The sequence below is a fragment of the Triticum urartu genome, chromosome 1A (assembly GCF_056163025.1).
Source record: "Triticum urartu cultivar PI428250 chromosome 1A, HENAU_Tu73, whole genome shotgun sequence".
Taxonomy (NCBI): domain Eukaryota; kingdom Viridiplantae; phylum Streptophyta; class Magnoliopsida; order Poales; family Poaceae; genus Triticum; species Triticum urartu.
The window spans coordinates 333584482-333728660 of NC_141873.1; the positions used below are offsets into that span (position 1 = coordinate 333584482).

Sequence of the window (144179 nt, forward strand, 5' to 3'; positions counted from 1 at the left end):
GCCTTCTCTTGCCAAAAGTCGCAGTTCAAAGAAACCGGCTGTCCGGCTGGCAAGAGTTAAAGGCAGGAAAGGACGCCCACACGAAAAACGGCTAGGGACTAACGGGCTAATATAACAAAAGCCGGTTTTTCTCCCACCGCCGACAGACTATCAGAGTAGCCGGCCGACCGGCTTCCATTCACCTCGCTTCAATCTAAGAAAGCTCGAGTACTTGCCTTCCCAAAAGGGGAAGGCGGCAAAGGAAGCAGCCTAAGGATAAAAAGCACACGCGAATGGAAGCCAAACACACACACGATCATATTTACATAAAAGACCTTCGAAAGGCCAGCATTCAACATAGTTTGAATACACCCCCAATGGGTGGAACTGCGCAAGTTTAATAAAAAATGTTCAAAAAGTAACAAGCAGGAAAAGCAAGGACGACAGATTAAGCCAAGGGAGCGACTGGCGAGTCGGGCAGGTCGGTGGAGACGGCAGTGCTGGCTGGAGGAGTGGCCGGCTGGCGAACCTCGGCATGATCACCACCTCCCGCAGAGGGCACGCTAGCACGCGCCTCGTTGCTGGAGGCACAGTCAGGCTGAGGCTGGCTGGCCGCTTTGCCGGCCGGCTCGACGTCTTCGCCTTCCTCTCCTTCGTCATCTTCGCCTTCATTGCTGGAGGCGATCTCCTCCGCCGAGTCCTCGCCCTCTGCCGGGTTCAGCCCGAACCATTCCTCCGGCTGGGCAACGCCGTCGTCATTTATCTCAGGAGCAAAGGTGCTGATGTCAGTGCACTCGGCAATCGTTGAGGCACGTTGAGCGATAGCCGGCCGCACCTCCTCCATCTCCTCGTCGGCTTCCAGCCGCCAGGTGCGCAGCTAGTCCAGGTTCAGCCCGGGATACCAGGCTCAGACGAACTCCAGCGCCCGCCCAGCTCCAAGCCGGGCTGCCGATGCCTTCCAGGCCTCAAAGTGGCCAACCGCAACCTCCAGCCAGTCGGCAATCCGACTCGGGGTGCGGGGAATCGTCTCGCCTGGCCAGAGGGCGGCCAACACCTGAGCCCCGGCGCGCTGGAGGCGGCGGAGCATGCGGTGAGCCGGCTGTAGCCGGGATTGGACCGCCAAGAGTTGCTCCTCAAGAGTCCGGCTCGCGTCCGGCGCGATTTCAGCCCCCGCCTGTCGGCGCACCTCGCGGTGGGCCTCGATGGTCTGGGTGGCAAGGACGGAGTAGCCGGCGAAGTAGTCTGCACAAAGAACAAAAAGCAGCACAAGTCAGAACACAAATCAGGGGGCAAGGGGCAAGAAAGGAGTGAGGAAGGCGGCTTACCATCGATCAGATCCTCAATCCGGCCGTAGCCCTCGCTCAGCGCTTGTTTTGCCTCAGCCCAGCCCGCCGCTTCGGTCTCGAACTCAGCTTTGAGGGCGTCCTCGCTGTCCTGCACCTTCTTCAGGGCCGCCTTGTGGTTCTCCTCCTGGTCAGCCAACTTCTTAGCCAAGTGGTCACGCTCCAGGACTAAGGCGTTGCACTCGGCTTCCTTAGCGCGAAGGGCGTCCTGGGCCCCGCTGAGCTGCTCCCTCAAGTCAGCATTGGCTCCTGCAAGCACGAAGACAAAGGAAAAATCAATAAGGAAGAAGTCGTCGGGGAAGATCCGACCCGACTGCTCAGCAGTCGGCCCAAATCTCGGGGACTACACCCAGTGGGTGCGCTGACGCGCCCCCACAGGAGATGAACGAGACTAAGCACACACTCCGGCTGTTGATCAGGTCCTTGGTCTTCTGGCCCAGCTCCTGAGCCTGGGAGTTGAAGGCAGTAGCGCGGAGGATATGGTATTCCTAAAAGATCAGACAGGATGCAAGAATAAGATAGCTGTCAGGACCTAGTAAATTCCAAGCCGCCTGCTCAGCAGCCAACTCGGAACTCGGGGACTACACCCAGTGGGTGCGCTGACGCGCCCCCACGGAAGAAATCAAAAAAGCAAAACAACCAAGGCCAGAAGGCTCACCCGGATGACGGCCCGCGTCATGAGGAACTCTTGGGTATATCGCTGCAGCGAAGCGGCTTGGGCTTGAAGCCGGTTCCAGACCTCCTGGGTCGCCGTGTTCAGCTCGGCCGTCCCCTCGCTGGGCGTCCACTCGGACGTGCTGGCGCTGGCCGCCTCCAGGGCCTCCGCCGTCTGGTAGGCGCCCGCAGCTCTGTGCGGCTCCGACGCGGAGATAGCTCCCTCTACGCGCCAGCGAAATGCCGGCTGCACCTCGAGGCCGGCTCCTGCCTCTGGCTCGCCCCCGGCCGGCTGCTCTGGCGCCGCGGCTGGTCGGCCGCCTTGGCCCGCTCCAGTCGACACCTTCTACGGCGCCTCCTCCACGAAGACCACGTGGTCCTCCCTCCACTCCATCAATGGTGGATCTCGGTCGACCTCCTCCGACGGGGGCACGGGAATGTCAGGGCCATGGCGCAGAGGGGAACGACGAGCTGCGGAGGCTGGTTGCGCGAAGCCTCCGTCTCCCTCTCCACGGCCGCTGCCTCCGCCCGGGCCTTGGCCACCACGTTGGCCTGCTCCTTCGCCACCTGGGCGGTCCTTCGCCCCGCCGCCTCCCGCTCCTCCCGTGCCTCCCGTGCATTCCGCTCTGTGGCCTCCATGAGGTCGGCGCGCGGATCCACGCGGTGGGAGCCTGAGGACCCTCCAGTCGGCCCGACTACGGAGCCGCCAGGACCTCGCTCGAGGGAAAGCGGTGCCCTGTCCGGCGAGCGAAGAAAAGTTTAGAAGAGCCTGAATCGAAGAAGACAACAAAAAAATACAAGACGCTTCACACTTACGCCGAGATCGCCTGCGGCTGTTTCACCGCCTTGCGGAAGCGGGCCGCCTTCACGGCCGCCTCCTCCTGCTTGGTCGCCGCCGTGGAACCCTTGGGCTTCTTCGGCCGGCTACCGAAGTAGGTCGACACGGCCCGGCGTTTCTGTGCGCCGCCACGGGTAGTCGGCGCGGCAGACAGGCCCGCGCCTTGATGATCAGGCGCCGGCTGGCGGTGCGGAACGGCTTCGACCTCGTCATCGTCCGCCCAGTCCTCAAGGCCGGCCCCGAGCCTCGCGCCGCCTACCTCGTCGCCTTCGGCATCTTCCATGGCGGCTGCTCCCAGGTCCGGATCATCGACGTCGTCCACCGTGCGGTCGGGGAGGAGCTGGCGCTCTACCCCAACGGCCGCGGCCGTCGGCGGAAGAAGAGGGTTCTGCCGGGGGCAAACCAATCAATTAGAAGTCGGCCATCATGAGGCCGGCTACCAAAGGAAGAAAAGAAGAAAAACTTACAAAAGGCGGGGGGTTGGCGCGAGAATACGGCCCCTTGCCATATCGCCAATCTTCGGCGAGCTTGCAGTTGGAGATGTAGTTCACCATGTAAGACACCTCGACATGAGGCATCTCCCTGGTGCTCAGCCGGCACGGGTCGAAGTGGCCGCTCATCTGACAAATCATGTGAGGCCGGCCTTGGAGCGGAAGTATTCGGCGCTCCACGAAGGCGGCCATCAGGTCGTCTTCGGTCAGGCCCTCCGACTGGATCATCACCCGGAGTCGGGCGACGGCTGCGTTCCTGGCCTGAGACAACGACCTGGCCCAGTAGCTCCATAAGGGTTGCCTCCCAGCCGGCAGGCCGGCTACGTAAGCCGGCAGGTTGACGAAGTCGCCTTGCTGGGCGACGTTCTTCACGTAAAAGTAAGACTTCTGCCAGAGCTTCACTGACTGGATCAGCGGGATGGACGGGAATGGATTGTTCTCGCCCGTCCGCCTCATGGCGATGAAGGCTCCGCAGGGGGCGGGCACGCCCGCGACAACGGTGCCGAGCTTGCACTGGAAGAATTATCCCCAGAGCTCGAGAGTGGGGAGAACCCGAAGAAAGCCCTCGCACAGGGTGACGAAAGCCGATAGCAGCATCACCGTGTTGGGGGTGAGGTGATGCGGCTGGAGGTGGTAAAACTCAAGAAAGGCGCGAAGGAATCCGCTCGCCGGGAGGCTAAAGCCGCGCAAGCAGTGCGAGCGGAAGATTACCCGCTCGCCCTCCTCCGATGCCGGCGAAATCTCCCTCGCCGGCGCACGACGAACCTGCACGTAGTTCGCGTCCGGCGGAGGAACTCAATGTGGTCCTCCTGGATGTTGGAGCCATCCCACGAGCTCGACAACGCCATGGGAGCGACGCAGCGTGGAACAAGGCGATGCGATGGCGGAGACGCGCACGACGCCGCTACGGCGGGACCGAAGGAACCGAGAGGTCCGACGGCGGAGCGGCGCGGCGATGGGTCGCTGCAGCGGCGGAAGGAAGGAGAAGGAAGGCGAGAAAGGGTGGAGCGAGGGAGAGCGTGCGAGCCTCTGCCGCTCCCTCTCCTCCCACTACTTATAGACCCGCGCGGCGGAACCGAGGAGGCGTGGAGTGGGGGAGCGTGGGATCAACTGCACCCATTCCCCCACGTCCCGCAATTATTGCGCCTTGATGACATAATGAAACCGCCGCGGGAAGGCGAGCGGTCCGTTGCGGGCCGCAGAAGATCCGCGCTTGGGCCGAGGCCTATAAGTGGCGGGCCCGGGCCTGCGGCGGCGTCCCATCGCGCGCGTGCGCTGGCAGGTTTTTCTTGCCACGTGGCCCGCGGGGTGGTGCGCGGTCAGCTCGCAGGCCGACCCTCGCTCCCGCCTACAAGATACGGAGCTTTTCGAAGATGGCACGCACAAGCAAAGCCGGCTCCTCAGGATAGGAAGCTGACCTAGCTTCTCGTCCCTTTGTCAGCCTCGAAGCTCGATCAGCTTCGGGGACTACTGTCGTAGTAAATGACCACGGGTAGCCTAGCCGGCTCCCCCTAGCCCTTCTGAAAAAATTATGAGCCGATCCGGCCCTCAAGAGTCCAAGACGTGGGGCCACCTTCCCCTTGCCGGCTGACTCCCAGGCCGACTATCGGAAGGCGGCCCGGCTTTAGCCCTCATGAAGAAAGCCGTGGGAGGGCCGACTCCAAGAGGCCGGCACCCACAAAGCGGTCATGACCGTACCCTCGAAGTCTGCATCCACATAACGGCGATGTGACGGGGCGTGGCTACAGTAAAGCCTGCCACCCCCGAATCCCAGAGCACGCCTGGCACAGTGCGGCGTACGGGGTGGCCATGACCCGTCCGGCGCGACACTGTTGCCATGTTGACCCTGATGTCACCCACGACGGGCCGTCAGCACGGCCCACAGGCGGTGGGCCCCTTCGGGCAGAGAGACACCCGAAGGCGGCCAGGCCTCCCCAGTCGGCCCAAGACAGAGCCGGCTCCCCACAGCCGGCTTGCCACCTCCCTCGAAGGAGACGCCCCATTAAGGAGACAAGTCGCGGTGAGGCTACAGCGATCACCCGCCGGACGGCGGCACTGTAGCCACGCCCACCTCGGCGAAGCCCTCGTCACCAGGATTGAGCAACAGTAACCAGCCACCGATAAGGCCCATGACAGTGGGGCCTGCTTGTCGACCAAGGAGCCGGCAGCCGGCGGGACCCCCAGCCGGCGCAGATGCCGGCGAGCGTAGACACAGACGGCTGGGGCCCACACCCAGCCGGATTACCATTGTATCCCCGGGGGGTAGGCCTATATAAACCCCCCGGGGCGCCCATGCAAGGGGTTGATCTAAGCTAGTTCTAGACACCACATAGAAAGGAGAGGAGAGCTAGCCATGCCCTTCTTCTTCCTCTCGCCAAACAGCTCAAGGAGCATCTTGTAGCCACACGTTCATCTAGTGATCATGCGGAGACCCCGCAGAGCAGCAGTAGGGGTGTTATCTCCACGGAGAGCCACGAAGCTGGGTAAGTTTTGTCGGCGTGCATGTCTTCGCCTCATCCCGCTTCCAGGCACCGGCGACGTCTTACTAGCTCCCACAATGATAAGCTACCCGTTGGCATATGTCGCACCTACCACCCGACATGCTTGCAGCAGCCTGTGACTTATAATTGCCTGTTTCCCATAAAAACTTCAACTAGTGTAGCTCCCAAGGGTCGGGTCATTATGCAATAATGAGCAGGGACTTCATAAATATGATCATGTAGACTTGAACAACAACGTGTAGCCCCATGTGCCGGCTCAGTAAGATAATATTGAGCTAGGACTTTATATATACTTCTTTGAAAAGAACAACATATGATGTAACCCCCATCATGGGGCTTGAACCCACGTCCACAAGGTTAACAACTTTGTGCTTTACCAACTGAGCAGTGGACCCTTCAATATAATGGAATAAGACTTGTGTACCTTGAATTGTTGACAGGAGCAATTGGTAGCCCCCAAGGGCCGGCTCATTATGATGTGATGAGTCGGGTCTTCAATAAGGCCAGTAAGAATGATTTTGCATTAGCACCCAAGTGTCGTGGTGCATGCTTGCAGCGACATGAGACTTGCTTTTTTGATGTAATCTCAACTTGAATAATGTAGCCCCCAAGTGCCGGGTCGTAAGCCTGCAGCGACTCGGGACTATTCCTTCCATTGTAGAGTAAATCATATCCATTGCGGTGAAGCGACTTTGAAAACCTCAACCATAATATTGGTTATTGATAACCATAATAAAAATATAGCCATGTTGGATATTTAAAGATTTGAATAATATAACCTGGTTTGAAAACCGATTCCTGCCATATAATCTGGTATATCCGTGCACATATGATACATGCTATGGTGATGTAATAATGATGCAATGTATGATGCAATATATGATGATGTATGTGTATGATCAAGATGATTTAAGCTATGGTTCAGATACGACCAGAGCCCCCAAGTAGTCATAATTGTGGCGTTGCGCTGATCAAGAGGGTTTACGCTATGATTCGAATACGACCAAGCCCCCAAGGGATTTCCCTAGTGGCCTTATGCCAATCAAGAGGTGTAGCTATGGTTCGAATACGACCAAGCCCCCAAGTGATTTCCCTAGTGGCCTTATGCCAATCAACAGGTGTAGATATGGTTCGAATACGACCAAGCCCCCAAGTGATTTCCCCAGTGGCCTTACGCCAATCAAGAGGTGTAGCTATAGTTCGAATATGACCAAGCCCCCAAGTGATTTCCCTGGTGGCCTTACGCCAATCAAGAGGTGTAGCTATGGTTCGAATATGACCAAGCCCCCAAGTGATGTCCCTGGTGGCCTTACGCCAATCAAGAGGTGTAGCTATGGTTCGAATACGACCAAGCCCCCAAGTGATTATGTGGGCTGTGCCCAAGGGGTACCTATGTTGGAGCTGTGCTGTGCAACAGACTCTCTTTGGTCCCTTTAATCCAGGCATTAAGCCTCCAAGTAGAGCAGAGCTATGCTCATATTAAGTTATAATATTGGCTTGATAGCCGGATTACCAAGGTAACCAGAGCTGTGCTCTTGTAATATGGGCTTGATAGCCGGATTACCAAAGTAACCAGAGCTGCGCTCTTATAATATGGGCTTGATAGCCAGATTACCAAAGTAGCCAGAGCTGTGCTCTTATAATATGACAATATTGGCTTGACAACCGGATCAAGGGGAAATCATAACTTCATGCCTGAAGCGGAAATTCTTAAACCGGATATTGAGAGCTTCAAAGCTTTGTGGGAGATAGCTTCCCCTTGAGCCGGATTTTAAACCGTAATCCTTCTTTTTAAGCCGGAAATTCTTCATTGAGCCGAGATTTTGTGATTGCCATATACTTTTTAAACCGGAATTTTCCTGACGGCCTTTAAATTTTCACCAATATAACAGTAGCCTCCGGGACCGGGTTATCTTTCCCTTCAACGTCCCGGGGCACTTCAATTTGCTGAAACTGGCAAGACTTGCTGAGTCATATCATTGTAGCCCCCGAGTCTTAAGATGACTCAAGGAGTTGGCTTGAGATTCTCCATATTTGACCTTGATGTACACCGGCATATAGTTGAGCAGCGAAACACCATAATATGTTAAAACTGGAGGCAAGGGTAGTGAGTTGATGATTTTTGCAACACTCATTGTATATCTTTAGCGTTAATAACGTGATATGAATCCATGGAAACTTGAGGTCGACTGTGGCGGTTTGTAAATGACCCCGTATGATTTGCGTCAATAATTCAGCCAGTGGTTCATCCCAGCTGGTTGTTGAAGATAAACCGCAGTGGCGGCGATTTGTGTGCCATGTCCATTAAATCATCCGGGGCAGACAGATGCTAAATTTTCATGCCTTGCATCAGAGTTGTTGGAATAATCTGGACCACGGTGCGGCGGTTTGTACATATCCATTTGGCAACGACATAGGCGATGTCCGGATGAATTGATGTAGACTGGACCACTGCATGACTAGTGGCGTGTTGCCTGTGATATAGGTCAGCCCCTGGCATGTGCTACGTCTTGAGCTTGCATTGGTTTTCCCCGAAGAGGAAGGGATGATGCAGCAGAGTAGCATAAGTATTTCCCTCAGTTTTTGAGAACCAAGGTATCAATCCAATAGGAGCCCACACTGAAGTCCCTCGTACCTGCACAAAGCGATATCTACTCGCAACCAACGCGATTAGGGGTTGTCAATCCCTTCACGATCACTTACGAGAGTGAGATCTGATAGATATAATATTTTTGGTATTTTTGGTATAAAGATGCAAAGTAAAAAAGTAAAGGCGAAGTAAAAAAGCAAAGCAATATTAAAGTGATAGAGATTGATATGATGAGAATAGACCCAGGGGCCATAGGTTTCACTAGTGGCTTCTCTCAAGAGCATAAGTATTCTATAGTGGGTGAACAAATTACTATTGAGCAATTCACAGAATTGAGCATAGTTATGAGAATATCTAGGCATGATCATGTATATAGGCATCACGTCCGTGACAAGTAGATCGAAACGATGTCTACTACTATTACTCCACTCATCGACCGCTATCCAGCATGCATCTAGAGTATTAAGTTAAAAATAGAGTAACGCCTTAAGCAAGATGACATGATGTAGAGAGATAAATTCATGCAATATGAAATAAACCACATCTTGTTATCCTCGATGGCAACGATACAATACGTGCCTTGCTGCCCCTTCTATCACTGGGTAAGGACACCGCAAGATCGAACCCAAAGCTAAGCACTTCTCCCATGGCAAGAACTACCAACCTAGTTGGCCAAACCAAATGGATAATTCGAAGAGACTTGCAAAGATAACCAATCATACATAAAAGAATTCAGAGAAGATTCAAATATTATTCATAGATAGACTTGATCATAAACCCACAATTCATCGGTCTCAACAAACACACCGCAAAAAGAAGATTACATCGAATAGATCTCCACGAGAGAGGAGGAGAACTTTGTATTGAGATTCAAAGAGAGAGAAGAAGCCATCTAGCTACTAACTATGGACCCGAAGGTCTGAGGTAAACTACTCACACTTCATCGGAGGGGCTAGGATAATGTAGAAGCCCTCCGTGATGACGGCCTTCTTCCGACGGAGCTCCAAAACAGGCCCCAAGATGGGATCTTGTGGATACAGAAAGTTGCGGCGGTGGAATTAGGTTTTTGGCTCCTGTTCTAATCGTTTGGGGGTACGTGTGTATATATAGGAGGAAGAAGTACGCCGGAGGAGCAACGAGGGGCCCACGAGGCACGGGGCGCGCCCTAGGGGGGGCGCCCCCCACCCTCGTGACCGCCTCTTTTGTTCCTTGGAGCAGGGTCCAAGTCTCCTGGATCACGTTCGGTGAGAAAGTCACATTCCCGAAGATTTTATTCCGTTTGGACTCCGTTTGATATTCCGTTTATTCGAAACACTGAAATACGCAAAAAATAGCAATTCTGGGCTGGGCCTCCGGTTAATAGGTTAGTGCCAAAAATAATATAAAAGTGGAAAATAAAGCCCAATATAGTCCAAAACAGTAGATAATATAGCATGGAGCAATCAAAAATTATAGATACGTTGGAGACGTATCAGGCATCCCCAAGCTTAATTCCTGCTCGTCCTCGAGTAGGTAAATGATAAAAAAAGAATTTTTGATGCGGAGTGCTACTTGGCATAATTTCAATGCAAATATTCTTAACTGTGGTATGAATATTCAGATTAGAAAGATTCAAGACAAAAGTTTATATTAGCATAAAAATAATAATACTTCAAGCATACTAATAAAGCAATTATGTTTTCTCAAAATAACATGGCCAAAGAAAGTTATCGCTACAAAATCATATAGTCTGGCTATGCTCCATCTTCACCACACAAAGTATTTAAATCATGCACAACCCTGATGACAAGCCAAGCAATTGTTTCATACTCTAACTTTTTCAAAACTTTTTCAATCTTCATGCAATACATGAGCGTGAGCCATGGATATAGCACTATAGGTGGAATAGAATGGTGGTTGTGGAGAAGACAAAAAGGAGAAGATAGTCTCACATCAACTAGGCGTATCAACGGGCTATGGAGATGCCCATCAATAGATATCAATGTGAGTGAGTAGGGATTGCCATGCAACGGATGCACTAGAGCTATAAGTATATGAAAGCTCAAAAAGAAACTAAGTGGGTGTGCATCCAACTTGCTTGCTCACAAAGACCTAGGGCAATTTTGAGGAAGCCCATCATTGGAATATACAAGGCAAGTTCTATAATGTAAAATTCCCACTAGTATATGAAAGTGATAACATGAGAGACTCTCTACTATGAAGATCATGGTGCTACTTTGAAGCACAAGTGTGGTAAAAGGATAGTAACATTGTCCCTTCTCTCTCTTTCTCTCATCATTTCTTTATTTTGGCCTTTTCTCTTTTTTTATGGCCTCTTTTTATTTGGGCTTCTTTGGCCTCTTTTTTTTATATTATTTTTCGGCCGGAGTCTCATCCCGACTTATGGGGGAATCATAGTCTCCATCATTCTTTCCTCACTGGGACAATGCTCTAATAATGATGATCATCACACTTTTATTTTTCTTATAACTCAACAATTACAACTCGATACTTAGAACAAAATATGACTCTATGTGAATGCATCCGGCGGTGTACCGGGATATGCAATATGACAATGATGGAGTGTGTCATGATAAACGGAACGGTGGAAAGTTGCATGGCAATATATATCGGAATGGCTATGGAAATGCCATAATAGGTAGGTATGGTGGCTTTTTTGAGGAAGGTATATGGTAGGTGTATGATACCGGCAAAAGGTGCGCGGTATTAGAGAGGCTAGCAAAGGTGGAAGGGTGAGAGTGCGTATAATCCATGGAGTCAACATTAGTCATAAAGAATTCATATACTTATTGCAAAAATCTAGAAGTTATCAAAGCAAAGTATTATGCGCATGCTCCTAGGGGGATAGATTGGTAGGAAAAGACCATCGCTCGTCCCCGACCGCCACTCATAAGGAAGAAAAACAATAAATAAATCATGCTCCGACTTCATCACATAACGGTTCACCATACGTGCATGCTACGGGAGTCACAAACCTTAACACAAGTATTCTTTAAATTCACAACTACTCAACTGGCATGACTTTAATATTATCACCTCCATATCTCAAAACAATTATCATGCTTCAATCTTTTCTTAGTATTCAACACACTCAAAAGAAAGTTTCACAAATCTTGAATACCAAGCATATTATTATTAAGAAAATTACCATGCTATTAAGAGACTCTCAAAATAATTTAAGTGAAGCATGAGAGATCAATAGTTTCTTTAAAACGAATCCACCACCGTGCTCTAAAAGACCTAAGTGAAGCACATAGAGCAAAATTATCTAGCTCAAAAGATATAAGTGAAGCACATAGAGCAAAACTATCTAGCTCAAAAGATATAAGTGAAGCACATAGAGCAAAACTACTTAGCTCAAAAGATATAAGTGAAGCACATAGAGTATTCTATCAAATTTTAATTCATGTATGGCTCTCTCAAAAGGTGTGTACAGGAAGGATGATTGTGGCATACTAAGACACAAAGACACAAATAATACAAGACTCTCCAAGCAAAACACATATCATGTTGGTGAATAAAAATATAGCTCCAAGTAAATTACCGATGGAAGTGGACGAAAGAGGGGATGCCTTCCGGTGCCACTCCTTGTTCCATGATCCATCAAAAGAATTCACCCAAAACTTGAAAACTTCACAACACAAAACTCAAAATAGAAAACTCGTGAGCTCCGTTAGCGAAAGAAAACAAAAGACCACTTCAAGGTACTGTAATGAACTCATTCTTAATTTATATTGGTGTTAAACCTACTGTATTCCAACTTCTCTATGGATTATAAACTATTTTACTTGCCATAGATTCATCAAAATTAGCAAACAACACACGAAAAACAGAATCTGTCAAAAACAGAACGGTCTGTAGTAATCTGTAGCTAGCGCAAGATCTGGAACCCCAAAAATTCTAAAATAAATTGATGGACGTGAGGAATTTATCTATTAATCATCTGCAAAAAGAATTAACTAAATAGCACTCTTCAAATAAAATGACGGCAGTTCTCGTGAGCGCTAAAGTTTCTGTTTTTTACAGCAAGTTCAACAAGACTTTCCCCAATTCTTCCCAACGGTTCTACTTGGCACAAACACTAATCCTATATACTTAAGAAGTTCACCCCCACTACTTGATTTATCTCAACATTCAGCATAGACACATCAGCATCCAATCACATCGAGCCACGTCACCTCATGCAGTTCCCCTCAAGCCCACCTCTGATCTGACCTTTAAACTCCTATAATAATATCTTCAAATTATTTCATTAGAAAAACATGACACTATAAGCTTCCCCCCCCCCCACGCTTGGTCTCCTCCGGAGTTATTTCCTCCACAACATCGTTCATCTCCTCCGTTACCATCCCATCTCTTCGTATCCTCGATTCCACTCGCGCAAATAAATCTGAATGCTTCGTGATCGTGTCACATCCTACAAAAAAGAAAAGCCCAACCGGTCTTTCCCCACGTCATTTTTCCGTTTCCATCTCTTCCCAAAATAAAGGACCAACCTTTTCCCTTGGCAACAGTACAACACAGCGGCTAGAAAAGAAAGGAAGCGATCTCCGCATGTGGGTCTGGTCCTCTGGTACGCCCACCGGACTTTAGCGCATCTGTCGGCTCTCTCCGACTACGGTTCGGTATGAATTGGTCTGGTGCCCGGCAGCGCTGTCGAGAAGGCGGTGGTCTTCCTCTCTCTCTCTCTCTCTCTCTCTCTCTCTCTCTCTTCTGGCGAAGTTAACTTCAATTTCGTTAGGGAATTGGTGGAGATTGGTATCGGTTGTATCCAGTGGGATCTAATCAGGTTTACAAGAGTCTTGTGTTGGCTTCCTTTTGGACAGGCAGGTGGAGATGTCGGCCAGGTATTGCAACCAACGATGGCCACGCCCCTGCTACTCTATCCTTCTAACTTTGGATTTTTTCATTTTTTTTTCTTAACCCATCCCCTAAACTGATTTGAGTCATTTTTTTAGAGTCATATTCATGTAGTTCAACTGGATAGTCGGTACTTTACTAGGTATGCGTGTTCTTGCCCCACATTTATTCTTTTGCATTACTGCTTTCCCTTCATTTATTTCTTTTGTCTTGCTCGGTCATATCCTTCAAGTCATTTTAGCTTTTTACTAATCTTCAATGTTGATGACCGAAATGTATTTCTGGCAATGCTTAGAGATACCCATGAAGAAATATGACACGATGATGAGTACTAAATTCCACGAGCTTGCATATTGCAGTCTTTTCATAATTATTGCTCGTCAAGGTCAGTCAAATTCTCAAATATAACACATTAGTATCTCAAGTAACCTGTTTGAGCACATCACACATATTTAATTCAATTTCCCAGTGCTACAATTTTCAGAAAGGCCAGCAAGTAGGTGTTCATCGTGTGGTGTTCAAACTTTTAGATATTTATTGGGACAATATTACCATTAATTAGTGCAAATTCCAGACATCTTTCAATTGGAGGGTACTATGGTATGTGGGTGCCAAAAATAAATATGGTGAATGGGCCAAAAAATTGTTTTAGTATTTTTCATTTTTTTACATTTATTTTATGCATACCTCTGTGATAGGTATTTTAGACCAAATGTTCCGCAGCAACGCGCGGGGCATTATCTAGTTAAACACAAAAACACAACCAAAACAGAGGCTAAATAATTTATTTATTACTAAACAGGAGAAAAAGGCAAGGAATAAAAATAAAATTGGGTTGCCTCCCAACAAGCGCTATCGTTTAACGCCCCTAGCTAGGCATAAAAGCGAGGATAGATCTAGGTATTGCCATCTTTGGTAGGCAATCCATAAGTGGCTCTCATGATAGTTTCATATGGTAATTTTATTTTCTTTCTTGGAAAGTGTTCCATGCCCTTTTTTAATGGAAATTGAAATCTAATATTCCCTTTCTTCATATCAATAATCGCACCAACCGTTCTAAGGAAAGGTCTACCAAGAATAATAGGGCAAGAAGGATTGCAATCTATATCAAGAACAATGAAATCTAAGGGCACATAATTCCTATTTGCAACAATAAGAACATCATTAATCCTTCCCATAGGTTTCTTAATAGTGGAATCCACAAGATGCAAGTTTAGAGAGCAATCATCAAAATTACGGAAATCTAGTAAATCACACAAAGTCTTGGGAATAGTAGAGACACTAGCACCCAAATCACACAAAGCATAAAACTCACGATCTTTAATTTTAATTTTAATATTTGGTTCCCACTCATCATAGAGTTTTCTAGGGATAGAAACTTTCAACTCAAGTTTTTCTTCATAAGATTGCATCAAGGCATCAACAATATGTTCGGTGAAGGCTTTATTTTGACTATAAGCATGTGGAGAATTTAGCATGGATTTCAGCAAGGAAATACAATCAATTAAAGAGCAACTTTCATAATTAAATTCCTTGAAATCCAATATAGTGGGTTTATCAACATCTAAATTTTTATTTCTTTCAATCCCACTTTCGTCAATTTCATCATTAAGATCTAAATACTCCAAATTTTTAGAACGCCTTCTAGGTAAAGGAAGATCATATTCAGTTTCATCAAGATTAATATTGCAAAACAAAGATTTAATAGGGGACACATCAATAACTTTTAGATCTTCATCTTGATTTTCATAGGTATTGGAAGAACACGCTTTAATAAAGGCATCTTTGGAAGCACGCATCATAGCGGTTCTTTCCTTGCACTCATCAATGGAAATTCTCATGGCTTTGAGAGACTCATTAGTATCATGCTTAGGAGGAATAGATCTAAGCTTTAAAGAATCAACCTCAAGAGAAATTCTATCACCATTTCTAGCCAAATCATCAACTTTAAGCAATTTCTCCTCAAGCAAAGCATTAAAATTCGTTTGTGAATTCATAAACTCTTTAACACTATTCTCAAATTCAGAGGGCATCTTATTATAATTACCATAAGGGTTGTTGTAGGAATTCCCATAATTATTAGAAGGATTACTAGGATATGGCCTAGGATTAAAATTCCCTCTATAAGCGTTGTTACCAAAATTATTCCTACCAACAAAATTCACATCCATAGATTCATTGTTATTCTCAATCAAAGTAGACAAAGGCATATCATTAGGATCAGAAGAAACACTCTTAGTAGCAAATAATTTCATAAGTTCATCCATCTTTCCACTCAACACATTAATTTCTTCTATCGCATGCACTTTTTTATTAGAAGATCTTTCAGTATGCCATTGAGAATAATTAACCATAATATTATCTAGGAGTTTAGTAGCATCTTCTAAAGTGATTTCCATAAAAGTGCCTCCCGCGGCCGAATCTAAAAGATTTCTAGAAGCAAAATTCAATCCGGCATAAAAAAATTGTATGATCATCCACAAATTTAAACCATGAGTAGGGCAATTACGTATCATTAATTTCATTCTCTCCCAAGCTTGTGCAACATGTTCATGATCAAGTTGTTTAAAGTTCATAATATCGTTTCTAAGAGAGATGATCTTAGCGGGAGGAAAATACTTAGAGATAAAAGCATCTTTGCACTTGTTCCATGAATCAATACTATTCTTAGGCAAAGATGAAAACCAAGCTTTAGCACGATGTCTAAGCGAAAAAGGAAATAGCTTCAATTTAACAACATCATTATTGACATCTTTTTTCTTTGGCATATCACATAAATCAATGAAGCTATTCAGATGAGTAGCGGCATCTTCACTAGGAAGGCCGGCGAATTGATCTTTCATAACAAGATTCAACAAAGCAGTATTAATTTCACAAGATTCAGCATCGGTAAGAGGAGCAATCGGAGTGCTAAGGAAATCATTATTGTTGGTATTGGTGAAGTCACACAATTTAGTAGTATCTTGAGCCATCGCGACAAGCAAGCAATCTAACACACGAGCAAACAAAAGCAAACAGGCAAAAAGAGGCAAATAGAGAGGGAGGATAGAGAGAGTGTAAGTGCATCTAGTGCCACCCCTAGTTGGTTTTGGAGTATTGACGACAAACCTAGTTGAGGGACTAATGTGTTTGTGAGAATTGCAGGATAACACAGGTAGAAGTCCCTCATTGATTCGGTTTTACTACCAGAGATGACCCCTAAAAATGTATGAAGACATTGAAGTCAAAGGTGGTATATGAAGATATTCACATTGAAGACTATGACAAGAGAAGACACGATATGAAGCCTATGGAGCTCGAAGACTTAGATCTTTCGAAGTTCTTTTTCTTTTGTGTTGAGTCATAGGAACCACCATACTGTTAAGTGGGGTCCAGGAGAACCAGTCAGAATGACTGAAGTGATGCCTAAACCAAAAACCTATGTCTTCGAGTGAAGACAATGAGAGCGAATCTTGTATAGAGCCGGACAAGTCAGCTTTGCTTGTAGCCCAAGTAAAGTTGCCATGTGAGTTTGAAATCTGACTGTTGGGACACGTGTCAGTTCCTTAGTGACCCAGGGTCATTTCGGACAAATCAGGTCGGGTTGCCCAGTGGCTATAAATAGTCCACCCCCTACAACCATAAACGGTTGGCTGCTCAGATTTTAGTGCACGGCTTTTGTCATTTGAGAGAAACCCACATCGAAGCCTTTGAGAGAAAATTCCTAGCGAGGAGAAAGCCCTAACCACCCAGAGCCAGAGTAAATTGGGCATCACTTAAGTCTTCTTGTCTGAGTGATCTGAAGACTTATTACACTTGAGGACTGTGCATCCTCCAGACGGTTAGGCGTCGCGTTCTGAGCATCCAAGAGACATTGTGGATTGCCAGTGAACGAAGTCTGTGAAGGTTTGGGAGTCTACCTTGAAGACTTACCAGAGTGATTGGGCGAGGTCTGTGTGACCTTAGCTCAAGGGGAATACGGTGAGGACTGGGTTTCCTGAGCTGCGTGTTCAGGACTGGGTGTCCGGGATTGTGTGTCCTTTGGTTTAAATACCTAGCCGCCCTAACCAGACATACAGTTGTCACAACAACTGGAACTAGTCCAACAAATCATTGTCTTCAACGAGTCACTGGTTTCATCTTCACTTCCTTTTACTTACTGTTACTCATTGTGAAGCCATTGCATGCTTGCTATATCTTTTGTCTTCACAACATAACTGTATGATTTGTTTGGCTTCATAACTTCTTCCTACCTGATCCTTATTACACTGCAGCTACTTGTCATTGTGCTTTCACTCTATTGAATACTTGACCATGGCTGCATAGTGACAGGCATATCTCTGCTATTTGTCTTCATAACTTCCACGTTTTGAAGACTTTCATAAAAATCGCCTATTCACCCCCCTCTAGTCGATATAACGCACTTTCAATTGGTATCAGAGCAAGGTGCTCCCTTGTTTTGTGTGATTCGGTTTAACCACCTGGAGTTTTAGCTATGTCGACTGCAGGGATAATCAAAGTCTCCGCTGCGTGCCCCGTCTTCGATGGAACTGAATATCCCTACTGGAAGAATAAGATGCGCATGCATCTTGAAGCTATTGACGTCGACCTATGGTATGTCGCCGAGAACGGCGTTCCCAAGGCTGGAGAAGGTGTCACTGCTGCTGATGTCAAGAAGTTCACTCAACTGGACTCTACTGCCAAGAATATCATCTGTGGTCATCTCACCAAAGGACAGTATGGCCGTGTGAGTGCCTTGAAGACATCCAAGCTGGTCTGAGACTGGCTCTCCAAGGTCAATGAAGGCATCTCAACCCAGAGAGATCAGAGAATCAGCGTTCTTCGCAACCTCTTCAACCGCTTCAAGCGAAATTAAAATGAGAATGTCCAGCACACATTTGATCAGCTCACTGACATCACAAATGAGCTTCAAGCCCTCGGCGCTACTGAGATCACCAAACATGAAATCGTCAAGACGCTGCTGAGATCACTTGATAGTTCGTTTGACATCCTAGCCCTGATGATTCAAGGACGTCCTGATTTCAAGACACTCGATCCGTCTGACATACTTGAGAGGCTCAACACACATGAGTTTTAGCTTTCGGAGAAAAGAGATATCTACGGTCCAAACTATGGGCGAACTCGTGCCTTGAAGGCAAAAGCTGTCTCCTCATCTGAAGAAGAATTTGATAGCAGTTCTGATGATCCTGAAGACATTGGAAGGGAACTTGCTATGCTTGTCAAGAAGTTCCAAAAATTCACGAAGAAGAAAGGTTTCAGAAAGTCTTCCCGATCAAGTTCAAGGAATGATGAAGCTCCTGCTCATGACTACAAGAAGAAAACATGTCACAAGTGCAAGAAACTTGGCCACTTCATCTCTGAGTGTCCACAGTGGGACAATGAGAAAAAAAGAAGAAGAAGAGCAAGGAATATGACTCTGACAAGAAGAAGAAGAAGAAGAAGAAGAAGAAATACTCAAAGTCTTCTTCCAAGTCTTCCTCAAAGTCTTCATCACACAAGAAGAGCTCATCTGGCAAGGCACGTGCGTTTGTTGGCAAGGAAATGGATTCAGAGGAGGAGTCTGCTTCTGAGGAGGCGGAGGTGGAATCTGAAGAGGAATCCGACTCAGGCGTCGCAAGTCTGGCTATAGCATACGTTGCCAAGTCCATCTTCGACACTGAAGACAATGACTTCATCACCGACACCGATGCAAATGACAAGGACTACTCCGCTTCTACCTACTACTTCATGGCACGCGGTGCCAAGGTAAACACACGCACTACTCATTATCAAACATCTAGTGACGATGAGTCTAATTGTGTTTCAAAACCTAGCTAAAAAACACTTGCTAAAATTGCAACTGAACAACAGAAAGCTATGGAACATATTCAAAAACTGTTAGACAGAAGCGATGATCTGTTGGGTGCTGAAATGACTCGATCTGAATCCTTAATTGAAGACATAAAAAATCTTCACGTTAAGTATCAGGAACTTGAAAATCGTCATGAAACTCTCTCAACAACTCATGAAAAGCTTTCCTATGATTATCTTCAAAGGAAGCAAGATCTTGAGAAATTGAGAGCGGTTCATGAAGATCTTCAAACGGAAAACGAGTCACTTCGCGCCAAACAGATCAGTCCCGCTCAGGAAGGATTTGAACCACCATGTCTTAAATGCATTGAGCGTGATAATGCTACTTCTGTTGCTGAATGTTCTACTGCTACTGCTGTTGCAATATCTTAAACTGTTGATGTGGTAACTAACCCCTCTGTTGAGGATACCACCGCTATTGCTGATGAGAATACTAGGTTGAAGACGTTGCTTGAAACAGGGATGTACAAAAGTCTTCAAGGGCATCAGACACTATGTGATGTCCTCAAAAAGCAGATTCTGAACCGGAACCCTAGGAAAGAGGGTGTTGGGTTCGTAAGGAAAATGAATGCAGATGGCTCTTACTGGAAACCTGAGCAGTACCCCAAAACCACATGGGTTGCTACAAAGGAACCTTCAGCAGATCCATCCAATTTATCTGGCTTCACTTGTGCTAACCCCATTATCATTGATGAATCCTTTGATGCAAACTATAAACTGTTTAAGAATCAGAATGGTGAAGTGTTTGCCAGGTACATTGGTACTAACTGCAGGAATGGACCGCCTATGAAGAAGATCTGGGTTCCAAAAACGTGTCTGGAAAATCTTCCTGTGAATGTCTTCATGACACCTCACATGAATAAGACAAACCTCAGACCAAAGGCATCATACGGTCCAAAGGCTTCATACAAACAGAGGACTCACCTGAGTCGCACTAACGCAAATGTTTTGCAGGGAAACCATACTCAGGCATATGAATATGAGAGCGGTTCATCAAACCGCTATGTTCATAAGACCAAGAACTATTCTGCTTATTCTTATGAGTACTATTGTCCACCTGCAAGACTGTTTGCTAAGGCTTCAAAGCCAAAATTCTCAGATGCTGCACTTAGACTTATTGCTTCTAAGCCACCCTTGAAGATGTGGGTGGTTAAGAAGGCTTAACTCTCTTTTGCAGGGAAAGGTCTCCAGCAGAAAACCAAAATCGTCTGATGCTAGTGCCGGGGACCAAAATCGTCTTACTATGTACTTCGTACCTGAATCGCTTGCTACACTCCCTATTAGTCCTAACCTGGATCTAAGCTTTCATAACCCACTGGTTCGTCAAATGTTTTTTGCTTCACAATGCTCTTGGTGAAGCCTATCCCCCTAACTGCACTGTAGGGTACGACACCAGTGTCTTCAGAATGGATTATTGACAGTGGGTGTACAAATCACATGACTGGCAAAAGAAGTCTTCTCATGGACTCAACTTTACGTCCATCCGACAAGAGCCACATCACATTTGCTGACACTGGTAAAAGTAAGGTATTGGGTCTAGGTAGAGTTGCAATCTCAAGGGATCAACACATGGATAAAGTCATGCTTGTTGAATCCCTTGGCTTCAACTTAATGTCTGTCTCAATGCTTTGCGATTTGAACATGATCGTAATGTTTGGAAAATATCGTTGCCTTGTACTAATGGAATCTGACAAGTCTTTAGTGTTTGAAGGGTATCGAAAAGATGATTTGTACGTGGTAGATTTCTCAGCAGGGCCACAGCTTGCAGTATGTCTTCTAGCAAAGGCTTCAGAATGCTGGCTCTGGCATCGAAGGCTTGGACATGCTGGCATGAGGAACCTCCACACCCTTGCGAAGAAGAAGCATGTCATAGGCATCGAGGGCGTCAAGTTCAAGAAAGACCATTTATGCGGTGCCTGTGAAGCAGGGAAGATGACGAGGGCCAAACATACCTCGAAGACAATCATGACTACTACTCAACCCTTCAAACTGCTTCACATGGATCTTTTCGGTCCCACTCATTACTCAACTCTGACTACTACTGCTTGCCTCTATGGCTTCGTTATTGTTGATGATTATTCTAGATATACTTGGGTGCACATAATCCTTTACAAGACTGAAGTGCAGGATGTCTTCAGACGCTTCGCCAATCGTGCTATGAACAACTTTGGCACCAAGATAAAGCACATCAGAAGTGACAATGGCACTTAATTCAAGAACACTGGCCTTGATACATATCTTGATACCTTGGGCATCACACATGAATTCTCAGCCCCGTACACGCCACAGCAGAATGGCGTCGTCGAACGCAAGAACAGAACACTAATTGAGATGGCCAGAACGATGCTAGATGAATACAAGACCCCAAGAAAATTCTGGCCCGAAGCTATTGATACTGCATGCCATACAATCAATCGTGTTTATCTTCACAAGCTACTGAACAAGACATCTTATGAGCTCCTTACTGGCAAAAAGCCAAATGTCAGTTACTTCAGAGTATTTGGCGCAAGGTGCTGGATCAAGGACCCACATCACACCTCAAAATTTGCACCAAAAGCACATGAGGGTTTTATGCTTGGATATGGAAAGGATTCGCACTCCTACAGAGTCTTCAATATCTTTCATTATAAAGTGGTTGAAACAGTGGATGTGCGGTTCGATGAGACCAACGGTTCACAAAGAGAGCAGCTGCCAAGTGTGCTAGATGAAGTTCCATCCAGTGAATCAATCAAGCTAATGGGAACTGGAGAAATTATACCTTCTGAAGCTCATCCTGAAGAAGAATTTATCATTTCAGCACCTGATCAACATAAAGACAATGCTCAGCCTGAAGACATTCCTTCCAACAACAACAATGAACAGCAAGAGCAAAGTCTTCGCCCTGTACATCCTCGCGTTGCCAATGAAGTGCAGATTGAAAGAATAATTGATAGCATCAATGCACCTGGTCCACTCAATTGTTCAAGGGCAACTCAGCTAGCAAATTTCTGTGGGCACTTCGCATTCATCTCAATATCAGAACCCAAGAAAGTTGAAGAAGCCTTCATGGAACCTGAATGGATTCAAGCTATGCAAGAAGAGCTTCAACAGTTTGAGCTGAATAATGTATGGGAACTGGTTAAGCGTCCTGATCCACGGAAGCACAATATAATAGGCACCAAATGGATATACCGCAACAAGCAAGATGAGCATGGTCAAGTTGTCAGAAACAAAGCTCGTCTCGTTGCTCAAGGATATACTCAAGTGGAAGGCATTGACTTCGATGAAACATTTGCTCCTGTGGCTAGACTTGAAGCCATACGCATACTGCTGGCCTATGCAAATCATCATAACATACTTCTAAATCAAATGGATGTGAAGAGTGCCTTTCTCAATGGCAAGATTGAAGAAGAAGTGTATATTGCACAACCGCCTGGCTTTGAAAATCCAAAACATCCTGACATGGTATACAAGCTCAACAAGGCACTGTATGGCCTCAAACAAGCCCCTAGGGCCTGGTATGACACACTCAAATACTTCCTGAAGAGCAAAGGCTTCATACCTGGTTCCCTAGATCCCACTCTTTTCACGAAGACATATGATGATGAACTGTTTGTGTGCCAAATATATGTGGATGACATTATCTTCGGCTGCACCAATCAGAAGTATAGTGAAGAGTTTGGATATATGATGCAAGAGCAATATCAGATGTCCATGATGGGGGAGCTGAAGTTCTTCCTTGGTCTTCGAATATGACAACAACGCAATGGCATCTTCATATCTCAAGAGAAGTATCTCAAAGATTGCCTGAAGAAGTTTGGTATGCAAGACTGCAAAGGCTTCACAACACCAATGCCAGCCAAACATCATCTGGGTCCTGGCGACAATGGTAAAGAGTTCGATCAAAAGGTATACCGCTCCATGATTGGTTCTTTACTTTATCTATGTGCATCTAGGCCAAATATTATTCTTAGTGTTTGCATGTGTGCTCGATTTCAAGCGGCACCAAAGGAGTCGCATCACTTAGCTGTGAAGCGAATTCTTCGATATTTGGCTCACACCCCAACTCTAGGATTATGGTATCCAAAGGGCTCAGAGTTTGATTTGGTTGGATTCTCGGATGCTGATTATGTTGGTGACAAAGTTGATCGCAAGTCTACATCAGGCACTTGTCACTTTCTGGGACGATCACTTGTATGTTGGTCTTCAAAGAAGCAGAACTGTGTATCTCTCTCCACTGCTGAATCTGAATACATTGTTGCTGGATCTTGCTTCGCTCAGTTTCTGTGGATGAAGCAAACACTCAAGGACTATGGCATTCATCTGAAGCAAGTGCCACTTTACTGCGACAACGAAAGCGCCATCAAGATTGCCAAAAACCCAGTTCAGCACTCGAAGACAAAGCACATTGAAATTCGTCATCACTTTCTCAGAGATCATGTTGTGAAGGAAGACATTGATATCATACATGTCAACACTGAAGAGCAATTGGCAGATATCTTCACCAAGCCCTTGGATGAGAAGAGGTTTTGCAAGTTACGGTGTGAGCTAAATATCCTGGAATCCTCAAATGTCCTGTGATCAGGCACACATCCTAACCCTTATGCATATTGATGACTTAGATGTGCAACACACGAAGTGAAGTATATCTTCAATCATTCAAGACATACATTCTAAGTGTGAATACATTAATGTGGAATTTGACTTCGGAGCGCCACGATAATTGTGCGCCGTGTCTGGGTCTAATACTTCCTATACGGTGGGTAACGCCACCACCAAACGTTCTATTTTGAAGTGTTTCTCTCATGGCGTTACCTTGCAATGTCTTCACATTTGGTTTGGCTTCGAACTCAACATATTTTCATGATTATCTTCACTACGTTGATTATATAGATATATATATATATATACTAGTGTTCTGTCCTCTACAGCATTCACTTATAGCTATGTCTTCTTGTTTGAATCTTTTGAACAAAGTGAATGTGATCGGACCCTAACCTCTCTATGCTCTCTATCTCAAAATTCTATCTCTCCAAGTCATATGCATTCTATTGAAACTGTCGAATGTCTTCTCTGCGTCCTTGTCAGCGGAAGACACAGAGACAACATTTAAGTGCATTTTCAATACTCATTTATCCACATGAAATCCGGAGAAGTAGGAACGACCACCCGACAATCCAGGCGTGCGTGGGACGTGGAACTGCCCCCAAAATACCGCATGATGGCCACGTATTACTCAAATACGAATCGCCAGGGGCACCTGTGTAATAGCGCAGTGCCGCCCCTGTGCCTATAAATACACACTTACCGCGGTCATTATCTCTTCTTCCACCCTCACACAAACCCTAGCTCCACCGCTAGCCCTCGACGACGCCGGCGACGAAGCGCTTCGCTGTCGCAACCTCTCCGACGCCGTCTTCATGCCGACCGCGGACATCGCCCTCTCCGCCGTTGCCGTAGATCTCCTCCGTCGCCAAGTTAGGGCACGGAAGAGTGAACTGCTCGGCCTCATCTCCCACTCCGTCTAGCAGTTCCCAGTGTGGTAAATAAAACTTCTTTTTACAGCCCCTTTTGATCCTATGGTTCTGTCACTTTCTACCATAAGAAGTTTCTATTCACACAAGTTAGATCTCTCTCAATCTGCATCTCATAACATGCCTAGTATATTCACTTGTGCTTCATGAAGTAGTTAGATTCCTCACTTGTACTGATCTGTGGCTTCGTACAAATCTGGAACCAACTTCTTTTCTATGAGTGAATGTCTTCGCACGATGAGGTCAATGTCTTCTAAACTGATTTATCTTCAAAATCTTCTGAGAATGCATATGACCTCTTCCCCTTCCCTCGCACCTTAATGCTGTCACAGGTACATGTCCGTGGGAGAATCCTTTGGTTCTCATAGTCTGCATTCATTTGCAGAATTCTTACAGCATCACATAAACTCTCCTGAAGCCAGTTCCTGTTGGTCCAGCAAAAGAAAGCCTTTGAACGTCTTGAAGCCTTCCAAGTTAAGGTTTATGGCTTCAGAAACAGCAGCAAGGAAGGGGGGCAGACAGCGACGTGGAGGAACATCCAAAGATCTGCCTGATGAACTGGCAGAAATGTATAAAACAGATCCTGAAGAGAATTATGGTCAGGGCAAGACCCGAATCCAATGGATTCGACGCTATTGGGCAGAACAATGGTTCAAATACCGCTTCACAACCCAAGAGTATGCTGAGAAAAGTGCAATCAAAAGACCGTGGGGAGACATCTTATACAAGAATCTTGTACCCAGGTCCAGAGATGAAGCTATTGCCCAAAGCTTCTATCCACGCATGGTTCGTGGGCCACAGCCTGATGATGCACATCCGTCGTCACTACTCTGGTGTCGTGACGACAATATGTTCAAGCGCAACTTCCAGTTTGCCCAAAACTCAGCGAAGCAGAACAAGAAGAAATTTGGGTTAGACTTCAACCCTGGTCCTTCAGCACCAAGGGCAGATGGCACACGAGAAGCAGAGCCCAATGTCATCAGTCCGTATGCCAACCTTGAAGGCCTCATCACCTACATCTTGGTTCAAGGGACTGCAGTGAATGAGCCTGCAGCTGACACTGAGTCTGATGAAGCGCCTGCAGTGCCTGCAGTGCCGAAGCCAAAACAGTTGAAGAAGCCAAGAAGAAGATTACATCGAATAGATCTCCACGAGAGAGGGGGAGAACTTTGTATTGAGATTCAAAGAGAGAGAAGAAGCCATCTAGCTACTAACTATGGATCCGAAGGTCTGAGGTAAACTACTCACACTTCATCGGAGGGGCTAGGATGATGTAGAAGCCCTCCGTGATGACGCCCTCTTCCAGCGGAGCTTCGGAACAGGCCCCAAGATGGGATCTCGTGGATACAGAAAGTTGCGGCGGTGGAATTAGGTTTTTGGCTCCTATTCTGATCGTTTGGGGGTACGTGTGTATATATAGGAGGAAGAAGTACGCCGGAGGACCAATCAGGGGCCCACGAGGCAGGGGGGCGCCCTAGGGGGGGCGCCCCCCACCCTCGTGACCGCATCTTTTGTTCCTTGGAGCAGGGTCCAAGTCTCCTGGATCACGTTCGGTGAGAAAATCACGTTCCCGAAGATTTTATTCTGTTTGGACTCCGTTTGATATTCCGTTTATCCGAAACACTGAAATAGGCAAAAAAACATCAATTCTGGCCTGGGCCTCCGGTTAATAGGTTAGTCCCAAAAATAATATAAAAGTGGAAAATAAAGCCCAATTTAGTCCAAAATAGTACATAATATAGCATGGAGCAATCAAAAATTATAGATAAGTTGGAAACGTATCAGCATGTTGATAGTTGAATGCCCATCTGTTAAGAACTGTGGTGCAGACATATACCAGTACGGCCTCCGTATATCATTGTAGACTGAACCACTGGATGATGCACACGGGTCTTTATACCCGTAGCTTAATGGTCTCTTCTATATTTGAAGAATTTTTCTACAAAAAAGATATGGCAATGCGAGAGTAATTGTTTTCAAAGAATAAAAAATATATACTGGAAAGTAGATAAGGCAGATAACACCTGATATTTTCATCATATGAATAGAAACATCGGTGCTGGATATTGCACCGTAGTGCTTTTGGCACCCAACATGATTGAGGTCTTCACGTGGGGAGACAATCCCTTCCCCTTTTTTCTGGCAGCTTCTTTATCTGTTCCAACACTCCCCACTTCCCATTTTTCTTCAGGAAGCGCCAGGCGCACGAGATCAAAAGCAGGACGGCTCAGCGACCAAGGCAGAGGGAAACGGCAGAGCACGACGGTTTGAAGATAGCCGGAGGCGGGTCTCGGATTAGCAGGGCGGTTCGAAGCAGAGGCCGACAAGGCCTCTGGCGACTTGCAGCAATGGAGTAAAGCGGAGGGGTAGCTCAACAACTGCTCGCGGGCGGCGGCTCACTGGCCGCACCGCAACAGCTCGAGGATGGCACGAGATAGAAGATAGGCGGCTGCGGCGACTCACAGCAGAAGCAAGGAGACCCGGCAGCTGTCAATGTTTGAATCAGTCCTGACGGCGGGAACGTCGACTCGCCGGTGAGGTGGAGCCCTTGGCGACTCACGACAGTAGTTGGGCAGGCCGGGTCATGGTGTGGAAGATGGCGATGCAGCGGGCGGTTTAACGGCGGCCACGGGGCGGCTCTCTGACGGTTCGCCGATAGCAGCTCAAGGCCGGGGTGCGTCGCTGGTGGAAACCGGGGTGGAAGAACAACATCTGGCAGAGTCGGCCCGGGGCGCCTCAGCAGCGGGTTGGAGGAGCCAAAGCGGCTCAGCAGACCACAGCCGGGACAGAGGCGACCGGCAGAGGCGGCTCGTCCGCGGAGGCGCGCCGGTGAGGTGCGGTCGCGACAGCGGGGACGGGACGATGGTTTGTGAAGGTGGCAATGCGACTGGTCGACCCGGCATGGACAGACGACGTAACGCCGCAGAGACGTATGGCGGCGTGACACAGCGCGACACGCGGTTCGGACTACTGGACCACGCATCGATGGCGGTTCAAGGTAGGCCCAAAGCGGCGGTTTTGACGGCAGTGACTCGGCGCGGAGACGGCTTGGCCGCCGACCAAGGCAGAGGCGGCAGTGGTTACATACCAGCAGGCATGATCCGGCAGGGCAGCTTACAGCGAGAGGTCACAATGATGGCGAGGCCGCACGGCGGTTCGAAGCAGAGGCAGTAGCCGGTGGCGGGTCACGTCTGCGACGACCCGGGCGCAGCTGCAGCTTGGGAACCGGCGAGGACGAGCAAGGGCACTGAGCGACTGCGGAGACACGGCCGGCCTAAGGTAGCGGACCTGCAGTGACTTGGAGAAGAGGTGGCTCAGACGCGTGTCCCGCCAGAGGTATAGTCCGGTTTGAAGACGATCGCTTCGATGTCAACTCATCACTCGTTGTCCCGGACACAGATTAACTTGACGTGGTTTCTCATCTCGGCGGATTGCAACAATTAACATTAAACTCCACCTATTGTAGCGGTGAACCGGCGCCAACCGGAGCAAGCCAGATCATGGCTGTCAAAGGCACAGCTGCAGCTAAAGACCTGCAGCACCGCAGGGCGAAGAACAACAACCCACGGTGACGCCGGCGAGTCGGAAGGAGGAGCACGAAAGCCGGGGTGGCCCGGACATGTGTGAGGCGACTTGCAAACGGACGGCGGCTCGAGGCGTGGTGACCAGTGGAACTCAGCGTTGAAAACGGGGCGACCCAGCGCGACGGGTTGGTGAGTCGCGTCCGGGTTAACAGCTTGAGGATTCACGACCCGCTCGAAGAAACAGAGGGATCCGCGGGTGATATGAAGGGCGTGTGACCCGGCGAGTTCGAGGCGGAGAAGGTACAGGGAGGCCAAAGCACCGGGGTCACCACGGGCGGAAGACTGCTCAAGCGAGCTGAAGCGACCGGGGACCGACGAGGGCAGCTCAGCCGCGGGCAATGTCGTTAGTCGATGGCTGGTTTTGGAGTTGGCGATTCGGAAGAGGTCGGCGGTTTTTCCATCCTGGTCCATGTATGTTGATGTATGACACCTCGTACTATTTATTGGTTTGATGGATGTAGGAGCAGCATGATCCTGACGTGGCTTCGGGACTTGATCCATCGTAATAAACAACTAATGTTTTGGCTTGCAGTGACAATACTCTGTTGATCTCGGTGATTCGTGCCTCGTATCGACTGATTTTGGCAAGACTCCGACCTGCAGCGACAATGCAAATTAACCCGGCCTCGACGGATCATCTGATGGTATGCGCTGGCGCATAAACGCAACCCTAATTTTTCCTTGATCTCAAATCTTGTACATGTCACTTTGATTGCTCGTCAATGACATTATCTTTTGTGCCGACTCTTTTCCATCTGGCACCTCGCGAACTTCTTGATCCCTAAAGAAATCCCTTCAAAAACTCAACACCACCTTGCGCAAGCCCCACGGTGGGCGCCAACTATCATGGAATTGTCACGGCAAGATCGAACCCAAAGCTAAGCACTTCTCCCATGGCAAGAACTACCAATCTAGTTGGCCAAACCAAACGGATAATTCGAAGAGACTTGCAAAGATAACCAATCATACATAAAAAAATTCAGAGAAGATTCAAATATTATTCATAGATAGACTTGATCATAAACCCACAATTCATCAGTCTCAACAAACACACCGCAAAAAGAAGATTACATCGAATAGATCTCCACAAGAGAGGGGGATAACTTTTTATTGAGATTCAAAGAGAGAGAAGAAGCCATCTAGGTACTAACTATGGACCCGAAGGTCTGAGGTAAACTACTCACACTTCATCGGAGAGGCTATGATGATGTAGAAGCCCTCCGTGATGACGACCCTCTTCCGGCGGAGCTTCGGAGCAGGCCCCAAGATGGGATCTCGTAGATACAGAAAGTTGCGGCGGTGCAATTAGGTTTTTGGCTCCTGTCCTGATCGTTTGGGGGTACGTGTGTATATATAGGAGGAAGAAGTATGCCGGAGGAGCAACGAGGGGCCCATGAGGCAGGGGGGCGTGCCCCCCACCCCCGTGACCGCCTCTTTTGTTCCTTGGAGAAGGGTCCAAGTCTCCTGGATCACGTTTGGTGAGAGAATCACGTTCCCGAAGATTTTATTCCGTTTGGACTCCGTTTGATATTCCATTTATCCGAAACACTGAAATAGGCAAAAAAAAAACAGCAATTCTGGGTTGGGCCTCCGGTTAATAGGTTAGTCCCAAAAATAATATAAAAGTGGAAAATAAAGTCCAATATAGTCCAAAACAGTAGATAATATAGCATGGAGCAATCAAAAATTATAGATACATTGGAGACGTATCAGGCATCCCCAAGCTTAATTCCTGCTCGTCCTCGAGTAGGTAAATGATAAAAAGAGAATTTTTGATATGGAGTGCTACTTGGCATAATTTCAATGTAAATCTTCTTAATTGTGGTATGAATATTCAGATTAGAAAGATTCAAGACAAAAGTTTATATTGACAAAAAAAATAATAATACTTCAAGCATACTAATAAAACAATTTGTCTTCTCAAAATAACATGGCCAAAGAAAGTTATCCCTACAAAATCATATAGTCTGGCTATGCTCCATCTTCACCACACAAAGTATTTAAATCATGCACAGCCCCGATGACAAGCCAAGCAATTGTTTCATACTCTAACTTTTTCAAAACTTTTTCAATCTTCACATAATACATGAGCGTGAGCCATGGATATAGCACTATAGGTGGAATAGAATGGTGGTTGTGGATAAGACAAAAAGGGAGAAGACGGTCTCACATCAACTAGGATATCGACGGGCTATGGAGATTCCCGTCAATAGATATCAATGTGAGTGAGTAGGGATTGCCATGCAACAGATGCACTAGAGCTATAAGTATATGAAAGCTCAAAAAGAAACTAAGTGGGTGTGCATCCAACTTGCTTGCTCATGAAGACCTAGGGCAATTTTTGAGGAAGACCATCATTGGAATATACAAGCCAAGTTCTATAATGAAAAATTTCCACTAGTATATGAAAGTGATAACATGAGAGACTCTCTACTATGAAGATCATGGTGCTACTTTGAAGCACAAGTGTGGTAAAAGGATAGTAACATTGTCCCTTCTCTCTTTTTCTCTCGTCATTCATTTTTTTATATTTTTTGTTTGTTTGGGCCTTTTCTCTTTTTATGGCCTCTTTTTATTTGGGCTTCTTTGGCCTCTTTTTTTATTTATTTTTCGTCCGGAGTCTCATTCCAACTTATGGGGGAATCATAGTCTCCACCATTCTTTCCTCACTGGGACAATGCTCTAATAATGATGATCATCACACTTTTATTTTTCTCATAACTCAACAATTACAACTCGATACTTAGAACAAAATATGACTCTATGTGAATGTATCCGGCGGTGTACCGGGATATGCAATATGACAATGATAAATGTGTCATGAACGGAACGGTGGAAAGTTGCATGGCAATATATCTCGGAATGGCTATGGAAATGCCATAATATGTAGGTATGGTGACTGTTTTGAGGAAGGTATATGGTAGGTGTATGATACCGGCGAAAGGTGCGCGGTATTAGAGAGGCTAGCAAAGGTGGAAGGGTGAGAGTGCGTATAATCCATGGACTCAACATTAGTCATAAAGAACTCATATACTTATTGCAAAAATCTAGAAGTCATCAAAGAAAAGTATTACGCGCATGCTCCTAGGGGGATAGATTGGTAGGAAAAGACCATCGCTCGTCCCTGACCGCCACTCATAAGGAAGACAATCAATAAATAAATCATGCTCCGACTTCATCACATAACGTTTCACCATACGTGCATGCTACGAGAATCACAAACATTAACACAAGTATTCTTTAAATTCACAATTACTCAACTAGCATGACTTTAATATTATCACCTCCATATCTCAAAACAATTATCATGTTTCAATCTTTTCTTAGTATTCAACACACTCAAAAGAAAGTTTCACAAATCTTGAATACCAAGCATATTATTATTAAGCAAATTACCATGCTATTAAGAGACTCTCAAAATAATTTAAGTGAAGCATGAGAGATCAATAGTTTCTTTAAAACAAATCCACCACCTTGCTCTAAAAGATCTATGTGAAGCACATAGAGCAAAACTATCTAGCTCAAAAGATATAAGTGAAGCACATAGAGCAAAACTACTTAGCTCAAAAGATATTAGTGAAGCACATAGAGTATTCTATCAAATTTTAATTCATGTATGGCTCTCTCAAAAGGTGTCTATAGAAAGGATGATTGCGGCATACTAAGATACAAAGACACAAATAATACAAGACGCTCCAAGCAAAACACATATCATGTTGGTGAATAAAAATATAGTTCCAAGTAAATTACCGATGGAAGTGGACGAAAGAGGGGATGCCTTCTGGGGCATCCCCAAGCTTTGAATTCTTGGTGGCATTGGATTATCTTGGGGGTGCCATGGGAATCCCCAAGCTTAGGCTCTTGCCACTCCTTGTTCCATGATCCATCAAAAGAATTCACCCAAAACTTGAAAACTTCACAACACAAAACTCAAAATAGAAAACTCGTGAGCTCCGTTAGCGAAAGAAAACAAAAGACCACTTCAAGGTACTGTAATGAACTCATTATTTATTTATATTGGTGTTAAAACTACTGCATTCCAACTCATTATTTATTTATATTGGTGTTAAAACTACTGTATTCCAACTTCTCTATGGTTTATAAACTATTTTACTAGCCATAGATTCATCAAAATAAGCAAACAACACACGAAAAACAGAATCTGTCAAAAACAGAACAGTCAGTAGTAATCTGTAGCTAGCGCAAGATCTGGAACCCCAAAGATTCTAAAATAAATTTCTGGACGTGAGTAATTTATCTATTAATCATCTTAAAAAATAATTAACTAAATATCACTCTTCAAATAAAAATGAAAGCAGTTCTCGTGAGCGCTAAAGTTTCTGTTTTTTACAGCAAGTTCAACAAGACTTTCCCCAAGTCTTCCCAACGGTTCTACTTGGCACAAACACTAATTAAACACAAAAAACACAACCAAAACAGAGGCTAAATAATTTATTTATTTCTGAAAAGGATCAAAAAGCAAGGAATAAAAATAAAATTGGGTTGCCTCCCAACAAGCGCTATCGTTTAACGCCCCTAGCTAGGCATAAAAGCGAGGATAGATCTAGGTATTGCCATCTTTGGTAGGCAATCCATAAGTGGCTCTCATGATAGTTTCATATGGTAATTTTATTTTCTTTCTTGGAAAGTGTTCCATGCCCTTTTTTAATGGAAATTGAAATCTAATATTCCCTTTCTTCATATCAATAATCGCACCAACCGTTCTAAGGAAAGGTCTACCAAGAATAATAGGGCAAGAAGGATTGCAATCTATATCAAGAACAATGAAATCTAAGGGCACATAATTCCTATTTGCAACAATAAGCACATTATTAATCCTTCCCATAGGTTTCTTAATAGTGGAATCCGTAAGACGCAAGTTTAGAGAGCAATCATCAAAATTACGGAAATCTAGTAAATCACACAAAGTCTTGGGAATAGTAGAGACACTAGCACCCAAATCACACAAAGCATAAAACTCACGATCTTTAATTTTAATTTTAATATTTGGTTCCCACTCATCATAGAGTTTTCTAGGGATAGAAACTTTCAACTCAAGTTTTTCTTCATAAGATTGCATCAAGGCATCAACAATATGTTCGGTGAAGGCTTTATTTTGACTATAAGCATGTGGAGAATTTAGCATGGATTTCAACAAGGAAATACAATCAATTAAAGAGCAACTTTCATAATTAAATTCCTTGAAATCCAATATAGTGGGTTTAGCAACATCTAAATTTTTATTTCTTTCAATCCCACTTTCGTCAATTTCATCATTAAGATCTAAATACTCCAAATTTTTAGAACGCCTTCTAGGTAAAGGAAGATCATATTCAGTTTCATCAAGATTAATATTGCAAAACAAAGATTTAATAGGGGACACATCAATAACTTTTAGATCTTCATCTTGATTTTCATAGGTATTGGAAGAACACACTTTAATAAAGGCATCTTTGGAAGCACGCATCATAGCGGTTCTTTCCTTGCACTCATCAATGGAAATTCTCATGGCTTTGAGAGACTCATTAGTATCATGCTTAGGAGGAATAGATCTAAGCTTTAAAGAATCAACCTCAAGAGAAATTATATCACCATTTCTAGCCAAATCATCAACTTTAAGCAATTTCTCCTCAAGCAAAGCATTAAAATTCTTTTGTGAATTCATAAACTCTTTAACACTATTCTCAAATTCAGAGGGCATCTTATTATAATTTCCATAAGAGTTGTTGTAGGAATTCCCATAATTATTAGAAGGATTACTAGGATATGGCCTAGGATTAAAATTCCCTCTATAAGCGTTGTTACCAAAATTATTCCTACCAAAAAAATTCACATCCATAGATTCATTGTTATTCTCAATCAAAGTAGACAAAGGCATATCATTAGGATCAGAAGAAACACTCTTAGTAGAAAATAATTTCATAAGTTCATCCATCTTTCCACTCAACACATTAATTTCTTCTATCGCATGCACTTTTTTATTAGAAGATCTTTCAGTATGCCATTGAGAATAATTAAACATAATATTATCTAGGATTTTAGTAGCATCTTCTAAAGTGATTTCCATAAAAGAGCCTCCCGCGGCCGAATCTAAAAGATTTCTAGAAGCAAAATTCAATCCGGCATAAAAAATTTGTATGATCATCCACAAATTCAAACCATGAGTAGGGCAATTACGTATCATTAATTTCATTCTCTCCCAAGCTTGTGCAACATGTTCATGATCAAGTTGTTTAAAGTTCATAATATCGTTTCTAAGAGAGATGATCTTAGCGGGAGGAAAATACTTAGAGATAAAAGCATCTTTGCACTTGTTCCATGAATCAATACTATTCTTAGGCAAAGACGAAAACCAAGCTTTAGCACGATCTCTAAGAGAAAAAGGAAATAGCTTCAATTTAACAACATCATTATTGACATCTTTTTTCCTTGGCATATCACATAAATCAACGAAGCTATTCAGATGAGTAGCGGCATCTTCACTAGGAAGGCCGGCGAATTGATCTTTCATAACAAGATTCAACAAAGCAGTATTAATTTCACAAGATTCAGCATTGGTAAGAGGAGGAATCGGAGTGATAAGGAAATCATTATTGTTGGTATTGGTGAAGTCACACAATTTAGTAGTATCTTGAGCCATCGCGACAAGCAAGCAATCTAACACACGAGCAAACAAAAGCAAACAGGCAAAAGGAGGCAAATAGAGAGGGAGGATAGAGAGAGAGGGCGAATAAAATGGCAAGGGTGAATTGGGGGGGAGAGGAAAACGAGAGGCAAATGGCAAATAATGTAATGCGAGAGATAGGGATTGTGATGGGTACTTGGTATGTTGACTTTTTGCGTAGACTCCCCGGCAATGGCGCCAGAAATCCTTCTTGCTACGTCTTGAGCTTGCGTTGGTTTTCCCCGAAGAGGAAGGTATGATGCAGCAGAGTAGCGTAAGTATTTCCCTCAGTTTTTGAGAACCAAGGTATCAATCCAGTAGGAGCCCATGCTCAAGTCCCTCGTACCTGCACAAAGCGATAGCTACTCGCAACCAACGCGATTAGGGGTTGTTAATCCCTTCACGATCACTTACGAGAGTGAGATCTGATAGATATAATATTTTTGGTATTTTTGGTATAAAGATGCAAAGTAAAAAGTAAAGGCAAAGTAAAAAAGCAAAGCAATATTAAAGTGATAGAGATTGATATGATGAGAATAGACCCAGGGGCCATAGGTTTCACTAGTGGCTTCTCTCACGAGCATAAGTATTCTACGGTGGGTGAACAAATTACTGTTGTGCAATTGACAGAATTGAGCATTGTTATGAGAATATCTAGGCATGATCATGTATATAGGCATCACGTCTGTGAAAAGTAGATCGAAACGATTCTGCATCTACTACTATTACTCCACTCATCGACCGCTATCCAGCATGCATCTAGAGTATTAAGTTAAAAACAGAGTAACGCCTTAAGCAAGATGACATGATGTAGAGAGATAAATTCATGCAATATGAAATAAACCCCTTCTTGTTATCCTCGATGGCAATGATACAATACGTGCCTTGCTGCTCCTTCTGTCACTGGGTAAGGACACCGCAAGATCGAACCCAAAGCAAAGCACTTCTCCCATGGCAAGAACTACCAATCTAGTTGGCCAAACCAAACGGATAATTCGAAGAGACTTGCAAAGATAACCAATCATACATAAAAAATTTCAGAGAAGATTCAAATATTATTCATAGATAGACTTGATCATAAACCCACAATTCATCAGTCTCAACAAACACACCGCAAAAAGAAGATTACATCGAATAGATCTCCACAAGAGAGGGGGAGAACTTTGTATTGAGATTCAAAGAGAGAGAAGAAGCCATCTAGCTACTAACTATTGACCCGAAGGTCTGAGGTAAACTACTCACACTTCATCGGAGAGGCTATGATAATGTAGAAGCCCTCCGTGATGACGGCCCTCTTCTGGTGGAGCTCCGGAACAGGCCCCAAGATGGGATCTTGTGGATACAGAAAGTTGTGGAGGTGGCATTAGGTTTTTGGCTCCTGTCCTGATCGTTTGGGGGTACATGTGTATATATAGGAGGAAGAAGTACGCCAGAGGAGCAATGAGGGGCCCACGAGGCAGGGGGCGCGCCCTAGGGGGGGCGCGCCCCCAACCCTCGTGACCGCCTGTAGGATCGAAAGTATGTCTAGAGGGGGGGTGATTAGACTTCTTGACCAAATAAAAACTTAACCTTTTCCCAATTTTAGTTCTTGGCAGATTTTAGCTATTTTAGGACAAATCAAGCAATCATCACACAATTCAAGCAAGCATGCAAAGAGTATATTGGCAGCGGAAAGTAAAGCATGCAACTTGCAAGAATGTAAAGGGAAGGGTTTGGAGAATTCAAACGCAATTGGAGACACGGATGTTTTTCCCGTGGTTCGGATAGGTGGTGCTATCCTACATCCACGTTGATGGAGACTTCAACCCACGAAGGGTAACGGTTGCGTGAGTCCACGGAGGGCTCCAACCACGAAGGGTCCACGAAGAAGCAACCTTGTCTATCCCACCATGGCCATCGCCCACGAAGGACTTGCCTCACTAGCGGTAGATCTTCACGAAGTAGGCGATCTCCTTGCCCTTACAAACTCCTTGGTTCAACTCCACAATCTTGTCGGAGGCTCCCAAGTGACACCTAGCCAATCTAGGAGACACCACTCTCCAAGAAGTAACAAATGGTGTGTTGATGATGAACTCCTTGCTCTTGTACTTCAAATGATAGTCTCCCCAACACTCAACTCTCTCTCACAGGATTTGGATTTGGTGGAAAGAAGATTTGAGTGGAAAGCAACTTGGGGAAGGCCAGAGATCAAGATTCATATGGTAGGAATGGAATATCTTGGCCTCAACACATGAGTAGGTGGTTCTCTCTCAGAACATATGAGTTGGAAGTGTAGATGTGTTCTGATGGCTCTCTCCACGAGTGAAGAGGAGGTGGAGGGGTATTTATAGCCTCCACACAAAATCCAACCATTACACACAATTTACCAATCTCGGTGGGACCGAATCAACAAACTCGGTCGGACCAAAATAGTAAACCTAGTGACCGTTAGAGATTTTCGGTGGGACTGACATGCAACTCGGTAGGACCGATATGGTTAGGGTTAGGGCATAACGTAATCTCGGTGAGACCGATTACACAAACTCGGTGAGACCGATTTGGTAATAAGCTAACCAGAGGGTTGGTCAGGCACACTCGGTGGGACCGATTCGCTCTTCTCGGTGAGACCGAAAAGTTACGAAAAGGAAACAGAGAGTTTACATTGCAATCTCGGTGGGACCGATCCGCTCTTTCAGTGAGACTGAAAAGTTACGAAAAGGAAACAGAGAGTTTGCAATCCCATCTCGGTGAGACCGAGATCCCTATCGGTAGAACCGATTTGCTTAGGGTTTGGCAATGGCTATGACAAGTGAAACTCGGTGGCGCCGAGTTGAAAGAATCGGTAAGGCCGAGTTTGTCTTTGGGTTTAGGTCAAATGTGGATATGGGAAAGTAGCTGAGGATTTTGGAGCATATCATTAAGCACATGAAGCAAGAGGCTCATTAAGCAACACCTCATCCCCCCTTGATAGTATTGGCTTTTCCTATGGACTCAATGTGATCTTGGACCACTAAAATATAAAATGAGGAGTCTTGAGCATATGAGCTAGAGCCAATCCTGTGTCCTTAGCATTTTGAGGGTTCCACTTTCACCATCCATGCCATGCCAATCATTGAGCTTTCCTGAAATGATCATCTTGGAATAGCATTAGCTCAATGAGCTATATGTTGTTATGAATTACCAAAACCACCTAGGGATAGTTGCACTTTCAATCTTCCCCTTTTTGTTAATTGATGACAACATATAGATCAAAGCTTCGACAAATAATAATAAGAATGAAATATATCGTTGCTTTGAGAAGTATGTGATAAGTAAGAGCTCCCCCTAAATTTGTGCATATTTAAAATTTGCTTTGGACTGCAAATGCACAAAGAGTTAGAGTCATGGGTTACTCTTCCATGTCACATACATCTTGGTGGAGCGCTCAAGAAGATAAGAATGAAATACATGCACTCATCACCAAAGAAAGTGAATGATCACATAAGATAGATAAGATATATCAAGCATTCATAAGTGTAGCTTATGATCAAACACATGATCATCAATGTCTCACAAGCATATCAAAGTATCTCAACCAAAAGAAAACAAAGTTGAAAAACGCCAAATAAAGCAAGAGAGAATAAAAGCAACACTCTCTCTCTTGAAGCCTATGATCTATACATTTTTCTCCCCCTTTGGCAACAAGTTACCAAAAAGTTCCTAGAAAATGCATAGTGCTAGATCGACTCTCAGGCTTGATCTTATGGTGGTGGTGGAGTCTGGATCACTCCAAGGACGAAGCCTTCTGTAGACGTGGTTGGAGTTGGAGCTGAAGTAGATGCTGGAGCTGGTTGGGCTGGTGCTGTGGCTGGAGCTAAGGTGGTGGCTCTGGTGTCAACTGGCATTGCAATCGACCTCTGAGCTCGTGGCACTCTGGCAAATGCATCAGTTGTAGTCTTTCCTCTCCTCTCCTGCATGTCATCTTGAAGTTGCTCCACTGCAGACTGAATCTCTGTTACTTTGATATCCATGTCATAGAACTTTTGTTCTATGATCCTCTCTAAGCTCTTCTGATTCTGAGTGAGGGTGGCCAGTCCTTTCTCAATCCTCAGAGTTGATGCTATTAGGTAACCGAGCTGCTCCTCTTGTTCTTCAAGAAGTACTCAGATGCCTCCTCTTGAGTTGGCATCTTGGCAGCTTTCTCCATCCTTGCCTTCTCCTTCTTTGCTTGTGCTTGTGCAGATGATGGTTCATTCTCATTCATGACAACTTGATTGTCCTCAAAGTCTGGATGGATAGGCAGGTGTTCCTTGTCCAGCAGGTATGTGCCTGTGCCCATCTTTGAGTTGATTAACTCTTGAATTTGTGGGGCATATCCACAGCTCCTCTTCTGATCAGCTGCTGTCCTCTTAATGGTCTCTACCATGAGGCTCATCACCTTGAACTTCTGTGGCACATCAAATATATGAAGCAAATTTATTGCATGGCCTCTGATCATCTTGTGATCACCTGACTTGGGCAACAGAGTGTGCCTAAGGATCCAGTTGATAGTTGGCAGCCCTGACAGAAGATAATGCACTGAGCCAAACTTGAAAGTTTCAAGAGCTTCATTTGGGATCTCCTTGTACATGTTTGACATGGAATTGTGATCCATCTTCTTCTTGGCATAGATATCCAAGTCATCTTCCTGCTCTTCTGGGGCATTGATCAGCTGAGCCCATTCAGCAACTGTAGATTGGTATCTAGTGCCTTCAGACATCCACACAATCCTGCCATCTGGATAGAAGTGTGCTGTGGAGTAGAACTGCATGATCAGCTCTTCATTCCACTTTGTGAGCTTCTGCCCAACAAAGTCTGCTACTCCACAAGCCTCGAAGTTGTCTTGCACTCCAGGATAGTGTTCTTCATTTTCCTTGATATATTTCCAATCAACCCATCTCATGTCACACACTATGGGCTTCTTATCTAGTAGCACTGTCTCATAAAAATCTTGTTGTTCCTTGGTGTGAAACCTGTAATCAACAGCAGTTCTTCTCCTTGAAGCATATGGATCTGCTTCTCTCCACTTCCTGAGCCCTGAATCTCTCCTGATTTTCATGTTCTCAGCCACAGGATGAGCATCATTGTGGTCTGGAATCTTGGGCTTGAGTTTCCTCAGAACTTATGCTTCATCATCATCTTCAGCTGCTTCAGGCACTGGGGCCTTGTTCTTCTCAGTTGCAGTTATGCTCCTTGTATTCCTCTTTGGTGCTTCTTTGGGCTTTGATGCAGCAGCCCCTGTCCTGATAGGATCACCCATAAGCTTAGGTGCCTTAGGTGCTGGTGCAGCAACCTCTTCTTCCTCTTCCTCTTTAGAGTCTCTCATGATTGAGGATCTCCCAAGCACTCTAGCAGTGGTCTTTTTGACCCTCTCCTTCCTATTCTTCCCTTCAGCAGCAACTGGCTCTATGGGTGCAGGCTTTTCAGGAATCTGAGTTGAAGCTCTGGCCTTTGGCATAGGCTGCCTACCTGCTGGCCTTTTGATTTTCATCCCTGGCTTTGTGCTCTGTGCTGGGCCATATTCCTTCTTGAGCACAACTCTCTTGGAAGTTGCTTCCTCTTCTGCCACATAGTCCTCATCCTCTGAGTCTGAGGTTCTCTTCTTCCTTTGTCTGGTGGCAGCTTTTGGCAAGTTACTAGGAGTGCTCCTGCTGCCTTCATCTGAAGAACTGGAGGGACTAGTGCCCTCACTCATGTGCACTTGCTGCTCTGACAGGTTTTGGCTATCACTTTGATCTGACATGATGAACAAGCTGACTGCTGACCCTATGAACAGTTTATAGATGAGGTAGAGTGGATGAGCATCACAAAATGCAGAGATTAATGCAAAAGAATGATTCAAAATCTTAGTTTTAGTTTCCCACAGAAATCATTTCGGATCTACCGATTTTTAAACTCGGTGGTACCGAAGCAGTTTTGAACCTAAACTAGTGAACTCGGTCAGACCGAGTCACAGTTCGGTGGCACCGAGACTGCTAGGGTTTCACAAAGTTCCAAAATCGGTCACACCGATTAGTAATTCTCGGCCAGACCGAGTCTCACTTGTGCAATGGCATGAGCCAAATCGGTGGGACCGAGTTTTTCAACTCGGTGGGTCCGAGATGGTTTCGGCGGAAACCTAACCCTAAAATTTTCGAATCAATCCTATTCTACGATCGCATTGACTGGATAGGAGTGTTTCAATCGTGGCTAGAAACAATAAGATCACAATGTGCTAGGAATTAGATTGGGGATAGCACAAAGATCGAGTCCATACCCTAGTTCGGCGGAGACTCGCTACGGCGGCAACGGCGGAGTTGAATTCTGTTGACGGCGATGGAGACCAGCGACTGGAGGCGGCTGGCGGCGAGGAGACGATCCGGAGACCACGTTGGCAGAGCGAGCTATCGCGTGGGCGAAGGGGTTCGGAGAAATTTCCAAATTTTTGCCCGTGACTATATATAGCCCGACCTTGTCGGTGTGACCAAGTGGAACAACTCGGTGGCACCGAGATGCAAAACTGTATACAGTTATTGCAACTCGGTGTGACCGAATGGTTCAAATCGGTTGCACCAAGATCGAAAATTCAGATCAACTTAATGATCTCGGTAGGACCGAAAGTAGGATATCGGTTAGACCGAGAATCACAAAGAGGTTTTGGAAGTTTAAGTCTATGACGAATCGGGGACTCCGAGTGCTCCTCACACAGAGTGGTTTGAATCTGACTTGATCAAATTTTGTGATGTAGCATGAATAGAGTTTGAGACGAGAAAAGCATAGATAGCTAGAGGAGGTTCTTAGGCATTCTTGTCCATCCACTTGGCAAAAGGAAATAAAACCAAACAATCAAAACAACAAGTGGATGTCCTCGAATGAGTAAAATATGCAACCAACATGCTCACACAATAAAATGGCAATTGAAATATGTGACAAAGCATGCACAACCAATTCTAGCATCCATCAAGCAATTGGCGATGACTAGGTCATCTATATATGAGTATATTGACTTAGGAGTCAAGTGAGAACACTTGATCATAGGTCATACTCATCGTTTAAGCTCAAGTGGGGTTACCACTTTTACATAAAGCATTGTTGTGTTCACATCATTAGAGTTGCTTTAGCTCAAGTCTTAGAGTAAAGCTCCCCCTAGATGTGATATCCCCCCTAAGAGGGATGAACTAACCTTGGGTTTTGTCGATGATGACTTCATGTAGATGTTGAAGATGTGGATGCTCAAAGTTGATGTAGATCACTTGGAGCTATCCATTTGACTGAATTGCACTTTCAATACCTACATGGGTTAGTCCCACAAGGAACAAACAAGGATATCCATAGACATAGAGTGATGCACACACAAGATGATGTCCATGAAAACTATTAGGTTACCTTGTCCCTTGTCTTACCAACAAGAGGGTTTGTGACTCCTTGAACTAGTGAAAGATGTGGAAGTTGATTGCACTTGTTCTTGCCAAAATGATAAGAGTGAAGTATGTTGGCGGAGTCACCCTCAAGAACTCTCTAGTTCTTCTTCTTTTGGATCCACACCATCTTGATGGGAATCCTCGGAGTTGTAGTCGTACTTGATGAAGTGGAACTTGAAGTGGTCTTGGGAATCCACTTGACTAAGGTCTTAGGAGCTTCTTCAAATGCATCAATTTCCTCTTGAAGCTTGTCCTTGCCTTTTTGCTTGTAGTCTTGTGGTGGAAGATCATCTTGAGCTTGTGTCCCCTTGAAGGAAGTATCATACTTCTCTTGTTGAGGAACAAACTTTGTCTTGGGGTATTGATCTTCTTCCCACTCAACTCCATTGGCATTGAACTTTCGTTCAAAACCAACACCTTGATTCTTCCGGTGCCTTCCTTGCTTGCGCACAATTTCCTCGAATTTCTTACTCCCGGCAAGGCTTTTGTACACTCCTTTCTCTATAATTCCCTTCAATAAGCTATTTTCTTGCTCAAGTGTAACTTGGCTAAGAGAATCATTAGTGGAATCAAGAGAACTACTAGAAGCAACAATATTGGATTTAGCATGATCATTGTTACTACTAGAGGAAGAATCTTTCTTGTTCTTGTTACTAGACTTGACTTGAGGCATGTAAGTGGATAAGAGTAAACACTTGGCAATGTAAGAAGAACTTTTCTTGCGGATATCATCATTGATTGCTTTTAAAAAATCATGCTCTTGCTCAAGATTGAGCTTTTCAAAGTGTAACTTCTCATGAGCTCTTAAAAGTTCTCGATGATCTTCGAAGATAGTTTCATGAGCTAACTTAAGAGTGGTTAGTTCTTTAGTTAGAGCCTCAATCTTCTCCTTATCATTGTCATTCATTTTATCTTGATTAGCATGATTAATTGACGTTTCATCATAGTATTCATCACTAGAGTTGTCAACAAGTAAATCATCATCACCTAACAAGTCATCTTCATCACTATTAAAATCAACATACTCGGGGTGTGTTACCTTAGGGCCTTTGGCCATGAAGCATCTTCCAATTCCTTCATTTGGTGAGTCAAATATGTCGTAGGAGTTGGTTGACACAAGTGCTAGACCGGCAACACCTTCATCTTGAGTATATTCGGAATCGGAGTGATAACTTCTCGCGGAGTAGTTGTCGGAGTCGGAGCCGGATACCCATTCACCAACATGAGCTTGATGTCTTCGTTTTGTGTGGCTCCTTGATGATTTTTCCTTCCTTTACGAATCCTTGCTTCTCCGTGAGTGTCTTCGTTCATAACGATCATCTCTACTCCTTCTCTCTCTTGGTGGTGATTCTTCTCTTTTGCTTCTTATTTTTGGAGAGTCTTCTCTTCTCTTGTAGGGAGCCGTACACTCATTGGAATAGTGTCCGGGTCTTCCACAATTGTAGTAGTTTCGCTCTCGACTAGAAGATCTTTTTTCATTGTAGGACCTTGACTTGGAGCTTCTATCTTTGCTTCTACTCTTGTAGAACTTGTTGAAGTTTTTCACCATTAAGCTCAATTCTTCATTGAAGTTCTGTTTCTCACTTGATGATGTAGGGGCTTCACATGAGGCTTTGTAGGCACCACTTGATTTGTTGTGAAGTTCCTCTTTATCCTTAAGTGACATCTCATGAGCAACAATTCTTCCAATTACCTCCGTTGGCTTGAGATCTTTGTAATTGGGCATCATTTGGATCAATGTGCACACGGTATCATATTTTCCATCCAAGGCTCTTAGAATCTTCTTGATGATGAATCTATCGGTCATTTCTTCACTTCCTAAGCCGGCAATCTCATTTGTGATGAGAGCAAGCCTAGAGTACATTTCAGCGACACCTTCACCATCCTTCATTTTGAACTTGTCAAGTTGACTTTGAAGCACATCCAATTTGGATTCCTTGACGGAGTCGGTACCTTCGTGCATATCAATCAAAGTGTCCCAAATTTCCTATGCATTCTCAAGACGGCTGATTTTGTTGAATTCTTCGGGGCACAATCCGTTGAAGAGAATATCACAAGCTTGAGCATTGTATTGCAACATCTTCAACTCATCCGCGGTAGCTTCACGGTTTGGTTCTCTCCCATCAAAGAAGTCACCTTGCAAACCAACACACACAATAGCCCAAACGGCGGGGTTATGTCCAAGAATATGCATTTTCATTTTATGCTTCCAACTAGCAAAATTAGTACCATCAAAGTAAGGACCTCTACAATGACAATTTCCCTCGCTAGACGCCATACTCTCCTAGGTTGTGAAACCAAGGCTATGACCACCAAAAGCTATGGAAATAAAAGCAAATGGAGACCAAAGCTCTGATACCACTTGTAGGGTCGAAAGTATGTCTAGAGGGGGGGTGATTAGACTTCTTGACCAAATAAAAACTTAACCTTTTCCCAATTTTAGTTCTTGGCAGATTTTAGCTATTTTAGGACAAGTCAAGCAATCATCACACAATTCAAGCAAGCATGCAAAGAGTATATTGGCAGCGGAAAGTAAAGCATGCAACTTGCAAGAATGTAAAGGGAAGGGTTTGGAGAATTCAAACGCAATTGGAGACACGGATGTTTTTCCCGTGGTTCGGATAGGTGGTGCTATCCTACATCCATGTTGATGGAGACTTCAACCCACGAAGGGTAACGGTTGCGCGAGTCCACAGAGGGCTCCACCCACGAAGGGTCCACGAAGAAGCAACCTTGTCTATCCCACCATGGCCATCGCCCACGAAGGACTTGCCTCACTAGCGGTAGATCTTCACGAAGTAGGCGATCTCCTTGCCCTTACAAACTCCTTGGTTCAACTCCACAATCTTGTTGGAGGCTCCCAAGTGACACCTAGCCAATCTAGGAGACACCACTCTCCAAGAAGTAACAAATGGTGTGTTGATGATGAACTCCTTGCTCTTGTGCTTCAAATGATAGTCTCCCCAACACTCAACTCTCTCTCACAGGATTTGGATTTGGTGGAAAGAAGATTTGAGTGGAAAGCAACTTGGGGAAGGCTAGAGATCAAGATTCATATGGTAGGAATGGAATATCTTGGCCTCAACACATGAGTAGGTGGTTCTCTCTCAGAACATATGAGTTGGAAGTGTAGATGTGTTCTGATGGCTCTCTCCACGAGTGAAGAGGAGGTGGAGGGGTATTTATAGCCTCCACACAAAATCCAACCGTTACACACAATTTACCAATCTCGGTGGGACCGAATCAACAAACTCGGTCGGACCGAAATAGTAAACCTAGTGACCGTTAGAGTTTTTAGTGGGACTGACATGCAACTCGGTGGGACCAATATGGTTAGGGTTAGGTCATAACGTAATCTCGGTGAGACCGATTACACAAACTCGGTGAGACTGATTTGGTAATAAGCTAACCAGAGGGTTGGTCAGGCAAACTCGGTGGGACCGATTCGCTCTTCTCGGTGAGACCAAAAAGTTACGAAAAGAAAACAGAGAGTTTACATTGCAATCTCGGTGGGACCGATCCGCTCTTTCGGTGAGACTGAAAAGTTACAAAAAGGAAACAGAGAGTTTGCAATCCCATCTCGGTGAGACCGAGATCCCTATCGGTAGAACCGATTTGCTTAGGGTTTGGCAATGGCTATGACAAGTGAAACTCGATGGCGCCGGGTTGAAAGAATTGGTAAGGCCGAGTTTGGCTTTGGGTTTAGGTCAAATGTGGATATGGGAAAGTAGCCGAGGATTTTGGAGCATATCATTAAGCACATGAAGCAAGAGGCTCATTAAGCAACACCTCATCCCTCCTTGATAGTATTGGCTTTTCCTATGGACTCAATGTGATCTTGGACCACTAAAATGTAAAATGAGGAGTCTTGAGCATATGAGCTAGAGCCAATCCTTTGTCCTTAGCATTTTGAGGGTTCCACTTTCAACATCCATGCCATGCCAATCATTGAGCTTTCCTGAAATGATCATCTTGGAATAGCATTAGCTCAATGAGCTATATGTTGTTATGAATTACCAAAACCACCTAGGGATAGTTGCACTTTCACCGCCTCTTTTGTTCCTTGGAGCAGGGTCCAAGTCTCCTGGATCACGTTCGGTGAGAAAATCACGTTCCTGAAGATTTTATTCCGTTTGGACTCCGTTTGATATTCCGTTTATCCGAAACACTGAAATATGCAAAAAACAGCAATTCTGGGCTGGGCCTCCGGTTAATAGGTTAGTCCCAAAAATAATATAAAAGTGGAAAATAAAGCCCAATGTAGTCCAAAACAGTAGATAATATAACATGGAGCAATCAAAAATTATAGATACGTTGGAGACGTATCAGTGGGTCACACCGCCACCAAAAGTTGAAAATCCTCAGTCTGAGTTTTTCCTCATTATGAAATTCCTTAGTTGTTCTTCAACTTTGCAATATATTCACTCTTTCCGCTATTATTCTTCAAGTTTTACTGCCCTTGTTGATTCTGATGTTGTCTTCAAATCTTCAAAAGGTGTTGATTCCTCAACCCTTCACACACTAAACACCTCACATATCATCTGCTCTTGATCTATTTCTCTAAGCAACATTTTTCTTCAGCATTCCTCAATTGTGTGGATTTTCAAATCCGTACAACTCTGGAACCTAAGTTAAAGAACGCTTAGTGAAATTCCACAAGACTCATCCGGTCAAATTCCTCAAACTTGTTTGTTTTGCAAAAACTTCTGAGAATGCATATGACCTCTCCAAATTCTTCGCAGCTATACTCTCTTCACAGGTACACATGTCCGCTGCCGAATCTCTAGGTTCTCATCAACTTAACCTATTTGCAGCGTTCCTCGAAGAAAAACTGCATACCTCTTCAGAGAACTCAATAGTTCAAAACCCTCAGCTGAAGAAAATGGCAGATGGAAAGAAACCTCAAAAGGGAGGAAAGAAAATGGAAGTCAACACAGCCTTTGAGATCCCTGATGACATTTACAAGGATTATTGCACTCCTGATGAGGCCACACTTGGAAAGGAGGACAAAAATCAGCGCAAGGTGCGCATACAAAGGATAGGGAGGAGACGGGCACGGGAATGGAGGTAATATCGTTATGTCACTCCAAAATATGTGAAGAAATTCGCTCTTCACCCTCCTTGCCCAAGACCTCCATTGGAACCTGGCCAAGAAGCTGGTCCCACTAGGCTCAAGCGCGGTGAGGACTATCCTGATGAATGGGCCAAGCGCCAAGCTAAGTTGGCCAGAGTAGCAAAAGAAGCAGTGAGGAAATTCAATAAAGACTCTGCTGCTGCTGCTGCTGCTGAGGCCTCTGCTAGCAAGCCTAAGAAGGCCATGCTGAAGAAGCCCGCACACAAGGCCAGTGCCTCTTCTTCTTCAATTCCCTCACGGCCAAGCTCCTCTGCAATGCCCTCACGGCCAACTTCTACTAAGCCCTCACGGCCATTTCCTCAAGGCGCCCAAGTTCCTCATGTTGCAAAATCCTCATCTCCTCCGTCCAAATCCTCAGCAACTACGCATCTCGCCTCGTGCCAAAGGACAACATGCATCTCTTTTGCCTCAGGAACCTCAGCAAGTTCATCAGCTCCTCTGCACTATTCATCTGGCCCCACTCCACTGAAGACCAAGGCCATTGCAAGACGAGGCACTAGACCAAGTCCTCAAAAGAAGCAGGTCGCCTTCCAAGTACCGTCCTCTGAGGATGAAGCTGATGATGAAGAACTCGCTAAAATCATCAAAGACAGGCAGCACGGGGCTGCTAGAACCAAAGGCAGTAATGTGCCATTGATGCTGGATCCCAAGTTGATCCTCGATTTCATTGACTTGTGGCACAAGGACCACAACACACCTCTGCCAGAGATGAACCTCACTCATGGTCAAAGTCATGTGCTGACTGCCTTCATTGACGAAGAGAAACGGAAGTTCAGGAAGGCTAGTTAGCTGAATAAGGCACAATACAAGAAGGAGCGCCTTCTAAAGAAAAACATTGTGAAAATGACCACTGATGAACTTATTGCTGCTCAGACTAAGATCAAAAACCTCAGTGATGAATTTGACACGTACCGTGCAGATTGGCTTGGAGCCAAAGTCAAATTTGTCAAGTTAACTGAACGGTTCACTACCATGTTGTAGCTCCGACGCAACAAGAAATTCCTCAGGCTGAAGCATCTTCTCAGCCTACTGAAGAAAATGCCAGCACCGCTGATGATAATCAGGCTGCTGAAGAAAATGATACTACCAGGGCTGATGATTGCATTCCAGCCGCTGATGAAACTGCCAGGGCAACCACTAGTGTTGCGCCTAAAGAAATTACCAGGATAGCTGAAGCTTCAACCATTGTGCCTGAAGAAATTGCTGTTACCAGGGCAACTGCATCAGTTGTGCCTGAAGAAATGGAACCAATTTCCTCTCCTCCTCCTGCCCCTGCACCAAGTCCAATCTTTCCTTCTGCATCAGAAGCGAAGAAGAGCAAGGCTATGGAGCGTGCAGCTGTGAAGAAAAAGGAAAGCATCAAATTCATTAGACTCTTCAGCTCCGAAGAAGATGAAGAACTTGACCAGCTCGTTTGAAAATCCGATTGATGTTGTTCGAGTCTCAAGCATGCCATCAAAGAAACACGTTCCTTTTGATGAAGAATACCTGATCCCAAGCGGATCCGATGAAGACATTCCTTCTGCTGCTTCTTCAGAACAGTTGGATGAAGAAATTGAAGTGGATGCAATCCCTTCAACCCCAGTTGTTTCATCGCCCATGCCTCAGTTTTACTGCTGAAGAGGCCGGCGTTGAAGAAATGAGTGGAGAAGATGAGGATGTGGACATTGGGTGCACAACGCCAGTTCTGAATGATGACTTTTGGGAAAGTCAGCACCCCAATTCTCCATTGTTCACTCCTCTGCAACAAATTCCTCAGTCCCCTGTGACCACTGAAGTTCAAATGGGTTCTGAAGAACCACACCCCACACCGTCTATCCCTGAAGAAATTCCAGGCACTAGTGCTGATGACTTTGCTGCTGAAGAATTGAAGACCCAGGCTGCCACTGAAGAAGAAACTAAAATTCATCAACCTGCGGATCCTGAGATTGCGATTCTTGAGGTTGTTATGCAATTGACTGACACTCCTCACGCCAAGACCAAAGATCCTTTCCCAAAGAAGCAAAAATTCAAGGCTGATGACTTCTTCCACGAGCATGTATTCTTCACGGACTACAACCCCTATGACTCTGCTCGTCTTAGAAGGAAGCGCTTCTGTACTGCCAGCCAAGCAAACTTCTATTCTTCGCTGCTTTTCAACAAAGACAAAGTCTTCCACCATGAGCATATTCCTCACATGGACATGGAATCACTGCCTTGCTTCACGCCAGTCCTTAGTGTTCTTCATGACGCTGGGCTGCTCAATTTTTGCACTGATATTTTTGATTGGAATGAAGAGCTAATTCTTCAGTTCTACGCAACGCTGCACATCATCGGAGAAGCTGGAGATGTGAATACTTGGGTATTGGACTGGATGACAGAGAACACACATTTCAAAGCACCGGCCTCTAAATTACTTCATGCCCTGCCTGTCAGTCCTCCCCTTGAAGGTGCTCGTTGCATCTATCATGAACCTGAACATACCGCTCACTACATGCAAGTATTGATGAAGCCGCTGAAGCCCGGTCAAGCTCCAAGGACCAAATTCCTCGTGAAGGAATTGATGTTAGTTCCTAGAACTGTCTATTGCATTCTGACGAAGACATTGAGTCCAATTAAAGGCCATGATTCAAATGACGAAGAAGTTGTTGGCATCATAAAGAATCTTCTATTCAATATCATACATGGCATTCCTATCAACTATCATGATTTCTTCATGAGGACTCTGGCCAATATTGCCCTCTCTCCATTTGAGTTGAAGCCTTATGCTCCCTGGATTATGAGATTCCTCAGAACAAGGTCTTCACTCAACTACAAGGCTGATTTTCAGAATCATGTCAGTTACCTGCCCCCAATAGAAATCCTCAAGCGGACATTTTCCTCATCTGATGAAAAGGGCAAGGCTACTACTATTATTGATGAAGGCATTCGTCCATCGGATGGTCTGTTCGGCAAAGCTGCATCCTACTCCACCAATGATGACTCTGCCACTCATGACTCTGTCGTAAATGCTTCTAAGCAAAATCCTCAAGGCACAGCTCCAAGGGTGATGACTGATCGTGAGCTTCTCCTCAGTCTTCACCGGAAGGTCGATCACAATCACAAATGGGTTAAGTGTCAGTTTGGTTCAATTCTTCACATCATGACTACTACACACAATGTAGTGAAGAAGAACCATTACTACCTCCATGAAGTCTTCGGTCGCACCTGACTGTTTTGTCACATCTGTATGGTGAAGATGGTCTGAAGCAAATGGGTTTCAAGCAGGACTTTGAATGGTCTCAGCCGCCACCAGCGAAGAAATTCAAGAAGACTAAAGTTCCTTCCTTGGTAGCCAGCTCATATTCTTCATCATGCGCGACTGATGAACATGAAGACTTGGACGACACTGCGACATGCCCTACTTCAACAACCGACCCCAACAATGCTGGCGCTCCTTCATCGACTCAGTGATGATATTCTTCAGGGGTGTTAGTCCTCATTTTTCGTCCCTTTTGGTCATTCGATGACAAAGGGGGAGAAATATGAGTTAGTCTTCAAGCGGGTCTACTTATATGGGCATTTTTTTCTAAGTTACAACTCTCGCATGCTAAATTACATCAGTCACCATATTTCATCATGCATTTGAAATTCTTCATATTATATGTTAAATGCGTGTATGAGTTACAAGATATAGGGGGAGATCTCCATGATTCTACTCTTCAAGTGTGCATTGCTTTAAACGAAAATTCCTCACTATGCACATCTTCAGGGGGATTTCTTCTATATCTTGCAATCAAATTCCTCAATATCAGTATTTGCACTTCATATGTTTATCCCCGTTGAGAACTTAACCTATATTGTCATCAATCGCCAAAAAGGGGGAGATTATAATTGCATCTAGTGCCCCTTACTAATTTTAGTGTATTGAAGACTTATAGGTTAAGGGACAGATGCGTTTGTGAGTGTACACGGGTCTATAAGTCTATGAGGAGTTTGATATTTACAGAGAAACTAGACCCCTAAAAATGAAGTTCTTCGACTGAAGACTTTGGATTTCTGAAGACTTTGAAAGTGAAGAAATTGATGTGACCATGAAGACTTGGTATTCATTCGAGGAACATGAAGCATGAAGACTTTTATTTTCGTAGTTTCATTTTCTCTTTCTTAAGTCATAGGAAACACTGTACTGTTAAAGCGGGTCGAGGAAATACTAAGGAAAAGTTTCCAAGTGATGCTCAACTCAAATTCCTACACCTACCAATTCCTTTGAGTGAAGCCATTGGAAATCTCATGCAGTTCAGTCAACTTGTTCCATGACAGAGACAAAGTTCTTCTAGTCTCTGAGGAATTTGTTCTGACTGAGGAGTTAGAAGTTCACCAGTGTGGATTGCCTACAAGTGAGGAACATGATAGCCCTGAGGAATTTGATAGTCAAATTTCCGACCATTGTTGTGCTACGCGCCAGCTGTCCCAAAATATCCTTCCACCTAACGGTCATATCATTGAAGGGCATTTATGTCTTATCATGTCGGCTGCTCCCTAGGCTATAAATAGCCGCCCCCTACAACCACTAGCTGGTTGGCTGTTCCGAGAGAAACTGCCACTTGTCATTTGAGAGCATCCCATCCTCCGAGGACTTTGAGCGAAAATCGTCGAATGAGGAAAACCCAAACCCAAACACCTACTGTCGGTGTCAAAACCGGCGGATCTCGGGTAGGGGGTCCCGAACTGTGCGTCTAGGCCGGATGGTAACAAGAGGCAAGGGACACGAAGTTTTACCCAGGTTCCGGCCCTCTTAATGGAGGTAAAACCCTACGTCCTGCTTGATTAATATGGATGATATGGGTAGTACAAGAGTAGATCTACCACGAGATCAGAGAGGCTAAACCCTAGAAGTTAGCCTATGGTATGATTGTTGTTCTGTATGTTGTCATACGGACTAAAACCCTCCGGTTTATATAGACACCGGAGAGGGTTAGGGTTACACAAAGTCGGTTACAATGGTAGGAGATCTACATATCCGTATCGCCAAGCTTGCCTTCCACGCCAAGGAAAGTCCCTTCCGGACACGGGACAAAGTCTTCTCCTGTATCTTCATAATCCAGGAGTCCGGCTGAAGGTATAGTCCGGCCATCCGGATACCCCCTAATCCAGGACTCCCTCAGTAGCCCCTGAACCAGGATTCAATGACGACGAGTCCGGCGTGCAGATTGTCTTCGGCATTGCAAGGTAGGTTCCTCCTCCAAGTACTTCCTAGAAGATTTTGAACACAAAGATAGTGTCCGGCTCTGCAAAATAAGTTTCCACATATTGCCATAGAGAGAATAATATTTACACAAATCTAATCTGTTGACATATTCCGTAGTGTGACATCGCACCACGGCCAAGCCTTTCTTCGAATCGTTTTATTGTCCCACCTCAGCGTGTCATGCGAGGCGGTTTCCTTGGCACGTCTTGTCGAAGCAGAGATCGTGTCCCCTTATTCCGGGATTCTCATCAATACGAGCGTGGGTAACCCAACCGTGCCATTGATTATGGCGCTTGGAGATAAGCGAGTTTTACCAGGCTGGTGGGGACACGTAGTTGCGTCCACCCATATAAGGGGATAAGGATCCACCTTTTCACCTACGCCTTCTTCCTCCTCTGCCTATCCATTATCGTGCACTCGAGCTCCAGCGCCCAAGTCCGCACTCCCCTCCTCAACCTTCTCCAGCCATGTCAGGAGCGGGAGGCAAGTGGATGGTCTCCTCCGTCACGGAGGGACACATCAAAAAACTAAGGAAGGCCGGATACTTGTCTAACGACATCGCGTACCGGCTTCCCGAAGAGGGGCAGCTCCTCCCCACCCCAAGGCCCCATGAGAGGGTAGTGTTCCTTCCCCACTTCCTCCGCGGACTGGGCTTTCCTATCCACCCATTTGTCCGGGGACTCATGTTCTACTACGGCCTGGATTTCCATGATCTGGCCCCGAACTTCATCCTCAACATCTCGGTGTTTATCATCGTGTGCGAGGCTTTCCTCCGCATCCGCCCCTATTTCGGCCTATGGCTCAAGACTTTCAATGTCAAGCCGAAGGTGGTGCGTGGCAACCAGGCGGAGTGCGGAGGCACCATGGTGGGCAAGATGCCCAATGTCTTATGGCTCAAGGGCTCCTTTGTGGAGACCCTGAAGGGGTGGCAATCAGGGTGGTTTTACATCACCGAGCCGCGCGACCCTGAGTGGGTCGCAGCCCCCGAGTTCCGGTCCGGACCCCCAACGCGGCTCACGTCCTGGAAAGAGACGGGCCTGTCGTGGGGCAGCAAAGAAGAGGTGACTGGACTGCAAACATGCATCCAAACCCTGGTGAACAAGCAGCTCAAGCTTGTCAACGTAGTCCAGGTTATGCTCATCCGCCGGATCCTCCCGTGTCAACAACGGGCCTTCAATCTGTGGGAGTTCAACCCGGTGCAGCACCGACCTCTGAGCAGGCTCTTCGACACGACGTACGAAGATGCCTGGAAGGTGCTTTTCAAGGGCGCCGAGGCTCCCGCATCCGCTACTGAGGATCACGGATTCAGCGCGCAGCGTCATGCTAGCGCGGTAAGTTGTTTGTACCTTTTACAGGGTATTAGTTTTTCATAGTTTAACTCTATGCGGGATCTAAGCTCCCTTACCTTTGACAGGATTGGCAGGCGAAGTCCGGACAGATCGACTGTCCGGCTCCTTTGCCCGAAGACCCAGCCGATGCCCGCTTGGCGAAGCTGCTGGTTCCGGCACCCTATGTGGTGCCGAAGAAGAAGGCCACGAAGAAGGCCACGGGGACTTGAAAAAGTGCCCGGTGCCAGGAGGTGTCGGGTTCATCATCTGACGGCTCCAAGGCGCATTCCTCCCGTGAAGACGAGGAGGAGGAAGAAGAGACCTCTCCCCCTCCAGCGGGGGGAGAGAAGAAAAGGAAGGCCGCCCTCACTGGGGAGGCCGAAGGGTCCAAGAAGGGGAAAACCCTTCCTCCGGACTATTCCACCGACGCCGACGACGGCGGAGAGGAGTGGCCGCTCAGGGCCAAGCCCCTGGCGAAATCGTAAGTATCCGGATACCAGAGTAATTCATAGTATTCCTTTATTGCACAGCTTTCCCTTATGTCGAATATGATTATGCAGCCCACCCAAAGACCGGCTCGACGCGTCATCGAGCGGTTCACTGGACTCGTCGGATGTGAATTCGCTTCTGACGGCTACCTCCCCCCGTCCTACGGACGACGCCGAAGTGTTGTCCCAACAGGTTCCACGCCAGGAGGAGGTGGTCCTGGAGGCACCGCAAGGCGACCTCCCGGACTCCAGGAGTAAAGGGGATAAAACCCCCCAGGGCTCCAAGTCTGGCTCTAGGCCGGACACCGCTCCGGAACCTTCAAAGGTTCCAGAGTCCGGCGGGCGACCTCCTTCCAAGAGGAGCAAGCCCACCATGCCGGTGACCCCCGTCCAACCGGAGGCGCCGGATAATCTGTTGGAGGTGCTCAAAGGCGCCTCCATCGACGAGGAGCACCGCACCATTATGAGTGCGGTGGTCCAGAAGGTTCAGTCCGCCAAGAGTGGACTGACTGAAGCTTGTGCTAGCCTTTTAACAGGCTTTGAGGCAATTAAAGAATGTGTAAATAATATTACCACATAGACAGTAGCCCCTGATGCTCTGTTTGGCGTTCGGGAAGAAAAGCCGAATAGAGGATCAAATGAAATTCGCAGGAGTCTAACAAAAAGGAGTCAATATGTGTATGCAGGCTTCTCTGCTGGCGTCCGCCGCACTGACTGCGGAAGTGGACACGCTAAAGCAGAACCTCGAGCAGTCCGAGCAAGAGCTCGGGCGTGCCAAGAAGCAGCTCGAGGACAAGGAAGGTAAGAAATACCTTGTTTAAATATATATAAAAAAGTGTAATTGCAAAAATTGACAGGATTATCGTGGCTATTGTAGGCGCCACGTCTAAGGTGGCGACCCTTAAGCAAGCGCTGTGCAAGGCCGAGAAGAGGGCAACCACGGAGCGCACTGAGCGGGAGAAGTATGAGGCCCAGGTTGGCAAGGTGCGGCAAGAGCTCCAGGCTCTCATGAAAAAACATGAGAGTTTGGAGCTTGACTCAAAGACGCGAGCGTCCGAGCTCGCGGTGGCTATTAAAAATGCCAAGTCTACCAAGGCCGAATCCCAGAAGACCCTCCAGGAGTTGGATGCGGTGAAAAAGATAGTGGCGGGTAAGGCATTCTTTATGCAAAGTAAACACATAAACGTGAGTTACTTGTTACTTACCCGAATCCGGAGCTCTCCAGGAGCGTTCGCAGATCTTCCCCGTAGCGTGTCCGATGCCGCCACATTCTATCGAGCCGAGGAGGGCAGCTCGACAGAGAAGGTGTTCTGGTCTCAGTATGCTGAGGCCAGACACCCCGTGCCCCTGAGCGACCAGCTGAAGCAACTGGTCGAGCTCCACAAGGCGGTCGAACAGGCCATGAAGGGCCTCATAGTTCGGCTGTGGCCTGGAGAGGCTCTGCCTGGGAGCTATTTCGGGCTGGTGCGGCGGCTGGTGGGGGCCTGTCCAAGGCTCGAAGTCATCAAGCACTCCGTCTGCATTGAAGGTGCCCGTAGGGCCCTTGCCCGTGCTAAGGTGCACTGGGGCAAGCTGGATGCTGAGAAGCTTGTGAAGAACGGGCCACCGCTGGGGAAAGAGCATCGCAAGCCCGAGAATTATTATAAGGATGTTCTGAAGGGTGCCTGCCTTATGGCGGATGAATGTTCCAGGGATGTAATTTTTTAGTAAAACTCGCTCGTTTTGTCCTGTGCGCTGAAAACTTGTTCATATGCGCTAAGCAATGCTGTTGGAATTTAAAATATTACCTTTTGTGCGGCTGTTTATCAATTCTGAGAGATGGCGAGTCGTCGACTTCTGCCCCCATGCCGCTAGTGCTGGGGTGTTCGGGGATAAACCTGAGCGCTCTTTTCCCCATGTTCGGGTCCTTCGAGGGAGGCGCTCAGCACAACGAACAAGACAATCGGACTATAATGCATGAACACTAACACTTAGCCATAGAATTCTATAATTGTATATTTCGGCGAAGCCCTTGGTATTCGGAAGACCGAGTTCGGGGCGCTATCCATGCCTTGGCCAGACAGAGCCGAATCCTCACTCTAAGCGGCATAAGTCTTTAGGGACTCGAAAAACCTCTCGAACAGCGACCAGCTCTCGCTTCATCATGACAGTCAGTTTTAGCTTTCTCTACTGAGGTGCTCGACCCAGCTCAACTGGGGCACAATCGCAGTAGTTCTCCTAGTGCTAGCTTAGCCGACATAGCGGAATGTAAGGCACCAAAACATAGGAGCCGGGCAAACCCAACTATTGACCCAAGTCATGATTCGGAGCCGATGCATATAATGATATAAGTTCGGGGTGCCGCACTTGTTAAAGTGTTCGGACTTCTCACACCATATTGAGGGGTACTAAATCCCCTGGCGTATTTTGGCCGTACCAAAGTGTACGGGTGCAACATGTCGTTAAGGAACATATATTTGTAAAAAAAAGAGTAATGCAAAAATAGACAAAAGTTATGCATTGTTTATTAAAAAGGGCTGCGATCAAAGCAGAACGATACAAATAATGCGATAAGCAAAAGGTTGGACTATTTAACATGTCCGTTCCACGGGCAGGCTGCGGAATGGTATGCGAAACAGGTATACTGCTCGTGATAGAGACCACCTGGGAGTTCCTTAATGCGGCATGGCTTGTCTGCTTCCCTGGTTCTTGCATCGTTTGTGCGGCAATTGAATTGCCGAACAGGCCTTCCGAAGAATGGAGTCCTGAAAGTAAGAGAAAATTAAAAAAATCGGCAGCCCCTGGTGCGGTTTAAGCCGTGTTTCGGGCGTCCCGTGATGGTGCCCCTCCCCCTGTACCCATGGTATTTCTAGAGCGTAGTTATGTACGCGAAGCACTGGCGTCGCATTTTTGCGAGGGCTGGGGTTGGGGCCGTATTGCTACGCCTGCTCGGAACGTGCCAGACGGTCTTGTTGTAGGTTACTCCGGGCGCGCTTGACGGTTGCGTAGTGAGGTACCGCGTTGAAATTGGCGAATGCGGTTTGCCCGAGCAGTGCGTGATAGCCACTTCGGAATGGGACTATGTCGAAGATTAACTCCTCACTTCGAAAATTATCCGGAGATCCGAAGACCACTTCAAGTGTGACTGAGCCTGTACAGTTGGCCTCTACACCTGGTATTACGCCTTTAAAGGTCGTTTTGGTGGGCTTAATCCTCGAGGGATCTATGCCCATTTTCCGCACTGTATCCTGGTAAAGCAGGTTCAGGCTGCTGCCGCCGTCCATAAGGACTCTAGTGAGATGAAATCCGTCAATAATTGGGTCTAGAACCAATGCAGCGAATCCGCCATGACGGGTGCTAGTGGGATGGTCCCTTTGATCAAAGGTGATCGGGCAGGAGGACCATGGGTTGAACTTTGGGGCGACTGGCTCTACCGCATATACGTCCCTTAACGCGCGCTTCCGCTCCCTCTTGGGGATGTGGGTTGCGTATATCATGTTCACCGTCCGCACTTGTGGGGGAAAACCCTTCTGTCCATTGTTTTTCGGCGGCCGGGGCTCTTCATCGTCATCGCTATGCAGCCCCTTGTCGGTATTTTCGGCATTTAACTTGCCTGCCTGCTTGAACACCCAACAATCCCTGTTGGTGTGATTGGCCGGCTTTTCGGGGGTGCCATGTATCTGGCACAAGCGGTCGAGTATTCGGTCCAAACTGGACGGGCCCCTAGGATTTCTTTTGAATGGCTTTTTCCGCTGACCGGATTTATAGCCTCTGAATCCGGCATTAACTGTCGTATCCTCAGCATTGTCGCCATTAATGCGGCGCTTCTGCTTGTTGCGACGCGACCTACCACTACTGTCCCTGGTATCCGAATTACCAGGGTTCTTGGTCATATTGTTGCTACGAGCAAACCAGCTGTCTTCTCCCGCGCAAAAGCGGGTCATGAGTGTCGTGAGTGCTGCCATAGATTTCGGCTTTTCCTGTCCAAGGTGCCGGGCAAGCCACTCGTCACGGATATTGTGCTTGAAGGCTGCTAGGGCCTCTACGTCCGGACAGTCGACTATTTGATTTTTCTTTGTTAAGAACCGTGTCCAGAATTCCCTGGCCGATTCCTCTGGCTGCTGAATTACGTGGCTTAGGTCATCGGTGTCTGGTGGTCGCACATAAGTGCCCTAGAAATTGTCGAGGAATGCGGCTTCTAGGTCCTCCCAACAACTGATTGATCCTGCTGGCAAGCTGTTAAGCCAATGCCGAGCTGGTCCTTTAAGCTTGAGTGGGAGGTATTTGATGGCGTGGAGATCATCGCCGCGGGCCATGTGGATATGAAGGAGATAATCCTCGATCCATACCGCAGGATCTGTTGTGCCATCACATGATTTGATGTTTACGGGTTTGAAACCCTCGGGGATTTGATGATCCATTACTTCATCTGTGAAGCATAGTGGGTGTGCGGCGCCTCTATACTGGGCTATATCACGACGTAGCTCCAATGAGTTTTGTCTACTGTGTTCGGCCCTACCGGATTTGTGTCCAGCGTGACGGTTACCGTCTCGAGTCGTGGGGCACCCACGCGATCCGTAGATCGATCTTGTTTGACTTGCCTTGTCCTCCAACATATCTCGCAGGTCTGGCGCATTTTCCCGTGCCTTGGTACGGGGTGCGGCTTGAGTGGAGGGCCAAGAGGCCTTTTTGTCGCGGCCACGAGGTGGCCGGTCGGCCGTATCAAGTGCTAGTGATGTAGGTTTAAGTGCTTCCTCCTCTAATCGGGGTAGCAACCTGCGCTTTGGGTAGCTCTTGGAGGGGCGTTTGAGTTTATGCTCTTCGGCCGCAAGGACTTCAGTCCATCTGTCGACTAGCAAATCTTGATCAGCTCTAAGCTGTTGCTGTTTTTTCTTGAGGCTTCTTGCTGTGGCCATAAGCCTGCGTTGAAAACGCTCTTGCTCGACGGGATCCTCTGGCACGACGAATTCGTCGTCGTCGAGGCTTGCCTCGTCTTCGGAGGGAGGCATATAATTATCGTCCTCGACCTCTATGTCTGCCGCTCTCTCATGAGGGCTGGCTTCTCCATCCTCCTGTGCTGAATCTTGCTGGAGGTGGTTTTGTTCGGCACTCTCCAGAGTATTATTACCTCCCGTGCTGGAATCACCGTATTTGCTTTGGCGGGATTTTGAGCGGCGCCGCTGACGCCGGTGCTTAGGCTGTTTCTTGGAGGGGTCATCCTCCGCTGTTCCATCGCCATCTCCTTCTTTTGGGGTGTCCACCATGTATATGTCATATGACGAGGTGGCTTTCCAGGGCCCAATAGGCGCTGGTTCTTCATTGTCTCCTGCATCGGCGTCCATACCATCGATGTCTTCGGAGTCGAAGTCGAGCATGTCGGTTAAATCGTCGACAGTGGCTACAAAGTGGGTGGTGGGTGGGCTTTGAATTTCTTCATCGTCCGTATCCCAACCTTGCTGACCGTAGTCTGGCCAGGGCTCTCCTGATAAAGAGAGAGACTTTAGTGTCTTCAAAATATCGCCGAAAGGCGAGTGCTGAAAGATGTCCGCGGCAGTAAACTCCATGATCGGCGCCCAATCGAATTCGATCGGCAGGGGCATGGAGGGTTTGGAGTCCGGAGAGGAGTCCGGCTCCTTGGAGTCACGAGTCTCGCGGAGTGCGGGGCTGGTGTTCGGCTCGATCGCCGTTGGGATCGCAGCCCCCAAGGCGGCGTCCAACCACCCATCCTCGATCGACGCAGTTGGCTCCGAATTAAGGGTCGAAGCCGATGCGGGTGCGGCCTCCAGGGTACTGTTCGGCGGCAGAGCTAGATCATGCTCGTCGTGACAGTGCGGCGCACTCGGCAGTAGCTCGAATCCTTTGAAGATCAAGTCCCCGCGGATGTCGGCCGTGTAGTTTAAACTTCCAAATCTGACCTGACGGCCAGAGGCATAGCTTTCGATCTGCTCCAGATGGCCAAGTGAATTGGCCCGCAGTGCGAAGCCGCCGAAGACGAAGATCTGTCCAGGGAGGAAGGTCTCTCCCTGGACTGCATCGCTATTGACGATCATAGGAGCCATCAAGCCTAACGGCGACGACATAGAGGAACTCTCAATGAAAGCACCAATGTCGGTGTCAAAACCGGCGGATCTCGGGTAGGGGGTCCCGAACTGTGCCTCTAGGCCGGATGGTAACAGGAGGCAAGGGACACGAAGTTTTACCTAGGTTCGGGCCCTCTTGATGGAGGTAAAACCCTACGTCCTGCTTGATTAATATTGATGATATGGGTAGTACAAGAGTAGATCTACCACGAGATCGGAGAGGCTAAACCCTAGAAGCTAGCCTATGGTATGATTGTTGTTCTGTATGTTGTCCTACGGACTAAACCCTCCGGTTTTTATAGACACCGGAGAGGGTTAGGGTTACACAAAGTCGGTTACAATGGTAGGAGATCTACATATCCGTATCGCCAAGCTTGCCTTCCACGCCAAGCAAAGTCCCTTCCGGACACGGGACGAAGTCTTCTCTTGTATCTTCATAATCCAGGAGTCCGGTTGAAGGTATAGTCCGGCCATCCGGACACCCCCTAATCCAGGACTCCCTCACCTACAAACCCAAGGTGATTGAGCATCACTGAAGAGATTGATCCTGCGTGGATCCGACGCTTGTTACCTTTGAAGACTGTGCATCTTCCATATGGTTAGGCGTCATGGTCTAGAGCGTCCAAGAGGAAATTTTGGATCGCCGAGTGACCGAGTCTGTGAAGGTTTGGAAGTCACCTGAAGACTTACCATGAGTAATTGGGCGAGGTCTGTGTGACCGTAGCTCAAGGGGAATACGATGAGGACTAAGTGTCCTGAGATGTGTGTTCCGAACTGGGTGTCCGGGACTGTGTGTCCTCAGGTTTGAATACCTAACCGCCCTAACCAAACGTACAACTATCACAGTAGTTGGAACTGGTCTACCAAATCATTGTCTTCACCAAGCCTACTGGTTCTATCTCCTCAACCCTTCCATTTCCTCATTACCGTGTTGAGTGCTTGTTCATATATGTTTGAAGACCTTGACTGAAGTCTTTCTCAATTTCTTCAGTCTGTTTGTCTTCATCATGTTTTGTCCTGTGTTTACGCTTTCTATACTCTGTGCTTGTTTTCATTTCATCATGAAGACCATGCTTATGTTCTGTTATTTTTACATCTGAGTACTTATTCCGCTGCAAGTAGTTCTTCTCTTAGGAATTTCCTCACCCTGAAATTCCACAGTGAAGAATTCATAAAACTCGCCTATTCACCCCCCCTCTGGTCGACTTAACGCACTTTCACAATTTCATCAAGCAATAGAACAGATATAGCAGTATGTGGACGTGAGAAACGAAAATTCATTTCTTCATGATTAGCTTGCGTCCTTTCAAGCATATTCAGGTCTCCAGCAAATTCTTCAGATGTTTAAGTTCGTCTGGAGACCTATCCCTGCATAAGAGATTAGTTCTTTTTTTCACCACCCACATTTGGAGGGGTGGCAAAGAGTTCATTATTCTGCGAGCTCCATAAGGGAAAGGTGGCATAGACGCCAGTCCACTTCGTTTCACATAAGAGGGGTTAGAGTAGGCATATGAATAAGCAGAGAAATTCTTCGAGGACTTATGAACATAACGATTTGAAGAATAATGCATATATTCATAGCCCTTAGATCTTCCCTGCAAAACGTAAGTGTTAGAACGATGATGTTCATATGAAGATCTGGATCCATATGAGGAATTTGATCCACGTGAGGAATTTGGTCCATATGAGGACTTGGATCCTTATGAAGACTTTGGTCCATATGAACAATTTGATCTGGGGTTCCTATTCTTCACAGGTGGTGTCATGATGACATTCACCTGAAGACTTTCAAGGAACCTTTTGGGAACCCAGATTTTCTTCATAGGGGAACCATTCCTGCAGTTAGTGCCAACATATCTAGCAAATACTTCACCATTATGATTTTTGAACAGTTTATAGTTGGAGTCAAATGACTCATCAAAAGAATATGAAGATTCACATGTAAATCCAGATAATGTAGATGGATCTACGGGAGGTCCCTTTGCAGTAGGTCCCATCAGCATTGAGTTTCATCTCAAAGGCAATACCCTCTTTTCTTGGGTTCCTATTGAGGATCTGCTTTTTAAGCACATCACAAGGAGCCTGATGCCCTTCGAGGCTTTTGTACATGCCTGTCACATCAATTCCTTCAGCCCTGCATTGTCAGTGATACTAGTGGTATCCTCAGATGAGGAATTTGTGATAGCAGAGACAACTGAAGAATTTGCAGCAATAGAAGCATTTGAACTTTCAGGTGAAGAATTAGCAGATTCTCGTTCAATACATTTCAAACATGGTGGAATGAATTCAACCTGAGCGGAATTGATCTGTTGAGCTAGCAATGAATCGCGTTCCTTCTAAAGATCTTCATAACTCACCCTTACCTGCTTAAGACCTTGCTTTCTTTGAAGAAATTCATAAGAAAGCTTCACATGATCAGATAAGAGAGTGTCATGATGACTCTGAAGGTTAGCAAACTTAGTCTGAAGTCTCTGAAGATTATTAGTGATACGTCTTCATCGTATCTATAATTTTGGATTGTTCCATGCCAATATTCTACAACTTTCATATACTTTTGGCAACTTTTTATACTATTTTTGGGACTAACATATTGATCCAGTGCCTAGTGCCAGTTCCTGTTTGTTGCATGTTTTTTTTGGCAGAATATCCATATCAAACGGAGTCCAAACGGAATAAAAACTGACGGATTTTTTCTGAATATATATGATTTTGGGAAGAAAAATCCACGAGAGATGATGCTCGAGGGGCCCAGAAGGCAGGGGGCGCGCCCCAGGGGGGCAGGCGTGCCCCTAACCCTCGTGGCCACCCCGTAAGGCAGTTGATGCCCTTCTTTTTCTGCAAGAAAGCTAATATCCGGATAGAGATCGTGTCAAAATTTCAGCCCAATCGGAGTTACGGATCTCCGGGAATATAAGAAACGGTGAAAGGGTAGAATCTGAGAACGCAGAAACAGAGAGAGACAGAGAGACAGATCCAATCTCGGAGGGGCTCTCTCCCCTCCCATGCCATGGAGGCCAAGGACCAGAGGGGAAACCCTTCTCCCATCTAGGGAGGAGGTCAAGGAAGAAGAAGATGAAAGGGCCCCCTCTCCCCTTCTCTTCCGGTGGCTCCGAAACGCTGCCGTGGCCATCATCATCATCACCGCAATCTACTCCAACACCTCCGCCATCTTCACCAACATATCCATGACCTTCCCCCTCTATCTACAGTGGTCCACTCTCCCGCAACCCGCTGTACCCTCTACTTGAACATGGTGCTTTATGCTTCATATTATTATCCAATGATGTGTTGCCATCCTATGATGTATGAGTAGATTTCCGTTGTCCTATCGGTGGTTGATGAATTGCTATGATTGATTTAATTTGCTTGTGGTTATGTTGCTGTCCTTTGGTGCCCATCATATGATTGCGCATGTGGATCACACCCTAGGGTTAGTTTTATGTTGATAGGACTATGTATTGGAGGGCAAGAGTGACAGAAGCTTCAACCTAGCATAGAAATTGATGCGTACGGGATTGAAGGGGGACCAATATACCTTATTTCTATGGTTGGGTTTTTACCTTAATGAACATTAGTAGTTGCGGATGCTTGCTAATAGTTCCAATCATAAGTGCATAGAATTCCAAGTCAGGGATGACATGCTAGCAGTGGCCTCTCCCACATAATAATTGCTATCGGTCTAGTAAAGTAGTCAATTGCTTAGGGGCAATTTCGCAACTCCTACCACCACTTTTCCACACTCGCTATATTTACTTTATTGTTTCTTTATCTAAACAGCCCCAACTTTTTATTTACATACTCTTTATTATCTTGCAAACCTATCCAACAACACCTACAAAGTACTTCTAGTTTCATACTTGTTCTAGGTAAAGCGAACGTCAAGCGTGCGTAGAGTTGTATCAGTGGTTGATAGAACTTGAGGGAATATTTGTTCTGCCTTTAGCTCCTCGTTGGGTTCGACACTCTCGAAAACTATTGCGATCCCCTATACTTGTGGGTTATCAAGACCTTTTTCTGGCGCCGTTGTCGGGGAGCAATAGCGTGGGGTGAATATTCTCGTGTGTGCTTGTTTGCTTTATCACTAAGTAATTTTTATTTGCTGTTCTTAGTTGTTCTCTATCTTTTGTTATGGATATGAAACACGAAATACCAAAAAAATAGGTGTACTTGCTACTCATGGAGATGGGGAACCTCCTAAAACCCTCGATGCTGGTTATGTGAAAAATATTATGTACTACTTTAATAATCCTGGGAAAACCCCATTCAATTATGTAATGGGAGTAACGTTGGATCAACGTGAATACTTTAGGGATTACCGCTGGACACAAAAAGGGAAACTATTATGGGATCAAATTCATATATTGAATTGGTATGCTAGGCAACTATGCTTGAGATATGATTATACTTGTTGCTCTAAGGTGAAGGCTCCACACCTTCCCTTTTCATGTGAATTTAATGATAATGAAACTTTAGCTTCTTATGCTAATGGTATATATGATTACTATGATGTGGAACAAATAGAAGAATTTGTTGCTTTTAAGGGTGCTTATGAAATTGAATCTTTGTTTGAAAAGCATGAAGCTTATGATGATGATGTTTATAGGCCTGAAAATTTAGCTATCTTAAAATATTGCTATGATAATTATGAATATAATTCCTATATTAATGCGCTTATTGAGAAAGTCTCTGCTGTCCAAGAAGAGACCAATATTTTGCAGGAGTCTATGGAAGAAGAAATTGATGAAACTGTGAGCTCATTGGATGAAAAAGACTAGGAGTAGAGCGAAGAACAAAAGGAGGAAGAGCGGATTAGCTACCCGTGCCCACCTTCTAATGAGAGTAACTCTTCAACACATACATTGTTTAATTTCCCTTCGTGCTTACCGGAGGATGATTGCTATGATGATTGTTATGATCCCGTTGATTCTTTTGAAATATCCCTTTTTGATGATGCTTACGATGCTTGTGGCCAAGATGCCAATATGAATTATGCTTATGGAGATGAACTTGCTATAGTTCCTTATGTTAAACATGAAATTGTTGCTATTGCACCCACACATGATAGTCCTATTATCTTTTTGAATTCTCCAAACTACCCTATATCGGAGAAGTTTGCTCTTATTAAGGAATATATTGATGGGTTGCCTTTTACCGTTGCACATGATGATTTTGATGAATATAATATGCATGTGCTTGCTGCTCCTACTTGCAATTATTATCAGAGAGGAACTATATTCCCACCTCTCTATGTTTCCAATATGATAAAATTGCAAGAAACTGTTTATACCATGCATTGGCCTTTGCTATGTGTGCATGAATTGTTCTTTTATGACATGCCGATGCATAGGAAGAGAGTTACACTTCGTTGTTGCATGATATATGTTACTTTGTGCTCACTACTAAATTACAAATCATTGTTAATTAAAATTGGCTTTGATATACCTTGGGATCCGGGTGGATTCATTACTTGAGCACTATATGCCTAACTTAATGGCTTTAAAGAAAGCACTGCCAGGGAAACAACCTGGAAGTTTTAGAGAGTCATTTATTTATTTTGAGTGCTTTTATATAGTTTAAAAACAACAAAAATAAAGAGGGGAACCCAAAACTTTTTTAAAAAGGAAAGCGAAAGTGAGAAAGACAAGAATTGTTGAAGTGGGAGCTAGCCTTGAACTTTGTTCATGCTCATGGAAACTTTGTTAATCTTGATTACAGAAATTTTTCAATAAAAATAATTATCCCCTTGTACAATTCCATTGTATTATAAAAATAATGTGCCAAGGTTTGCCTTTAGGATGTTTACATTTGCTTGATGGTTTGTACGGTGCAGGACAGAAACTTTGGCTGTAGTGCGCGATTTTACATTTTTTTCTGGAATGTCAAATGGTTCTGATTCTTTTTGAAATATCTTCCTATACAAATTTTTTATTTTTCCTAATTTTGGAAGAATTTTTCAAGTAACAGAAGTATGGTGAATGTTCAGATTATTACAGACTGTTCTGTTTTAGACAGATTCTGTTTTTGATGCATAGTTTGCTTGTTTTGGTGAAACTATCAATTTATATTAGTGGATTAAGCCATGAAAAAGTTATACTACAGTAGACACAATGCTAAAACAAAATATGAATTGGTTTGCAACAGTACTTAGAGTAGTGATTTGCTTTATTATACTAACGGATCTTACCGAGTTTTCTGTTGAAGTTTTGTGTGGATGAAGTGTTCGATGATCGAGAAGGTCTTGATGTGAGAAGAAGGAAGAGAGGCAAGAGCTCAAGCTTGGGGATGCCCGAGGCACCCCAAGTATATATTCAAGGAGACTCAAGCGTCTAAGCTTGGGGATGCCTCGGAAGGCATCCCCTCTTTCTTCAACAAGTATCGGTATGTTTTCAGATTCGTTTCGTTCATGCGATATGTGCAATCTTGGAGCATCTTTTGCATTTAGTTTTCATTTTTATTTTATGCACCATGCTGGTATGAGATAGTCCTTGGTTGATTTATATAATTCTCTATGCACTTCACTTATATCTTTTGAGTATGGCTTTATAGAATGCTTCATGTGCTTCGCTTATATCATTTGAAGTTTGGATTGCCTGTTTCTCTTTACATAGACAACCGCCATTTGTAGAATGCTCTTTTGCTTCACTTATAATTGTTAGAGCATGGGAATATCTTTTGTAGAAATAATTAAACTCTCTTGCTTCAATTATATCTATTTAGAGAGATGACAGGAATTGGTCATTCACATGGTTAGTCATAAAATCCTACATAAAACTTGTAGATCACTGAATATGATATGTTTGATTCCTTGCAATAGTTTTGTGATATAAAGATGGTGATATTAGAGTCATGCTAGTGAGTAGTTGTGGATTAGTAGAAATACTTGTGTTGACATTTGTGATTCCCGTAGCATGCACGTATGGTGAACCGTTATGTAACGAAGTCGGAGCATGATTTATTTATTGATTGTCTTCCTTATGAGTGGCGGTCGGGGACGAGCGATGGTCTTTTCCTACCAATCTATCCCCCTAGGAGCATATGCGCGTAGTACTTTGTTTTGATGACTAATAGATTTTTGCAATAAGTATGTGAGTTCTTTATGACTAATGTTGAGTCCATGGATTATACACACCCTCACCCTTCCACCATTGCTAGCCTCTCTAGTACCGCGCAACTTTCTCCGGTACCATAAACCCACCATATACCTTCCTCAAAACAGCCACCATACCTACCTATCATGGCATTTCCATAGCCATTCCGAGATATATTGCCATGCAACTTCCATCATCATCATGATATACATGACTTGAGCATTCATTGTCATATTGCTTTGCATGATCGTAAGATAGCTAGCAAGATGTTTTCATGGCTTGTCCGTTTTTGATGTCATTGCTACGCTAGATTATTGCATATCCCGGTACACCGCCGGAGGCATCCATATAGAGTCATATTTTGTTCTAGACATTGAGTTGTAATATTGAGTTATAAGTAAATAAAAGTGTGATGATCATCATTATTAGAGCATTGCCCCAGTGAGGAAAGGATTATGGAGACTATGATTCCCCCATAAGTCGGGATGAGACTCCGGACTTTACAAAAAAATAAAAGAGGCCAAAGAAGCCCAAATAAAAAAAGAGGCCAAAGAAGCCCAAATAAAAAAAGAGGCCAAAGAAGCCCACCAAAAAAACAAAAAAATGAGAGAAAAAGAGAGAAGGGGCAGTGCAACTATCATTTTCCACATTTGTGCTTCAAAGTAGCACCATGTTCTTCATATAGACAGTCTCTTGAGTTATCACTTTCATATACTAGTGGGAATTTTCATTATAGAACTTGGCTTGTATATTCCGATGATGGGCTTCCTCAAACGCCCGAGGTCTTCATGAGCAAGCAAGTTGGATGCACACCCACTTAGTTTCCAGTCTGAGCTTTCATACACTTATAGCTCTTAGTGCATCCGTTGCATGGCAATCCCTACTCACTCACATTGATATCTATTGATGGGCATCTCCATAGCCCGTTGATACGCCTAGTTGATCTGAGACTATCTTCTCCTTTTTGTCTTCTCCACCATCATATTCTATTCCACCTATAGTGCTATGTCCATGGCTCACGCTCATGTATTGCGTGAAAGTTGAAAAGGTTTGAGAACGTCAAAAGTATGAAACAATTGCTTGGCTTATCATCGGGGTTGTGCATGATGTGAATATTTTGTGTGGTGAAGATGGAGCATAGCTAGACTATATGATTTTGTAGGGATAACTTTCTTTGGCCATGTTATTTTGAAAAGACATGATTGCTTTATTAGTAGGCTTGAAGTATTATTGTTTTTATGTCAAATGATAGACTATTGCTTTGAATCACTCGTATCTTACTATTCATGCCATGATTAGATTACATGATCAAGATTATGCTAGGTAGCATTCCACATCAAAAATTATCTTTTTTATCATTTACCTACTCGAGGACGAGCAGGAATTAAGCTTGTGGATGTTGATACGTCTCCGTCGTATCTATAATTTTTGATTGTTCCATGCCAATATTCTACAACTGTCATATACTTTTGGCAACTTTTTATACTATTTTTGGGAATAACATATTGATCCAGTGCCCAGTGCCAGTTCCTGTTTGTTGCATGTTTTTTGTTTCGCAGAATATCCATATCAAACGGAGTCCAAACAGAATAAAAACTGACGGTGATTTTTTTTGGAATATATATGATTTTTGGGAAGAAAAATCCACGCGAAATGATGCTTGAGGGGCCCACGAGGCAGGGGGCGCGCCCCTGACCCTCGTGGCCACCCCATAAGGCGGTTGATGCCCTTCTTTTGCCGTAAGAAAGCTAATATATGGATAGAGATCGTGTCAAAATTTCAGCCCAATCGGAGTTACGGATCTCTGGGAATATAAGAAAAGGTGAAACGGTAGAATCTGAGAACGCAGAAACAAAGAGAGACAGAGAGACAGATCCAATCTCGGAGGGGCTCTCACCCGTCCCATGCCATGGAGGCCAAGGACCAGAGGGGAAACCCTTCTCCCATCTAGGGAGGAGGTCAAGGAAGAAGAAGACGAAGGGCCCCCCTCTCCCCTTCTCTTCCGGTGGCTCCGGAACGCTGCCGTGGCCATCATCATCATCACCGCGATCTACTCCAACACCTCCGCCATCTTCACCAACATCTCCATCACCTTCCCCCCTCTATCTACAGCGGTCCACTCTCCCGCAACCCACTGTACCCTCTATTTGAACATGGTGCTTTATGCTTCATATTATTATCCAATGATGTGTTGCCATCCTATGATGTCTGAGTAGATTTCCGTTGTCCTATCGGTGGTTGATGAATTGCTATGATTGATTTAATTTGCTTGTGGTTATGTTGCTGTCCTTTGGTGCCCATCATATGATTGTGCGCGTGGATCACACCCTAGGGTTAGTTGTATGTTGATAGGACTATGTATTGGAGGGCAAGAGTGGCAGAAGCTTCAACCTAGCATAGAAATTGATGCATACGGGATTGAAGGGGGACCAATATACCTTAATGCTATGGTTGGGTTTTACCTTAATGAACATTAGTAGTTGCGGATGCTTGCTAATAGTTCCAATCATAAGTGCATAGAATTCCAAGTCAGGGATGACATGCTAGCAGTGGCCTCTCCCACATAATACTTGCTATCGGTCTAGTAAAGTAGTCAATTGCTTAGGTGCAATTTCGCAACTCCTACCACCACTTTTCCACACTCGCTATATTTACTTTATTGTTTCTTTATCTAAACAGCCCTTCTTTTTATTTATGTACTCTTTATTATCTTGCAAACCTATCCAACAACACCTACAAAGTACTTCTAGTTTCATACTTGTTCTAGGTAAAGCGAATGTCAAGCGTGCGTAGAGTTGTATCGGTGGTCGATAGAACTTGAGGGAATATTTGTTCTGCCTTTAGCTCCTCGTTGGGTTCGACACTCTTACTTATTGAAAACTGTTGCGATCCCTATACTTGTGGGTTATCAGTTAGTCAGAGTTTGAGTTCGATCCATTTCTTCACCCAACATATCATTACTTTCATCTAGCATGTTTTGAACTTTTTCCAAAGCTCTTTATTGTTTTGGGCAAGGGAAGCAAGTTTGGTATAGCTGGGTCCAGATTCATCATCACTAGACTCAGATAGGTAGCATTCAGTTACCTTGGCACCTTTTGCCATAAGGCATGGTGTAGAGGATGATGATTCCAGATCGAAAGTCATCATCTTGAGCGATTCCTTGAAATCCTCAAACCAGGGATCATGAAGAGTTCGATGACCTTCATAGACCTCAGAGAGTCGGTCCCAGATAAGCTTCGCATGGCTGGGATACATAATATTCCTGAACTAATTTGTGGACAAATAGGAGCAGATGATGTCCTTTGCCGTGAGGTTAAGTAGAGTGTACTTGCGAATATCATTAGCCTCAGCCATCTTGCATAGATCGGTAAGACCAATCTCAGTGACAGTCCACAGTTCGCTGTTCATCGCCATGAGGCGCTTCTTCATCATGGCCTTCCACTTGGGATAATCATGACCGTCAAAAGATGGGGCATGTCACTTTATTCATTCCTGCGGTCTACATACCTAAAACTCCAGGCGGTTAAACCAAAATCACACAGAACAAGGGAGTACCTTGCTCTGATACCAATTGAAAGTGCGCTATATTGACTGGAGGGGGTGAATAGGCGATTTTTACAAATTCGTCACTGAGGAATTTCATGGTGAGGAAATTCCAAAGCAATGAACTACTTAGCAGCGGAATAAGTACTCAGATGCAAGCATAACAGAGTGGTAGCACAGTCATCATGATGAAATGAAAACAAGCATAGAGTACAAGTAGCGTAAAAACAGGATAAGCAGGCTGAAGACAAAGTGACTGAAGAATTAAGATTGAGGAAATTGAGAAAGTCTTCAGTCAAAGTCTTCAAATAGTAATGATCAAGTACTTCTACATAGAAATGAGGAAATGAAAGGGTTGAGGAAACAGGAATAGTAGCTTGGTGAAGACGATGATTTGGTAGACCAGTTCCAACTATTTTGATAGTCGTATGTATAGTTGGAGCGGCTAGATATTTAAACCTGAGGACACACAGTCCGGACACATAGTCCTCATCATATTCTATTTGAGCTAAGGTCACACAAACCTCGCCCAATCACTCATGGTAAGTCTTCAGTTTCCTCTTGGATGCTCTAGACCATGACGCCTAACCGTCTGGAGGATGCACAATCCTCAAAGGTAACAAGCGTCGGTTCCACACAGGAACAATCTCTTCAGTGATTCTCAATCACTTTGGGTTTGTAGGTGTTTGGGTTTGGGTTTTCCTCACTTCATGATTTTCGCTCAAAGCCCTCAGAGGATGGGATGCTCTCAATGACAAGTGTCAGTTTCTCGCGGAGCAGCCAACCAACTAGTGGTTGCAGGGGGGCGGCTATTTATAGCCTAGGGAGCAGCCTGACATGACAAGACATAAATGCCCTTCGATGATATGACCATTATGTGGGTACATATTTTGGGACAGCTGGCGCATAGCACAACAACAGTCGGAAATTTGGCTATCAAATTCCTCAGGGCTATCATGTTCCTCACTCGTAGGCAATCCGCACTGGCGAATTCCTAACTCCTCAGTCAGAACAAATTCTTCGGAGACCAGAAGATCTTCGTCTCTGTCACTGAAGAAATTGACTTAACTGTATGAGATTTCCAATGGCTTCACTCGAAAGGATTGGTAGGTGTAGGATTTTGAGATGAGCATTACTTGGAAACTTTTCCTTAGTTTTACCTCGACCCCCTTTAACAGTATGGTGTTTCCTATGAATCAAGAAAGAGAAAATGAAACTACGAAAACAAAAGTCTTCACGCTTCATAATCCTCGCATGAATATCAAGGCTTCAGGATCACACCAATTTCTTCACTTCCAAAGTCTTCAGTTGAAGACATTCATTTGTAGGGGTCGACTTTCTCTGTTAATATCAAACTCCTCACAGACTTATAGACATGTGTACACTCACAAACACATTAGTCCCTTAACTTATAAGTCTTCAATACACCAAAATCACTAAGCGGCACTAGATGCACTTACAAACCGTGGTACTCGTGCACTTGGGCAGATAGCACTTGATAGCAACAGGCGTGCAGGTCGGACATGTGTGTTTCTCTGTTTTTGGTCCACTCAGTTACCCGAGGTATAGACCTGAATTAACCGGAGTAAGTTTGGTTTCCACCAAATGCAAACCGGATGTACTACCGAAGTTTTCGGTTTCGGTGTATTCGGATTCGGTCTCGGTTAATTTGGTTCGGGACATTGGTTTTCGGGTTATATGCCCAGCCCTAGCTGCAGGTGCTGAAATGGTAGTCCTGGTGTCACTAACAACTGGCACAACTGCAGACCTTTGTGGTCTTGGCACTCTTTGAAAAGTGTTTGTGGTAGGTCTGTCACCCATGTCCTCAACTTCTTCCTGGAGCTTCTCCACAGTAGTATCAATCTCTATGACCTTCACATCTACATCATGGAATTTGGTCTCATTGATGTTGGGGGACATATCATGCAATTTCAAAAAAAATCCTACGATCACGCAAGATCTATCTAGGAGATGCATAGCAATGAGAGGGGAAGAGTGTGTCCATGTACCCTCATAGACCGAAAGCAGAAGCGTTAGTTTAACGCGGTTGATGTAGTCGAACGTCTTCTCGATTCAACCGATCAAGTACCAAACGTACGACACCACTGAGTTCAGCACGTCCCTCGAACTCTTGATCCAGCAAAGTGTCGAGGGAGAGTTTCGTCAGCATGACGGTGTGGTGATGATTCTGGTGAAGTGATTAGCGCAGGGCTTCGCCTAAGCACTACGACAATATGACCGAAGGAGTAAACTGTGGAGGGGGGCACCGCACATGGCTAAGAACAATTGATGTGCTTAGGGGTGCCCCCTGCCCCCATATATAAAGGAGGAGAGGGAGGAGGCCGGCCACAAGGGGGCGCGCCATGGGGGGAAACCGACTAGGATTCCTAGTCCTAGTCGCCCCCCTCCCCCCTTTCTTTCTTTCCGAGGGGGAAAGGGAAGGAGAGGGAGAGGGGAAAGGAAAGGGGGGTTAAGCCCCCTTCCCCTTGTCCAATTCGGACAGCCCATGGGGGGCCACCCCTTGCGGGCTCCCCTCTCTCTCCCCTATGGCCCATGTAGGCCCATTACTTTCCCGGGGGTTCCGGCAACTGATACGTCTCCAACGTATCTATAATTTTTTATTGTTCCATCTATTATATTATATGTTTTGGACGTTTAATGGGCTTTATTATACAGTTTTATATTATTTTTGGCACTAACCTACTAACCCAAGGCCCAGTGCAAATTGCTGTTTTTTGCCTATTTCAGTGTTTCGCAGAAAAGGAATATCAAACGGAATCCAAACGAAATGAAACCTTCGGGAGAGTAATTTTTGGAACAAACATGATCTAGTGGACTTGGAGTAGGCGTCAAGAAAAAAGCGAGGAAGCCACGAGGCAGGGAGGCGCGCCTGCCCCCCTGGGCACGCCCCCACCCTCGTGGGCCCCTCGCAGCTCCACCGACCTACTTCTTCCTCCTATATATATCCATATACCCCGAAAACATCCAGGAGCACCACGAAACCCTATTTCCGCCGCCGCAACCTTCTGTACCCAAGAGATCCCATCTTGGGGCCTTTTCCGGAGCTCTGCCGGAGGGGGAATCGATCACGGAGGGCTTCTACATCATCACCATAGCCTCTCCGATGATGTGTGAGTAGTTTACCACAGACCTTCGGGTCCATAGTTATTAGCTAGATGGCTTCTTCTCTCTCTTTGGATCTCAATACAACATTCTCCTCGATCTTCTTGGAGATCTATTCGATGTAACTCTTTTTGCGGTGTGTTTGTCGAGATCCGATGAATTGTGGGTTTATGATCAAGTTTATCTATGAACAATATTTGATTCTTCTTTGAAATCTTTTACGTATGATTGGTTATCTTTGCAAGTCTCTTCGAATTATTAGTTTGGTTTGGCCAACTAGATTGATCTTTCTTGCAATTGGAGAAGTGCTTAGCTTTGGGTTCAATCTTGCGGTGTCCTTTCCCAGTGACAGCAGGGGCAGCAAGGCATGTATTGTATTGTTGCCATCGAGGATAAAAAGATGGGGTTTATATCATATTCCTTGAGTTTATCCCTCTACATCATGTCATCTTGCCTAATGCATTACTCTGTTCTTATGAACTTAATACTCTAGATGCATGCTGGATAGCGGTCGATGTGTGGAGTAATAGTAGTAGATGCAGAATTGTTTCGGTCTACTTTTCGCGGACGTGATGCCTATATACATGATCATGCCTAGATATTCTCATAATTATGCACTATTCTATCAATTGCTCGACAGTAATTTGTTCACCCACCGTAATACTTATGCTATCTTGAGAGAAGCCACTAGTGAAACCTATGGCCCCCGGGTCTATCTTTTATCATATAAGTTTCCAATCTATTTTATTTTGCAATCTTTACGTTCAATCTATATCATAAAAATACCAAAAATATTTATCATATTATCTCTATCAGATCTCACTCTCGTAAGTGACCGTGAAGGGATTGACAACCCCTTTATCGCGTTGGTTGCGAGGTTCTTATTTGTTTGTGTACGTACGAGGGACTTGCATGTAGTCTCCTACTGGATTGATACCTTGGTTCTCAAAAACTGAGAGAAATACTTACGCTACTTTGCTGCATCACCCTTTCCTCTTCAAGGGAAAACCAACGCAGTGCTCAAGAGGTAGCAAGAAGGATTTCTGGCGCCGTTGCCGGGGAGATCTACTCACAAGTCAAGACATACCAAGTACCCATCACAAACTCTTATCCCTCGCATTACATTATTTGCCATTTGCCTCTCGTTTTCCACTCCCCCACTCCACCCTTGCCGTTTTATTCGCCCTCTTTTTCTGTTCGCCTCTTTTTCGCTCGCTTCTTGTGTGCTTGTGTGTTGGATTGTTTGTCACGATGGCTCAAGATAATACTAAATTGTGTGATTTTTTCAATACCAACAATAATGATTTTATTAGCACTGTAATTTCTCCCCTTAACGATGCTGAATCTTGTGAAATTAATACTGATTTGTTGAATCTTGTCATGAAAGATCCGTTTTCTGGCTTTCCTAGTGAAGATGCCGCTGCCCATCTAAACAACTTTGTTGATTTGTGTGATATGCAAAAGAAGAAAGATGTGGATAATGATATTGTTAAATTGAAGCTATTCCCGTTTTCGCTTAGAGATCATGCTAAAACTTGGTTTTCTTCTTTTCCTAAAAATAGTATTGATTCTTGGAACAAGTGCAAAGATGCTTTTATCTCTAAGTATTTTCCTCCCGCTAAGATCATCTCTCTCAGAAACGATATTAAGAACTTTAAGCAACTAGATCATGAGCATGTTGCACAATCTTGGGAGAGGATGAAATTAATGATTTGCAATTGCCCTACTCATGGTTTAAATTTATGGATGATCATATAAATTTTTATGCTGGATTGAATTTTGCTTCTAGAAATCTTTTAGATTCGGCCGCGGGAGGCACTTTTATGGAAATCACTTTAGGAGAAGCTACCAAACTCCTAGATAATATTATGCTTAATTATTCTCAATGGCACACCGAAAGATCTACTAGTAAAAAGGTTCATGCTACAGAAGAAATTAATGTTTTGAGTGCAAAGATGGATGAACTTATGGAATTGTTTGCTAATAAGAGTGTTTCTTCTGATCCTAATGATATGCCTTTGTCTACCTTGATCGAGAATAATAATGAATCTATGGCTGTGAATTTTGTTGGTAGGAACAATTTTGGTAACAATGCGTATAGAGGAAACTTCAATCCTAGGACGTATCCTAGTAATTCCTCTAATAATTATGGTAATTCCTACAACAATTCTTATGGTAATAATAATAAGATGCCCTCTGATTTTGAATCTAGTATTAACGAATTTATTAGTTCACAAAAGAGTTTCAATGCTTTGACTGAAGAAAAATTGTCTAAGATTGATGAGTTGGCTAGGAACGTGGATAGAATTTCTCTTGATTTTGATTCTTTGAAACTTAGATCTATCCCACCTAAGCATGATATCAATGAGTCTCTCAAAGCCATGAGAATTTTCATTAATGAGTGCAAAGAAAGAACCGCTAGGATGCGTGCTAAAAAAGGATTGCTTTATAAAAGCGTGTTCTTCTAGTTTTGATGATAATAAGGATGAAGATCTAAAAGTGATTGATGTGTCTCCTATTAAATATTTGTTTTTCAATATGAATCTTGATAACGATGGGACTGGAGATGAGTCAACTTTAGTTAAAAGGCGTCCCAATGATTCGTAGTTTTTAGATCTTGATGCAAAAATTGGTAAAAGTGGGATTGGAGAGGTTAAAACTTTACATAGCAATGAGCCCACTATTTTGGATTTCAAGGAATTTAATTATGATAATTGCTCTTTGATAGATTGTATTTCCTTGTTGCAATCCATGCTAAATTCTCCGCATGCTTATAGTCAAAATAAAGCTTTTACCAAACATATCGTTGATGCTTTAATGCAATCTTATGAAGAAAAGCTTGAACTAGAAGTTTCTATCCGTACAAAACTTAATGATGAGTGGGAACCTACTATTAAAATTAAAATTAAAGATCGTGAATGCTATGCTTTATGTGATTTGGGTGCTAGCGTTTCCATGATTCCAAAAACTTTGTGTGATGTGTTAGGTTTCCGGGAATTTGATGATTGTTCTTTAAACTTGCATCTTGTGGATTCCACTATGAAGAAACCTATGGGAAGTATAAATGATGTTCTTATTGTTGCAAATAGGAATTATGTGCCCGTAGATTTCACTGTTCTTGACATTGATTGCAATCCTACATGTCCCATTATTCTTGGTAGACCTTTCCTTAGAACGATTGGTGCAATTATTGATATGAAAGAAGGGAATATTAGATTCCAATTTATGTTAAGGAAAGGCATGGAACAGTTTCCTAGAAAGAAAATTAAATTACCTTATAAATCTATTATGAGATCCACTTATGGATTGCATACCAAATATGGTAATACCTAGATCTATTCTTGCTTTTATGCCTAGCTAGGGGCGTTAAACGATAGCGCTTATTGGGAGGTAACCCAATTTTATTTTTTCTTGCTTTTTGGTTCTGTTTAGAAATAAATAATTCATCTAGCCTCTTCTTAGATGTGGTTTTATGCTTTTAATTAGTGTTTGTGCCAGGTAGAACATTTGGGAAGACATGGGGGAAGTTTTTGCGGTCTTGCTGTAAAAACAGAAACTTTAGCGCTCACGAGATTTGCTGCCATCTTTTACTGGAGAGTGCGATTAGGTTGATTATTTTTGCAGATGATTAACAGACAAATTCCTCACGTCCACCAATTTATTTCAGAATTGTTGGGGTTTCAGAAGTATTCGAAACCTACATATTACTACAGACTGTTCTGTTTTTGACAGATTCTGTTTTTCGTGTGTTGTTTGCTCATTTTGATGAATCTATGGATAGTATCGGAGGGTATGAACCGTAGAGAAGTTGGAATACAGTAGTTTTAACACCAATAGAAATAAAGAATGAGTTAATTATAGTACCTTAAGTGGTGGTTTGTTTTCTTATACTAACGGAGCTCATGAGATTTTCTGTTGAGTTTTGTGTTGTGAAGTTTCAAGTTTTGGGTAAAGATTTGATGGATTATGGAATAAGGAGTTGCAAGATCCTAATAATGGGGATTCCCAAGGAACCCCAAGGTAAAATTCAAGGACAACCAAAATCCTAATCTTGGGGATGCCCCTGAAGGCATCCCCTCTTTCGTCTTTGTCCATCGGTAACTTTACTTGATACTATATTTTTATTCACCACATGATATGTGTTTTGTTTGGAGCGTCTTGTATGATTTGAGTCTTTGATTTTTAGTTTAACACAATCATCCTTGCTGTACACACCTTTTGGGAGAGACACACATGAATTGGAAATTATTAGAATACTCTATGTGCTTCACTTATATATTTTGAGCTAGATAATTTTGCTCTAGTGCTTCACTTATATCTTTTAGAGCACGGTGGTGGTTTTATTTTATAGAAATTATTGATCTCTCATGCTTCACTTATATTATTTTGAGAGTCCTTTAGAACAGCAAGGTAATTTACTTTGGATATAAATTGGTCCTAATATGATAGGCATCCAGGATGGGTATAATAAAAACTATCATAAAATGTGCATTGAATACTATGAGAAGTTTGATACTTGATAATTGTTTTGAGATATAAAGATGGTGATATTAGAGTTGTGCTAGTTGAGTAGTTGCGAAGTTGAGAAATACTTGTGTTGAAGATTGCAAGTCCCGTAGCATGCACGTATGGTAACCGTTGTGTAACAAATTTGAAACATGAGGTGTTCTTTGATTGTATTCCTTATGAGTGGCGGTCGGGGACGAGTGATGGTCTTTTCCTACCAACCTGTCCCCCTAGGAGCATGCGCGTAATGCTTCATTTTTGATGACTTGTAGATTTTTGCAATAAATATGTGCGTTCTTTATAACTAATGTTGAGTCCATGGATTATACACACTCTCACCTTTCCATCATTGCTAGACTCTTCGGTACTGTGCATTGCCCTTTCTCACCTTGAGAGTTGGTGCAAACTTCGCCGGTGCATCCAAACCCCGTGATATGATACGCTCTATCACACATAAACCTCCTTATATCTTCCTCAAAACAGCCACTATACCTACCTATTATGGCATTTCCATAGCCATTCCGAGATATATTTCCATGCAACTTTCCATCGTTTTATTTATGACACGCTTCGTCATTGTCTTATTGCCTTGCATGATCATGTAGTTGACATCGTATTTGTGGCAAAGCCACCATGCATAATTTATCATACATGTCACTCTTGATTCATTGCCCTTCCCGGTACACCTGCGGAGGCATTCATATAGAGTTATATTTTGTTCTAGTATCGAGTTGTAAATAAATAGAAGTGTGATGATCATCATTAATAGAGCATTGTCCCAAAAAAAGAAAAAAACTAAAGGCCAAATAAAAAAGCCCAAAAAAGGGAAAAAATAAAAAAAGGGACAATGCTACTATCCTTTTTTTCCACACTTGTGCTTCAAAGTAGCACCATGATCTTTATGATAGAGAGTATCTTATTTTGTCTCTTTCATATACTAGTCGGAATTTTTCATTGTAGAACTTGGCTTGTATGTTCCAACGATTGGCTTCCTCAAATGCCCTAGGTCTTCGTGAGCAAGCAAGTTGGATGCACACCCACTTAGTTTCTTTTGTTGAGCTTTCATACATTTATAGCTCTAGTGCATCCGTTGCATGACAATCCCTACTCCTTGCATTGACATCAATTGATGGGCATCTCCCTAGCCCGTTGATTAGCCGCGTCGATGTGAGACTTTCTCTTTTTTTGTCTTCCCCACATAACCCCCATCATCATATTCTATTCCACCCATAGTGCTATATCCATGGCTCACGCTCATGTATTACGTGAAAGTAGAAAAAAAGTTTTAGATTACTAAAGTATGAAACAATTGCTTGGCTTGTCATCGGGGTTTTGCATGATGAGAGCATTCTTGTGTGATGAAAATGGAGCATGACCAAACTATATGATTTTGTAGGGATGAACTTTCTTTTGCCATGTTATTTTGAGAAGACATGATTGCTTAGTTAGTATGCTCAAAGTATTATTATTTTTATGTCAATATTAAACTTTTGTCTTGAATCTTTCTAATCTGAATATTCATGCCACAATAAAGAAAATTACATTGAGAATTATGCTAGGTAGCATTCCACATCAAAAATTCTGTTTTTATCATTTACCTACTCGAGGACGAGCAGGAATTAAGCTTGGGGATGCTTGATATGTCTCCAATGTATCTATATTTTTTTATTGTTCCATGCTATTATATTATTTGTTTTGGATGTTTAATGGGCTTTATTATACACTTTTATATTATTTTGGGACTAACCTACTAACCCAAGGCCCAGTGCAAATTGTTGTTTTTTGCCTATTTCAGTGTTTCACAGAAAAGGAATATCAAACAGAATCCAAACGGAATGAAACCTTCAGCAGAGTTATTTTTGGAACAAACGTGATCCAGGGGACTTGGAGCAGACGTCAAGAAAGAAGCGAGGAAGCCATGAGGCAGGGAGGTGTGCCTGCCCCCCTGGGCGCGCCCCCACCCTCATGGGCCCCTCGCAACTCCACCGACCTACTTCTTCCTCCTATATATATCCATATACCCCGAAAACATCCAGGAGCACCACGAAACCCTATTTCCATTGCCGCAACCTTCTCTACCCAAGAGATCCCATCTTGGGGCCTTTTTTTGGAGCTCCGCCGGAGGGGGAATCGATCACGGAGGGCTTCTACATCAACACCATAGCCTCTCCGATGATGTGTGAGTAGTTTACCACAGACCTTCGGGTCCATAGTTATTAGCTAGATGGCTTCTTCTCTCTCTTTGGATCTCAATACAAAGTTCTCCTCGATCTTCTTGGAGATCTATTTGATGTAATTCTTTTTGCGGTGTGTTTGTCGAGATCCGATGAATTGTGGGTTTATGATCAAGTTTATCTATGAACAATATTTGATTCTTCTCTAAAATCTTTTATGTATGATTGGTTATCTTTGCAAGTCTCTTCGAATTATCAGTTTGGTTTGGCCTACTAGATTGATCTTTCTTGCAATGGGAAGTGCTTAGCTTTGGGTTCAATCTTGCGGTGTCCTTTCCCAATGACAGCAGGGGCAGCAAGGCACGTATTGTATTGTTGCCATCGAGGATAAAAAGATGGGGTTTATATCATATTGCTTGAGTTTATCCCTCTACATAATGTCATCTTGCCTAATGTGTTACTCTGTTGTTATGAACTTAATACTCTAGATGCATGCTGGATAGCGGTCGATGTGTGGAGTAATAGTAGTAGATGCATAATCGTTTCGGTCTATTTATCACGGACGTGATGCCTATATACATGATCACGCCTATATATTCTCATAATTATGCACTTTTCTATCAATTGCTCGACAGTAATTTGTTCACCCACCGTAATACTTATGCTATCTTGAGGAAGCCACCAGTGTCTATCTTTTATCATATAAGTTTCCATTCTATTTTATTTTGCAATCTTTACTTTCAATCTATATCATAAAAATACCAAAAATATTTATCTTATTACTCTATCAGATCTCACTCTCATAAGTGATCGTGAAGGGATTGACAACCCCTTTTATCACGTTGGTTGCGAGGTTCTTATTTGTTTGTGTAGGTACGAGGGACTTGCATGTAGTCTCCTACCGGATTGATACCTTGGTTCTAAAAAACTGAGGAAATATTTATGCTACTTTGCTGCATCACCCTTTCCTCTTCAAGGCAAAACCAACGCAGTGCTCAAGAGGTAGCAGTAACCTCCCGGTACTCCGAAACATTCCGGAACCATTTTGGTGTTCGAATACCATCGTCCAATATATCAATCTTTACCTCCCAACCATTTTGAGACTCCTCTTCATGTTCGTGATCTCATCTGGGTCTCCGAACAAACTTCGGTCACCAAAACACATAACTCATAATACAAATCGTCATCGAACATTAAGCGCGGACCCCACGGGTTCGAGAACTATGTATACATGACCGAGACACGTCTCTGATCAATAACCAACAGCAGAACCTGGATGCTCATATTGGTTCCTACATATTGGTTCCTACAAATGTTTTAAGTGTCTGCCAAGATTCATCAGGGAATAACATTCGTGGGTGCCGCGGCAAAAAAACAATCAGCACTCCAAAATATATTATTTTTTTGCCACGACTTCCTGGAATGTCGTTCCCTAATGAAACTTGGCAAACACTTAGAAAACTTGTCGTTCTTTGCCACCATATTTTTTTGAATTTTTTTGAATTTTTTTAGAGTTTACTATTCATGGTGGTATCAAAAGAGTTAAAACTCGGATGTGCACTTTCTAACACTTTTTTCATGAATGCAAATGACACTGACATATAGGTGATGTTTTTCTGAACATTTTGGTATCTTATTTCCATTTTTTTGATTTTGTATGAATTAGTTATGAAGTTTTCAAACTGACGGTCAAACGATCAAAGGGCAAAAGCATAAGAGGATCAAAGTGACTTGGACAGAACCGGTGACTTTTGGGAATTAGGGGTAAAACAGACGAGTGGGACACAACTAGGGGCATAAATCTAATTATCCCCTTTGATTAACGAGCTAGTCAAGTAGAGGCATACTAGGGGCACTTTGTTTTTTCTATGTATTCACACATGTATCAAGTTTTCCGATTAATACCATTCTAGCTAGAATGAATAATAAACAATTATAATGATATAAGGGAATATAAATAACAATTTTAGTATTTCCTCTAAGGCATATTTTCGTTAGTCTCCCACTTGCACTAGAGTCAGTAATCTAGATTATATAGTAATGATTCTAACACCCATGGAGTCTTGGTACTGATCATGTTTTGCTTGTGGAAGGGGCTTAGTCAACGGGTCTGCAACATTCAGATCTGTGTGTATTTTGCAAATCTCTGTGTCTCCCTCCTTGACTTGATCGCGGATGGAGTTGAAGCGTCAATCTTATTCTTGAAGATCCATTTATTTTCTATGGCTTGCCGATCATCGGGCAAGTCAACCAAAGTCCATACTTTGTTCTCATACATGGATCCCATCTCAGGTTTCATGGCCTCCAGCCATTTCACGGAATCTGGGCTCATCATCACTTCCTCATAGTTCATAGGTTCGTCATGGTCTAGTAACATGACTTCCAGAACAGGTTTACCATACCACTCTGGTGTGGAACGTACTCTGGTTGACCTACCAGGTTCAGTAGTAACTTGATCTGAAGTTTCATGATCATCATCATTAGCTTCCTCACTAATTGGTGTAGGCATCACTGGAACTAATTTCTGTGATGAATTACTTCCCAATTCGAGAGAAGGTACAACTACCTCATCAAGTTATACATTCCTCCCACTCACTTCTTTCGAGAGAAACTCCTTCTCTAGAAAGGATGCATTGTGAGCAAAAAAATATCTTGCCATCGGATCTGTGATAGAAGGTGTACCCACCAGTTTCATTTGGGTATCCTATGAAGACGCACTTCTCTGATTTGGGTTCAAGCTTATCAGGCTGAAGCTTTTTCACATAAGCATCGTAACCCCAAACTTTAAGAAACGACAGCTTAGGTTTCTTGCCAAACCAAAATTCATATGGTGTCATCTCAACGGATTTAGATGGTACCCTATTTAACGTGAATGCAGCTATCTCTAATGCATAACCCAAAACGATAGTGGTAAATTGGTAAGAGACATCATAGATCGTACCATATCTAATAAAGTACGGTTACGACATTCGGACACACCATTTCGCTGTGGTGTTCCAGCTAGCGTGAGTTGCGAAACTATTCCACATTGTTTTAAATGAAGACCAAACTCGTAACTCAAATATTCGCCTCCGCGATCAGATCATATAAACTTTATTTTCTTGTTACGATGATTTTCCACTTCACTCTAAAATTCTTTGAACTTTTCAAATGTTTTAGACTTATGTTTCATCAAGTAGATATACCCATATCTGCTCAAATCATCTATGAAGGTCAGAAAATAACGATACCCACCGTGAGCCTCAACACTCATCGGACCGCATACCTCAATATGTATTATTTCCAATAAGTCAGTGGCTTGCTCCATTGTTTCAGAGAATGGAGTCTTGGTCATCTTTCCCATGAGGCATGGTTCGCAAGCATCAAGTGATTCATAATCAAGTGATTACAAAAGTCCATCAGCATGGAGTTTCTTCATGCACTTTACAACAATATGACCTAAACGGTAGTGCCACAAATAAGTTGCACTATCATTATTAACTTTGCATCTTTTGGCATCAATATTATGAATATGTGTGTCACCACGATCGAGATTCAACATAAAATAGACCACTCAACAAGGGTGCATGGCCATAAAAGATATTACTCATATAAATAGAACAACCATTATTCTCTAATTTAAGTGAATAACCGTCTCACATCAAACAAGATCTAGATGTAATGTTCATGCTCAACGCTGGAACCAAATAACAATTATTCAGGTCTAAAACTAATCCCGAAGGTAGATGTAGAGGTAGTGTGCCGACGGCGATCACATCGACCATGGAATAATTTTCGATGCGCATCATCACCTCGTCCTTAGCCAATCTTCGTTTAATTCGTAGCCCCTGTTTCGAGTTGCAAATATGAGAAACATAACCAGTATCAAATACCCAGGCGCTACTAGGAGGATTAGTAAGGTACACATCAATAACATTTATATCAAATATACCTTGCACTTTGCCATCCTTCTTATCCGCCAAATACTTGGGGCAGTTCCGCTTCCAGTGACCAGTCCCTTCACAGTAGAAGCACTCAGTTTCCGGCTTAGGCCCAGACTTGGGCTTCTTCTCAGGAGCAGCAACTTGCTTGCTATTCTTCTTGAAGTTCCCCTTCTTTCCTTTTCCCTTTTTCTTGAAACTAGTGGTCTTGTTGACCATCAACACTTGATGCTCCTTCTTGATTTCTACCTCCGCGGCCTTGAGCATTGCAAAGAGCTCGGGAATCGTCTTGTTCATCCCTTGCATATTATAGTTCATCACGAAGCCTTTATAGCTTGGTGGCAGTGATTGAAGAACTCTGTCAATGACACTATCATCCGGAAGATTAACTCCCAGCTGAGTCAAGTGTTTATGGTACCCAGACATTCTGAGTATGTGTTCACTGACAGAACTATTCTCCTCCATCTTACAGCTATAGAACTTGTTGGAGACTTCATATCTCTCAACTCGGGCATTTTCTTGAAATATTAACTTCAACTCTCGGAACATCTCATATGCTCCATGACGTTCAAAACGTCTTTGAAGTCCCGATTCTAAGCCGTAAAGCATGGCACACTGAACTATCAAGTAGTCATCGTATTTAGCTTGCCAGACGTTAATAACGTCCAGAGTTGCTCCTGTAGCAGGCCTTGCACCTAGCGGTGCATCAAGGGCGTAATTCTTCTGTGTAGTAATGAGGATAGTCCTCAAGTTACAGACCCAGTCCGTGTAGTTGCTACCATCATCTTTCAACTTAGCTTTCTCTAGGAACTCATTAAAATTCAAGGGAATGGTAGCACGGGCCATTGATCTACAACATAGATATGCAAAAAACTATCAGGACTAAGTTCATGATAAATTTAAGTTCAATTAATCATATTACTTAAGAACTCCCACTTAGATAGACATCCCTTGAGTCATCTAAATGATCACGTGATCCATATCTAGGGTATATTTCCTTCAAATGATCCTCTCAAGACTTTCTTGATTCCGAGTCAGGGCGGCCAAGCCTTTCTCAATCCTCACGGTAGCCTCAAGCAGATAACTGAGTTGATCTTGCTTGGTCTTGAGAATCACTTGTGAAGCATCTGGTACACTAGCTGCTTTTGCAGCCTTTGCTCTCTCTCTCTCTCATCTCCTGGGCTTCAACACATGTGGGATGTGAGGCATCCATGACAATCTCATTCTCCTCAAATTTTAGCCTCAGGGGAAGATGCTCTTTATCAAGAAGATATGTCCCTGTCCCCATCTTGGAGTTGATCAACATCTGTATGTGAGGGGCATATCCACATTATCTCTTTTGATCAGCTGCAGTTCTCTTCACTGCTTCAACTATCAAACTCATCACTTTGAACTTTTGTGGCACATCAAACATATGGAGCAAGTTGATGGAGTGACCATGGATCATCCTATGATCTCCTGACTTGGGCAACAGAGTGTGCCTAAAGATGGTGTTGATGGTGGTCAGTCCTGACAGCAGATAATATATGGGCCCAAGCTTGTGAGTCTCCAAGGCATCATCTGGAATAGTCTTGTGCATGTTTGCCATGGAGTTGTGATCCTTCCTTGGCTTGGCATATACATCCGTGTCATTTTCACCTTCCTTGGGAGCATTGGTAAACTTGCCCATTCAGAAATTATAGATTGATACCTGGTTCCTTCTGTCATCCAGACAATCTTGCCATCTGGATAAAATGAGCAGTGGAGTAGAATTGCATAATCATTTCATCATTCCACTTTGTCAACTTCTGACCAACAAACTTGTCGACTTAATTCATCCTAAAGCTCTCATGCACACCTAGGAGTAGTCGTCATTGTCATCGATGTATGTCCAGTCAACCCATCGCATATCACTAACAATAGGCTTCTTGTCTAGCAAGACAAACTCATAGAAGTCCTGTTGTTCCTTGGTGTGCAAATGATAATCTACAGGAGTCCTTCTCCTGGTGGCATAGGTATCAGTCTGTCTCCACAATCTCAGACATGCATCCTTTCTTTCCTTCATGTTCTCAGCAACAGGATGGTCATCACTATGATCAGGAATCATTGGCTTCATCTTTCTGAGCACTTGTGGCTCCTCATCCTCTTGAGCTTGAGGCACTGGGGCCTTGTTCTTCTCAGCAGCAAGGATGTTTCTGGTGGATCTCTTGGGTGCAGAAGGTTTTGGATCTTGAGCTTGAGTTGGAGGCTTGGGGGTTGTCTTGGGCTTAGATGGAGCAGCCCCAGACTTTATGGCATCCCTCATGAGCTTCTGAGTCTTTGTAGGTGGTGTAGATGGCTCTTTGTCGTGGTATTCTCACGGGGGGTCCGAGATGACATATGCCACAAGGTGGCTTCGTGTGAGGGCAAGACTGCTGCCGGAATATCCAAGGGCGGGTTTGCGAGTAGCACGCGCTAGTTTACCCAGGTTCGGGGCTCTCCGGAGAGATAACACCCCTACTCCTGCATGTCTGAGTATATGTGGTATATCTGTAGTACAGAGTGCTCCTGGAGCTGTATCTACATGAGTGCTATATGCTACTAGCCTCATGTATGTATCTGTGGCCAGGATGAGCAAGCATGCTCTAGTGGCCGAATGAGTGTGTGCTCATACGTGTGTGAGGATGGATGGATGGTTAGCTATATGTAGTGTGTAGTGGGCATGGGACATGGTGTTGGTTGTAAGCTACCTTGGGTAGCTTACAAGCCAAGCCATGTATGGGGCATGGTGCATGTCATGCTTGTCCCCTGGGCACTTTATAGAATAGTGCCAAGGGGACAGGTACACTGTAGATGATGGCGTCGCGGTATAGCTGTCCTGTCCGCGGTATGGCCGTCCCATCGGGGTCTTGTCGGTGTCGGGTCGGGCTGCAGTCGGCAGCCGGCTGGTTGGCATAGTTGGCAGCCGGCAGTCGACAGCCGGCCGGGCAGAGCAGTCGGACGGGGAGCCGACAGTAGCGGCCGGGCAGTCGGACTGAGGGGCTTTGCTAGCCCCGATGTCTTAATTTATTGTCTCACCGTCTTCGGGGTATCCCTGTCCAATTACTCCGACAGTAGCCCCAAGCCTCCGGGCAACTTGGCAATGTTGGGCGGAGGTTTTTTGGCAAGTGTTCATGGAAATGATCATGAAAAAGACAAAGTTAGTCCATGCAGATATATCAAATGTTTGCTTTTAGCATTGCAAGTTTTATGCGGAAGGTGCCGACTCGGTTTCATCCGAGCCCCCTTAATATTTTTCGTGTTCCCTCCGCTTTTTGGCTTGTGCTCTTGCTTGCCGGACAGCCGCTCTGCGGTCTGTGGCTGAGAGTGGGCCGCGAAGTGCAGAGTCTGGGAGCAGATTCAACCGAGTAGATACTTGTAAAGGAAACAGTCAGATCGCCCGATCCGTTTTTCTTCCTGGGCGTTTTTGGCGTGGGTGGCCTCCAGCATTCACTCTTGCTAGTCGGACAACTTCTCTGCGGCCTGTGACTAAGAGTGGGCATTTGGTACCGCACACTGTACTAAGCCGTCTGCGAGAACTAACGTCTCAGGCCAAGCGGCCAGCCCCCGGGCCAACTCTGGCTGGCGCCGGGGCAAACAGTGATGCTATTGTAATAAAATGCGGAGACAGCCCCCGAGCATCGCTCGGGATTGTCCGTGCTTGCGTGGTGCAAAAAATATGCGGGTGAGGAGCTCACATGATTTTCGTGTAGTCGTGGTCGTTGTTGAAGACAGCCGGCACGGCTCGGCGCTCGCGGAGCGCGCCGGCGCACCCGCTGGGTGCAGCCTTCGAGCCTCCGGGTGCTTGGAGGGGGGGTCCCGGCCGGTCAGGCTCGACCGGCCAGGCGGCGAGGCGTCTGCAGCGCCTTTTTCTTCTCTTTTTTTTCTCTGCCGGCTGCTGGCAGCCGGACAAAAGTCTTCTCTTGTCTCTTGTTTTCTTCCGTGGGGGCGGGCCAGCGCACCCACTGGGTGTAGCGCCCGAGATTCGGTCCAACTGCTGAGCAGTCGGGCCAGATCTCCCGGCAACTACTTTGTCTTCTTATTCACCCGGGCGCGTCAGCGCACCCGTTGGGTGTAGCCCCCGAGATTCGGGCCGACTACTGAGCAGTCGGGCCGGATCTCCCGGCGACTACTTTGTCTTCTTTTTTTCTTTAGCCGGCTGTGCGGGCGGACCCCGACACAACAGTCGGGCGCTTTGCAGCCGGCCAGGTAGCCAGCGGTTCGACGCACATCTGGCAGTCGGACGCACATTTCTTTTCTCTCTCTTTTTTTCCAGCAGTCGGCTGTGGGCAGTCAGCCCACTTTTCCGGCCGGCTACTAGGCAGTCGGTGCTCTGCGTTGCCCCAGCCGGCCCTTTCTTCTCTCTTCTCTCTTTCTGTCCGACTCCACGCGGGGAGCCGGACCCTTCTTTCTTTTTTCTCTTTGTCTTTTTCTATCAAAGCCGGATGGGTAACCGGCCTTTCTCCTGCAGGAGCAGCCGGCCATGGCGGGACGCGGCGGGAGCCGGCGGCCAGGACGCGACAAAAACCGATGCCGCGCGGGCGCCCAGGGGCCGGGACCGGTGAGGAACGCGGTAGCAGCCGGGTGCGCAAGAGCCGGAGCCGGCGAGGGAAGCAGCCGGGTGCTCGGGAGCCGGAGCCGGCGAGGGGCGCAGCGGTGGCCGGGAGCCGGAGCCGGCGAGGGGCGCAGCAGCGGCGGCCGGGTGCTCGGGAGCCGGAGCCGACGAGGGGCACAGCGGTGGCCGGGTGCTTGGGAGCCGGAGCCGGCGAGGGGCGCAGCGGTGGTCGGGTGCTCGGGAGCCGGAGCCGGCAAGGGGAGCAGCCGGGTGCTCGGGAGCCGGAGCCGGCGAGGGGCGCGGTAGCGGCGGCCAGGTGCTCGGGAGCCGGAGCCGGCGAGGGGAGTAGCGGGGTGCTGAGAGGACGGACGGGCAGAGGCCGACTGGCGATGATGCGGGTGCAGGCCAAACGGAGCCTGCAGGCGCAGTAGGCGAACACGAGCGCGACCAAGTGGAGGGGGAGGCCGAAGCCGGCTCAGCCTACCGCAGCCGGCGCGGGAGCAGGCGGGCAGGCGAGGAGCAGTGGAGCCGCGCCGCGAACGGAGGCGGGCTGGTGCAGGAGCCGCAGTCGGCCGGGGCGGTAGTGGCCGGCTATAGCGGCGAGGCGGACGGGCCTCCCGCCCGAGGTGGCGCGCGGGGAAGCCGGCACGGGAGGAACCGGCGCAGGGCGGGCCAGCGTCGGGGAGCCGGCCCAAGCGCTGGGAGCGGGACGAGGCTGGGCGGACGCTTGGGCACCCGACTGAGCAGCCGGCGTGGTTGGCGCATGTGCGTGGAGCGGGCGGAGAGCCGGAGCGGAGGATGGTCGAAGGGAGCCGGCCGGCCGACTGCGGAGCAGGCGGCGACGGCGGCACCCGGCGGGGGCGGTGCGGCCGGCCTGCGTGAGCGAGGCGGGACGACCATAGGGGAGAGCCGCGGTGAAGGCAATGCGTCAGGAAGCGCGGACCTGGCAGGAGCGGGGTGAGGCGCGCAGGGGAGGAGCAGTGCGCGGGATCTGCAGGGAGCCCGTCGGCGTGCAAGGCAGGAGCAGCGCGCGGGGGCTGCAGGGAGCCCGTTGGGCGAGCATGAGGCGGCGCTGGGCGTGGGCGCTGGACTGAGCTCCTTCACAGTCAGGTGGCCCGACGCTGACCACAGCCGCGTGCACGCGGCCGGGCGATGGTAGCAGCTAGTCAGCGCCGGGGCATCAGGTCAGGCAGCGGTATATTCAGTTTTGGGGCAAACTGTGCTCATGTCTGGGTGATGGAAACAAGGTTTTGAAGAAAGGAGATGCTCAAAGTGTTGCCAACGTTTGAGGATTGTATGATACGGGAAGTGTACAGGCAATATCTTGCTTGCATCTAGCCAATGCACGGGAAGTGCGTATGCGCCCATGGATGAGCTTGGACAGAGAAGCACGCGGCGCAGAGCGTCCACGAAGAGGAGAGCGAGGCGGATGAAGCCGAGGCTGCCGACGAGGACGCGCGGTCCCGCGCGACCGCCTCAGCAGAGATGATGAAGACGGCGAGGCCGACGGCGAGGGCGCACCATCCCGCGTGGTCGCTCCGGGGGCGGGTCGAAGTCGAGCCCCCGAGCGCCATGGGAGAGACAACGCGACGCCGCGGCGGTGATGGCGAAGATGGTCCCGCCCGGACTGCGAAACCAGCAGCAGCGCGGTAGCATAGTACCGCCCCACAGTGGGCGCCAAATGTCGTGGTATTCTCACGGGGGGTGCGAGACGATATATGCCACAAGGTGGCTTGTGTGAGGGAAAGACTGATGCCGGAATATCCAGGGACGGGTTTGCGAGTAGCACGTGCTAGTTTACCCAGGTTCGGGGCTCTCTGGAGAGATAACACCCCTACTCCTACATGTCTAAGTATATGTGGTATATCTGTAGTACAGAGTGCTCCTGGAGCTGTATCTAGATGAGTGCTATATGCTACTAGCCTCATGTATGTATCTGTGGCCGGGATGAGCAAGCATGCTCTAGTGGCCGAATGAGTGTGTGCTCATACGTGTGTGAGGCTGGATGGATGGTCAGCTATATGTAGTGTGTAGTGGGCAAGGGACATGGCGTTGGTTGTAAGCTACCTTGGGTAGCTTACAAGCCAAGCCATGTATGGGGCATGGTGCATGTCTTGCTTGTCCCCTGGGCACTTTATAGAATAGTGCCAAGGGGACAGGTACACTGTAGATGATGGCGTCGCGGTACAGCTGTCTCGTCCGCGGTATGGCCGTCCCGTCGGGGTCTTGTCGGTGTCGGGTCGGGCTGCAATCGGCAGCCGGCTGGTTGGCGTAGTCGGCAGTCGGCTGGTTGGCGCAGTCAGCAGCCGGCAGTCGGCAGCCGACCGGGCAGAGCAGTCGGACGGGGAGCTGACAGGAGCGGCCGGGCAGTCGGACTGAGGGGTTTGCTAGCCCCGATGTCTTGATTTATTGTCTCGCCGTCTTCGGGGTATCCGTGTCCAATTACTCCGACACTCTTCCTCCTCCTCATCTTCATTTGAATCTCTCATCATAGATGATCTGCCAATGACTCTGGCCATAGTCTTCTTGACTCTCTCCTTCCTCTCCTTTCCTCCAGCACCCTCTTCCTCCCTTGGTTCAAGAGTGAACTCCATAGTTTCTTGAGTGGAGGCTCTGGCTTTTGACATAGGGTTTCTCTTGGCAGGAGCCTTCTTTTGCATTCCAGGCTTGGTGGCAACAGCAGCAGCATACTCTTTCTTGAGCACCTTTTAGTTTGAGGTGACCTCCTCCTCAACTACAAAATCCTCATCCTCGGATTCTGAGGTTCTCTTCTTCCTTTTCCTAGTAGCAGCCTTAGGCAAGTTGCTTGGAGTACTTCTGCTACCATCATCATAACAGTTGTTGGAGGGACTAGTGCCCTCACTGAGATTCACTTGCTCTTCAGACCTGTTCTGACTGTCACTGTCCTCTGACATCTCTGAAACTAACCATGTGAATAGATAGGTATAGGTAGAGTGGATGAGCATCACAAAGCACAGCTATTTTGCAAAAATATTGAGACAAAAAACTTAATTTTAGTTTTCTGCAGGAAGCATTTTGGAGCTACCGATATGACAAACTCGGAGACACTGAAGCATTAACAGAATCTAAACATGCAATTTCGGTCAAACCGAGATGCAGTTCGGTGACTCCGAGATGCTACGGTTTCATAGAGTAAGTGTGTAACATCCCAATTTTCCTAAATTAGGATGTTAATAGATCATTCATATGCATATCATATTTTTATTGCATTATTTGATTTTTCAGAATATTCAAATCATTATGCAACAAAAGGCAACATATTTGGAGTGGAGATAACATGGCTTCTCCCCTATTTTAAAAATGTTCATAATGTGCAGAATATTATTTCCAGTTCATCTGATATGTTCTGGTAATTTTGTGATCTTCAAAGTATTTTAATTGTGTGTTATTTTACTGTTTGTGTCGCCTTTTGCATCAAAATGAATTTCTAAAATTGCATTAGGTGAGGAACTAGTGTTCCTGTAGTTTATATTAGCAGTATAGATTTTACTATGTGTCTACGTATTTTTTATTTAGTTTTTATATTGTGGTTTTATTTTTAGTTATTTTTACTGCTGTAGTTTTTGTTTAAAGAAAAGGAAAAAAAACACAGCACGCAACACCGCAGCGTAGCGCACTACGCAGCCCAACGCCCACGGCCCAGCACCACACCGCTGCATCCCACAGCCACTGCAGCCCACGCGAAGCGGTACACACCCGATCCGACCCGCACCAGCGCCCGACCCGCTGTCTCTCTCTCTTTGCCAGCGGACCCCGCCACGCACCCGTCCCTTACCCCGAGCCGGACACTGCAGCCGTCGCACGCACGCACGCACGCCAAGGCCGAGCCGGTTCGTCACGCGCCCCTGGTCAACCCCGTGCAACCTAGGGACACCGTACGCGAGCCCAACACTCGATAGCCCCCGCACCCCCTCCTCGATCTTCCTCGTTGCCACACGCGGGAGCTAAGGCGAAACAGATCTCGCCAGAGTCCACGCCGTCGTTCGCCGGTCGTTGCCGTCGCCGTAAGAACTCGCAGAGCTCAGCCGCCTGCTTCCTCGTTTTCCCCGCTCGGTTGCCTGCGTTTTGACTCGCTTCTATGGACCAGAGCACACCAGAGCGACCACCCGCCGCCGAGCCGACGCACCGGAGCAGCCGCCGTTCACATACTCGCCACCGTCAGTAGAGGACGCCCCACCGCCGTTGAACACCACCACCACCTCCGCTACTCACCGCCTCACCCATCCGTCGCTTCACCTTCACCGGAGACCCGCCGGAGAAGCTCCACCACCGACGCCCGACCCGCCGCCGCTGCGTCCCCTGTTCTCTGGTGAGCACGCGCGCGCAACACACCCCGGCCAATCGGGCGATGCCACATGGCAAAATCTACAGCGCCTGCTACAGTAACCGCACGTGCACTATTCATGAGTTTTATATTGTTGTTTTGTTTTTTTTCAGTTTTTCACTCAAAACTTCAATTAGCTATATCTTCTATTCTGTATATCCGAACTAGGTGATTCTTTTTCCTATGATCTCACAAAAATCAGCACAATATCACAGTACCAACTTTGCGCATGTTTGCACTGTTCAAATTTGAATTCGTTTGAATTTGAATCAAACCTTCCGGAGGCCGTAACTTTCAAACCGTTCAGCGGAATCGAGTGATTCTTTTTGCTTTGTGACCGTAGTGCTATTTAGGTGCTGTTATGCTGCTGTTGTTGAGTTTCAAAAATGGTTTTATTGCTGTTGGTTTTGTTTTGGTTCTTTTCATGTTCCGGTGATTGATTTGTTGAATTGTGTGAAACGTGTAGATTGTTCGGAGTGCGACGTGAGCTACTGTCAGGAGTGTGACTTTCTGAACCAGAACCAAGGCAAGTTACATGTTGATCATACTTTACCTATTGTTTTCTATGCATGTAGTTATATCACACTATGAATATATGCATGTATAGGAATACTATATATTTTGGTTATGTTGTTGAGCTATCTCCCGTCTTTGCAGATCATGGTAGTTGTAGTTTTGCTATGCTTTCTAGACGGGGTTGCTTCGTGTATTCATTGAGCTTATGTGAGGATTATAAATATATATAATAATTTGAGTAGTAACTCAGGATTTAATTCACCTCTGGGTGGAAGTGGTATTGCTAGGGTGGTTTCAAGAACATCATGGTTTATACCCTCTAAATGTAAGTGGACGGCCGCCCAGGCTCAAAAAGATCAGACAGACTTAGTGACTAGTAGCTTCCATGTGCGACCACTGGCTAAATGGGCTCTGGCTTAGTTAATCAGTTGTGGGACCCTTGCCCGGATGTGCCAGCAGATGTTGATATAATAGTTGGGATGGGCCTCCTGTTGGGACTAGGGGACTGCTTTTGAAAGACTTCGTCTCAATCTTCGGGTTGGGTCCAGTGGGTAAAGCGTACTAAACTCTGCAGAGTATTAAAACTAATCATGATTAGCCGTGCCTCGGTTATGGGTAAATTTGAGCAACTATGCCATTACAGTTGTTGGATGATCTTGACAGATGTGACGCCTAATAAATTTGTTGGGCAACTTAATAAAGGGTAGGTTGGAGTTGATTTTGCCAACTCAACCTTGTATATTTAATTGTAGCAATAAAAGAACTAAATAATAAAATTGACTATTAGCTAGTTATTAGGATAAAATCAGCTTTCTGCAGAATAAACCCCCAAGCCTTCCTTTGTTGTACTATGCATATACATGTAGGTCTGCTTTATTATTACTCATGTGTAACTTGCCAATACATTCCAAGTATTGACCTATATGGCTGCAACGTCTCATGTTGCAGGATATTCTGACGAAGAGTAAGGTACCATTAGGGTCACGAGTCTGCACTCAGCATCGCCAGTGGGCTATGATGGGACTCATCGTTATTTTCTGCTACTTTCCGTTGTTTGATTGAATAGAGCTAGCCAAGTGCTATGCAGATTGTTTTATTTTATATATTCTGGATCATACGATGTAATAAATGATGCACTTGCTATTCTGGTATTCATCTATACTGTGTGTGCTAGCGAGCTCGATCCAGGGACTAGCACGGTAAGCACAGAGACTCAAATCCTTCGAGGTTTGGTCGTTACAGATGGTATCAGAGCAGTGTGTTGACTATAGGACGTGACCCTAGAAAATGGATTAGAAAAGCCATAGGAGTGAAAATTATTTTATAAACTAGCTATACTTCTTACTATTTATTAGTTAACTCCCTCAAGTATCTTGAATAGTTAAGTAGGAACTAGTGCTGAGACCACCATTCATGTCTGTTTTATATTGCAACGTTATCGTGTTAGCGTATCTGATTATGCCCACTTTCGTGGTATGAAGATACTAGATTGTTTGCTTGATTGGTAGTTGTTGTTAAATTGCTTATTGTCGAAATTATTTGACTATATATATAATATTACCATATTGTTTGTTGTTTGTTTGTTGGTGTTATTCGTTGTTGTGTTTTGTTGGCTTGATTATATTATGCATATGGGTAGAATATATTTATATATACATAGCTTTTGGCCCTATTATATCTATAACTCATCTATGCTTGCCCACCAGATGCCGCCGAGGCGTGATACTAGACGCAATACTGTAGGAGGAGACAATAATGGCAATGGAGTACCACCATACATACAGCAGGTTATTGAGGGACAGGCCCAGATGATCCAGTTGCTTATTCAGAACCAGAACAACAACAATAATAACAACAATCTGCCGCCACCGCCACCTATGGATATGCTTACCAGGTTCTTGAGGTTGAATCCTCAGAGGTTCTCCAGTTCCCTTGAACCTATTGTGGCTGATGACTGGCTCCGTGCAGTCAATAGGAACCTAGAGACGGTTGGATGCACTGATGCAGAGAGGGTGAGGTTTGCCTCACATTTGTTGGAGGGTCCTGCTGCAGCTTGGTGGGACAACTACTTGGTCACTTATCCCATTGCTACTATCACACGGCCTCAGTTTCAGGATGCCTTCCATGCTGCACATGTGTCTGCTGGTGCTATGAGTCTGAAAAAGAACGAGTTTCGCAGTTTGCGCCAGGGAGGTCGCACAGTTAATGCGTATGTGGAGGAATTTAATAATCTTGCATGTTATGCTCCTAATGATGTTAACACTGATGCAGCTAGGCAAGAGAAATTCTTGGAGGGCCTTAATGATGAGTTGAACCTTCAGTTGACAGTGGCCACTTTTAGGAATTGCCAGGACCTAATTGATAAGGCTATTGTGCTGGAGGGAAAGCAACAGGCCATAGAGAATCGCAAGAGGAAGTACAACAACAATAATAAGTATAATTCAGGACCACAACAGAAGCCACACACTTCATATCATGGTAATGGAGGTAATGGGCATAATCATCATGGAGGTAATGGACATAATCATCATGGAGGTAATGGACATAATCATCATGGAGGTAATGGACATAATCATCATGGCCACCATCATCACAATGGGCACAAGAGTAACAATGGCAATGGTAGAGGTAATGGTAATGGTAATGGAGGGAATAATAACTAGAGCCACCAGAGTATGCCTGTGCAGAGGGATATTAGCCAGGTTCAATGCTATAAGTGTAGGCAGATGGGCCACTACTCCAATGCTTGTCCAGGGAACAAGAATGGTAGTGGGGATTCAGGAGTCAGCAAGCCAAACCCCTTCCAAAAGGGTCATGTCAACCATGTTAATGTTGAGGAGGTCTATACTGAACCTGATGCAGTGATTGGTAAGTTCTTGATTAACTCAGTACCCGCGCTTGTTCTTTTTTATACTGGTGCATCGCATTCATTTATTTCGAGGGTATTTGTTGATAAACATGGATTGCCAACCAAAACACTTAGTATGCCTATTAGAGTGAGTTCCCCAGGAGCTGAGATGATGGCAGGTGTTGGTTGTCATCAGTTGACTTTGTCTATTGGAAAGCATGATTTTCCTACGGATTTGATTATATTGAAGTCACAAGGTCTGGATATTATTTTGGGTATGGATTGGTTACAGTTATATAAATGTTGTATTGATTGTGCCAGTCGATCTATTACTCTCAGTGCACCAAGAGGGAAGAGGATCAAATATGTATGTAAGTATAAGCATAATCAGGTGCAGGTGAACTCTCTTAAGGGGGGTAGCCTGGAAGAGGTGCTAGTTGTGAGAGATTATCCAGATGTGTTTCCAGAGGAGTTGCCAGGTATGCCACCAGATAGAGATATTGAGTTTCTTATTGATTTAATACCGGGCACTGGACCTATTGCAAAGGGACCGTATAGAATTCCTCCTCAAGAGTTGGAAGAATTGAAGAAGCAGATAAGAGAATTGCAGGCACAAGGATTTATTCGCCCAAGTTCATCACCTTGGGGAGCTCTAGTTTTGTTTGTGGAGAAGAAGGATGGGACCTTGAGGATGTGTGTTGATTATCGTTCTCTGAATGAGGTAACCATTAAGAATAAGTATCCTTTGCCTATGATAAATGATTTGTTTGACTAGTTAGAGGGAGCTACTGTGTTTTCTAAGATTGATCTTCGTTCTGGTTATCATCAATTAAAGATTCATGAGCAAGATATTCCAAAGACTGCTTTTACTACGAGGTATGGGTTGTATGAATATACTGTTATGTCATTTGGATTGACTAACGCCCCTGCATACTTCATGAATATGATGAACAAGGTATTTATGGAGTTCTTGGATAAGTTTGTGGTTGTTTTCATTGATGATATATTGGTGTTCTCCAAGAATAAGCAAGAGCATGAGGTGCATCTGCGTTTGGTAATGGAGAAACTGAGGGAACATCAGCTATATGCCAAGTTCAGCAAATATGAGTTTTGGCTGGATGAGGTAGCATTCCTTGGACATGTTGTGTCAGGTAATGGAGTTGCAGTTGATCCATCTAAGGTTGCTGCAGTTACAGAGTGGGAGACACCCACGATAGTTGGAGAGATTCGCAGCTTTTTGGGCCTTGCAGGTTATTACAGGAGGTTTATTGAGAACTTTTCCAAAATTGCAAAGCCTATGACTGAATTATTGAAGAAGGAGAAGAATTTTGTTTGGACTGATGAATGTCAAGCCAGCTTTCAGGAATTGAAGCAGCGTTTGGTTACGGCACCAGTCTTAACTCTGCCGGATATACATAAGGACTTCCAGGTATATTGTGATGCTTCTCGTCAAGGACTTGGGAGTGTTTTGATGCAGGAAGGTAAAGTTGTTTCTTATGCTTCACGTCATCTTAAGAATCATGAGCATAATTATCCTACACATGATTTGGAGTTAGCTTCAGTTGTGCATGCATTGAAAACTTGGAGGCCACATCTTATTGGTAATCATTGTGATATATTTACTGATCATAAGAGCTTGAAGTATATTTTTACTCAGAAGGATTTGAACCTCAGGCAGAGGAGATGGTTGGAGCTTATTAAGGATTATGATTTGAATGTGTAGTATCATCCTGGTAAGGCTAATGTTGTTGCTGATGCATTGAGTCGTAGGAGCCATGCTAATGCAATTAATATTGATAATATGCCACCCAAGTTATGTGAACAGTTCAGGAATCTCAGGTTGGAGATGGTTCCTAAGGGATATTTAGCAACACTTGAGGTAAAGCCTACTTTGCTTGACAGGATCAGAGAAGCACAAAAGAATAATAAGGAGATTGCTGAGATAAAGGAGAATATGGTTAAAGGTAAGGCAGAAGGTTTCCATGAGGATGAACATGGGGCCATATGGTTTGAGAAGCGTATTTGTGTACCTCAAGATGCAGATATCAGGAAGTTGATTCTTCAGGAGGCACATGATTCACCTTATTCTATTCACCCAGGTAATACTAAGATGTATTTGGATTTGAGGGAAAGATTTTGGTGGCCTAGCCTGAAGAGGGAAATTGCTGGGTATATTGCAACATGTGATGTGTGCCAAAGAGTTAAGGCGGAACATCAGAGACCAGCAGGTTTGTTACAGCCATTGCCTATACCTGATTGGAAGTGGGATGCGATTGGTATGGATTTCATTACAGGTCTACCCAGGACTCGGTCAGGTTATGATTCTATTTGGGTAGTTGTTGATCGTTTGACTAAAGTTGCTCACTTCATCCCGGTAAAGACTACTTATACCAGTGCTCAGCTAGCAAAAAATTGTATGTCTAAAATTTTTTGTCTGCATGGAGTTCCAAGGAAGGTAGTGTCTGATAGAGGTACTCAGTTCACGTCCAAATTTTGGCATCAGTTGCATGAATCCTTGGGCACCAGGCTGGAGTTCAGTACAGCTTTCCATCCACAGACAGATGGGCAGACAGAGAGGGTAAATCAGATTTTGGAGGATATGTTGAGAGCTTGTTCTTTGGACTATTGGTCCAGTTGGGATGATAATTTACCTTATGCAGAGTTCTCATATAATAACAGTTACCAGGCTAGTCTGAAGATGGCACCATTTGAGGTATTGTATGGTAGGAAGTGCAGGACACCATTGATGTGGGATGAGGTTGGAGAGCGTCAATTCTTTGGACCAGACTTGATCAGAGATGCTGAGGAGAAGGTCAAGTTGATTCGTGATAGGCTGAAGATAGCACAGTCCAGGTAGAAGAGTTATGCTGATACAAAACGTAAGGAGGTGACATATGAGGTAGGAGACCGTGCATATCTTAGAGTGTCACCACTTCATGGAATTAAGAGGTTTGGAATCAAGGGTAAGTTAGCACCACGTTTTGTGGGGCCTTACAAGATCTTGGAGCGTAGAGGAGAGGTATCTTATCAGCTGGAGTTGCCAGAATCTTTGTCAGGAGTTCATAATGCGTTTCATGTATCTCAGTTGAGGAAGTGCCATGCAGAGATGATGGATGTTCCATTGAGGGACACAGTGCCACTTGAGGCAATTCAGTTGGAGAGTGATTTGACATATGAGGAGAAGCCTGTTAAGATTTTGGAGACAGCATCGAGAGTTACTCGCACCAAGACAATCAAGTTATGCAAGGTTCAGTGGGATCATCATACAGAGGAGGAAGCTACCTGGGAATGAGAGGAAGATCTCAAGCAGGATCACCCACACCTATTTGCTAGCCAGCCCGAATCTCGAGGGCGAGATTCATCTTAAGGGGGGTAGGTTTGTAACATCCCAATGTTCCTAACTTAGGATGTTAATAGATCATTCATATGCATATCATATTTTTATTGCATAATTTGCTTTTTCAGAATATTCAAATAATTATGCAACAAAAGGCAATGTATTTGGAGTGGAGATAACATGACTTCTCCCCTATTTTAAAAATGTTCATAATGTGCAGAATATTATTTCTAGTTCATCTGATATGTTCTGGTAATTTTTGTGATCTTCAAAGTATTTTAATTGTGTTATTTTACTGTTTGTGTGGCCTTTTGCATCAAAATGAATTTCTAAAATTGCATTAGGTGCGGAACTAGTGTTCCTGTAGTTTATATTAGCAGTATAGATTTTACTGTGTGTCTACGTATTTTTTATTTAGTTTTTATATTGTGGTTTTATTTTTAGTTATTTTTACTGCTGTAGTTTTTGTTTAAAGAAAAGGAAAAAACCACAACACGCAACACCGCAGCGCAACGCACTACGCAGCCCAACGCCCGCGGCCCAGCACCACACTGCTGCAGCCCACAGCCACCGCAGCCCACGCGAAGCGGTACGGACCCGATCCGACCCGATGTCTCTCTCTCTCTCTCTGTCAGCGGACCCCGCCACGCACCCGTCCCCTACCCCAAGCCGGACACTGCAGCCGCCGCACGCACGCACGCACGCACGCCGAGGCCGAGCCGGTTCGTCCCGCCCCCTGGTCAACCCCGTGCAAACTAGGGACACAGTATGCGAGCCCAACTGCTCGAGAGCCCCCGCACCCCCTCCTCGATCTTCCTCGTTGCCGCACGCGGGAGCTAGGGCGAAACGGATCTCGCCAGAGTCCCGACCGTCACCGTTCGCCGGTCGTTGCCATTGCCGTAAGAACTCGCAGAGCTCAGCCGCCTGCTTCCTCGTTTTCCCCGCTCGGTTGCCCGCGTTTTGACTCGCTTCTATGGACCAGAGCACACCGGAGCGACCACCCGCCGCCGAGCCAACGCACCGGAGCAGCCGCCATTCACATCCTCGCCGCCGTCAGTAGAGGATGCCCCACCGCTGTTGAACACCACCACCACCTCCGCTACTCACCGCCTCACCCATCCGTCGCGTCACCTTCGCCGGAGACCTACCGGAGAAGCTCCACCACCGACGCCCGACCCGCCGCTGCCGCGTCCCCTGTTCTCTGGTGAGCACGCGTGCGCAACACACCTCGGCCAATCGGGCGATGCCACATGGCAAAATCTACAGTGCCTACTACAGTACCCGCAAGTGCACTGTTCATGAGTTTTATATTTCTATTTTGTTTTTTTTCAGTTTTCACTCAAAACTTCAATTAGCTATATCTTTTATTCTGTATATCCAAACTAGGTGATTCTTTTTCCTATGATCTCACAAAAATCAGCACAATATCACAGTACCAACTTTGCGCATGTTTGCACTTTTCAAATTTGAATTCGTTTGAATTTGAATCAAACCTTCCGGAGGCCGTAACTTTCAAACCGTTCATCGGAATCGAGTGATTCTTTTTGCTTTGTGACCATAGTGCTATTTAGGTGCTGTTATGCTGCTGTTGTTGAGTTTCAAAAATGGTTTTATTGCTGTTGGTTTTGTTTTGGTTCTTTTCGTGTTCCGGTGATTGATTTGTTGAATTGTGTGAAACGTGTAGATTGTCTGGATTGCGACGCGAGCTATTGTCAGGAGTGTGACTTTCTGAACCAGAACCAAGGCAAGTTACATGTTGATCATCCTTTACCTATTGTTTTCTATGCATGTAGTTATATCACACTATGAATATATGCATGTATAGGAATACTATATATTTTGGTTATGTTGTTGAGCTATCTCCCGTCTTTGCAGATCGTGGTAGTTGTAGTTTTGCTATGCTTTGTAGACGGGGTTGGTTCGTGTATTCATTGAGCTTATGTGAGGATTATAAATATATATAATAATTTGAGTAGTAACTCAGGATTTAATTCACCTCTGGGTGGAAGTGGTATTGCTAGGGTGGTTTCAAGAACATCATGGTTTATACCCTCTAAATGTAAGTGGACGGCCGCCCAGGCTCAAAAAGATCAGACAGACTTAGTGACTAGTAGCTTCCATGTGCGACCACTGGCTTAATGGGCTCTGGCTTAGTTAATCAGTTGTGGGACCCTTACCCGGATGTGCCTGCAGATGTAGATATAATAGTTGGGATGGGCCTCCTGTTGGGACTAGGGGACTGCTTCTGAAAGACTTCGTCTCAATCTTCGGGTTGGGTCCAGTGGGTAAAGCGTACTAAACTCTGCAGAGTATTAAAACTAATCATGATTAGCCGTGCCCCCGGTTATGGGTAAATTTGAGCGACTATGCCATTACAGTTGTTGGATGATCTTGACAGATGTGACACCTAATAAATTTGTTGGTCAACTTAATAAAGGGTAGGTTGGAGTTGATTTTGCCAACTCAACCTTGTGTATTTAATTGTAGTAATAAAAGAACTAAATAATAAAATTGACTATTAGGTAGTTATTAGGATAAATCAGCTCTCTGCAAAATAAACCTCCAAGCCTTCCTTTGTTGTACTATGCATATACATGTAGGTCTACTTTATTATTACTCATGTGTAACTTGCCAATACATTCCAAGTATTGACCTATATGGATGCGACGTCTCATGTTGCAGGATATTCTGACGAAGAGTAAGGTACCGTTAGGGTCGCGAGTCTGCACTCAGCATCGCCAGTGGGCTATGATGGGACTCATCGTTATTTTCTGCTACTTTACGCTGTTTGATTGAATAGAGATAGCCAAGTGTTATGCAGATTGTTTTATTTTATATATTCTGGATCATACGATGTAATAAATGATGCACTTGCTATTCTGGTATTCATCTATACTGTGTGTGCTAGCGAGCTCGATACAGGGACTAGCACGGTAAGCACAGAGACTGAAATCCTTCGAGGTTTGGTCGTTACAAAGTGATTTTGGTCACACTTATTAGTATGCCTTGGTTAGACCGAGATGTACTTGTGCAATGGCCTGAGCCTAATCGGTGAGACCGAGATCCTTAGATCTGTCGGTCCGAGATGAGTTCGGTGGAAACCTAACCCTATGTTTTTGCATCAAATCTATTCTAATGGAACTTTCTGGTGGATAGATTGATCTCATTTGTGCTAAGAACACTGGCGATGATCTTTGTCCAAGAATCAGAATAAGAGAACGCACAAAGAGGTCAAGTTTGTACCCTAACTTGGCGACGAACTCGCTACGGCGATAATGGCGGTGAGATTTCCGTTGACGATGACGGAGACTAGCGGCAGGAGGACACTGGCGACAACGGAGACGATCCAGAGACCAATGGGCGGCAGAGCTGGGAGGCGCGGATGAGTGGTTTGGAGGAATTTTCAAAATTTCAGGCCGTGGTATATATACCCAGTCACTGTCGGTGTGACCAAGTGCAACGACTCGGTGGCATCGAGATGCAAAACTGCTAGCAGTTGCAAGAACTTGGTGTGACCGAATTGTTCAAATCAGTAGCACCGAGATGAAAACCTAGATCCAGTTAATGAATTCGATGAGACTGAGTGTGATGAGTTGGTCTGACCGAGATGCATTAAGAGGTTTTGGAAGTTTAAGCCCTTGACGGTTCGGTGGCTCCGAGTGCTCCTCATACGTCTCCGTCGTATCTATAATTTTTGATTGTTTCATGCCAATATTATAAAACTTTTATACACTTTTGGCAACTTTTTATATGATCTATTGGACTAACCTATTGATCCAGTGCCTAGTGCCAGTTCCTGTTTTCTGCCTGTTTTTTGTATCGCAGAGTATCCATATCAATTGAAGTCCAAATGCAATAAAATTTCATGGAGAATTATTTTGTAATATATGTGATTTTTGGGAGTTGGACTCACCGCAAACGGAGGCTTAATATCTAATTAAAATTGGCTTTGATATACCATGGGATCCGGGTGGATCCATTACTTGAGCACTTTATGCCTAGCTTAATGGCTTTAAAGAAAGCGCTGCTAGGGAGACAACCCGGAAGTTTTATAGAGTCATTTATTTCTGTTGAGTGCTTCTATAAAGTTTAAAAACAACAAAATATAGAGGGGAAAACAAAACTTTTCAAAAAGGAAAGTGAAAGTGAAAGAGACAAGCATTGTTGAAGTGGGGGAGCTCCTTGAACTTTGTTCATGCTCACGAAAACATTGTGAATCTTAATTACAGAAAAATTTCAACAAAAATAATTATCCCCTTGTACAATTTCATTGTATTATAAAAATAATGTGCCAAGATTTGCCTTTAGGATGATTAGATTGTTTGTTGGTTCGTGCGGTGCAAAATAGAAACTTTGGCTGTAGTGCGCAATTTAACATTTTTTTACTGGAACGTCAAACGGTTCTGAAACTTTTTCCCACCAATCTATCCCCCTAAGGGCATGCGTAGTAGTATTTTGCTTCGAGGGCTAATAAACTTTTGCAATAAGTATATGAGTTCTTTATGACTAATGTGAGTCCATGGATTATACGCACTCTTACCTTTCCGCAATTTGCTAGCATCTACGGTACCGTGCATTGCCCTTTCTCACATCAAGACGTGGTGCAAACTTCATAGGTGCATCCAAACCCCGTGATATTATAAGCTCTACCACACATTAGCCTTGTTATACCTTCCTCAAAACAGCCACCATACCTACCTATTATGGCTTTTCCATGGCCATTACGAGATATATTGCCATGCAAATTTCCACCGCTGTCGTTTGATGACTTGAGCATTCATTGTCATATTGCTTTGCATGATCATATAGCTGACATAGTAGTTGTGACTCAGCCACCGTTCATCATTTTTCATACATGTTACGCTAGATCATTGCCAGAAGCATTCATATAGAGTCATATTTTTTCATAGGTATCGGGTTGTAATTTTTATTTCTTTTGAGTTATAAGTAAATAGAAGTGTGATGATCATCATTATTCATTTTTAGAGCAGTGCCCCAGTGAGGAAAGGATGATGGAGACAATGATTCCCCCACAAGTCGAGATGAGACTCCGGACAATGAGAGAAAAAAATATAAAAAAGTAAAAAGAAAAACAATAAACAAATAGAGAAGGGGCATTGCTAGTATCCTTTACCACACTTGTGCTTCAAAGTAGCACCAAGTTTTTCATTTGGAGAGTCTCCTATCTCATCACTTCCATATAATAGTAGGAATTTTTCATTATAGGATTAGATGCACACCCACTTAGTTTTCATATTGAGCTTTCAAACACTAATAGCTCTTAGTGCATTCGTTGCATGGCAATCTCTACTCCTCACGTTGATATCAATTGATGGGCATCTCCATAGCCCGTTGGTTAGCCGCATCGATGTGAGACTTTCTTACTTTTTTGTCTTCTCTATATTTACCCCTATCATTATACTCTATTCCACCCGTAGTGCTATATCCATGACTTGTGCTCATGTATCGCATGAGTGTTGAAAAAGCTGAAGCGCGTAAAAAGTATGAACCAATTGCTCGTCTTGTCATCGAGGTTGTGCATGATAAATACTTTGTGTTAAGAAGACAGAGCATAACAAGACTATATGATTTTGTAGGGATAACTTTCTTTAGCATTGATATTTGAAAGACATGATTGTTTGTTGGGATGTCTGAGTATTGATGTCTTTATGTCAAATTATAGACTATTGCTTTGAATCACTTATGTATTAATATTCATGCCATGACTAGACATATGATCAAGTTTATGTTAGGTAGCATTCCACATCAAAAATTATCTTTTTTATCATTTACCTGCTCGAGGACGAGCAGGAATTAAGCTTGGGGATGCTGATACATCTCCATCGTATCTATAATTTTTGATTGTTTCATGCCAATATCATACAACTTTTACACACTTTTGGCAACTTTTTATATGATTTATTGGACTAACCTATTGATCCAGTGCCCAGTGGCAGTTCCTGTTTTCTGCATGTTTTTTGTATCGCCGAGTATCCATATCAAACGAAGTCCAAATGCAATAAAATTTCACGGAGAATTATTTTGGAATATACGTGATTTTTGGGAGTTGGAATCACCGCAAACGGAGGCCCACACAGAGGCATGCCCTGGCGCACGATGGTGGGTTGAGCCCACCTCGTACGTCGGTTGGACCTCTACTTCGGGCACAAGGAAGCTTATATCTGGAAAAAATCATGTTAAAATCTCAACTCAATCGGAGTTACGGATCTCCGGGAATATAAGAAATGGTTTTCGGCCAGATCTGGGGAGCGCGAAATAGAAGAGAACAGAGAGGGAGATCCAATCTCGGAGGGGCTCCCGCCCCTCCACCGCGATGGAGACCAAGGACCAGAGGGGGAACTCTCCTCCCATCTAGGAGGGAGGCCAAGGAAGAAGAAGAAGGAGGGGGGCTCTCTCCCCCTCGCTTCCGGTGGCGCCAGAGTGCCGCCGGGGGCAACGATTGGGACGACGATCTACATCAACAATCTTGCTACCGTCAACACCAACTCTCTCCCCCTCTACGCAGCGGTGTAACACCTCTTCTCCCCGTTGTACTCTCTACTTAAACATGGTGCTCAACTCCATATATTATTTCCCAATGATCTATGGTTATTGTATGATGTTTGAGTAGATCTGTTTTGTCCTGCGGGTTAATCGTGATCTTGGTTGGTATGATTCCATATTTTATGTATAGTGTTGTCCTACCGTGCCCTCCGTTCTCACGCAAACGTGAGGGGGGCCCACTGTAGGGTGTTGCAATATGTTCATGGTTCACTTACAGTGGGTTGCGAGAGTGACAAAAACTTAAACCCGAGTAGGTGGGGTATGACGTATGGGAATAAAGAGGACTTGATACTTAATGCTATGGTTGGGTTTCATGACTTTAATGACCTTTAGTAGTTGCGGATGCTTGCTAGAGTTCCAATCATAAGTGCATATGATCCAAGTAGAGAAAGTATGTTAGCTCATGCCTCTCCATCATATAAAACTGCAAGAATGATTACCGGTACTTGTTATCGATTGCCTAGGGACAAATAACTTTCTTGTTGACAAAATCTCTCTACTAAAACTAACTTAGTTGTGTATTTATCTAAACAGCCCCTAGATTTTATTTACGTGCTCTTTACTATCTTGCAAACCTATCCTATCACACCTACAAATTACTTCTACTTTCATACTTGTTCTAGGTAAAGCGTGCGTATAGTTGTATCGGTGGTCGATAGAACTTGAGGGAATATTTGTTCTACCTTTAGCTTCTCATTGGATTTGACACTCTTATTTATGAAAAAAGGCTACAACCGATCCCCTATACTTGTGGGTTATCAGCTCCTCACCCGGAGGGTCCGAATTCGACTTTGTTCAAGCTTTGTGATGTAGCATGAATAGAGTTTGAGACAAGAAAAGCATAGATAGCTAGAGGGAGTACTTAGGCATTCTTGTCCATCCATTTGGCAAAAAGAAAAAAAAACAAACAATCAAAGCAACAAATGGATGTCCTCGAATGGTGAAAATTATGCAACCAACATGCTCACACAATAATATAACAAATAAAATATGTGGCAAAGCATGCACAAACACTCTAGCATCTATTAAGCAATTGGCGATGAGTAGGTCATCTATATATGAGTATATTGACTGAGGAGTAAAATGAGAACATTTGATCGAAGGTCATACTCATCGTTTAAGCACAATTGGGGTTACCACTTTTACATAAAGCATTGTTGTATTCACATCATTTGAGTTGCTTTAGCTCAATTCTTAGAGCAAAGCTCCCCCTAGATGTGATATCCCCCCTTAAGAGGGATGAACTAACCTTGGGTTTTGTCGATGATGACTTCATGTAGATGTTGAAGATGTGGATGCTCAATGTTGATGTAGATCATTTGGAGCTAGCCATTGGAGTGAGTTGCACTTTCAATACCTACATGGGTTAGTCCCACAAGGAACACACAAGGATATCCATAGACATAGAGTGAACACACATATGATAATGTCCATTAAACCATTAGGTTACCTTGTCCCTTGTCTTACCAACAAAAGGGTTTGTGACTCCTTGAACTAGTCCAAGATAAGGAAGTTGATTGCCCTTGTCCTTGCCAAAATGAATATGAGTGAAGTATGTTGGCGGAGTCACCCTCAATAACTCTCTAGTTCTTCTTATTTGACCCACATCAACTTGATGGAAATCCTTGGATTTGTAGTCGTACTTGATGAACTAGAACATGATGTAGTCTTGGCAACCCACTTGACCAAGGCCTTTGGAGCTTCTTCAAATGAATCAATCTCTGCTTGAAGCTTGTCCTTGCCTTTTAACTTGTGGTCTTGTGGTGGAAGATCATCTTGAGCTTGTGTTCCCTTGAAAGAGGTAGGGTCATACTTCTCTTGTTGAGGAATAAACTTCGTCTTGGGGTATTGATATTCTTCCCATTCAACTCCATTGTCATTGAACTTTCGTTCAAAACCAACACCTTGATTCTTCCGGTGCATTCCTTGCTTGCGTACAATTTCCTCAAATTGCCTACTTCTAGCAAGGCTCTTGTAACACCTTTCTATATAATTCCCTTCAATAAGCTATTTTCTTGCTCAAGTGTAACTTGGCTAAGAGAATCATTAGTGGAATCAAGAGAACTATGTACTAGAAGCAACAATATTGGATTTAACATGATTATTGTAACTACTAGACGAAGAATATTTCTTACTCTTGTTGCTATATTTTACTAGACAAGAGTAAACGCTTGGTGATGACCCACAAGTATAGGGGATCTATTATAGTCCTTTCGATAAGTAAGAGTGTCGAACCCAACAAGGAGCAGAAGGAAATGATAAGCAGTTTTCAGTAAGGTATTCTCTGCAAGCACTAAAATTATCGGTAACAGATAGTTTTGTGATAAGGTAATTTGTAATGGGTAACAAGTAACAAAAGTAAATAAGGTGCAGCAATATGGACCAATCCTTTTTGCAGCAAAGGACAAGCCTGGACCAACTCTTATATAAAGGAAAATGCTCCCGAGGACACATGGGAATTATCTTCAAGCTAGTTTTCATCACGTTCATATGATTCGCGTTCGGTACTTTGATAATTTTGATATGTGGGTGAACTGGTGCTTGGGTGCTTCCGTTCTTTGGAAAAGCATCCCACTTATTATTAACCCCTCTTGCAAGCATCTTCAACTACAAAAGAAGTATTAAGATAAACCTAACCATAGCATGAGACATATGGATCCAAATCAGCCCCTTACGAAGCAACTCATAAACTAGGGTTTAAGCTTGTGTCACTCTAGCAACCCATCATCTACTTATTACTTCCCAATGCCTTCCTCTAGGCCCAAATATGGTGAAGTGCCATGTAGTCGACGTTCACATGACACCACTAGAGGAGAGACAACATACATCTAATCAAAATATCGAACGAATACCAAATTCACATGACTACTTATAGCAAGACTTCTCCCATGTCCTCAGGAACAAACATAACTACTCACAGATCATATTCATGTTCATAATCAGAGGGGTATTAATATGCATAAAATATCTGAACATATGATCTTCCACCGAATAAACCAACTAGCATAAACTACAAGGAGTAATCAACACTACTAGCAACCCACGGGTACCAATCTGAGGTTTTGAGACAAAGATTGGATACAAGAGATGAACTAGGGTTTGAGATGAGATGGTGCTGGTGAAGATGTTGATGGAGATTGACCCCCTCCCGATGAGAGGATCGATGGTGATGATTTCCCCCTCCCGGAGGGAAGTTTCCCCGGCAGAACAGCTCCGCAAGAGCCCTAGATTGGTTCTGGTAAGGATCCGCCTCGTGGTGGCGGAGTTTCGTCCCATAAGCTTGCTAATTATTTTTTCCAAGGCAAAAGACCTCATATAGCAGAAGATGGGCACCGGAGGCCTGCCAGGGGGCCCACGAGGCAGGGGGGCCGCCTAGGGGGTAGGGCGCGCCCCCACCCTCGTGGATGGTGAGTGGCCCCCCTCTGGTACTTCCTTCGCCCAATATTTTTTATATATTATGAAACGTGCTCCCGTGAAGTTTTGGGACTTTTGGAGTTGTGCAGAATAGGTCTCTAATATTTGCTCCTTTTCCAGCCCAGAATTCCAGCTGTCGGCATTCCCCCTCTTCATGTAAACCTTGTAAAATAAGAGAGAGTAGGCATAAGTATTGTGACATAATGTGTAATAACAGCCCATAATGCAATAAATATCGATATAAAAGCATGATGCAAAATGGACGTATCAACTCCCCCAAGCTTAGACCTCGCTTGTCCTCAAGCGAAAACCGAAATCGAAAAATATGTCCACATGTTTAGAGATAGAGGTGTCGATAAAATAAAATACGGACATGAGGGCATCATGATCATTCTTATAACAGCAACATATATATATTGTCATATGATCTCTTATGCTAAAGTAACAATTCATTCACAGTTTCAAGTATGAATCATAAACTTCATTGAAAACTAACAAACTATAATCTCAGTCATTGAAGCAATTGCAATTTATCATAACATCGGAAAGAGTCAATATAAGAGCTTTTCAGCAAGTCCACATACTCAACTATCATTTAGTCTTTCACAATTGCTAACACTCACGCAATATTTATGGGTATGAAGTTTTAATCGGACACAGAGAAAGATAGGGGCTTATAATTTTGCCTCCCAACCTTTTACCTCAAGGGTAATGTCAACAATAATAGTTCATGAAAACTCACATCCAATTAGCTATATATATCAGGATCTTTCCAACACATTGTGCTTGCCAAAGGATAAAATGTAAAAAGGAAAGGTGAAGATCACCATGACTCTTGTATGAAGTATAAGACAAGAATAAAAGATAGGCCCTTCGCAGAGGGAAGTAGAGGTTGTCATGTGCTTTTATGGTTGGATGCACAAAATCTTAATGCAAAAGAACGTCACTTTATATTGCCACTTGTGATATGGACCTTTATTATGCAGTCCGTCGCTTTTATTTCTTCCACATCACAAGATCGTATAAACTTACTTTCTCCGCACTAATAAATCATACATATTTAGAGAGCAATTTTTATTGCTTGCAACAATGACAACCTACTTGAAGGATCTTACTAAATCCATAGGTAGATATGGTGGACTCTCATGGCAAAACTAGGTTTAAGGATATTTGGAAGCACAAGTAGTATCTCTACTTGGTGCAAAGAATTTGGCTAGCATGAGGGGGAAAGGCAAGCTCAACATGTTGGATGATCCATGACAATATAATTTATTTCGGATGTAAGAAAACATAACCCATTACGTTGTCTTCCTTGTCCAACCTCAACTCTTTAGCATGTCATATTTTAATGAGTTCTCACAGTCATAAAAGATGTCCAAGATAGTATATTTATATGTGAATACCTCTCTTTCTTTATGCCTCCTATTAATTGCAACGATGACCAAAACTATGTTTGTCAACTCTCAACAACTTTTATTCATCACACTCTTTATATGTGAAGTCATTACTCTCCAAAAGATCCATATGATCTCTTTAATTCTTTTTATTCTTTCTCGTCCTTTTTATTTTTATTCCCTCAAGATCATAGCAAGATGGCAAAGCCCTTGATTCAACACTAATATTTATTATATATAGCTCACGGACTCTATTACATAGAAGGATCATAAAGCAAAACTCAGAACTAGATCATACTAAAACTTTATTCTACTAGATCAAGATATTACCAAAAGGATCAAACTAAGAAAATGGTAAAGATAAAAAGGTGTGATGATGATACGATACCGGGGCACTCCCCCAAGCTTGGCAATTGCCAAGGGGAGTGCCCATACCAGATACTCAGTTCTTCTTTGCTGGTGATGGTGATGATGATGACAATTGTGCCTTCAGCTTTTCCATGTTGTAATTGAGAAGAGCGATCTCCTCCTTTAAATCATCGACCTCCGATTCCAGCTTCAAGATCTTGTCACATAAATCTCCTTTGCTTTTCTGCCAAAAACGAGAAGGAATAGATTGGTTGTTAGACAGTTTAGCCCTCTTGGGGAGACTGGACTTCTTGAACTTCACGTGCATATCCCCAGGTTGAGGTAGAGGGACATCCTCCTCCTCCGAACATGAATCATTGATCATCATCAAGTGAGCATCCTCCTCATCATCCATAGTTCGACCACAAGGAGATAGGTCCCCATAGGTCTTTGGATCGGCAATGAGATGTGAGACATAGCTTTCTCCGTCGGAGTCTTGCGACGACATCTTGCTCTAAATCTGAGCAGAAATAGCTCGAAACAAAAACAGAAGATATTTGCGTGATACGGTGGTCAAAACCTTCGGGAGATTATATAATGAATTTTTACCGACCAAAAGAGGTATCGTGCAAGAAAACGGAGTCCGGAGAGGACACGAGGTGCCCACGAGGTAGGGGGCGCGCCCTCCACCCTTGTGGACGCCTCGTGTCCTTCCCGGACTGCTTCTTATTTTCCTATTTTCTTAAATATTCCAAAATGGAGAAAAATTGCAATTAGAACTATTTCGGAGTCGGTTTACTTACCGTACCACATACCTCTTCCTTTTTGGAGTCTGAAATGTTCTGGAAAGTGTCCCTTATGTATTCTTCCGGGGTTACGGTTTCAATAACATTAGTTTCAACATTTACAGGATTACCTGAGATATAATGTTTGATTCTTTGACCGTTCACCACCCTCGGATTTGTGCCTTCGAAGTTGTTGATTTTTATGGCACCGGAACGATAGACCTCCTCTATAATGTAAGGACCTTCCCATTTAGACAGGAGTTTGCCTGCAAAAAATCTTAAACGAGAGTTGTATAACAATACATAATCACCTACATTAAACTCATGTTTTTGTATCCTTTTGTCATGCCATCTTTTAACCTTTTCCTTAAACAGTTTGGCATTCTCATAGGCCTAGGTTCTCCATTCATCAAGTGAGCTAATGTCAAAAAGCCTCTTCTCACCGGCAAGTTTGAAATCATAATTGAGCTCTTTAATGGCCCAATATGCCTTATGTTCTAGTTCGAGAGGTAAGTGACATGCTTTTCCATAAACCATTTTATATGGAGACATACCCACAGGATTTTTATATGCAGTTCTATAAGCCCATAATGCATCATCAAGTTTCTTTAACCAATTATTTCTGGATCTATTAACAGTCTTTTGAAAAAATAATTTAATCTCTCTATTACTCAGTTCTACTTGACCACTAGACTGTGGATGATATGGGGATGCAATTCTATGATTAACATCATACTTACCAAGCATTTTACGAAAAGCACCATGAATAAAATGTGAACCACCATCAGTCATTAAGTATTTAGGGACTCCAAACCTCAGAAAAATAACTTCTTTAAGCATCTTAATAGAGGTGTTATGATCAGCACTACTAGTTGGAATAGCTTCTACCCACTTAGTAACGTAATCAACAGCCACTAAAGTATGTGTATACCCATTAGAGGAAGGAAACGGTCCCATATAATCAAAGCCCAAAAGATCAAACGGTTCAATGACAAGTGAGTAATTCATAGGCATTTCTTTACGTCTACTAATATTGCCAATTCTTTGGCATTCATCACAAGACAAGACAAACTTACGGGCATCCTTGAAGAGAGCAGGCCAATAAAAACCGGATTGCAATACCTTATGTGCAGTTCTATCTCCAGCATGATGTCCTCCATAAGCCTCGTAGTGACACTTGCATAGGATCTGTTCCTATTCATGCTCAGGTATACAACGTCTAATAATACCATCTACTCCTTCTTTATAAAGGTGTGGGTCATCCCAGAAGTAATATCTTAAATCATAGAAAAACTTCTTCTTTTGCTGGTATGTGAAACTAGGTGATATAAATTTAGCAACAATATAATTGGCATAATCAGCATACCATGGAGCAGTACGAGAAGCATGTATGATAGCTAATTGTTTATCAGGGGAAGCTATCATCAATAAGTAGTGGGTCATCAAGAACATTCTCTAACCTAGACAAATTGTCTGCAATGGGGTTCTCATCTCCCTTTCTATCAATAATATGCAACTCAAATTCTTGTAGCAAGAGAACCCATCTAATAAGTCTAGGTTTAGCATCTTTCTTTTCCATAAGGTATTTAATAGCAGCATGATCAGTGTGAATAGTTACTTTAGAATCAACAATATAAGGTCTGAACTTATCACAAGCAAATACAACTGCTAAAAATTCTTTTTCAGTAGTAGCATAATTTCTCTGGGCACTGTCCGGAGTCTTACTAGCATATTGGATAACATTGAATTTCTCATCAACTCTTTGTCCTAGAACAACACCTACATCATAATCACTAGCATCACACATAATTTCAAACGGTAAATTCCAATCAGGTGGCTGAACAATAGGTGCAGAAATCAAGGCTTTCTTAAGTATTTCAAATGCTTCTACACAATCATCATCAAAGACAAATGGAACATCTTTTTGTAAGAGATTAGTCAGAGGCCTAGAAATTTTAGAGAAGTCCTTAATGAACCTCCAATAAAAACTGGCATGACCAAGAAACTTCTTATACCTTTGATGTCCTTAGGACACGACATATTTTCATTAGCATCAACCTTAGCTTTATCAACTTCAATACCTCTTTCAGAAATTTTATGCCCCAAGACAATACCTTCATTAACCATAAAGTGGCACTTCTCCTAATTCAAGACAAGATTAGTTTCTTCACATCTCTGCAAAACTCTATCAAGGTTGCTTAAGCAATCATCAAAAGAAGTTCCATAAACGGAGAAATCATCCATGAAAACCTCAACAATATTTTCACAAAAGTCAGAGAATATAGCAGTTGTACATCTTTGTAAGGTAGCAGGTGCATTGCATAAACCAAAAGGCATACGTCTATAAGCAAAGGTACCGAAAGGGCAAGTAAAATTTGTCTTTTCTTGATCCTCTTTTGACACAGGTATTTGAGAGAAACCAGAATAACCATCTAGAAAGCAAAAATGTGTATGTTTGGATAATCTTTCTAGCATTTGATCGATAAAAGGTAACGGGTAATGATCCTTTTTAGTAGCTTTATTTAATTTGCGGAAATCAATTACCATTCTATAACCTGTAACAATTCTTTATGGGATTAATTCATCTTTATCATTAGGAACAACAGTAATACCTCCATTCTTAGGGACACAATGGACATGACTTACCCACTGACTATCAGCAACGGGCTAAATTATACATGCCTCTAGAAGCTTTAATATTTCTTTTATTACCACTTCTTTCATCTTAGGATTTAACTGTCGTTGGTGATCAACAACCGGTTTCGTGTCTTTCTCCAATTTTATTTTGTGTTGGCATAGAGTGGTACTAATGCCCTTAAGATCATAAAGAGTATATCCAATAGCAGCACGATGCTTCTTCTGAGTTTTCAATAATTTCTTTTCTTCATGCTCTGAAAGGTTAGCACTAATAATAACAGGATATATCTATTTCTCATCAAGATAAGCATATTTGAGAGTATCAGGTAAAGGTTTAACCTCAAGCACAGGATCACCCTTGGGTGGAGGAGGATCCCCTAGGATTTCAACAGGCAAGTTGTGTTTCAAAACAGGTTCATGTTTAAATAATACTTCATCTATTTCCCTTCTTCCATTCATAAACATATCATTTTCATGGCCGAGAAAATATTGTTCTAAAGGATCACTAGGAGGCACGACAATAGAAGCAAGACCAATAATTTCATCCTTACTAGGCAATTCTTTATCATGGGGTTGTCTATGAAATTTAGCAAAATTAAACTCATGAGACATATCCCCCAAACCAATAGTAACAGCATCTTTTTTGCAATCTATCCTAGCATTAACAGTATTCAAGAAGGGTCTACCAAATATAATGGGACAAAAGTTATCTTGTGGGGAACCAAGAACTAGAAAATCAACAGGATATTTGACTTTCCCACACAAGACTTCAACATCTCTAACAATCCCAACTGGTGAAATAGTGTCTCTATTGGCAAGCTTAATTGTAACATCAATTTCCTCTATCTCAGCAGGTGCAATATCATGCATAGTTTCTTTATATAAGGAATGAGGTATTGCACTTGCACTAGCACCCGTATCACATAAGCCATGATAGCAATGTTCTCCTATTTTAACAGAAATAACAGGCATGCCTACAACAGGTCTATGTTTATTTTTAGTGTCAGGTCTAGCAATTCTAGCAGCTTCATCACAGAAGTAAATAACATGCCCATCAATATTATCGGCCAAGAGATCTTTAACCATAGCAACACTGGGTTCAACTTTAATTTTGAGGGTGTAGGTGTTCTAGTATTACTCTTATGAACCACAGTTGAAGCTTTAGCATGATCCTTTATTCTAACAGGGAAAGGTGGTTTCTCAATATAAGTAGTAGGAACAACAGAACCATTATAAGTGATACTCTTTTCTTCAACTTTAATAGGTGCAACTACTTTTACTTCAACAGGAGGATTATATTTAAACCACTTCTCCTTAGGGAGATCAACATGAGTAGCAAAGGATTCACAGAAAGAAGCTACTATCTCAGAGTCAAGTCCATATTTAGTGCTAAATTCACGGAAAGCATCGCTATCCATAAAAGATTTAACACAATCAAACTTAGGTATTATACCTGACTCCTTACCTTCATCGAGATCCAAATCTTTAGAGTTGCATTTAATTCTTTCCAATAAATCCCATTTGAATTCAATAGTCTTCATCATAAAAGATTCAGTACAAGAAGTATCAAGCATGGAGCGATTATCGAGAGAAAGCCGAGCATAAAAATTTTGAATAATAATTTCTCTTGAGAGCTCATGATTGGGGCATGAATATAAGATTGACTTAAGCCTCCCCCAAGCTTGAGCGATGCTTTCTCCTTCGCGAGGCCAAAAATTATATATATAATTACGATCACGATGAACCAGATGCATAGGATAAAACTTCTGATGAAATTCCAATTTCAATCGGTTGTAGTTCCATGATCCCATATCATCACATAGCCTAAACCATGTCAATGCCTTTCCCTTAAAAGATAAAGGGAAGACCTTCTTCTTGATAACATCCTCGGGCATACCTGCAAGCTTAAATAATCCACAAACTTCATCCACATAGATTAGGTGCAAATGGGGATGCAATGTTCCATCTCCTCTAAAAGGATTAGCTAGCAGTTTCTCTATCATACCCGAAGGAATTTCAAAGTAAACATTTTCAGTAGGTTGAGGAGCAACTCTTTGATCTACTGGTCAGGGTGAAGATACCCCGAACAAGCCCCTCAAAGGATTATGTTCCATAATAACAAGTGACAGTAAATTTCAGCACACTATATAAATTTTTCCTTACCAAATTCCACCTACCAAAGGCGCTTCACTCCCCGGCAACGGTGCCAGAAAAGAGTCTTGATGACCCACAAGTATAGGGGATCTATCATAGTCCTTTCGATAAGTAAGAGTGTCGAACCCAACGAGGAGCAGAAGGAAATGATAAGCAGTTTTCAGTAAGGTATTCTCTGCAAGCACTAAAATTATCGGTAACAGATAGTTTTGTGATAAGGTAATTTGTAACGGGTAACAAGTAATAAAAGTAAATAAGGTGCAGCAAGATGTCCCAATCCTTTTTTTAGCAAAGGACAAGCCTGGACAAACTCTTATATAAAGGAAAACGCTCCCGAGGACACATGGGAATATTCGTCAAGCTAGTTTTCATCACGTTCATATGATTCACGTTCGGTACTTTGATAATTTGATATGTGGGTGGACCGGTGCTTGGGTGCTGCCCTTCCTTGGACAAGCATCCCACTTATTATTAACCCCCCTTGCAAGCATCCGCAACTACAAAAGAAGTATTAAGATAAACCTAACCATAGCATGAAACATATGGATCCAAATCAGCCCCTTACGAAGCAACTCATAAACTAGGGTTTAAGCTTCTGTCACTCTAGCAACCCATCATCTACTTATTACTTCCCAATGCCTTCCTCTAGGTCCAAATATGGTGAAGTTTCATGTAGTCGACGTTCACATGACACCACTAGAGGAGAGACAACATACATCTAATCAAAATATCGAACGAATACCAAATTCACATGACTACTTATAGCAAGACTTCTCCCATGTCCTCAGGAACAAACGTAACTACTCACAAATCATATTCATGTTCATAATCATAGGGGTATTAATATGCATAAAGGATCTAAACATATGATCTTCCACCGAATAAACCAACTAGCATCAACTACAAGGAGTAATCAACACTACTAGCAACCCACAGGTACCAATCTGAGGTTTTGAGACAAAGATTGGATACAAGAGATGAACTAGGGTTTGAGATGAGATGGTGCTGGTGAAGATGTTGATGGAGATTGACCCCCTCCCGATGAGAGGATCGATGGTGATGATTTCCCCCTCCCGGAGGGAAGTTTCCCCGGCAAAACAGCTCCGCCAGAGCCCTAGATTGGTTCTGGAAAGGTTCCGCCTCGTGGTGGCGGAGTTTCGTCCCGTAAGATAGCTAATTATTTTTCCAGGGCAAAAGACCTCATATAGCAGAAAATGGGCACCGGAGGCCTGCCAGGGGGCCCACGAGGCAGGGGGCGCGCCCAGGGGGTAGGGCGCGCCCCCCACCCTCGTGGATGGTGGGTGGCCCCCCTCTGGTACTTCCTTCGCCCAATATTTTTTTATTCTGAAACATGCTCCCGTGAAGTTTCAGGACTTTCGGAGTTGTGTAGAATAGGTCTCTAATATTTGCTCCTTTTCCAGCCTAGAATTCCAGCTGCCGGCATTCCCCCTCTTCGTGTAAACCTTGTAAAATAAGAGAGAATAGGCATAAGTATTGTGACATAGCGTGTAATAACAGCCCATAATGCAATAAATATCGATATAAAAGCATGATGCAAAATGGACGTATCACTTGGCAATGCAAGAAGAAATTTTCTTACGAAGATCATCATTGATTGCTTTTAAGAACCCATGCTCTTGCTCTAGGTTGAGCTTCTCAAAGCGTAGCTTCTCATGAGTCTTTAAAAGCTCTCGATGATCCTCTAAGGTAGTTTCATGAGATAACTTAAGAGTGTTTAGTTCTTTAGTTAGATGCTCAATCTCCTTCTTATCATTGTCATTCTTTTTATCTTGATTAGCATGATTAATAGCAGTTTCATCAATAGTGTTGTCAATAAGTGAATCATCATCACCTAGCAAATCATCTTCATCACTATTGAAATCAACATACTCGGGGTGTGATACCTTGGGAACTTTAGCCATGAAGCAGCTTCCAATTCCTTCATTTGGTGAGTCGAATATGTCATAGGAGTTGGATGACACAAGTGCAAGACCAGCAACACCTTCATCTTGAGTATATTTGGAGTCGGAGTGATAACTTTTCTCGGAGTAGTTGTCGGAGTCGGAATCGGATACCCATTCACCAACGTGAGCTTGATGTCTTCGCCTTGTGTAGCTATTTGATGACTTGTCCTTCCTTTCCAAATCCTTGCTTCTACGAGAGGGTCTTCGTTCATAACAATCATCTCTACTCCTCTCTCTTGGAGGTGATTCCTCTCTTTTATTTCTCCTTTTAGGTGAGTCTTCTCTTCTTTTGTAGGGAGTCGTACACTCACTAGATTAGTATCCGGGTCTTCCACAATTGTAGCAATTGCGATCATGACTAGAAGATCATTTGTCATTGTAGGACCTGGACTTGTAACTTCTCCATTTGCTTATGCTCTTGTAGAAATTGTTGAAGTTCTTCACCATTAAGCTCAATCCTTGATTGAAGACTTGTTTCTCACTTGATGTTGTAGGAGCATCACATGAAGCTTTATAAGCACCACTAGACTTGTTGTGGAGCTCTTCCTTATCATTGAGTGGCATCTCATGAGCAACAATTCTACCAATGACTTTCGTTGGCTTGAGATATTTGTAATTGGGCATCATTTGGATCAAGGTGCACACGGTATCATATTTTCCATCCAAGGCTCTTAGGATCTTCTTGATGATGAATCTATCGGTCATATCTTCGCTTCCTAAGCTGGCAATCTCATTTGTGATGAGGGCAAGCCTAGAGTACATTTCCGCGACTCCTTCACCATCCTTCATTTTGAACTTTTCAAGTTCACATTGAAGCACATCCAATTTGGATTCCATGATGGACTCGGTACCTTCGTTCATATCAACCAAAGTATCACATATTTCCTTTGCATTCTCAAGGCGACCGATTTTGTTGAATTCTTCGGGGCACGATCCGTGAAAAGAATATCGCAAGCTTGAGCATTGTATTGCAACATCTTAAATTCTTCCACGGATGGTTCATGATCCGGTTCTCTTCCATCCTTGAAGTATTCACCTTGCAAGCCAATACGCACAATAGCCCAAACGGCGGGGTTATGACCAAGAATATGCATTTTCATCTTATGCTTCCAAATAGCAAAATTAGTACCATCAAAGTAAGCACCTCTACGGTGGTAATTTCCCTCGCTAGACGCCATACTCTCATAGGTAGTGAAACCAAGGCTATGATCACCAAATCTATGGAAATCAAGGCAAATGGAGACCGAAGCTCTGATACCACTTGTAAGATCGAAAGTAGGTCTAGAGGGGGGTGATTAGACTACTTGACCAAATAAAAATCAAACCTTTTCCCAATTTTAAGTGTTGGTAGTTTATAGCAATTTAGGACAAGTCAGGCAATCAACCTACACATGCAATTATAAGAGTGTAGCAGCGGAAAGTAAAACATTGCATATGGAGGTAAAGGGAAGGGTTTGGAGAAGGCAAACGCAATGTAGACATGGAGATTTTTGGCGTGGTTCCGACATGTGGTGCTATCGTACGTCCACATTGATGGAGACTTCAACACACGAAGGGTAACAGTTGCGCGAGTCCACAGAGGGATCCACCCACGAAGGGTCCACGACGAAGCAACCTTGTCTATCCCACCATGGGCATCGCCCATGAAGGACTCGCCTCACTCGGGTAGATATTCATGAAGTAGGCGATCTCCTTGCCCTTGCAAACTCCTTTGTTTAACTCCACAATCTTGTCGGAGGCTCCCAAGTAACACCTAACCAATCTAGGAGACACCACCCTCCAAAATGTAATAGATGGTGTGATGATGATGAACTCCCTGCTCTTGTGCTTGAAATGATAGTCTCCCCAACACTCAACTCTCTCTCACAGATTTGGCTATGGTGGAAACATGATTTGAGTGGCAAGCAACTTGGGGAAGGCTAGAGATCATGATTCTTGTGGTTGGATTGAAATGGCTTGGTCTCAACACATGAGTAGGTGGTTCTATCTTAGAAAATGAGTAGTGGAAGTGCAGGCACGTTCTGATGGCTCTCTCTCAAATGGAGAAGGGTGTGGAGGGGTATATATGGCCTCCACACAAAATCCAACCGTTACACACATTTGAGCCAACTCGGTCAAACCGAGTAGAAGAACTTGGTGAGACCGATTCAGTTCAAAACTTAAACGTTAGGAATCTCGGTGGGACCGACATGATCAACTCGGTGGGACCGATGTGCTAGTGTTAGGGTAAAACCTCATCTCGGTGACACCGATTGCATAAACTCGGTGAGTCTGATTTCAACAATGAGCAAATAGGGAGTTGGTCAAGCAAACTCGGTGGGACCGATTGCACATTTTGGTGAGACCGAAATAGTTACAACAGGCAACAGAGAGTTTGCAAGGCCATCTCGGTGAGACCGAGACCCCGATCAGTGAGATCGAATTGTCTACGGTTTCTGGCAGTGCCTAGGTCAAATGAACTCGGTGGCGTCAGATAGATCAAATTGGTGGGGCCGAGTTTGACTTATAGGTTTTGGACATATGTGGAAATGAGAAAGTGGCTCAGGGTTTTGGAGCAATATCAATAAGCACTTTGAGCAAGTAGACCATTAAGCAACACCTCATCCCTTTTTAATAGTATTGGCTTTCCTATGGACTCAATGCGATCTTGGATCACTAAAATGAAAATGAAGAGTCTTGAGCCTTTGCCAATCTTTGTCCTTAGCATTTTGAGGGGTCCACATCTCTAGTCCATGCCATGGCAATCATTGAACTTTCTGAAATATTTAACTTGAATGGATATTAGTTCAGTTAGCTATATGTTGTTATGAATTACCAAAACCACCCATGGATTAGATGCACTTTGAATCTCCCCCTTTTTGGTAATTGATGACAACATATAGATCAAAGCTTTGACAAATGATAATATGAATGAAATACACCGTCGCTTTGAGAGGTATGTGATAAGCAAGAGCTCCCCTAAATTTGTGCATTATTTAAAATTTGCTTTTGAATGCAAATGCACAATCGATTAGAATCATGGGTCACTCTTCCATGTCACATACATCTTGGTGGAGCCCTCAAAAGGATAAGATATAATGAACATGCACTCATCACCAAGGGAAAACATGATTGATCATACACAAATATCATTGATATCATCATGCAAGCACACATTAAAGCATAGTATTATCAAACACATGATCACAAGAGTATCTCACAAACAAGCACAAATATTGTAGCATGAATCAAAGTAGCAAGAGAGGCAACAAAAAGCAAAATGCTCTCTCTCTCTCAGCCTAATGATCTATACACTTTCTCTCCCTTTGGCAACAAGTTACCAAAAGGCTTGAAAATGCATAGTGCTATGCGGCACTCTAGGCACGATCTCCGGCAGCTCCTGAAGTGGTCTTCTGGCTGGTTGCTCCGGTGTGCGTAGAAGGCGTGGAGAGGACAGCATCGGCAAATGCTTCTAAAGATGTATGAGGAGCTGGAGGAGTTTAAACTGGAGGAATGACTGAGGCGGTTGATGCAGGTGCTGAAATGGTAGTCCTGGTGTCACTGACAACTGGCACAGCTGCAGACCTTTCTGCTCTTGGCACTCTCTGAAAAGTGTTTGTCACTCTTGTACTCAGCTTCTTCCTGGAGCTTCTCCACAGTAGTCTGGATCTCTGTGACCTTCACATCTAGATCATGGTGTCGTGGTTCTAAGACTGACAGTAGAATGGGGGGTAGGTATGAGGAGGAAAGATCCTAGCTATGGAGTAGTTGTACACATGAGTTTACGAGTTCAGGACCTTCACGGAGGAAGTAACAGCCCTACGTCTTGGTGCCTGGAGACGGTCGAATGGATTGTGTATATGTGTGTGTTTACAAAGGATGCGAACCCTTGTCCCAAAGGAGGGGGTGGCTTATATAGAGTGCGCCAGGACCCCAGCTCCCCTCCGTTACACAGGGTTCAATGTACATTAAGAGTGGGACGTTACTGGTAATGCTAGCAATTAAGTGACTTAAATGATAATTAAGTCTATGAGTAAACGCTCGACTGTTGTTGCGTAGAGTGGCTTTAGATCTTCTATACGTCGAGTGGTTTCTGTGATGGTCGAGTGTCATTGATTCTTCCAAGTGGAATGTCTCTGGTCGAGTGGATGATGGTACCCTTCGAATGCTTCTAGCTTTAGGGCAATGACTTTGGGGAGGGCGTCTAGGTCAGGCCTATGACCCTACCTAGGTACATAGCTTCATCATTAGCCCCCTAATGGTTCGAGTCTTGAGTGGAGAAGGAGTTGAGATTCCTCCGATTCAATTTTCATGCTTCGGGAGCGTCTTATTTGCGACCAAGCGAACCATTATGATGATCTCAACTTCTTTTCAGCTGCCTTGATCCATTCTTGTTTCTGCTGAGTGAACTTTACGGCGATGTTTTGAGTACTGATATGGAAAAGATCTTCTGTCTGACAGGTTGCCTTGCTGCGCGCGGATATCGTGGGATTCGAATTTGGGGAAGCACGCGGGACGGGGGAGGCCGTAGTAATCGGAGGGGATTAGGCGAGGCCGCCTCAATCACCGCACCACCTTTTTCGCCACGTCCCTTGCGCGCGACTGTTGCGGGATTTGACTGGATCTTCCGGACCCACAGGTCAGCCACTCGGAAGCGGCCTCATATAGAGTGCCAAATCGGCGTTTTGTGCGCAGCGCGTCCCCATTCTCCTCCTTTCTCCTCTGCTTTCTCCGCCATCCCCATCTCCGCTCTCAGTGCCGCTGCTTCGTTTGAGCTTCGCCTGCGACCATGGGGAAGGAGAAGACGATGGCCCTGGAGCATGCAAAGAAGGCGGCGGCGAAGGCGAAGGGGAAGAGGTCCAACCGGGGCGGATCCTCGTCGAGATACGGCCTTCCGCGCGGCTGGATCCAGGGCGACTGGATCCGGTCGATGATTAGCCAAGATGACATCGATGATCTGGTCGAGGGGGGCTGATTCCTCATGAATCGGCGCGGCTCTCGGAAGGAGAGACCGAACCACATCCGTGAGACGGTGAGTACGTTCTCCACGCAACTAATGTTGACCGTGGATTTTCTCTGCCTCCCCATCCTTTTTTCGAGGATTCTTGAACTTCTTTGGAGCACAACTTCACCACTTCAATCCCAACTCCATTGTATATCTTGCTGCCTACGTGTCCATGTGCGAGAACTTCTTAGGTTGTAGGCCACACTGGGGTCTTTTCAAGCACATTTTCACTTGCCATTCTCAGTCGGTCAAGAAGGCCAATTCGAGTGACGAGAGGACGCGCGTGATTCGGATGTGCGGGGGTCCTGGGATTTAGATGAGAAGTAAAAGCACTTTCCCAGCCACGATCCTTCCCGAGTCGGTCCGAGGTAGGCAGTCGACCTGGTTTTATTGCAAAGACCAGCCAACTACAGGTCAGTCGACCGGGATCCCTGCTTTTTCCATGGCTCGGATCGAGAAGCCCTCCGCATTGAAAGTGATCCCAGAGGAGAGAGTGCAGGTGAAGGTGTTGGTCGAGCGGGTGGTCCAGCTCGTCCGAGACGGCGTGACCGGTATGGATCTGCTAGAGGTATTCCTCAAACGACGCATCCAGTCGCTCCAAGCTCGTGATCATCCAATGTGGATGTATTCGGGCATTGAGGATTCCACTTGGATCCACCCGGAGGAGGTCGAGAGGACACGATGGAGAAGTGACTGAGAGGCATCACAGGCAACAAGGATAACCCCAGGGGGACCAGGAGGGTCGCTCCATTCAACCATTCACGCCAGCCAGACCAGGTCTGACTCTAGATTGCCGAGTACTTTTTTGATTAATCATGTAACCACCTGTTGACGACTGACTGTTTTTTTTTTGCTTTGCTTGTTCTCTTTTAGGCTCTTACTGAGATGTATTCAATGCCCAACGAAGAGCAGGAGCAGGACTCGGAGGAGGAGGCGAGTGGAGGCGATAGCGGCGAGTGGCACTCGGACGAGGAGGAGGGCGAGGAGAGCGGGGACCCAAGTGATGAAGAAGAGGTCGACTCACCACCTCGCAGAGAAAAAAGGTCCAGGCACGCTCACGACCCGGTAAGCCTCCATGACATGGTGGCCGCACCGACTGGGCAGTCTTCGAAGCGTCCCCGGACGTCCTCTCTAGTGCCGACTGAGAGGACACCGAAGCAATCTAAATTTGCACCTCCTCCAGCACCGAAACCACCGAAGGCTGCATCATCCAAACCGCCGAAGGCTTTGCCCAAGATCAAAGTGGTCATTCCTACTATCTCTGGGTAATAATCTGACCTGATCCTTTGGTTGACTCGGTGTAACAAATGTGACTGACTGAATATTGAAATTTTCAGAGCTGCTACCTCTGGGACTTCCACCCGCCAGTATGAAGAGGAGGAGATGGAAGATGCAGTCACCTCCAACCTAGGTACAACTCTCGTGATCTTATCCTTGATTACATGCTCGATTAAATTCTGGCGACTCATCTAGGGTCGACTGATTTCTTTGCAGCCCCTTCCAATGTCATTGAACTTCCGGATGATGACGAGGATGTGCCGCCGAGGCCCAGGAGGAAGAAGGCAACAGCTGGCAAGACATCCCAGTCGGAACCAACGGCAGAGCCAATAGTTCAACTGTAACACCCCGGATGTAACTTTCCCAATTTGCACTCCAACTCTTGCCGTTTCTGGCGTTAAGTCATATTTATTTCTCGGGTTCGGGTCTTTGTCTCTGTGTGTTGTTTTTGTTTTCATGCATCTCATATCATGTCATCATGTGCATTGCATTTGCATACCTGTTCATCTCATGCATTCGAGCATTTTCCCCGTTGTCCGTTTTGCATTCCGGCGCTTCGTTCTCCTCCGGTGGTCATTTCTAGCTTTCTTTCGTGTGTGGGGATTAAACATTTCCGGATTGGACCGAGACTTGCCAAGCGGCCTTGGTTTACTACCGGTAGACCGCCTGTCAAGTTTCATATCATTTGGACTTCGTTTGATACTCCAACGGTTAACCGAGGGACCGATAAGGCCTCGTGTGTGTTGCAGCCCAACACCCCTCCAATTTGGCCCAAAACCCACCAAACTCTGCTCCATATCCTAGAGCGTTCGATCACGATCGCGTGGCCGAAAACCGCACCTCATTTGGACTCTCCTAGCTCCACTTATGCCTATAAATAGCCCCCCCCCCCGTTTTTCGGATCTCTCTCCCCCTCGAAACCCTAATTTTTCCAGATCCGCCGCTTCCCCCGCCGACGGACACGTCCGAATCGGGCCGGACGTGTCCGCTCCGCCACGCCCAGCCATCCGCCGCCTGCCACGTGTCGCTCCCCGCCGCCTCCGCCGCCGCGGCCCGGGAGGCCCAAGCCGGGCCCCCGCGAGCCCGAGCGCCCCCGCGCCCCGCGCCTCCACCTCGCCGCTGCCTCTCCCACCTCCGGCGACCGGCGCCGCCGCGGTCCGCCTCTCCGCCACCGCGGGCCGCCTCCCTGCCGCCCGGCCGGCCGCCCCTCGCCGCCTCCTCGCCGCCCCAGGCCGGCGCCGCCCCGCCGCCTCCACGCCGACGAACTCCGGCGACCGGGCCGGATCCGGCTACCCCGGCGAGCCCCGGCCTCTCCTTCCTCTCCGGCGACGTCGAGAACTCCGGCGAGCTGCAGTGTTGCAGGTCAACCTCGGGATCCGTGCCGCCAGATCCAGATCCAAAATACCCTAGCCGGTTGACTTTTCCCCTCTCCCCCTAATTTTTTATGGCTACTTTGACCGGCCGTATCTCTGCATCGGTAGCTCCGATTTGGGCATATAGTATGTCAAAATGTTCGCCTCGATCAGTACATCATTTCATTCCATTGCATCATTTTCATTTGAGTTCATCTTGATGCCCGAAATGCTGTTAGTAGGAGGCTTCGTGAGTTAATTGTCAGATCTGCTAGTTCATCTTAGACTTTTGTCATTTTTTCCATGATTATTGTGTGCATGCTATGCCTGTGAGTCCTTCATATGTTTTGTTAAGGATTTTGTCTTCTTTCCAGAGGTGTAACCCATGCATTTTTTAGGATGTGTGTGGTGACTTGTGCAAGCTTGCAAAGTGAGGCACCCGGTAAATCTGTTTTCAGGGACTTAGTAGTTTTCACTAAGTCTGGGATTATTTAGTTCATGATGCCAAATGTTCTTGTTGTTCCCTAGTGATCCGTGCCTCTTTTGAGGATGATCAGTAAGGGAGTTTTGTTAATCTTGTAGTTCTCTATCCATCCGTGTATTTGTTTGCAATTATTGAGCACCCTAGATTGAGTCAATCGAGCTCTACTTTTGCTTCATTGTGAATCTGGGTAGATCGTCAACTTGTTTGCGATTTTGCCGATGCTATTGTAGTTGATCCGTGCATGCTATGCCATTGTTCTTGCCATATCTAGCTAGAATTTTGTGCCTTCTTAATGGATGTATGATTGCCTTGCCATGACTTGCACCGTAGTGAGTGCATCGAGCTCGTTTACATGCCTTCGTGAGTTATATTTCAGCATGTCTCAGTTTTCACTAAGTCTGAAAACTGATTGTGTTTTAGCTATGTTCGTGTGCCCGTTAGTATATTTTGTGAACCCTTTTGGCCCTAGGTCACTTTGGGTCTTTTGTTAAGCTTGTTGAGTATCTCCTTATAATGTTATTACTTGTCTTAATCAGGTCATGTATCATATTGTTTTGCTGCTCCGAATAGGGCTTCGTGATCTGAAATTTCAGACAAGTGTTAATTTCACTAAGTCTGAAATCTGTTTTGCATTTGCGTTTTTGCCATGCTTGTTTGAACCTCATAATGGATGAATTGGCCGTGGCTTAGTGCTAGTATTTTGTTAAGAATCTTGTGTGCATCCCTGCCATGTATTGTGTTGTCATGTTTGGTTGCTGTAGCATGTTCATCTCGTTGCATTTAGATGCCTACTTGCTGTAAATCGCAGACCGGTGCCAATCTTAAAACGCTTGCCATTTCCAAACCGTAACTCCGATTCCGGCGTTCTTTATATAGTTTTCAAGCGATTTCATCCCATCTTTCCAGTGGCACCCTTGGAATTCCAAGTTGAGGCCAGGTTCATGAATTTCCTGTCATATCTTGCATTTTGCATCCCGCATCGCATACCGCATAGCATATCATCATTGCATCGTATCGCTTGATCCTTGCATGTGGTTGATTGTATCCTTGTTGCTTGTTTGTCTTGTTTGGGTAGAGTCGGGAGACGAGTTCGCTACCGAGGAGCCCGTTGAGTTTGCTTGTGAGGATCCAGTCAACTCTGACAACTGTGCAGGCAAGATGATCATACCCTCGAAATCACTACTATCTTTGCTATGCTTGTTTGCTCGCTCTTTTGCTATGCCAATGCTACGATGCCTACCTTTTGCTTGTCAGCCTCCCAAATTGCCATGTCAACCTCTAACCCACCATTGTCCTAGCAAACCGTTGATTGGCTATGTTACCGCTTTGCTCAGCCCCTCTTATAGCGTTGCTAGTTGCAGGTGAAGATTGGAGCAGTTTCTTGTTGGAACATTTATTTACTTGTTGGGATATCATTATATTGCTATGTTATCTTAATGCATCTATATACTTGGTAAAGGGTGGAAGGCTCGGCCTCTCTCCTAGTGTTTTGTTCCACTCTTGCCGCCCTAGTTTTCCGTCATGTCAGTGTTATGTTCCCGGATTTTGCGTTCCTTACGCAGTTGGGTTATAATGGGAACCCCTTGATATTTCGCCTTGATTAAAGCTTTTCCAGCAATGCCCAACATTGGTTTACCATTCGTCACCTAGCCTTTTCTTTCCCTTGGGTTCTGCAGACTCAAGGGTCATCTTATTTTAACCCCCCCCCCCCCCGGGCCAGTGCTCCTCTGAGTGTTGGTCCACCTGTCAGCTGTCGGTGGCCACCAGGGGCAACTCTGGGCTGGCCTACCCGTACCTAAGACAATCTGAGTGTGCCCTGAGAAAGAGATATGTGCAGCTCCTATCGGGATTTGTCGGCACATTCGGGCGGTGTTGCTGGTCTTGTTTTAACCTGTCGAAGTGTCTTGAGTTATCGAGATACCGAGTCTGATCGGAACGTCTTGGGAGGAGGTCCATTCCTTCGTTGACCGTGAGAGCTTGTCATGCACTAAGTTGGGACTCCCCTGCAGGGATTGAACTTTCGAAAGCCGTGCCCGCGGTTATGGGCAGATGGGAATTTGTTAATGTCCGTTTGTAGATAACTTGAACCTTAACTTAATTAAACTGAATCAACTGAGTGTGTTACCGTGATGGCCTCTTCTCGGCGGAGTCCGGGAAGTGGACACGGTGTTGGAGTAATGTTTGCGCAGGTTGCTCTCTAGTTTCTCGCTCGTTCCTTGCCTCCTCTTCTCGCTCTCTTTTGCGAATAAGATAGCCACCATATATGCTAGTCGCTTGCTACAGCTCCACATATATTTTGCCATACCCTTCCTATAAGCTTAAATAGTCTTGATCGCAAGGGTGCGCGATTGCTGAGTCCCTGTGGCTCACAGATACTATAACTCCAGATGCAGGTCCAGGTGATTCCGCTCCAGGTGACGATTATGAGCTCAAGTGGGAGTTCGACGAAGACTCTCAGCGTTACTACGTGTCTTTTCCTGATGATCAGTAGTGGTGCCTACTTGGGGTTTGATTCAGGGCCTTGTCGCATATTGGGTTCTTTTTCTATTTTGGCGCCGTAGTCGGGCCATGAGTGTTTGATTGATGGATGTTATTTATGTACTTTGATGTGACGTGGCGAGTGTAAGCCAACTATGTATCTCCCCCTTTTATTATATATTTACATGGGATGTTGTGATGATTGCCTAACTTGTGACATTGCCTTCAATGTGGTTATGTCTCTAAGTCGTGCCTCGACACGTGGGAGCTATAGCCGCATCGAGGGCATTACAAGTTGGTATCAGAGCCTTTCCCCGACCTTAGGAGCCCCATTGCTTGATCGTTTTTAGCAGCCGAGTTGTGTCTATAAAAATGTTTTGAGTCATTTAGGAATTATATATCGGAGAGTCTAGGAATTCTTTTTACTTCCCAATCTCCTCATCGCTCTGGTAAGGCATCCTGACGTAGAGTTTTGACTCTTCTCTTCTCAAATTTCACTAAAAAAATTTAGGATCACGCGAGTATCTTGGAATCGTTCCGATGGCTTATGATGAGAATACTGTCTTGGTGCCTCCTGTCAGGGGTTTAGTGGAAGTGTCCCGGGGAGTTGAGCTCTGAGGTGTTGTCATCATAATTTTATCGTTGCAATTCTGGAATACTTGAGTTTAGTACTCCGACATCGAAAATCTCTTTTATGCAGGAGTTCGGGAGTATCGCCATAACTTGTATAACGGATGCTTTTCGAAGGTTGAGGTAGATGGTTTCCGAAGGTTTCTTGGTTATGTGTTGAAGGATGGATACAGCTGGATGTAGGATTTGCTAGTTTGGGTGAGATATTATGCTTCCCCTGTATCCCCAACACCTGATTGCATAAGCGGAAAGGTTCGGAAGTTTCATAGGTGGGAATTCTAGTAGCTCTAGTTCTTCTTCCACAAATATTGGTTTGAGATTGGGATTTCTTACCGATTATTCGTTCTTGATCCATACCTTGTTGATTTATTTCTCTACCTTAATTCTACGTGGCTTCTCAATTTATGGATATGTGACCATTTGAAGAGGAATGCATTCGTTCATTTTGTTCGGATGTGAAGACTATATGTTGCAATCTTCATTCCATTGGATTCAGCTTCAATATTTATCTGTCAATATGCTAATGGTGGTCAACCTCTTCAGGATGGCTCCTCCAACGCGCACGACTCCGAATCCTGATCCGCCACCACCTCCACCTCCTCCGGAGGCATGGCAAGCTGTGATGGCCGCAACCAATGCAAACACACAGCTGATCCTGCAAATTCTTCAAGAGCGCAATCAAGGCAGTCAAGGGAATCAAGGCAGCAATTAGAGTCACTTTGCTACACTCAACCAGTTCCTTGCTAACGGGCCAAAGACTTTCAGCAATTGTGTTGAGGCAACCGATGCTGACGATTGGCTTGTGGATCTGTGTAAGCATTTCGAGTGCAGTAACGTCAGGCCTGAGGACTTTGTCAAGTTCGCTTCCTTCCAACTCAAAGATCAAGCTACAGAATGGTTCCAGCAGTACAAGGACTCCAGAGGTGGACGTGTTATCACTTGGGATGATTTCCGTCGAGATTTCCAAGCTCATCATATTCCGCAGAGCGTGGTTGAAAGCAAGCGTGAGGAATTCCGCAATCTGAAGCAAGGCTCTCTGTCTGTCTATGACTACAACAAGTTGTTCCAGAAGCTTGCCCGCTTTGCCAAGCAGGACGTGCCTGATGAGAAGAGCATGATATATCAGTTCAGGGGTGGTCTCAGAGAAGAAATTCAGCTCGCTCTTGTTCTCTTTGAGCCCTTGAGGTACGATGAGTTCTACAACATGGCACTGAAGCAAGAGGCTGCTCAGTTGAGGTGTGATGGTTCCAAGAAGCGAGTCAGAGATGTTACTCCTTCTTCCTCTACTCAAGTGGCCAAGCAGCAGAAGTTTTGGCTTCCTCCTCCTCCGTTCCGTCAGCCGTATCAGCAGAAGAGCAAAGGTGGCAGTGGTTCTTCCCACCCACCCAACCCTGGCTTTCAGAACAAGGCTTCGTCTCAAGCTCCAAGATCGAGTGCTCCGTATCACCGTCCACTTTCAGAGGTCACGTGCAACAAGTGCCAACAGAAGGGCCACTATGCCAACAAGTGTTTCAACCAGAGGTGTCTTCCTCCTCCTCCTCCTCCTGTCAGATCGGCAAGTACAGCTGTGGTCAAGCATAACCCCAAGCATGCCAAGGTCAATTTGATGAATGCAACTTAGGCAGAGGACTCGTCAGATGTGATCATGGGTAACCTTCCTGTTAACGATGTTCCTACAAAAGTTCTTTTTGACACGGGTGCATCACATTGTTTCATTTCGAGACCGTTTTCATCTAAGCATGGTTTGCCTTTGCAAATTTTGCCTAGTCCTTTAGCAGTTGTCTCTCCCGGTAAGCGCATGCATGCTAACTCCATTGCTCCGGATGTTACTATCACTTTGGGTGACTACAAGTTTCTATCTTCTCCAACGGTTCTCGGTGACTCGGATATTGATCTTATTCTCGGAATGGATTGGCTTTCTAAACACAAGGCTCAGCTTGATTGTGCAGCCAGGCAGATTCAATTGACTCATTCGTCTGAGGATGTAATTGTCTTTGCCGCTCGGGATAATACCATTCGTCTGTTTTCTCTCAATGAGAAGGGTGAATTGGATGCCATCTCTCAAATTCCAGTCGTTTGCGAATATCAAGACGTTTTTCCAGAAGAGCTCCCAGGAATGCCTCCGCACCGGCCAATTGAATTCGTTATTGAACTTGAGCCTGGCACGGAACCTGTGTGCAAACGTCCTTACAAGCTCGGACCTGAAGAGTTGAAGGAGCTGAAGAAGCAACTTGATATGCAAGAGAAAATGGGTCTCATCCGGCCTAGTTCTTCTTCGTGGGGTTGTGGTGTTCTTTTTGTGAAGAAGAAGGATGGAACGGGCCGACTTTGTGTTGATTACCGTCCAGTGAATAAGAAGACCATCAAGAACAAATACCCACTTCCCAACATCAATGAGCTGTTCGAACAACTCAAAGGTGCCCAAGTATTCTCCAAGCTTGATCTCTGTATGGGTTATCACCAAATTCGCATTCGTGAAGAAGATATTCCCAGGACAGCTTTCAGAACAAGCTTTGGTTCATATGAATACACTGTCATGTCTTTTGGCCTTGCCAACGCTCCTCCGACGTTCTCTCGCATGATGAACTTCATCTTCAACGCCTACACCAATGACTTTGTTTTGGTCTATCTCGACGACATTCTGGTTTTCTCCAAGAACAAGGAAGATCATGCCAAGCACTTGCGTTTGGTTCTTGATAAGCTCAGAGAACATCAGTTCTACGCCAAGTTCTCCATGTGTGAATTTTGGCTCGATGAGGTTCTTTATCTTGGTCATATCATCTCTGCCAAGGGCATTGCCGTGAATCCTGAGAAGGTGTCTGCAATTGTGAATTGGGAACCTCCTCAGAATGTGAAGCAACTCCGCAGTTTTCTCGGTCTCGCAAGCTATTGCTGAAGATTCGTTGAAAAATTTTCTAAGATCGCGAAGCCTCTCTCAAATCTTCTTCGGAAGCACGTCAAGTACGTTTGGTCTCCGGAGTGTGATATTGCTTTCAACACTTTGAAAGAGAAATTGATCACTGCTCCAGTTCTGACTCCGCCTGATGAATCCAAGCCGTACGAGGTCTTTTGTGATGCCTCTCTCCAAGGTCTCGGTGCAGTTTTGATGCAAGAGAAGAAAGTTGTTGCTTATACATCTCGCCAGTTGAAGCCTAATGAGAAGAACTACCCCACTCATGATCTTGAGTTGGCGGCAGTTGTGCATGCTCTTTTGACTTGGAGACATCTTCTATTGGGAAGAAAAGTGGACATTTTCACTGATCACAAGAGTCTCAAGTACATCTTCACTCAGCCAAATCTCAACCTCAGGAAAACTCGATGGGTCGAAATGATTCAAGAGTATAATCCGAGTATTGAGTATACTCCAGGCAAGGCCAGTGTGATTGCTGACGCTTTGAGCAGGAAGGCCTACTGCAACAGTCTGATTCTTAAGCCTTATTAACCCGAGCTTTGTGAAGCTTTCCGCAAGCTTAATCTGCAAGTTGTTCCTCAAGGTTTCCTCGCCAACCTTCAAGTCTCTCCTACCTTAGAAGACCAGATTCGCCAAGCCCAGCTTCTTGATGCTATGGTGAAAAATGTGAAGATTGGGATTGCCAAGAGTCAGTCCAAGTACAAGTGCTACCGCCTTGATGACAAGGACACTCTCTTCTTCGAGGATCGTATTGTTGTGCCCAAAGGTGACCTCCGTAAAGTGATCCTGAACGAGGCTCACAATTCTCTCCTCTCCATCCACCCTGGGAGCACGAAGATGTATCAGGACCTCAAGCAAGCTTATTGGTGGACTCGAATGAAGCGCGGGATCGCTCAATTCGTGAATGAATGTGATGTCTGCAGAAGAGTGAAGGCAGAACATCAAAGGCCAGCAGGTCTCCTCCAACCTCTTGCCATTCCAGAATGGAAGTTTGACCACATTGAAATGGACTTCGTGACTGGGTTTCCAAAGTCCAAGCGTGGCAATGATGCTATATTTGTTGTCATCGACAAACTCACCAAAGTGGCTCACTTTCTGCCTATCAAAGAGTCGATCACTGCAGCTCAATTGGCAGAACTCTATACCTCTCGAATTGTCTCTCTGCACGGTATTCCTCAAGTGATATCTTCAGACCGTGGCAGCATCTTTACCTCAAAGTTTTGGGATTCTTTTCAGAAGGCCATGGGCACCAACATCCGCTTCAGCACAGCTTTCCATCCTCAAACAAGCGGTCAAGTCGAGCGTGTCAACCAGATTCTTGAAGATATGCTCAGGGCTTGTGTGATCTCCTTCGGCATGAAGTGGGAGGATTGTCTTCCTTATGCTGAATTCTCCTACAACAATAGTTTTCAAGCAAGTTCGGGCAAGGCGCCATTTGAAATTCTGTATGGCAGGAAGTGCCGTACCCCTCTCAATTGGTCTGAAACCGGTGAACGTCAGCTTTTGGGTAATGACTTAATCACAGAAGCAGAAGAAATGTGCAAAGTCATTCGTGATAACCTCAAAGCAGCCCAATCCCGCCAGAAGAGCTACTATGATAGTAAGCACCGTGATTTGGCTTTTGAGATCGGAGATCATGTTTACCTCCGTGTCTCTCCTATGAAAGGTACTCGTCGCTTCGATATCAAAGGGAAGCTTGCCCCTAGATACGTGGGACCTTTCAAGATTGTCAACAAGAGAGCCGACCTCGCCTATCAACTCGAGCTTCCTTCAAACTTTGCAAATGTTCATGACGTGTTCCATGTCTCTCAGCTTCGAAAGTGCTTCAAGACTCCTGACCGCACCGTCAACTTCGAGGACATTGAGCTCCAAGAAGATCTCTCTTATCGTGAGCACCTAGTTGCTATTCTTGAAGAGACTGAACGCAAGACTCGCAACAAGTCAATCAAATTTCTCAAAGTCAAGTGGTCACACCATTCCGACCGTGAAGCTACCTGGGAACGCGAGGATCACCTCCGTTCTGAGTACCCGGCGTTCTTTCAGTCCTAGATCTCGGGACGAGATCCTTTCGTAGTGGTGGAGTGTTGTAACACCCCGGATGTAACTTTCCCAATTTGCACTCCAACTCTTGCCGTTTCCGGCGTTAAGTCATATTTATTTCTCGGGTTCGGGTCTTTGTCTCCGTGTGTTGTTTTCGTTTTCATGCATCTCATATCATGTCATCATGTGCATTGCATTTGCATACGTGTTCATCTCATGCATTCGAGCATTTTCCCCGTTGTCCGTTTTGCATTCCGGTGCTTCGTTCTCCTCCGGTGGTCATTTCTAGCTTTCTTTCGTGTGTGGGGATTAAACATTTCCGGATTGGACCGAGACTTGCCAAGCGGCCTTGGTTTACTACCGGTAGACCGCCTGTCAAGTTTCGTATCATTTGGACTTCGTTTGATACTCCAACGGTTAACCGAGGGACCGATAAGGCCTCGTGTGTGTTGCAGCCCAACACCCCTCCAATTTGGCCCAAAACCCACCAAACTCTGCTCCATATCCTAGAGCGTTCGATCACGATCGCGTGGCCGAAAACCGCACCTCATTTGGACTCTCCTAGCTCCACTTATGCCTATAAATAGCCCCCCCCCCCCGTTTTTCGGATCTCTCTCCCCCTCGAAACCCTAATTTTTCCAGATCCGCCGCTTCCCCCGCCGATGGACACGTCCGAATCGGGCCGGACGTGTCCACCCCGCCGCGCCCAGCCATCCGCCGCCTGCCACGTGTCGCTCCCCGCCGCCTCCGCCGCCGCGGCCCGGGAGGCCTAAGCCGGGCCCCCGCGAGCCCGAGCACCCCCGCGCCCCGCGCCTCCACCTCGCCGCCGCCTCTCCCACCTCCGGCGACCGGCGCCGCCGCGGGCCGCCTCTCCGCCACCGTGGGCCGCCTCCCTGCCGCCCGGCCGGCCGTCCCTCGCCGCCTCCTCGCCGCCCCAGGCCGGCGCCGCCTCGCCGCCTCCACGCCGACGAACTCCGGCGACCGGGCCGGATCCGGCTACCCCGGCGAGCCCCGGCCTCTCCTTCCTCTCCGGCGACGTCGAGCACTCCGGCGAGCTGCAGTGTTGCGGGTCAACCTCGGGATCCGTGCCGCCAGATCCAGATCCAAAATACCCTAGTCGGTTGACTTTTCCCCTCTCCCCCTAATTTTTTATGCCTACTTTGACCGGCCGTATCTCTGTGTCCGTAGCTCCGATTTGGGCATATAGTATATCTAAATGTTCGCCTCGACGAGTACATCATTTCATTCCATTGCATCGTTTTCATTTGAGTTCATCTTGATGCCCGAAATGCTGTTAGAAGGAGGCTTCGTGAGTTAATTGTCAGATCTGCTAGTTCATCTTAGACTTTTGTCATTTTTGCCATGATTATTGTGTGCATGCTATGCCTGTGAGTCCTTCATATGTTTTGTTAAGGATTTTGTTTTCTTTCCAGAGGTGCAACCCATGCATTTTTTAGGATGTGTGTGGTGACTTGTGCAAGCTTGCAAAGTGAGGCACCCGGTAAATCTGTTTTCAGGGACTTAGTAGTTTTCACTAAGTCTGGGATTATTTAGTTCATGATGCCATATGTTCTTGTTGTTCCCTAGTGATCCGTGCCTCTTTTAAGGATGATCAGTAAGGGAGTTTTGTTAATCTTATAATGCTCTATCCATCCATGTCTTTGTTTGCAATTATGGAGCACCCTAGATTGAGTCAATCGAGCTCTACTTTTGCTTCATTGTGAATCTGGGCAGATCGTCAACTTGTTTGCGATTTTGCCGATGCTATTGTAGTTGATCCGTGCATGCTATGCCATTGTTCTTGCCATATCTAGCTAGAATTTTGTGCCTTCTTAATGGATGTATGATTGCCTTGCCATGACTTGCACCGTAGTGAGTGCATCGAGCTCGTTTACATGCCTTCGTGAGTTATATTTCAGCATGTCTCAGTTTTCACTAAGTCTGAAAACTGATTGTGTTTTAGCTATGTTCGTGTGCCCGTTAGTATATTTTGTGAACCCTTTTGGCCCTAGGTCACTTTGGGTCTTTTGTTAAGCTTGTTGAGTATCTCCTTATAATGTTATTACTTGTCTTAATCAGGTCATGTATCATATTGTTTTGCTGCTCCGAATAGGGCTTCGTGATCTGAAATTTCAGACAAGTGTTAATTTCACTAAGTCTGAAATCTGTTTTGCATTTGCGTTTTTGCCATGCTTGTTTGAACCTCATAATGGATGAATTGGCCGTGGCTTAGTGCTAGTATTTTGTTAAGAATCTTGTGTGCATCCCTGCCATGTATTGTGTTGTCATGTTTGGTTGCTGTAGCATGTTCATCTCGTTGCATTTAGATGCCTACTTGCTGTAAATCGCAGACCGGTGCCAATCTTAAAACGCTTGCCATTTCCAAACCGTAACTCCGATTCCGGCGTTCTTTATATAGTTTTCAAGCGATTTCATCCCATCTTTCCAGTGGCACCCTTGGAATTCCAAGTTGAGGCCAGGTTCATGAATTTCCTGTCATATCTTGCATTTTGCATCCCGCATCGCATACCGCATAGCATATCATCATTGCATCGTATCGCTTGATCCTTGCATGTGGTTGATTGTATCCTTGTTTCTTGTTTGTCTTGTTTGGGTAGAGTCGGGAGACGAGTTCGCTACCGAGGAGCCCGTTGAGTTTGCTTGTGAGGATCCAGTCAACTCTGACAACTGTGCAGGCAAGATGATCATACCCTCGAAATCACTACTATCTTTGCTATGCTAGTTTGCTCGCTCTTTTGCTATGCCAATGCTACGATGCCTACCTTTTGCTTGTCAGCCTCCCAAATTGCCATGTCAACCTCTAACCCACCATTGTCCTAGCAAACCGTTGATTGGCTATGTTACCGCTTTGCTCAGCCCCTCTTATAGCGTTGCTAGTTGCAGGTGAAGATTGGAGCCGTTTCTTGTTGGAACATTTATTTACTTGTTGGGATATCATTATATTGCTATGTTATCTTAATGCATCTATATACTTGGTAAAGGGTGGAAGGCTCGGCCTCTCGCCTAGTGTTTTGTTCCACTCTTGCCGCCCTAGTTTTCCGTCATGTCGGTGTTATGTTCCCGGATTTTGCGTTCCTTACACGGTTGGGTTATAATGGGAACCCCTTGATATTTCGCCTTGATTAAAGCTTTCCCAGCAATGCCCAATATTGGTTTACCATTCGCCACCTAGCCTTTTCTTTCCCTTGGGTTCTGCAGACTCAAGGGTCATCTTATTTTAACCCCCCCCCCCCCGGGCCAGTGCTCCTCTGAGTGTTGGTCTACCTGTCAGCTGCCGGTGGCCACCAGGGGCAGGTCCAGGTGATTCCGCTCCAGGTGACGATTATGAGCTCAAGTGGGAGTTCGACGAAGACTCTCAGCGTTACTACGTGTCTTTTCCTGATGATCAGTAGTGGTGCCTAGTTGGGGTTTGATTCAGGGCCTTGTCGAATATTGGGTTCTTTTTCTATTTTGGCGCCATAGTCGGGCCATGAGTGTTTGATTGATGGATGTTATTTATGTACTTTGATGTGACGTGGCGAGTGTAAGCCAACTATGTATCTCCCCCTTTTATTATATATTTACATTGGATGTTGGGATGATTGCCTAACTTGCGACATTGCCTTCAATGTGGTTATGTCTCTAAGTCGTGCCTCGACACGTGGGAGCTATAGCCGCATCGAGGGCGTTACAAGTTGGTATCAGAGCCTTTCCCCGACCTTAGGAGCCCCATTGCTTGATCGTTTTTAGCAGCCGAGTTGTGTCTAGAAAAATGTTTTGAGTCATTTAGGAATTATATATCGGAGAGTCTAGGAATTATTTTTACTTCCCAGTCTCCTCATCGCTCTGGTAAGGCATCCTGACGTAGAGTTTTGACTCTTCTCTTCTCAAATTTCACTAAAAAAATTTAGGATCACGCGAGTATCTTGGAATCGTTCCGATGGCTTATGATGAGAATACTGTCTTGGTGCCTCCTGTCAGGGGTTTAGTGGAAGTGTCCCGGGGAGTTGAGCTCTGAGGTGTTGTCATCATAATTTTATCGTTGCAATTCTGGAATACTTGAGTTTAGTACTCCGACATCAAAAATCTCTTTTATGCAGTTCGTTGGTGAGATAACCTCGACGCCACCCAGTACTGGGGCGGGAGTTCGGGAGTATCGCCATAACTTGTATAACGGATGCTTTTCGAAGGTTGAGGTAGATGGTTTCCGAAGGTTTCTTGGTTATGTGTTGAAGGATGGATACAGCTGGATGTAGGATTTGCTAGTTTGGGTGAGATATTATGCTTCCCCTGTATCCCCAACACCTGATTGCATAAGCGGAAAGGTTCGGAAGTTTCATAGGTGGGAATTCTAGTAGCTCTAGTTCTTCTTCCACGAATATTGGTTTGAGATTGGGATTTCTTACCGATTATTCGTTCTTGATCCGTACCTTGTTGATTTATTTCTCTACCTTAATTCTACATGGCTTCTCAATTTATGGATATGTGACCATTTGAAGAGGAATGCATTCGTTCATTTTGTTCGGATGTGAAGACTATATGTTGCAATTTTCATTCCATTGGATTCAGCTTCAATATTTATCTGTCAATGTGCTAATGGTGGTCAACCTCTTCAAGATGGCTCCTCCAACGCGCACGACTCTGAATCCTGATCCGCCACCACCTCCACCTCCTCCGGAGGCATGGCAAGCTGTGATGGCCGCAACCAATGCAAACACACAGCTGATCATGCAAATTCTTCAAGAGCGCAATCAAGGCAGTCAAGGGAATCAAGGCAGCAATTAGAGTCACTTTGCTACACTCAACCAGTTCCTTGCTAACGGGCCAAAGACTTTCAGCAATTGTGTTGAGGCAACCGATGCTGACGATTGGCTTGTGGATCTGTGTAAGCATTTCGAGTGCAGTAACGTCAGGCCTGAGGACTTTGTCAAGTTCGCTTCCTTCCAACTCAAAGATCAAGCTGCAGAATGGTTCCAGCAGTACAGGGACTCCAGAGGTGGACGTGTTATCACTTGGGATGATTTCCGTCGAGATTTCCGAGCTCATCATATTCCGCAGAGCGTGGTTGAAAGCAAGCGTGAGGAATTCCGCAATCTGAAGCAAGGCTCTTTGTCTGTCTATGACTACAACAAGTTGTTCCAGAAGCTTTCCCGCTTTGCCAAGCAGGACGTGCCTGATGAGAAGAGCATGATATATCAGTTCAGGGGTGGTCTCAGAGAAGAAATTCAGCTCGCTCTTGTTCTCTTTGAGCCCTTGAGGTACGATGAGTTCTACAACATGGCACTGAAGCAAGAGGCTGCTCAGTTAAGGTGTGATGCTTCCAAGAAGTGAGTCAGAGATGTTACTCCTTCTTCCTCTACTCAAGTGGCCAAGCAGCAGAAGTTTTGGCTTCCTCCTCCTCCGTTCCGTCAGCCGTATCAGCAGAAGAGCAAAGGTGGCAGTGGTTCTTCCCACCCACCCAACCCTGGCTTTCAGAACAAGGCTTCGGTGTTATGTTCCCGGATTTTGCGTTCCTTACGCGGTTGGGTTATAATGGGAACCCCTTGATATTTCGCCTTGATTAAAGCTTTTCCAGCAATGCCCAATATTGGTTTACCATTCGCCACCTAGCCTTTTCTTTCCCTTGGGTTCTGCAGACTCAAGGGTCATCTTATTTTAACCCCCCCCCCCGGGCCAGTGCTCCTCTGAGTGTTGGTCCACCTGTCAGCTGCCGGTGGCCACCAGGGGCAACTCTGGGCTGGCCTACCCGTACCTAAGACAATCTGAGTGTGCCCTGAGAAAGGGATATGTGCAGCTCCTATCGGGATTTGTCGGCACATTCGGGCGGTGTTGCTGGTCTTGTTTTAACCTGTCGAAGTGTCTTGAGTTACCGAGATACCGAGTCTGATCGGAACGTCTTGGGAGGAGGTCTATTCCTTCGTTGACCGTGAGAGCTTGTCATGGGCTAAGTTGGGACTCCCCTGCAGGGATTGAACTTTCGAAAGCCGTGCCCGCGGTTATGGGCATATGGGAATTTGTTAATGTCCGGTTGTAGATAACTTGAACCTTAACTTAATTAAACTTCAACTGAGTGTGTTACTGTGATGGCCTCTTCTCGGCGGAGTCCGGGAAGTGGACACGGTGTTGGAGTAATGTTTGCGCAGGTTGCTCTCTAGTTTCTCGCTCGTTCCTTGCCTCCTCTTCTCGCTCTCTTTTGCGAATAAGATAGCCACCATATATGCTAGTCGCTTGCTGCAGCTCCACATATATTTCGCCTTACCCTTCCTATAAGCTTAAATAGTCTTGATCGCAAGGGTGCGAGATTGCTGAGTCCCTGTGGCTCACAGATACTATAACTCCAGATGCAGGTCCAGGTGATTCCGCTCCAGGTGACGATTATGAGCTCAAGTGGGAGTTCGACGAAGACTCTCAGCGTTACTACGTGTCTTTTCCTAATGATCAGTAGTGGTGCCTAGTTGGGGTTTGATTCAGGGCCTTGTCGCATATTGGGTTCTTTTTCTATTTTGGCGCCGTAGTCGGGCCATGAGTGTTTGATTGATGGATGTTATTTATGTACTTTGATGTGACGTGGCGAGTGTAAGCCAACTATGTATCTCCCCCTTTTATTATATATTTACATGGGATGTTGTGATGATTGCCTAACTTGCGACATTGCCTTCAATGCGGTTATGTCTCTAAGTCATGCCTCGACACGTGGGAGCTATAGCCGCACCGAGGGCGTTACATCAACAGCTCGAAGATGCGAGTAAGGTTTCTGTAACCTTTGCTGACCCAGTGTCGAGTGCGCGCCCCGCATCGTCGACTGCACCAGTGCTTGCTTCAACTATCCAACTTCATGCCTCGGAGCTCCAAGCCACTGCGTCTGGACCGTCTGTCCCCTTCTTCGCCACTCATCATGTTCCAAAAAGCCAGTCGGACGCCTCTGCGGAGGCCATTAGTCAGGCTGGCATAATGATGGAGCGGGTGAAGGCGGTGCACGAAAGCAGTCAGGCTGCTTATGACGCCAGCGCGGCTCTTCAAGCCAATGTCCAGGTAAGTTGACTTCCGACTGGACTTGTTCTATTAGGATATGCTACCCGAATATTTTCCTTCACGCAATCTCTCATTGTCTTGCACTTTGAGACTGTACACCCATTGGGTGTTTTGTCATCTTTATTATTTTCACCCTTCCACTCGGCTTGGTCGAGTGGGATCTGAACCAGTGGGGGCACGCTAAGTGCACCCACTGGGTGTAGTCCTCGAGACCGCAGTCGACTGCTGGCAGTCGGTTGGGGTCTGAGCACTTCTTTTTTTACACTCGGTCTGGGCGGACCATGTCGAGTGGGGTCTGAACCAGTGGGGGCACGCTAAGTGCACCCACTAGGTGTAGTCCCCGAGACTACTGTAGAATGTTTGATTCTACAGTAGTCTTAAAGTTTTATTCACTCAGAAGTAAATAATCTTTGATCTTGTCTGTTGACATGTCTTTTACTCACTGTAGAAATCTTGTGCCCTTATCTCCAAGTTCGCTATTTGAGGAAAAGCAGAGGAAACTCATCTTGACTTGGAGTTGGCCCAACAGAACTTGAAAAAGGCTCAAGATGAAGTTGCTGGTATGGAAGGTAACAGCCTGTCGACTGCTTATCTCGACCATCCTTAGAGTTATCCCCTCATTCTTCTGTTTGATCTAAATGCGTATTTTGCAGAGCAAATGAGGTTGGCTCTGGATAAGAAGGACCTGGACCTTGCGACTGCACAAAAGGAAGCTCAAGAGAAGACTGCTCTTGCTGACAAAAAGCTGGCTTCAGTCGGAGCGCTGGAGGAGGAGATAACCAAGCTGAAGTCGTCTCTTACTGAGTCCAACCGAGAGGCGACTCGTCTGAAGAAGGATAAGGTGGCTCTGAACGACCAACTGGAAAGCATGTCTCGTAGGAGAAACGACTTGGAAGCTTATCTGAAGGCCCTCTCCAAGAAGCTCTTTCTTATGCTCGAAGGTACCCCTTTTATCCAGCTGCTTTAATGTTTGCAAGTTAGTCCTGATCAGTCGACTCACTAAATCCTTGAATTTTCATAATTCTATCAAAACTTTGAAGAGGATACTAGAAGAATCGAGACGAGCTTGGATCCTATCCTTTCTCCAGTTGGCGACGAGGCTGCCATGAATGTGCTTCGACTAGAATCTCGTGTTGCCAGTGTTACCAGTTATCTTGCTCGTCTGAAGGTGGTGGTGTCGCGCATTGATGGATCTCTCTGGCCAAGGGCAACGCCTCATAATGATCTCGAGTCTCTGATGAATCGACTTAATGAAGTCCCTAGTCGAGTGCAGGAATGGAGGAAGTCCTCTGCCCG

At 45.0% G+C, this 144179-nt stretch overlaps 1 protein-coding gene and 1 pseudogene across 1 annotated transcript; one reads left to right on the forward strand and one right to left on the reverse strand.

Annotated features, from left to right (window-relative positions):
- Nucleotides 1–47845: 47845 nt before the first annotated feature.
- LOC147991112 (uncharacterized) lies at nt 47846–85682 on the reverse strand. The gene is made up of 3 exons (XM_087538528.1): nt 84848–85682; nt 48561–48736; nt 47846–48220 (listed from the first exon to the last, which is right to left on the reverse strand). Exons 1-3 carry the CDS (start codon nt 85680–85682, stop codon nt 47846–47848), a joined length of 1386 nt encoding a protein of 461 aa, XP_087394654.1.
- Nucleotides 85683–95955: 10273 nt separating this feature from the next.
- Nucleotides 95956–103136, forward strand: LOC147991113 (uncharacterized; annotated as a pseudogene).
- The last annotated feature ends 41043 nt before the right edge of the window (nt 103137–144179 follow it).

What these genes read in the sequence shown, in the direction of transcription:
- LOC147991112 (XM_087538528.1), bottom strand. Translation starts at nt 85,682, where the DNA reads ATGGCCCGTGCTACCATTCCCTTGAATTTTAATGAGTTCCTAGAGAAA. An exon ending in GAAGGATGGCAAAGTGCAAG is followed by an intron (nt 48,737 to 84,847) that starts GTATATTTGATA and finishes TTTTCTTCACAG; the next exon opens with CTGCACGCTCCATAGCCTTG. An exon ending in TTGAAGCTTCAGCTATCCTG is followed by an intron (nt 48,221 to 48,560) that starts GTAATTTCTTTA and finishes GTTTTTCTTTAG; the next exon opens with AAGGCGCTCCTTCTTGTATT.